Below are 144,179 nucleotides of genomic sequence, written 5' to 3'. Positions count from 1 at the left end.
CTGTGTACCTACTGCGTAAGTCACAGTAACGCAATGACTTCTGTGTATCTACTGGGTAAGTCATAGTTACACAACGACTTCTGTGTACCTTCTGGGGAAATCACAGTAACCCAAGACTTCTGTGTAACTTCTGGGTAAGTCACATTTACACAACGACTTATGTGTACCTACAGGGTAAGTCACAGTAGCACAATGACTTCTGTTAACCTACTGGGTAAGTTACAGTAACACAATGACTGCTGTGTACCTACTGGGTCAGTCACAGTAACACATGACTTCTGTGTTCCTACTGGGTAAGTCATAGTAACACAATGACTTATGCGTACCTACTGGGTAATTCACAGTAACACAATTACTTCTGTGTACCTATTGGGTAAGTCACAGTGACACAAGACTTCTGTGTTCCTGCTGGGTAAGTCACAGGAACACAAGACTTCTGGGTACCTACTGGGTAAGGCACAGTAACACAAGACGTCTGTGTAACTACTGTGTAAGTCATAGTTACACAACGACTTCTGTGTACCTTCTGGGTAAGTCACATTAACACAATGACTTATGAGTACCTACTGGGTAAGTCGCAGTAACACAATGACCTCTGTGTACCTACTGGGAAATTCACAGTAACACAATGACTTCTGTGTACCTACTGGGTTAGTCACAGTTACACAATGACTTCTATGTTAAAGATTCACAACTAAATGTTCGATCTCCTTTTCATGAAACATACTGTTATCAACCTTAATGCCGGATGTTTCTGTCCACAGATGAAGACAAACTCCAAGTATGGTCGTGACCGGGTATATGAAGCAGAACATGGCTGCTGTCAAATTTGTGGCTTTGAAGCACATGCATTCTTTAGACAGATCAGGTAAGCTCCAGATACAGTAATTTACTACAGGGTTTCGATCTATGTCCGCAAACTAGAGGCACGGCTTGAACAAGCACCATTAGTGTTAAATGTTTCGTGTTAAAATAACAATTATCTGATCGGGATACTCCACCTGAGAATCTCTTATTACCTATAAAACAGGCAGGCTTGCTGAGTTGGAAACTTCTTATTTGAATCTGAGGGTGGAATACCCCTTCCCACACAGATACATGATGAATGATTATTTTTCTCCTAAAATGTAAATAGATTTTGCTGATTAATCATAGAAAGAAGCCAAATTGGGGTGGCTGACTTGGATTTCATTGTTGTCTTTTAAACGTGACATGTGCATTGATGATATGGCATTATTCGACGGTTATCAAATGCCCTTAGATAGAAAATCATGTGATACACAACAGATTGAAAATGTCTTTTTAGTATGTGACATTGTTTAAGTGTCTCATGATGTGATGCTAGCTATTTACTTATTGAATATTAATCGTTTAAGTAATTGCTTTTCAGAGATAATCCGGACTTGAAGCAGAGAGCAGAGCTGATCAATGGGAGCAAGTTTTGTGTTCTGACATCAAGGCAGCGAGAACAGATGGTGAAGCATCCAGCTGCTGGCCAGGTACACAGTTCAATGATTCTGTCAAGTATAACAACATTATTAGAAATATTGTATAGGTTTATACAGCACAACCAGTGAAACAGGTGACATTGCGATAACTTTAGAATGATATATACGCCATCACCGTCATCAGACAATAAGCCAATAAACCATAAATATGTACACTTACCCGTACGTGATAAAAAAAAAAATGATATTCAAATGGAATTTTATTTATAACATTGTTAAATAATCATATACACATTTTTATACGCCCGTCGAAGACGGGGACGTATTAAGTTATCACGTGAGCGGGCAGGCGGGCAGGCGGGCGGTCGGGCGGTCGGGTATGCGAACGATGTCTGCTCGATATCTCAAGTAATTATTAACGGATTAACTTCAAACTTCACAACAAGGTTAATTACCATGAAAGCTCAGACAAGTTTGATAACTGCCATTATCCGACGATAATTTGTGGAGTTATGCTCCTTTATGGACTTGCCGAAACAGTGTCCGCTCGATATCTCGAGTAATTATTAACGGATTAACTTCAAACTTCACAACAAGGTTAATTACCATGAAACCTCGGACAAGTTCGATAACCGCCATTATCCGACCGTAATTATTGGAGTTATTCCCCTTGGTTTCATTAATGCGATGCATGCGTTCCATGATGTTGTATTGCACTCATTGATCTACCAGTTATATTGAATGATTTCTCTTTTAATATCAATTACTCACAAATACTTCATATATTTCAATCATACAAACAACTGCTCATTCAATGTGTGACGGGCGTATTATATACCGCTCGCGGTAACCTTGTTAGCATTACAGATATGATACTAAAGCAGAGACTTCACTTTGTGTTTATGTTACATGGATCTGGTAAAAATGAGGCAGTGAAATGTTCTTTTATACAACATCTTTATTTAGTTGTTAATAGTAATGTTTCACCTATTGTGTGACTTTATTTTAACTGATCATGATGAAAATGTCTCGTCATGATGAGACAATGTGAAGACGCAGGCATAATGGCAATGTAAGGTAGGATGCACCCTATTTTCATTAGTCTTTTTCTTGCTGTAGTTTTGGCATGCTGACCACATTAGGCCTGTATGGGAAGGTGGAGGAGAATGTGACATTGACAACCTCCGTACCCTATGTGTACTGTGTCACCAGAAAGTCACTGCAGCACAGGCCAAGAAACGTGCACACATCAGGAAGCTTGGCCCAGGAACAGGGGATATCTCAATGTTCTTCAGACCTGTGAACTTCAAAAGCTCTCTAGGACAACAGGGGACAAAGTTATGATGTGTAGTGCCAAAAAAGAAAGATTGTTATGCGTAAAACAGTAATAGAGTAAATGAATTCTATCAAACTTGTCCTCGTCAAGTTTATTTATAGAATGTAATCAACTTGGATGATGAAATATTGTTATGTACTGTTTACTTTTTGTTTTATTTTGATTGAAATAATAAAAAATGAAAATATTAAAGAAGTTCGTCACCAAGTAATTTCTTATAAAATGTATGTAATGAAATACCTGTTAAAATCCATTGTGAAGGCTTGGAAAGTTATAGCCCCTGAATAGGTTAAGGAACTGTAGATGGACTACCATCAGAAAGGGCATCCTACTCAAAAAACTAAAATGTTAACAAACATATATATAACATTGTGCCTTGACTTATATAATTTATATAATATTTAATTGGTATACATAGTGTTTTGGACATTTTAACAAGAAAAGGCACTGGCATGTTCGGGAAATGCATCAATTAACACCTTAAAACTCATTGTAGAAGTAGTTTATATTCTTGATATGCAAACTATGACATGCTATCTTGCCCATACAACTTCTGTCATCCAAGGATCTGGTCAAATTTACCGATATATTTTTGAAGAAATACTCCATTGTATAAATAAAGCAGTGAAGTGAATATACAGAGGTGAGGTAAGTTGCTTTTTTTCGTGCTTGAAGACACCACTAAGAAATACTGATTAGTAGAAGGGTTGGGAAGGGTGTTGGGTTATGAAAAAGTTTCTGAAAAGGATAATAATGATAATATACAACATTTGATATAGCGCCCTATCTATCTAGAATAAGCCACTCTAAAGCGCTTTACAGTACATAGATATACAATTTATACAATCAATACAATTAGCATATACATTTATCAATACAATGTTTGAGGAATTAACTACTAGTTCTATGCCACCTGGCTAATATCTCCCTGTGTGTGTATGCATACGTGTGTGCTGTAGATGTATTGTGTTCTGTTTGTAGTGGAACTGTGCTTCCTACGGTATCATTGTGCCACCTCATTTGAATGCTACAGCACAGATACCGCAACATCCACCCCAGACCATTTTATACTCCACCTGGGTTGTTAAAGTTGTATGGTCAAGATAAAAACACTTCCTCTGAATATTCAATGCGTACGATGACTTCGGGGAACAAACCTCGGCCACCTGCGTGGAAGGCCTGAGTGTTTACCACCCGACCAATCCATCTTTAGATAAGAAAAAGCATTGAATAACAAATTTGCCCATTAATCAGATTCTTGATCTGCTGTTGTAATAATGGACCATAATTTTAATTTTCTGAAGGCTTATAGGATTATTAAAAACTCCATTTGTTAAATAATTGGCTGTTAATTTAAAAATTATCCATTTCCTAGTAAATACAGAAAATCAACATAGAAGATCATTATATTATGGCAGTAATGCAAATTTTTTTCTTAAAACTTAAATATCATATGAAACGATAATTCATGTTTTCCACAGTTACAATTTAATCATGTGAGATATGTAACAACAAAATTGTTTCAACAAAAATGATTCAACTGGATCTACCCAATTTAAAAAAATATTACTTCGACTATAAATAGTTTCATACCCTGTCACAATTACATCACAAAGAATTCTACAGCATAAGTTACAAGTGGATTTGAGTAAGTCTTAGCAAATCATAGTCTTGATAACTTTCAATTAATACTGTTAATAAAAAATCATAAAGTAAAAAAAGATTTTCAACAAGGGAGATAATTTGATATAGTAATGTCAATATAGAATATTTAATAGAAATTTATAATATTTCACATAAAAAGACAGTAATATTATCTTTCCAGTGGTATAATCATCCTATTATGTACTGTATATTCAAATTTGATGCAATAGTATTGCTTACCTTGTAATCCACTTGTGGAAAAAATACTAGACCAAGGATCTCCCAAGGTGGAAGAATAAAAGCCTGAATCGTCGCGTGGACAGAATAGTTACTTGATGAGCTTGAGTTTTATCCGACATTTTTCCATGTATATTTTCAAATTTTCCTAAAGGCAAGACTTCCACCAACTGAAAGGTTATAAGCTTTTAGAATATACATTTTATTTTCTCTTAAGGTAAAGATGAAAGTTGTCACTGCATGACATAGTCATTGCAACAGAAACAATTGAAATAAAACAGACATCCTGACGTTTTACAAATCCGGTACATGTTCCATTAGTGATAAATAACTTTCACCCACTGTCTAGGTCACAGAGGTCAAATGAGTTGCTTAAATAATAACAACACATTTAAACACAGTGATGCAGGTCCTTTGGTTGTTTTGTTATACAGATACATTTGAAATTGTCAAAAATATTTACTAAAACATTTTATCTGTTCAAAGTACACGGAACATCTGATAATAAATTGATTATCAGATATACAAATGCCATACATTGTTATATACTGGTCAAAGGGGAATAACCCTTTGTGGATTTGCATGCTATTCTCATATGATCACGAAGGCTATACGTCTGGAATAGCTGATTATATCCAATATTGTGACATTATTTGTATTTTTGTGGCAGGGATAGATTATACTATTTTCCTCACTTGTGTCATATCACATGCACCAAAAACACATAACATGATACAACTGGGCATAAACTAAACCAAAGTAAACTGAAATCCTAGTGCAATGTGGCCTTATTATAGTGTACTAGTACCTTGTCCTTGCTACAGTGCACTAGTACAGTACCGCTTGGCTTTGTTACAGTGCACTAGTACAGTACCTCGTGGCTTTGTTCCATTGTACTAGTACAGTACCTCGTGGCTTTGTTCCATTGTATTAGTACAGTACCTCGTAGGTTTGTTACATTGCACTAGTACCTCGTGGTTTTGTTCCATTGTACTAGTACAGTACCTCGTGGCTTTGTTCCATTGTATTAGTACAGTACCTCGTAGGTTTGTTACATTGCAATAGTACCTCGTGGTTTTGTTCCATTGTACTATTACAGTACCTCGTGGCTTTGTTCCATTGTACTAGTACAGAACCTCATGGCTTTGTTCCATTGTACTATTACAGTACCTCGTGGCTTTGTTCCATTGTACTAGTACAGTACCTCGTGGCTTTGTTCCAGTTCACTAGTACAGTACCTCGTGGCTTTGTTTCAGTGCACTAGTACAGTACCTCGTGGCTTTGTTTCGGTGCACAAGTACTTTTTGGCCTTGTATATCAGCAAGTAAAGGAGCAGATGCTCGTCACATGAAACATAAAACAACATACAAAAGAATAAAGGTCTTTTTGACAAACCATGACTCATTGCCGTAGCCTTGAATGGGGGGAGGGGTGCATATGTGAAGCCATGTGGTGATACAATTTAATATTAGAGTACGGAATTAGTCTTAAGTGTCCTATCGATATGCAAAAAGACGGATTCTTGAAAACAGCAAAGATCCAAATGTCCGGAGTGATGTTAGAAGACTGCTCCACAGTGCTGCTTCTCCTTTGCTAAAACCTAGATTTCCGTAAGTTAGTGTTCTCGAACGCCAGTAAGGCGCCACGGAGGTTTTGATGGCACGTACCGGGTATGCTGTTTTTGCACTCGCTAGGGACGCTCCAACAAAAGTACCAGCGATGCCATACAATAGCGTATTAAACAGACTAGTAGGTCGTCACAAACGCAATGACAAGTTTTTCGCAGGCGTCTGTGGTCAGGAACTGTCGGATACAACCAATATTTCTGATATAGAAATAATAGTGTGTATTAAGTGACTGATGGGTTTTTTCCACGATGAACTATCGAAGAATATACCTAAGTTCCCTCTCTGATTGCGCGGCTTTTGTGCACTAGGGTTTGGTTCTTTTTCTGTTTGTTTGGGAGTGAACGCAAAAAGCTCCGTCTCGCATTAAATTGAAACTGTTAGAACTCGTCCAGGCACTTATGTCAAACAAGCATGCTTCCAATCGAATTAAGAAATTCTATCAGTTGTCCTGAGGTATGATGACCATTTAAACTTGGATATCATTAACACAACAATTATAGTTAAGTTCATGTTAGCGACAGACGTCTCCGATGGATTTCGAACGAAGACAACTTTGGGTCACAGGTTCTTTAAAGTCAAGATTTATGTTTTCAGATAAAGCATTACCTACTGCATCTCGTTGCTTCCTGATCGTAAACTAGGAATAGATACATGACAGTGCGACAGCAGAGGTCACAGGCGCCTGATGATAAGACATGATCGATGACATCATAGTAATGCAGCAGATAAAGTAGCACCAGAACTGATGACAGTTGTCTCAGCAATGTCGCACTCGCACAAGAGCTGTTTCCAATGGTAAGCCGATTGCAGCTTGTGGAGGTGTTTCGTCAAGCTATTTCTCTGGTGACTTGGCAACCTCCTTATCAAACTATTTTGACAAGAAAGAAGAGCTCTACACAAGCCTAAGTTCTTCATTTTGATTTTGTTTAAACCAGCTTTGTTTTAATGGTAAGGAACAAAGCCACAAGGATAAGGTAGACGGGTAAAGGGAGGTGTTTCCGTGACAAGTTAAACCTAGAAGTATGTAACGCCAAATTAACATATATTCATTTAATTATTTGTCCTCAATTAATATTGTACCTATCTTTAATTATTTGAAAATACAAATGTATGTACAATTAGTTGAATATATGTTAATTTGGCGTTCCATATAGAAGCGCTCTTTTTCGACCTGAGGCATCTTGAGAGACCTGTTTAGCCCTATAAAGGTAGGGCCAACGCCTATTGATTATTATGATATGTTCTTTTGATACCAAATATTACAATACTTCAAAAATGAATTGTTCATTTTATCGAAGATTTAAGCAAAAAATTCTGTGAAATTTCATTAATAATGAGAAAATTTCCATTTTTGACACGTTAATTTCCATAGTTCTAAAACGAGTCTATTTTTCATACTTGCTTAAAAGTTGGCTACCGATAATATCTTTCAACATCAGGAATTTTCAAAAACATTGACAACCGGTAAATTTTTCATATAACACTTTTGATTAAAAATACGAAAAACAGCTTTCTTTCCACTTTTCCTTCAACTTGTGTTTCTTCATGATCAAAGATCGATCCTTGGGTCTTGATATTTGGCAAGTAGGTTGTTCTTTGGTATGTATTGAAGTTTTGTTAACGTTGATGACATTGACCTTCGTTCAAGGTCACCAAAATCAATTTGCTAAAAACAATGTCTGTATAGGGAGCCAGATAAGGATATCTTTCCTTGCTTTATTTGTTTAGAGTAAACGATATAGAATAATAGATTATTCCTTCATATTTTGTTTAATGAATAGGCAATAGGCAAAATAAAATAATAACTAGAACTGTACGCCGAAGGTTAACCTATATTCCCGCTCCTATATAAACCAGAACTGTAAGCTGAAGGCTTACTAAGGCAAAGCATTGCAAAGCAATCCAGTCTCCTATCAGTAATAACTTAAGTATAAAGGTCACTGACATGCTTCTTTTACTCCCTCCCCATACCAAAACATTCTTGCATACCAAATCTTGTTAGCCCAGATGAACCAGTTTTGCTGAAATCGTCCTAGTAGTAAAGGAAGAGTTGTCAAGACAAAGATTTTTAACAAAGGGCTATAACTCTTTAAAAATGGTCGAAATGAAAAGGTACTACTCTGATGCACGACATCAGGGGGTAATTACCATATCTGTAAACTTTCATTGAAATCAGTCCAGTAGTTTATGAGGCAGACAAAGTTTTTTTTTAACAAAGGACCATAACTCCTTTTTATAGGGTCGGAATGAAAACGTACTACTTGGATGCACAATGTCAGGGGGCAGTTACCATATCTGTAACCTTCCATAGAAATTGGCGCCATAGTTTTGGAGGAGTTGTCTGGACAAGAATTTTTCAACAAAGGGCAATTTCTCCGTAAAAAAGGGTCAGATTGAAAATGAAAAAAACCCACCTGGATGCATAATAGTAGTTATCATATCTGAAAACTTTCGTTGAAATTTACAACTTAGTTTTGGGGGAAATGTCCGGATAATGATTTTTCAACAAAATGCCACAACTTCGTAAAATAAGGGTCGGAATGAAAAAAATAATATCTGGATGCACAATTTCATGTGGTAATCATATCTGGAAACTTTCGTTGAAATTGGTCAATTACTTTAGAAGGAGTTGTCCGGACAATTTTTTTCTACGGACAGATAGACGGACAGACAAGCTGATTCCAGTATAACCCCCTATATTTGTTGCGGGGGGAGGGGGGGGGGGGGCATACTTTAGTGTATAATAGTTTTACTATCAAGATTGTTTTATTGTTTTTATATAATTGCATATCTTTGTCTATAACACAATCTCAACCTTAAGTAGTTCTCCAGAGGAACGATTACTTTGGCAGAATACATATTCATGAGTTATTACTGCTGCACATAACTTTAAAACATGGGTAATTATAATATAACAAAGTGTTTGGGTATAATACGAAAACAGAAAGTGTATCGGTATTTACCATAATAAACATTGATAATCAAATCCATGATTATGTGAAATTGGCCTTTGATCATATTTGGCATGCTAAAAAAGTACTTTACCAGTTTTGATAATACATAAAAATGATACTGTAGACAGAATATATATATGAAAAGTTTTTTAAGAATTTTAAGATATAGACTACCATTGTAACAATATATAGACAAGTTTACAATGTTGGTTATATTAAAACATTTGTGAAAATTTTGCATGTTTTTCTAATTAAAAGTATCACTACGCTAACTTCATGTATACCAATATGACATATTTAGTATCAAAATAACAGTAATTATATACGCTGTACAATATCATACTTCATTTTCAAAACAACATTCGCCTGTGACATTTATCTGTCATTTTGTTAGGATACCCCGTCACTCAACCTGTTATTATGCAAGAAGGTCCACTACGGTTATCAGCAGTAATTATGAATAATCGTTTATGCAGTTATTGATAATTTTAATGTATCTCCATATGGCAAAAGAATAAAAGAAATCAAAGTGGGGGCCAAATGTTGACCCCACCAAACCAAAATGTATATAGTACATCCAAGTAGTACGTTTTCATTCCGACCCTATAGTATACTTAATCATCAATGCCGAGCGGAGCGAGTCTTAAACTGTTTTCCGATGTTTGAAAAGAGGACTGCCCCCTCCTCCTGCTTCCTGATGCATTAAAACATAACTTCTGTTTTGTTATTGTTTTTTTTTTTTTGCATTAATGCGTAGATTTAGCAACTAAGGCCGTAGATTAGTTTAAACATAACTCATCGTTCGGATAACAAACAGGAAGATTGTGCACTGGTTATAACTACTAGTAAAAACACTCCTCAACAGTTATACTATACACATTGTTATGCATAACAAACAATTGGGAAATCGTCAGAATTAAGGAGAAACGGGAAGGAAGTGCAGGAAAATGACAAATACATCCGATACAATTTCTTAATCTGTACAGCATCATAAGTATGTTAGACTATTATGTATGCACACTTCGGTAATCTCCTCTGTTTAATTGTTCATCAATCAAATTGCCATGCATAAAAGTTGTTTTCTTTATAGTTGCTATTACAAATAATGTTAGACTTGGGTAATAAGTGATAATCATGGTGGGGGAGGGTGTGGGTGTGGGTGTGGCAGTTGTCCTGCCCTGCCTCCCCCTCTTATCCCTGTCATGCTGAAATTCTACAGTTTCTTGGGCACTTTAGCCCCCGCCCCCCTCCAACCTGGGACATCACTCCTGGACCAACGTGTTAGATAAACGCACACGACTAAGTTATTAAGGGAGTAAGACAGATATTCAAGTTGTATTTCCGAACTTGTTGAGAAGCAGTTATGAACATTTGGGATAAAAAAATATCTGAGCACAAGTGTTGATATATTTTTTTTTTCAATATTTCTTTGAAGTTTTCATCAATCAATAGGCCTACATTTTAATAGAAACCGTCAGTCATTTTACCAAAAATATGGAACAAATATTTAACTCATTGCAACAAAATCCAGCTGTTCCTCTTCACCTTGATGAATGTTCATACTACAACTGAAAAAAAAGTATCAAAGAATCAGCCATGTGGAAACGCCTTCCTCAAAACCAAGAAAATACTAAAAATCCCTTACCAGACCAGCCTTGAAGTGCAACATCTACCTCCTATATATTACCAAGTATAGGTAATCAAAGCTTAACAAGACCAAATTAATCACAATAATGTTATATAATGTCACAATATTGCAATGGAATCGTTATTGCAAAAACACTGAACTATCAGCATGGCTAAAACACTCTCAAGCTCAAGATATTGGCTTAAACTACATTTTCAAATATGGAAAGCAGTACTAGCTAATCTCAACAGCAACAAGGAATCATGACAAATTCATTTAAATATAGTATCTGTACTCATCAACTTGCATATGATTCGAAGATGGCCAGTATTAGGGCTGATTTGGAGTAGGTTTTAAGTCCAAATTGAACGAGTTTAAACATTTCTGCAATTTGCGCTTTATTAAATCACAAACAAAGACATAACACGTTTTAATGACAATCTTTTCTGTTAATTTGGACCAAGCTGTAAAAATGGCGAAGTCCACAATTATGAGCATCAAAAATGGGGTTTTTTTCGCATTGGTTTAACCGACTTCTAAATATTTTTCCTCAGAAATGTAGCTATATCAAAGGTCGTACAACTTGTATTGAACATTCTATATTCCAGCACTCTGTACTATTGGGGGGTGGGGGAGGGGGGGGGGGGNGGGGGGGGGATATCCTTTAATAGAAAGGGTCGTGTTATGGAGTTGAGCATGCACATATATTTCTTAATAAGACAAAAGACAAAAAAAAACCAACAACATATAAACATATTTTTTTAAATCCCTGACTTTGCCACATCTCATTGCTGGGTTAAAACTGTACGAGACGAGGTTTTATCCATCCTGACTTCATCCCTTCTAACAAGATATTTTTGTCAGAATGGCATTTCTACTGCCTCAAATACCGGTCAAATATGAAAAACAAACACAGATATCATATTTTAATTAATCCAGTCATAAAACAACGCGTTACACCTCCAAAATTGCAACAAAAGCAAACATCCCCTATCTGAGAATGCTATTCAGCTACTAACACGAAGACTCTGATGCAGCAGTCTGAAAAATGTCTATTGCACCTTAGCTGGTCTTGTGAAACTCCTCTTTTTTCGCGCCGTATTTTACTGAAAGGCAGACTTACGTAACGATAAAATAATGGTTATGTTATATAGCTCTGTATGGACGTCTTTCCTTCAACTAAACCAGGTAATATAGTATACAGAATTCCTCTATACATAAGGATTGACCTTCATTTTGACGGCTTATACAGTTGGCAGCGAACATATTCTATATATATTCTATAAAATACCAGTTTCCTCTTTCTCATATTTTTTTTTTGTATACCGATTGAAGTTTCCGGTCCAGTTTCCAAATGACAAACCAGTAATAATTCTAGCTGCTTGAAGTTTAAGCTTTTCAAGTAAATCAATATGGAATTTCGAACAACCACTCCAAAGTTCACAGGCATATTCAATTGATTGTAGGTAGTGTAAGGCGTTGTTTTCTACCTAAATTAGCAAAAATATGTAATTAACTTGATTGAAATTGGGAAGATACTCCTCATTTTTTCTTCATTTTCGGAAGACAGAGCACCTTTTTTGCTAGGAAAAAGCCCTATCGTGAAAATTTTAAAAAGCACTAAAATTTTACCTCAGATTGATAAATATTTTCTACACGGCTACCTCACTTAGAATTAACCCCAAATCCTAACTGCTTATAGATCATAACCACGTGTACGTTATTATATTCACTCGGTGTTCCTTTCTTTGTGACGTCACTATTGCGTGATGATTAACTTGACGATTAACTTCTATCCATCCTGTTGATGATAAAAAAAAACAATAGAATATTTTCAAATCTTGTATCACATTTAGTTGACCTTGATTTTGGTGAATATGTGGTTAGGTCTATATGGACATGAAAAGTTATACTGATCTCGGGTAGTATACCTTACTTAGGTCCATAATTGATAAAAAAAAAACAAAAAAACCCAACAACATCATTAAGGCCGGACAGGCTTCTAAGATATCCTTGTGGAGAGAACCTTTCTTGAACAGTTTTTTAAAATAGATTTTCAAATCAATTAGAATCTGTATTTTTTCACATAGACGGTCTTTAACTATATATAAATTATATATATAAAAAAAAAAGTAAAAAAAGTAAAATCAGACAAAATCAGACATCAGCGTTTTTTAAAACAATATAGAAAGCTGACAACCCGCTGACATTTGAACGTAATTTAAAAGTATGTTGTTTTTTACAGTTTTTATTGATGTATTTATTTAACGTAAAGAAGACATAACTACGATTTCACAGAAAGACACGAGGTGTTTGTTTCTCCTTTTGATAAAAAAGACAAATATCTTATCGACGGTAACTCAAAGCAAAGTTACATTTATGAAGTTGATAAAGCTATAACTGTATAGTGCGACCAGAATTTTCATTATAATCATGTTAAATGGACATTAATTTTGTTAAAAAAATTGACGCCTGTCTGCATACATATATTTTAATAAGTTTCTTATATTGGTTCTATCAGGCTAACGCCCTTTGTAGTAAAGTATCACCAAAAAAATATATAAGCGTTTTGTACGCGTAACTAACAAAAATGCCCTGTAAGAAATGGAGAAACCTGCTTGGTTCCTCCTTCCCTTTCCCATCTGCAGGTAATATCAAGGGGTTTTAATGCTAATTGGATCTTATCGCCAGCATCAGCACAGTGTCTGTATATTGTTTTCTTTTTGGCATGTGCCCAGAAGACTCTTACTTGAACACAAACAGTAAAAATAATGGAAACAGACGAATTTTTAATGTCACTTTACTGGCCGCTGGGTCGAGTCTCTTGTTTTTCTTCCAGACAGAGCGAGACAATAGATCCCAACGTTGTGTATAGTTTCATCAAATCTGTATTTAAATCCCTATGTAAGATTAAGTTTATTGAAATTTGTCAACACCACTAAATATAGATGAAGGCGCGAGCAGCGAAGCGTAACAGTCACGCCTGCAGGGGCCGGGCCGGAGAGCAGGGGTATCAGGGCCACGCGAGGTCGATTACTACACCAGTGTGCATAACACACCAAGGACAACAGCTGTCACGTACACTACAGTAGAACTATTTTCTGGCGCAAGTTCATGGAAGTGATTGACCGTGACGTCACAAAGTTGCCTGGTTACTGAGTTTTTTCCCTTCCAGCGCAAGATTATGTATATACGAGAAAGGAATTTTATAGTTCCGTTACAGTCCAAATGGCGGATGTCTAGCGATACCACACAAAGGTCCCAAATCAGACTGACTTACTTATAATCGCTAATTGCATTAATTTATGGTTTTAATGCAAAATATACTAATTATCGACCGTGACATTGTCTTACATAGACATTGAAATTATATATGCTTATTCAAATAAAGACATAAAAAAGACCGGATGTAGGTAGAAATTATTGATTTTTGTTGGAAGATCTCATTGATTCGGCAAGAAAAATCAATAAAAATAAAATTCGATTAATTTTAGTTTCTCTTTACCATCATGTATTTAACCACTTTAATTATTCTCAGTGGTCAGCGGAACATGAGTGGTGAGCTTTGACACCCCATATGCCTATCATCTATCAAATTCCTCATCGAAGTGTTTTAGAGTGAAAACCAAAAGCCGCCGAAGGACGTGTGACGTCACGTGTGAAAAGAGGAGGAAGACAGATATAAGCCCGAGAAATGGCGACTCCATGATCCTGTCGTCTAGGGGTGACTACACTGGACACTACAACGTCGTCGTGGAGTTCGGACTTTTCCGAATATTGGCACATAACTTCGAAAGTTCACTCTTGAAGTGGTTGTGTCACCTAAAGCGGCAATGGCTGCAAATATGTATCGAGTTGGAGGTACGTACACAAATTTTGAGTGCAGAAAGCATGGACGGACCCACTCGGCTAATCGCGTCGGGATACATTTTAAAAATACTTTTGTTTTAATCAGATTACAAGTGCTACATGTTTCATACTAACTGAATGTTTTTGTTATGTATATATGTATTACAGGTCGAAATTTAGACATACATGTTATAATAATAGGTGAATTTTGGACACAAAGTTATTTACGAAGGTGAGGGCCTCAAGGGGAGGTTGTGATGCGGTCTTAATGATCAAAGTGAATTTTCTACTTCGAATTTCATAAAAGTTCCTTGTACAACGTATACAATTTTTAGGTTATTCTTTTTTATGGACCCATTGTCCATCATCCTCCACAAAATTCGGTGTCCAAAATCTTATTTTTATATGTGAAACACGGTTGTGTGGACTATTTTTTGATTGCGGACTATTATATCGGCCGGTGTTCACACAAAGACCTTTTTTGTTCTGTCTGCAGATTATGTGTTTTTCGAAACCTCTTCGACAACGCCGTATCAAATCAGACGGATTGAAGAACTTAATAAGGTAAGTGATATGTATAATCTTGCAACTTTAGTGAAATTATTGGAATTTCTCGAAATTCACAATGGGGCCCACATAAAGGGGTTAAGTGTGAGGTACGGAAGGGTTTCGATTCCGTGAAGTGTGTTACCGATTACACATGTCGTCATGATGGCTCGATTACATTCCGGCACGATTTTCATTTCAGACCCCAAATGGCAATGTGGAAGCAAAAGTTATGTGTTTTTACCGGAGGAGGGACATCTCAAGCTCCCTCACATTACTTGCGGACAAACATCAAAGTAAGTGGTTGATTGTGTATTTCCCTGTCGGAGACTGATGGCACGAGTGTGTCGGGGACAGTGGCGATGGGTGGTGGGGGTCGGCATTGGAAGACATCGGTTATGGCATACCATCTGGACAGAAATCGCACAGAAATGCATTCAAAACATCGAAATTATACAAGCTTGTAGTAAACAAAACAGAAACACGTGGATTTTACTACTAGAGTGGAAATAGTCCGGCTTTGCTTGCATTTGATTGGTGGAAGACTGTTCATTCATACAGTTAGGGTGTTGCTTTCCACAAAATGTAAACAACAGTTTACCCAAAGGATTTTCAATGAATTTTCACATGAAATACATTTGACAGTCGTGTCATTCTCCTAATTTGTTAAAATTGTACCTGATTTTCAATTTTGAAATGAATCTATAGGAAATTTGTCCATAATATCTGAGTTACAAAGGCAGGTATATAACTAGGGAATGTACATCATCACATGAATGTTGATTTTGTTATTTGCATTTCCCCCCCATATTTCAGGGTTTTGAAGACCAAAATTAACTAAACACAAGATATTTTTTTTACAATATATTAAAATATAATTCTTGTTAATATTTCCAACCTCAAAAATAACTTGTGTCATCGGTGATCATTGTGTGTGATGTCATCTGATAGATAAATTGACGATGAAAATGTGTCCAACTTTTCTCATACATGTACTTCATTTATGTTCGGAGGGTTATTTTTTCGTTTTGTACTTGTATAAATTATTGGCGAAAGGAAAGTAAGATTTAACTTTTCCATTCATAAACAGATTCCTTTTCACGCTTTGTACTTGTCTGGTAATTTATTGTATGAGAAAAAAATCAGCAATTTACAGAGATGTATTTTTCGATCTGATCAAGTTTTGTTTTTTTATCTATCCATTTGTTTTCAAAATATTTTTTTGTAGTTGTAAAACATTTCCCCCGAATTGGAACCCCGATGAAGTAGTTGCATATTGGTAAAATGGGCTGTTATTAAAAATAACTCTTAAGTTGACTACATTTACTTTAAAGAAACGAACTTACATTTGGTGTGTAAAATAATGTGCTGCTTTAGATTCTGTTGGATGAAAATTTTGATGACTGTTTTCTATTCTTGTATACTGGCCTTTTTGACGAGTGCTGTATATATACATTTCACATACTATACCTACAAACTTGTATGCAAAGAATTCTATAGATTGATGCTGACATAATGGGATGTAGCCTCTACTGTGGTTGGGTTGTTCATAACGACATTTCCCCCATGTATATATATAGATCTAAAATGACCAGAATTCCAGACTACAGTCGGTGTCTTGTGCGAATCTTGACCTTCAGTTCTCGTATTGGTGATGGGTTGTAGATTTCAGGTAAACTTTTCTGGATTTTTATTGATACATATTTGACAATTTTTGTTCAACTCAGGTTCTGGAGAGGGTAAATTGAGACCAACTGACACTCTGAGTAAGTCCAAATAATTAAGCTACCTTCTATGCATGTAAACAAAAATTGCTATGATGAAACCCGATTCCCTTGCACTAATTTTTACACGTAGTAAACTAGTTTGGTGTTGTAATAACTTATATTGTTGTCATATTTATGCTTTTTTTCTCTTTATTTTCACTTCTCTTCATGACGGGAACTATGATACAAATAAAAAGGTCATTATATATAGTTCATAGTAACAACCAAAATAAATGGTTTACAGAACAATATCAAGATATATTTGCAGAAGAGTCTTAACTTACTGAAATAAATAGGAACACATTACTTTTCGAGGTCAAATAATATATAAAATCATGTTTTGTGGTTCTAAGAAACAGTTTGTTACTATTGGTAAAAAAGCTCAAATTTATATGGAAAAAGAAAACTATGCATTAATTAATGTATTACTGCTTAATTGGTTAAATTTGATGTTTTAATTATAGCAGGAGTTATATCATCTTCATAATATTACCTGATGCCATGTTTTCTAAAGTGTTCATTCTTATAACTCGCACTCTCAAAAGTAAAAAAAAAAAATTGTGACACAAGATGAGTAAAAAGTGTAATGAAAAAAAAAGCAGAATAAACCACTAGCCAATTTGTTTTATCAAACTTCTCTTTGGTGTATGGTATTCTTTCCAGCAATATTGACAGGATTGTCATAATAAACTGGTGTACAGGTATATTTCAGTACAGAAGTAATTCCTACAGTTTTTGCATCATTTACGAAAAAATAAATGGCTGTTTTATATGAAGTGTGATGCTTGCAACAACTTCAGTTAATCAAACAGTTCAATGACCTTTTTAAGTTGAGCATGGCTGACTTAAGTGTGACACTATAGCGAGTCTGTCAAGCACGAGTAAAGGACGAGTGGGGCATCTTTAATTATTTAGACATCTTTTCCTTAACAACCTACCACTTCATTTGACTATTTTCTCGTCACCATAACAGAAACATAGAGGTTTCTTATCTACTCCCAAGTTGACTTAATATAAGCAGTATATTTATCTTAAAGATCAGTTGTATTGGTCACTGTACATGTATCAGTTCAATTACACTTGTTTTTATTACCTGACAATGACAATGATTCTATGGCAGACGTTGTTCATATTCTAGTGAGAATGCATAATAAAATGTATATAATAACAAAGTTTAAAGTATGAAAAATACTGTAAAATGTATTCAGAATGCAGGAAATTTTTTGTCCAAGACCTCCATTCCAATGAGGGGGGCTTCAGCCCTTTCCTGAACTCAACCCCACCTCGTTGCTTAGCAATAGCCTTAGGGCATGTACAGGGCTAGTAGATTTCATAGCCCAACTAACATTTAGATATCAAGAACAACATATGCAATGTACCGTAGCTTGTCTCTCTGAGAATACAATTAAAAGGGATAATCTTACAATATAATTTTGGTAATTAAATGGAGTCTTTTAGTGTCAATGTCATGTTATCCAAGTTTTTAAAAAAAATGGCTCATCTTGGCAGTAAGTATTGAGAATTCTTATTTCAAACGGGCTATTATAATATTACACTGTATACAAATTGGAAAAATCATAGTTCATACTTATGAATTCACATGTGCCATATATGGTCATTATGTCCTTACAATAAGGAGACAAATTACACACTGAACAGAAGCTTTGTTAGTTGGCCACTGATACCTGACAAAGCCAAATCACAGATTGACCATATCCAACAATAAGGAGACAAATTGCACACTGAACAGAAGCTTTGTTAGTTGGCCACGGATACCTCATAGATTGACCATATCCAAGTTAGTTATTACACATGAGAGGTGTAAACAACCTGACAGTTATCTTATATTAAATCATACTCACTCCGATGTGAAGTAAATAAACCTGAAGCAAACGGGGCTCATCTACAGTTATTGGAGGATGAGTGCTAACTAATTGGTTCAAATTCAAAATAACTTACTTTAACATGAACAAAATTAACATGGCTTCAAAGTGATGACAGTAGCTAAATCCTGAGGTATACAATGTACTGGACAAAGTTTATATGTTCATATATTAAAATGCAAGTAAATCTAATGTTAAGACTCAAAATCACTCAACCTTTTTATGTTTACTTTTTTTATATATCTTAATATACCTTTTAATGTAGAACATGTATGTAATATAAACTACTATTTTGTTGTCTATTTTTAACATAAGTGTTGTTTGACATACTACAACAATATATCTATTATTGATGAAGCAAGTTTGTAAACATATCTAGTACATTATAGTATTTGTTGAAGTTAATCAACAGCAAGAGTACTGTCTGTCTATTGTCAGCTACTTAAAGTGGTTACAGATTATGGCTGTTTGTGTTTAATGCTGGGTTTAAATGTATTGCACTTGATATTTTTTGGTGGAAAAATTGCGATTTTTTTTTCTGTATGCAAAGTGTTCTGTATGAGTGGTTGAGATGAATATAACGTATAGAGCTGTACATGTTGTAGACCTTAGCTATACTTAGGTCTTCTGTACAAGCACTTGGGGCTATTTACCCTTCTTGTTGTGTGCATGCTTGTAAATCTATCACTTTTTTATTGGTACCTATTAATGGCTTGTCAGTCGTCTGAAACTGGAATGTTACACAATCAGTGTTCTATTTGACAATGCTTAACACTAACAATGAAATAATCGCAGAATCACTGGGAATGTTGGTGACATCAAGGTGTCACCACCAAATCTCAAAAAATATTTTATTGATTTGCATGTTGTTTGGGCCATTAATGAATAATATACCCTTTCATACACAGTTATACTGTACCAGTGTGTGTCAGAGATAGAAATATTCCACCCTGAGGGGTTGAAACATTTTTTTGATCGTTTGTTTTTGTATGTATTGGGGTAAAGACATAGCTTCCAGGCTGTTGTTAATGTATATGGAATGTGTTGGTCAATTATGTGTAATGTCTAGGAAGTTTGTAGGTGTATGATTGTATGCAGACTTCGTTGTGTAAACAATGTTCAGGTTAAAGTTCTATATGACTTTCCATGAGAAATGTACTAGGTAAATTTATATGTCCTGATGTAAAAAAAAGCTGAATGCAAATGCATTCACAGCAACCATTGCTAGATTGATGATCAGCCTACAACTAGCATAGCAAGTAGTGAACAGAAACAAAATCATCTCAAAGCTTGTGTTCATTCCATGTTTAATCATTAACACATTTACTGATAGCCATGTGAATTGTTTGTAAAATCACAGGAAATGATTGTGTTAATATGTTGTCTATGTTAACAGCTGCCCTAGATGACAATAAGTTGTCTATGTTGACAGCCACCCTAGATGACAATAAGTTGTCTATGTTGACAGCCACCCTAGATGACACAGAGCTTGAGGCTCGGGTTGATGACATCACAGACAAACAGAAGCACCAGCTGAAGCATCGAGAGCTGTTTCTATCGCGCCAGGTGGAGACTCTACCGGCCACACATATACGTGGCAAGTGTGTGGTGACGCTCCTGAACGAAACCGAGTCCCTTCTCTCCTACCTAAATAAGGAGGTGTGTACACCTGTTTAACAGTTACCTGTGTGTGTCATGATGCGTTAAGGTTATTGAATGCCAATTATTTTGATGATGTGATTATATCATTATAACTTTAAAAGTAAAATCAAGATTGCATAGCAAATAAATTGTTGAATTAGCAAGGTAAAAACGAGTTTCCAAGTAACAGAAATATAGAGTTGTATCCAAATTTAGTGTTCTTCACACCCTTATAATAAGCTGTGTTATTGGTTAAGTGGATTACATTTATATGAGTGTTATAACTATGTATCTACTTATTACAGGACACATTCTTCTACTCGTTGGTGTATGATCCCTCACAAAGGACGCTTCTCGCAGACAAAGGTGAAATCAGAGTGGGTGGCCGGTACCAGGCAGATATCACAGAACTGCTCAAGAATGGTATGTCTGTAAATTATTTAAATGACATAATAATGGTTTTTGAGAATTTTTGTTTGATTTTGAAAATGTGAGTGATGATAATTTCCTAATTGTGTGCTTCCTCTTCAACAGCAATAGAAGAAGATGACCGTAAAATGGAGGAGTTGGAAGAACTTATATGGGATCCAAACAGTGGTTTAAATGACCGACAAATTGATCAATTCTTAATAGTATCAAGGTGAGAATTTAATCACTTTCAGACAGCCATATACTGTATTTAAAAAAACCGGTGTGACCATGTTATAGAGAAGGTAAAGAACCATGTTTATGATGCAGTAAATGGGATCATCTATTGTCGTAATGGGTCTCTTCTAGGTGTGAAAAATCTATTTCTTTCCTGATTGTACACAGTAATTATGTTATGTGCTTATGGCCAATATGTTTTTGTCAACAATTTTGTAAATTTGTTTTTCCCATGTTAAAGATTTAAACTTCCATGTTTGTGTTGACAGATCTGTAGGTACATTTGCCCGTGCTTTGGACTGTACAAGTACAGTGAGACAACCTAGTCTACATATGAGTGCTGCGGCCGCATCAAGGGACATCACTCTGGTAAGCCAGATATCAGTGTTGTGAACATATGTTTACTGTAATGAATTTTGGAATTGTGATTTGTTAATTGATATTTCCATTTTTTTGGTAATTTTCAGTTTTCCTACATTAACACACTTGAACACTTTCGTCTATATCATCTTGCAAGTCACTGAATATATTCAGCATCGCAAATCTTGTATTCCGTCTCTTCGTATTGCAGAGTTATCTTCTCTTGTGAGCAGGTATTGATTGTTACGTCATTGGTTTGTGAGAGTAACGTCATCAATTTTTGAGAAAATCATGTAATTTTCTCGCTCAAACCAATGACATAACAATCAATACCTGCTCAGAAGAGAAGATAACTCTGCAATACGAAAGCACGAAATACATGTAGATAAGTACCATAATGTAAAAAAACTTTCCTTGGAAAATGCTTCAGTCTTGACAATTTGATGATGAGCTTATGCCTCTTTCTTGCTTCGAACATAAAACAAATCGGCAATTAAGTGCTTTACGCATTATGTGTTTAAAAAAATAAAAACATTGTCCAAATTATTTTTTTCCTGAATGTTCATAATTTCCAACCATTTCTATGAATATTTCTGCTGCAGTTCCATGCCATGGACACACTACACAAAGCCCGATATGAGATTGCCAAGGCTGTGACAAGCATGGTGCCATCTGGTGGCCCTGTGTTGTGTCGTGATGAAATGGAGGAATGGTCTGCGTCAGAAGCCAATCTATTTGAGGAAGCTTTGGACAAATATGGAAAAGATTTTAACGATATTAGGCAAGACTTTGTAAGTTGACACCTTTTTTTATTCAATTGCGTAAAAGTGAATCATTGATGATAATTATAAGTCTCCCACAGGTACTACCAGAGGGGACTACAGGTGTGCACACATATGTGTAATGTATTCTGTATTCCATCTTTTATTAGCTCACTGGGTCTGAAGGACCAAGGTGAGCTTATGCCATACCGTGGCGTCCGTCGTCCGTACATCAACAATTTCTTTAAACGACTTCTTCTTCTTAACCACTGATTGGAATTCAACTAAATCGGGATACAAAATTGTACAAATGGTTGGGCTGACCCCCCAGGGGGCTGAGGGGCGGGGCCAAAAATGGTTATGTGGCTATACTGCTTTAAGCGAATTCTTCTCTGGAACTAAGAGATGGATATCAACCATATTTGACTGAAAGCATCCCTAGATAGTGGAGATTCAAAATTTTACAAATGGTGGGGCTGACCCCCCGGGCTAAGGGGTGGGGCCAAAAAAAGTTTTATTACTTAAATGGTTGAGATCCCCACCATATAACCATATATACAATTGCTGAGTATAAAGAGAAGAATGCACATTTGCTTCCAGGATGGCTCTAGGGTCTGGCCCCACCCTATGAGACATAGTCCCACGGTCATTACTTTGAAACAGTTGAGATCCCCACCTCAAAACTATATATACAAATGCTGGGCATAAAGAGACGAATGTAGTCATGATATTAGAATAGACCCTGAGGTCTGACCAAACCCCTAGAACCTAGTTTCTTAGTCACAGCTTGGAAACAGTTGAGATCCCCACCCTATAACCATATATACAATTGCTGAGTATAAAGAAATGAATGCACATATGCTTCCAGGATGGCCTTGGGGTCTGCCCCACCCTTAGGAGATTTAACCCCTGGGTCATACTTTTGAAATGGTTAAGATCCCCAACCCAAAACTATATATACAATTGTTGGGCATAAAGAAACGAATGCAGTCATGCTATTAGAATTGACCCCAGGGTCTGCCCCACCCTTGCAGACTTAACCCCTGGGCCATAACTTTGAAACGGTTGAGATCCCTAACCCAAAACTATAAATACAAATGCTGGGCAAAAAGAGACTGGCCACAACCCTAGGGACCTAGTTTCTGAGTCGCAGCTTGGAAACAATTGAGATTCCCACCCCATAACCATACATTCAATTGCTGGGCATGAACAATCTTATACAGATATGCTACAAGGATTGGCCTTAGGGTCTGGCATGTTCCCTTGCCCTTGTATCTCATTTGGAGAATATTTTGCCATGATTGCTTAGATATCCATGTGAGCGATACAGGCCCTCTGGGCTCTTGTAAAAGTTTGTTCTTGGAAAACATCCTAGACTATCAACTAGAATGACTAAATTTGGTTTGGAAGTTGATATTGTGATAGTGTAGTGTTGTATACCAAAAGTAGGTTATTGTGACCAATATTTGTCGTTTGAATGTAATCACTGAAACTGTTATGGGCAAATCTTTTACATTATATTACCTGGAGTTACTAAATTTAGCTATGGAGGTACATCTTGGCATGTTGGAATATGAAAAATAGGTAATTGTAACCTATATTTTGACCTGTGTCTCAATAATAAGAACAGTTTGTTTTGGAATTAATTAGTTTATTACACAAAAATATTTTGCTATGATAACCAAACTACAATTGGTTCGTTGAATGAAATCATTGCTGGTGGAGATGATGGATTGCCTCACAATACTTGGTATGTGGTGTTATCAATCAAAATAGATGTTTAATAAAAAATGCTGTTTTCATGACATTCTTTTTAATTGTTTCAGTTGCCATGGAAATCTTTGAAAAGTATTGTAGAGTATTACTACATGTGGAAGACGACGGACAGATATGTACAACAGGTATGTGTTTGTTATCAGAGTAGCTTCTCATAATGAACTCTGAACACAATACAAAGTTTCCAATGAAAAGTTAATTTGTTTTATAAATTGTATTGCCCTTATCAATGATTTAATTGATGCCATCATGATAAATGAAGACCTTTCCATAGGATGCATGTATACAATTTCCAATATGCCAAAAAAATCATGCACCTGTTTTCCAATATTTGGGAAAACAACAGAAAGATGACATTTATATGATTTGCTGATTGGCCTACATAGTGTTTTGGCAGTGTAGCAGGGACTTTGCATATGTTTTGTTTTGGCCCAGATACCGGTTTCAGTATTAGAAAGCATCAAAAACAAACATGGCAGACTTGCTGACTTTTGGAGAGATGAACTTTATCTCTGTACCCCACATGCTTAAATCAAATAAAAGAAAATGATTTGCAACAAAGAGGGCCAATTTGGTGGTTAAAATAGATGCACGGTGCCTACTATCACACATAGCACACATGTAAAAGGCAACGGAACATCAACTGCATGCGTTCTGATAGATGTTGTAGTGAAAATTACCTGGAATTTATAGGTTAAAATGTTGAATGGTCACCCTCATGATGATAGAATGGAGCAGAACATTTTTGTATGTTATGACATCCTAAAAATGTCCCTAGCCCCCAGGCAAGTAGCCTCTAAATTTCACTAGCACAAGCTGAAAATCTGGTAGCCCCAGGTATTGGACTAGTGGATTTTTACACCCCTGAACAGCATTTGTGTTGTATTGCTGCTTTAATAGTTGATTACAATAAAATTAAATCACATAAATATTCATTTGACGACTAAAGTTGTGAGTTAAACCATGCTTAACTGCATTGACATTATATTGTTTTATTTATAGTTCTGGTTTTTTTGTCTTTTAGAAAAGAATAAAAGCAGCAGAAGCAGAAAGCAAACTAAAACAGGTGTACATTCCTAATTAGTGAGTATTACTACAGACGTCAATTCCTTATTAGCCAGAATTACAGGAATACTGTCCTTATAGATATTGAAGTTGTATTTTAATTACATAAGAAGAATTCAACTGCCTTGAAGTTCAACAATTGAAGTGTTCTTGGAGCCAATCAGCTTGTTTGATAAAAAATAAGTATAACAAATGAGAAATGATGTTGAGAGAATTCTATTATATAAGTTTAACTACGGATGAATTCTGGATTTTGACACTTCATTGTTGTGAATGTTTACAGCAATAAGCCAAACCCAGCAGCAATCAGTGGGAAATTGAATGGTGAAGATGGTCAAGTATCTGGACGAGCTTGTGAGAGCTGTTATGGTGAGTGTACTGGCATCATTGTATTTTACTGTGGAATCATGTTATTCTAAGGTTTAATTGTCTGAATTTTCCTTAGTTTTATTTTTAAATGATATGTCATGTTGTTATAACTCAATTCTCCAAAGTCTCTTTTTTATTTCTTGGAAAGTTTTGAAGGAAGAATAACAAGAGACTTACCATAAAATGATTCCAAATATGTTAATGTGCATGTAATATTTTGTTACAGCTGGCCACTCCAGTCAATGGTACTCTTGGGGTCCAGCACACATGCAGTGTAGGCTTTGTTCCTCGTGTTGGATATACTGGAAAAAATATGGAGGGCTCAAAATGCCCACACGCTTAGGTAAGCATATGGTCCAAGGGAGATAACTCCTTTCTTATTTGGTTGTATAATGTTTTCCCAAAATTTCTATGCGTGGATTTATATATTCAACCCAGAGTCAGTTTTGATGATGGTGAAGACATACTGCAAGTGCTAAAATGCATATATGTATTTACTAGGATGCTTAATTGCTTTAATATGTATCTTTGGTGAAGTATTTGTACCAGGTTAAATCAAATTATAATATTGGAACTTTGTTTTGGACATTTTCCCAAAAAATTCAAGTCCAAGTGTGGAATTTTGTAATAAAACACAGAATAAACTCTTGAAGCAGGATGGTGTTACATCTTATATAACGGAACAAGATTGCTATCAAGAACTCTATATCCCTTTTGTGATGATATATACATCATTTAGTTTATAAATAAACAGTCTCATAGTATTGCTTAGCTTAAATTAGCTTATATATTTTTGATTAGTCAGGTTAGTGATGTGCATTTGAAATATGTATCAGTGTTTTATAATTGATTAAAATTTGTCCGTTTATGATTTGTTATATACTTCATGAATAGTTCATATATTCCTTGATATATTCCCAGAGTTTATTATACTGGTGGTGTATAATTACTTCCGTACACTGATGTTCATACGTGTGAATGTGTTTGATATTTACAGATGGTGAGCGACCAGCCCCTACTCAGAGACAAGGTAAGCTCCATGTGATGATTGTTGTCAGTCTTTCTTGCATTGATTCTATACTACTATTATTGTGATTTAATTGTTTCAGATATATAAAAATCTTAACAAAACCTCCTGTGAAATTGTGTCCTATATCATAATTTGTTTTTGTTTCACATCCTGTTAAAATATTGATAAAAGTTGAGATTGATGCTTTGAATAAATGTCATTGAAGTTTCAAATTGTTTGCATTCATCCATTGATATCAGATTGAGTTACAAGTGAAAAATTAATACATGTTCAATTATTATGTGTTGTCTTTTCAGAGCGAATTGCACAATTCAACATGATAAGGATGCACCGATGTACAATAGCTGGATGTGGTAAGGTAAGTACATGGTTTCAGTTACGTCATTAGGGATGTTCCAGAGTAGATGGTATGGAAGAAATGGGGGAAATCTAATATTAAAAATGCAGATACGAAATTACCTCATTAAAGGGTCTATTTAGTCAAATGACAACCTGAAAATCGAGTCAATACTGAAAATATGTATCTTCTAACGAAAGTTAATGTAATAATGACACGACCTGTAGCCAATGTCCAGTGTGGTCCCCTTCATCTTTTGGGAGAGCCGGTGATAAAATAAGCTACAATGGAAATTGCACAGTATCCGGGCCTTTCAGTGAGAGGTTAACATGTACAGCACTACGCTGCTGACCGACAATGTCAGTGTCAGTCACGAGTCTGAGTTAACACATAACACATTCTTGAATTTATCTTGAATATATCGCTTGTAAGAATCATAATATATACTTCGTATCAGATATTTCTGTTCTCATTTGGATTTGAATAAAAACAAACAGGTTCATATAGACGCACTGAGACATTTTTGTTAGCTAGAAATTCACCAACAGCTGCCGCTAAAACGTACGGCTGTACAGTTAAGGTTTTCTCAATTACTGATTATGAAAGTCAAGAAAACTTTGCCTCTTGTCAATTTCTCGACATGAATTGTTCATAAGGAGTATCAAACTATAATCATGAAGAATTTTGTGACAAGGTAATAAAAAAACCTAACTTCACTGAATTGCCCTTTAAACAAATCAGTATGTTCCCCCCCCTTACATGAATGTTTGATTTCATTGACAGGAGTTTCGTCTGAAGGCTCACTTGGCACGACATCTAGCTACGGCACATGGCTTGGTGGTGAGTGCAGGCAGTCCCCGACCTGTGATGAAGACAAGGGCAGCATTCTGTCTCATCACCACGTCCCTGACCAGAATCTCGCGGCGGCTTTGTCGAGATATTCTAAGGTCACGCCGAGCAGCAAGGTCGCCATTCACGCCAATTAACATAGCAGCTATCAAACAAGAATGTAAGTGTTATTGTTATTATTCTGTACAGTCGCTCTTCATAGTTCTAATGTAAACTAGATCTTCTATGAAAATAGTGCAGCATAAATTCTAAAATCAATATTTTTCTGATTTCAAAAGAAAATCATCACTTTCGATATACCAATATTATAGCATCTAATCTGAAAAGTCTTTTTATGGTGACAAGTAAAACATTAGAATGTTGTTACTTTGCGGTCATTGGGCAAGTTATGATAATAGATTAATTTTACCTCTGAAATTTGAGTCCAATCATCTTAATATCTATACTGAAGCTGGTGTGGTCATTTTTCCAGGTCAGTTACGACTTGCCGAGGTTGGTAACTACGAGCCAAATATTGAACCAATGAAGCCACAGACTCTGGATCCAGTCGTGGCACGACTTGGTATCAACATCAAAATGGAAAAACCTGCACTATTGCTTAAATCAGATTCGGATCACATCAAACCAGAAAAGTTGTACTTCCCAGTGTCGTTATCTCAACCAAGACCAGTAGGTGAGTACATACTATCCTGACTGCTTACTGTTGATCAAATGACTGACTTACTCATAGATTTATGAAATCTTCACGGAAAAGTGCAGCTGGCTCAGATCTTGTGTTTTAGCAATTGCAAAGGTAGTTTTGGGTGTATGTAATATTCTCTGTACCTTTAGCAGTTGTTTTATACAGCTTTTAATTATAATCTTGTGTTATTTTCAATTTTATGTATAATCATATTAACTGTCTACATTTATAAGTAGCCAGGAGATGTTTATGTTGGGGATTTTAGATGCCAGATGCAATGAATAACATATAGGTATTTTATAGCAAAATTGGCAGAGATGAAGGATGGTCTACTGTAAAGAATGTAAATCTTGAAACTGAAAGATAGATACGTTTTCACCAGTAAAATATCACCAATTATCCATGTAATAAAAAACTTGTATCTTCACTGAAGACACCTACAAAATGTGATATCTTAACTTGAAAAGATACCACTTTTAATAATGGCACTTTCTATTCAATGCATAGATTTTCATTTTCAAGTTCCGATGAAGCGACTGCAGAAAAATTGGTTGTTTTGGTACACCTTTGCAACATACAGTTTTTACATAAATACACAATTGATATCACTTTCATTTGGAAATCTTACAAGATAATAGCAGAATTGTATCAAGTAGTCCATCCAAATTTGTACTCTGCCTTGTTGTCAATCGTGACATCATTAGAACTTAGTGTCAAACATTTCGCTTCTAATTCCTGTGCATTTTCACGTACAAAAAGTAGGTCACTGTGACCTATGCTTGACCTTTCACCCTTTTCAAAAATTTGGCTGGGGCATATCTCCTATGCTATTTTACCTTGAGTGACCTTTTGGTGTGCAAGTATGTCTAGGCTTGTTGAGTGCAGAGTACAAGAAGTAGGACACTGAACTAGATCCTGAGATAGGTGTACAGCTCGGGTTAACAAAGAAACCATCAACGGTGGGGGACTACGGATTGCTTGCAATACCTTGCCTTGTACTTTAATTTTTAATTTACTCTTTGACAGAGGTTAAGGCTGTGGAAGTAGAACCATCCTCTATGCAGATCAGTGGGTCACCGTCGATCATGAAGAAGAGGGGTTATGAACAGAGTAACGGTATTGATGGTATGTATCACTTACATTCTTGTTCCTTTCACCTGTTTCTGTCACAAGTCTTTCACAAGGATTTTTATTCCTCTTTTAAGCTGTTGTTTAGGGACCACGACTACTGAAAAGTATGTAAATGGAAGCCTTTTCCAGGAGATTTTTGGTTCAAAGCGATATTTTGAGGGTCTCCTACAATATGTAAATGGAGACTAGAGGACACCTGTCTTAGTTACAATGGGGAATAAAAATCTTTGAGTATAAGATGTATGTGTGTGTTTTTGAACAAGTAGTTATACATAATTAATGGCATTTCCATTAAAAAATCACAAAATTAATGTTAGCTATTTATATCAGACTGATGGCTCTGACTTCTAGAGTCATTTTTTTAGCGTAGTCTGTTCAGACTTAATAGCTTCGTCCAGATGTTCTAATAGATGTGAATGAAGCTCTCCAATTTCCACTAGATTTGAATTTGTAATTGATTAATCTTCTAGTATTTATCTGGTACTTTAGGTTGTTGATCAGGACAATGGTGTTTCCTAACATTTCTTTTCAAGTTGAATACTGTTTTTATCTGGTGACCAGCAAAGCCTTCTAACATACCCAGCCATATCTATAACAGTTCAGAAGAAATGCCAATATTTGCTATTTCATTGTCCTGTATTGCAGGATAAACACCTGAGACTTGTTGCTTATACTGTCCAAGCACTGTAGAATCACTTTTGTGAAAATCAACCCTAAATTAATGATACTACACAAGTCAACAATTTGTAATAAGAAAAATGACTCAAAACTTGAGGAAACCTGTAACCATTAATTGTTGCTCTTATAAATTTTGAGCACATTTCTTGAAAAATTGAGGAAGGAATTTTGTTGACCTTATTTATTTTACACTTTAAAACACTGAGCTGTTATAGTTATCACTGACTTATCAAATTTATTGCAAAATATTTAACTGTTTTAATGTATATATTTATATTTGCAAAACAAATTGAAAAGTGTTCTCACAATTTCAATTGTGCTCGTTAAGAAATTAACTAGACAGTATCTAAAATTTCACTGCAATGTTATGGAGGCAAGTCTGGATGTCATATTGAAGATATTTTACCTCCTAAGGAAGTAATATATAGACATAATTCAACATTTATAAAATCTAAAAATAATGGGGAAAGAAAAAAATCGGTCATTGGCTTATGATGGGAGTTTAGTCATCCTTCAAAGCAGTAATTATTTTCTAAACAACTGAATCCCAGTTATATCATTAATGATAGGTTCTGGAACATTTCGAAAGCTACCTGTTCTGATGTACAATTTGTCATAACAAACAGGAATAGAAACACCAATATTTAAGAAAAAAAGAAGATACATTGTCTGCTTTTGTTAAACAACATATATCAATATTGATTTATATTTTAGATCTACTGAGTGTTCATATTTCCAGCCTTGCATATACAAGGTATTGCTGGGGTTTATAGCGATATTTATTACAGCCCTATCAAGGGAATGATATATATATATATATCACTGCCTTGTTGAGAGAGTGACCGAGTTGATGAGTTGGTGGTGGGAGTTATTGCATGACTGACGTGTTGTTGTTTCTGTGTTTACTAGGACCACCTTCCAAGCGGCCGTCCATGGGAGTCATCCGTCAGATCGGCTCTGCCATGAGGTCACACATGGTAATTACCTACATTAACAGCTGTTCCACGAGCGTGGGACGCCATGTTCAATGTTATAAACCCTGTTGTAATGTAATCACTGGCAACCCACTAACTATCATGTACATGAATTGCCTGGTTCCTGTACCTCTCTGTTGTTCAACTTTACTTTTATTATTTTTTGCATGACATGTCACAAATAGGTAACATAGGCTACTTAGTAAATTATCTTGGGCTGTTCAAGTTTCAAAGTAATCACATAGTGGGCTTTTCAAATACATTAAAAAATAATCTTCTATTGTAATGTCAAAAAAAAAAAGGAAATGGGAAGCAAATTAGATTGGCCAGACTTTGTCAGTAATTCAAATAATTATATATTTTCAGAGGGGTAGTGTACTGAACCACAATATGAATGGGCGTGGCAAGATGCCAGTGTCAAAAGGAATGAGGATGCACATGATAAACTGGATAGATGCTCCCGATGATGTATACTTTGTGGCTACTGACGCCACCAGGTATTACAAATTAAATTTTTTCTCTTAAACATTTCAATTTCATTCATTTTTTTAATTCAGTCACGGAACTTTGAAAAAAAATCTCACTCTTTCCTCTATTGGATAATTACCTCCTGTGTATTTTTTTTTGAAAATAACAATGTTTTCTGTTTGCATAACTGACATTGCATTTGGTTTGACACTAGTAACTCTAGCCATATTTTATTCATAAACAGTACCATCTCTTCTGAGATTGACATAACAGTTTAAACCAATAGTCATTACTAATAGATTTGGGGTTATTAACATCACACCTAATCTGTTTATTGAGTTTTGGTGGTTTTGGGTTGAGATTTGTTGTGGTTTTAAATGTTGTGATTGTAAGAACAATATGCATATACTTAAAGGGTGTTTTTTTTTCTGTAGGAAAATAAGGAAGCAATGGAGCTCTCAAGATTTCAAAAGAACAGCCAGAAACCCCTGGAAGAACATGCTGATCAAGCCAGCAATGGGCGGAGCTGAGTCTGACATAGTGGTCCTTGACTAGACTAGTCACCTGTTGTGTCACTGTGGAGCCTCCATCAGAGGTGACGGGATACTTGTTGTGTCACTGTAGAACCTCCGTCAGAGGTGACAGGACACCTGTTCTCCTCATAGTGCTCAAGTGGTTGACTGATTCAAGTTACATCTCACTGAAGATGAATGTTAAGATATAAAAATACTAATCTTAATGTAATAGATATTTTTTCACAAGTGAGGGATGTGGAAATGAAGGGTTGTTACAATAGTTTTTGTACATCGGACGCGTCCAAAGGGCGTTCCGTGTCTGAATAATACTCCTGGCACAACGGTGGTATGTTAGCTGGGTGTGCAGAACTAATAAGGGAGGATCTGGTGTCCCTAGGGTCTGGATGGTCAGTGACATTCTCTTCATGGGGAGGTGGGTATACTTTGGAAGTGGATGCCTGGCAAGGAAATTTGTGTATTGGAGAAACAAAAGGTGTATTTTGGGTTGGGGGCACTTCCTGTATAGAGTGGTTGGGTTGGTAGACACAGCTGTCTGTTGAGTGTGTGTGAGTGTGTTTTGTTTTAACAGCTGGTGCTGTCAACAACATTGTCATATGAAAAATATTAAGTTTGATGATTACTGCATACTTTTGTGTTCATCTCTGATAAGATCTCTTTAAAGGTATTGAAACAAATCCTGGATTTCAATGGTCGTGGTGATACTTGTTGTCCCCAGGGCAGTTTCTTTTTGTTTCCTAGCCGAAAAGAGATGCCTCCTTTGCGTTAAAATGCCCCTGGGAGTACTGGGTTTTCTGGAATACCCTGACCATCCCTTTAGCAGACTGTCGTCTAAAGTAATGTTTGTGTACCTGTTCGCATGATTTAATGCGATGAAATACGTTTTGAATTGTGCTAAACTTTGCTCGAGATTTGAGAGTTAGCATCGTCCCTTTGGTCAATACATGTAAGTGTGTTCACCTAACTGTGGCAGCTGAGACAGATCTATGGTCTGCTGAGTATACCAGCCATACACGTTGCCCATTTGTACAGTTTTATTGTTAATATATGAATGGAGAGTGAGAGGCACCATGGTAGTATTTATGTGTAGACCGAGGGATCGCTTATACAACAAAAATCACTTGTCATTATTTTTGTATGTTAATTGTACTGAAACTCAAGTACTTGTATATAGTTATATCACCAATCCATCCTAGTTTTGTTTCAAAAGTCTCACAACTCTAATGATACCGAAATGAAATAGACATGACCCACATAATCTATTCCAGAACACTGGACCATGTTAGAGATAAACTATCAAACTGGAAAGTATTATTTACAATGTTCAATGTATATACGAAAAACTGGAAATTCTTCAAAATTGTACATGTTATAGATTACTGTCTGTTGCTGCCAAATCACAGCCAACGTACAAAGCACAGTCAATGTACAAATCACAGCCAACGTACAAAGCACAGTCAATGTACAAATCACAGCCAACGTACAGAGCAGTCAATGTACAAGTTACTAATCTGTAGTTCCCTTCTTTGTTTCGACGATTCTTTTGGTTTATATGTGCAATTCTAAACTATTATCATTAAAGGGTTCAATTATAAGAGAAACATTTAAACTGCTGGATTTATGTGCTCCTGTGCAAAAACCAATAACAATCCATTTTGAAACCTATTTGTGATCTGGGAAAGAGAACTGATCTGGATGGATCAGCCCTAGCAATGATATGTCAGGAAACTTAGTCTGGGTCTAGTGGAATACATTGATGCATTCATTTTGTATGTTTTCTCGTGCGAATTCATTAAACCATTGTTTTCATATATTTTTTTTTGGTCAAAAGCAGTTCAACCATTTAGTGCATTTGTGTGTAAGGTTTCTAGTTTGCATTTGGACAAAAATACAGTCCTATCTTGGAAATTTAAAATCATTGAGTGAAACTGAAAATTGTAATAATCTTCATTTCTTTTTTTTAGTTTTTCTTATGTTTGTTAATCAATATTAAACCACATCAGGTCTGTCTGCGTCCATTTTTCTTTGTGTACAATCTTAGCCATGTGTTACATTTAACAAGTAAAATCAAATTGTATATAGACGAGATTTAAATTTGTTTCATCAAAGTATTATTGATAAGATTTTTATACGTTTCTGGTAACAGATGAAATATTAGATATTTTGTCCGCAGGTCATATCTTCTTGACATTGTACAACACTTAATTTATTCAATTGTATTCATACCATCTTCTGTTTTTGACTTGCAAAACCATCGAATCATAATTAAAATATTGTACATAAACTACATGCTTTTATTTTCTTATTTTTTTCAACCAAAGACAAACACTAGTGGCCTTTCTTCTTTTGCAATCCTCGCACGTTTGGCAATCTTCTTGTTAAATATTATACGTTTTGGTGCTTCAGAAGTCTTTTTGGGTGTTCAAACAAATTTGAGCCATTGACCATGATTTTGAGACAAGGTCATCTCTTTGCAAACTTTGTAGCACTCCAAGCTAGCAAGCTACAGGTCATAGGTCATGAATACACCTTTCTATTCTCTAGATGTAGCTGGCACTTCTTAGCAAATTAAAACCCTATAGCCTTGAACATGGGTCAAGGTTATTTCTTTTCAAAACATTGTACATATTTAGCCCTTTTGGATGATGAATAAGAGACTTTTGGTTCATTTGAAGAAGGCTTTGAATTTGAAATATTTGAACCTTGTGATCTTTAAGAGATCAATGCAATTTTTAGCTCACCTAGCCCGAAGGGCCATGTGAGCTTATGCCGTACTGCGGTGTCGGGCCGTCAACTTTTTCTTTTGAACTACTTCTTCTAAAGAACTGTAGGACCTAGGGTCCTGATATTTGGCCAGTAGGTACCTGGGATGGAGTGCTGTAAATTTTCCTCATTAAAATGACATTGGCCTACTTTCAAGGTCACAGTGGTCAAATATGTGAAAAATTTCAAACAACAATATTCTAATAACCATTTGAACTAGAGTCATGATACTTGGGTATGATATGTAGACCAGCAGTGCGAATATTTTTCTCAATCACAGTAATGAGGTCAAAGGTCGACTTTAAATGCTAGTGGGGGGTCAAATGTCAACTTTGGTTAAAAGCTTTAACAATCTTCTTCTCAAGTTCAATAAGACCCAGGGTCATGATAATTGGCCAGTAGGTACCTGGGATGGACTGCTATAAAGTTTTCTCATTAAAATGATTTTGACCTACTTTCAAGGTCACTGGGGTCAAATATGTTAAAAACGTCAAACAACACTATCCTAAGAACCATTTGGACTAGGGTAATGATACTTTGGTATGTTATGTAGACCAGCAGTGCAAATATTTTTCGGTAATGAGGTCAAAGGTCAACTTTAAGTGCAAGTCGGGGTCAAAGGTCAACATGGTCATTATATTTGACCAGTAGGTGACTTTCAAGGTCACAGGGGTCAAATATGTATATCCTAAGAACCATTTGGACTAGTCATGAGACTTTGGTATGTTATGTAGACCAGCTGTGTGAATTGTTTTCTTTATTACAGTTATGAGGTCAAAGGTCAATTTTAAATGCAAGTCGGGAGTCAAAGGTCAATATGGGTTAAAAGCTTTAAAATTAAAATTTCAAGTTTCAAACAACAATATCTTCAGAACCGTTTAACCCTTTCACCCCTATATAACTTCAGTAGACTCTACCATGCATTGATCTGGGTGAATCAATTATTGTCTGCAGTCGTGAAAGGGTTAAGAGATGTTAAAATGTCTGTGTTCTAGTTACCAAATTCGGTCTTAAGTTACCTATATGTCAGTTGCATGTAACAAAAGAAACAGGTGAGCGATACAGGCCCTCTGGGCCTCTTGTTTTCCAAAACTGTCCGGCTCCATCCATAATCCTAAGCTCTCTGTTTCTGGAGAAAAGTCGATTAAGTAAACTTCCAGGCAATTGGTGCCTTGTGAGCTGGTTTAGAATTGCCAGTTATATACAAAGTCCACAATAAAAGCCACAGAAATCCTCTAAAACTGGCTTGTATTAATGAACTTGTGAATGTCCACATTAAAAATGTAATTAACCGATAAAATTCACTTTTGACAATAATCAACTCGCCAAGGTCCACTATATATTCAACACACAAAGCTTAACAGAACAGCTGACCTGTAAATGTTGAACCCCTGAATTCCATAGCTACTCTGATTTGTCTCAAGTCCATTCCCACAGTACCATTATGCATGATAAATTAAGGTACCAACCTTCATGAATCACACTTTGATATTTTATTCTGAGCAGCTCCATATACAGTAAATTTTCAATGTTTATGATAACTGGGTCTGAATACTATATTTTGGAATATCCATCGCACGTCAAAACTGAGTGAGAAATTCCCTCCAACATATATTTTGGTTACCTGACATGACCTTGTGGTATGGTGCAGGTTTGATCCTTATGTCATCTTGAAAATTGAAGGACTTGTGGTCCTGATATTTGGCCAGTTGGTACCTCGGATGATTGTCATGAGGTTTCCTCGTATATATGACCTTGACCTACTTTCAAAGCCACAGGGTAAAATATGTTGAAATTTCAAGCTTAATTTTCTGAAGAACCATAATTATGTGGCATGATATGTAGACCAACAGTGAATCTTTCTGAACGGATTAGAGGATTTAAATTAAATTTGGTCTGGAGCATCCTTGTGCCAAGGGCACTCAGTTTTGTATAAATGGTGGGTGAGGTGCCCCTGGGGGCAGAGGGGTGGGGCCGAATAGGGGAAATAGAGGTAAAATCTTTAAAAATCTTCTTCTACCATAGGGATTAAGGGATTTTATCCTAATTTTGTCTCCATCAAGTTGGCTAGTAGTGCCTGTAACTATAAGGGTGTATTCATTAAAATAAGATGGCTACTAGGCTGCGATCTTGGATTTTGACATTTGAAGTTTGTTCTTGCTAGAAATACTGGATGGATCTTTCTGAAATTTCATAAGTACATACAGTACCTACCATAAAGTACTATATCTTTACCTCTTATCAAGTTCTTTAAACATATACAGGAGAGCGATACAGGCCCTTTGGGTCTCTAGTTTTTTCTAATTTAATGTGTTTGAGTCAAAGGTCAAACTTGATTGCTGGCAGGGTCAAATGTGTATACCGGTAATGACTTAAAAACTTTGAGAATCTCCTTCAATTTCAGAAGGTGCAGAGTCGTGATATATTTCCAATTGGTACCTGGGTTGGAATGCCGAGACATTTCCTTACATAAATGACACTGCCTTACTTTCAAGGTCACATGTTGGGTCCCATCCTATAACCATGTATATTGAGATGATACACAATCATACTACCAGAATATTAGCCCTTTGGAAGGTTCCTGTCCAAGGGACTTCATCCCATGGTCACCACATGTAAAAGACTGAACCCTATAACCAGTGTTGTCTGGCTGGATGCAAAGCCAAAAAGGGAAAACCATGGCTAGTGTTGATGTGTGTATTGATAGAGTTTAGTCAGGATAAAAAAAAGATGTCTTTGAGCAATAAAAGTGAAGGACCTTGGAAGCAGGAACTCGAGATTTTAACATGAAACAGTCTAATGGTGATATACAGTATACACATACTGTATACACATACATCAAGTTAAATGCGAAAACGTTTCGCTATTTAGAAGTTATGATCTGGGAAAGCACAATATTTATTTGATCACAGATTTCGTTAATGAATTTAAAGAACCAAGAAATGCTCATGCATGTACATGTATTACGATAATTTGACTTTTGACCCCTTGTTTTGACTCATCTGAAAATGGCACACAACACTGTCTAGATATAACATATTTTCACCAAATTAGTTTTAATTGGAAACTTATGCCAAGGTGCAGTGTCTGTGGTCAACTTTTGATTTCACCTGGCCCAAGTCTGACCTTGCAACTCTTTGAAATGCAAATAACAGGTGAGTGATACAGCCACATTGGACCTCTTGTTAGTCTTGTCAGTTCAGGAGCAAACGTCCTGTTGTACAATGTCATACTAGATTAACGATATGAAATAAAACATCAATATACTACATGTAATGCATATACATTTCCGGATTTATGGTAAACACCATTGATATATCCTAAATGAAAGCTCGTCAAATTCCTTTCTAATTTTAGAGATGTAGTCTGTCATATAAAGCCTTCTCTATATACCAGTAAGCTATCCTTTGACAAGATCATCCTTGTTGAATCAATGTTGCTGTGCTATGAATATGGTTGATACATGATTTCCCCCGATTTGGGTAATAATAATCCAATGAAATGTTAGCAGTTTAAATAATGTGTCTGTCTTCAGCAGGATCAGTTAGAAACGTGTACAACACAATTCACATACCTGTTAGAAATGCATTGTAATAATTCTAATGTGATTGCTGTAAAATTTAGACTAGAATCTTGTTTATAAATTTAACACTGTTTTTATTACATATGAATTCAGTGTAACATTTCAAAACAAATGTCATGTTTCCATCAGGATCCTACCAGTTAAAGAGACCAGAAGACACGAGATTTCCTTGTCACATACAAATGTTGTCTCCCGTGCATGGACGGTGCACCAACCTCCATCCACATTTGAGTATCTCCCTCCATCTGGATACCATTAAATGAGATCCAAAAAATTGTGAAAAAATAATCTTTTCGAAGCAAATGTATATTATTGCCTGTATTGTTTATGACTCAAGGACTATGGTCACAACTTCAGATTATGCAAGATACATGTCATACGTTCATGTTTTCAACATTACATTATCAGATCTGAACTAAATTTCCTCTGGTGAAAAGCCTAATTTCTGTCACCATCAAACAAGAACACATTTGGTTTCATCACAGAAAATGAACTCTGTGTAATGATCACGAGTGTCCAGGCATCTGCCCAAATGAAGTCCTTACGGATGCACTTTTTGGTTTCTTCATCATGGCGTCGTCGTAAGACTTTACAGTGATGCAGACCTTTGGGCCGGTGCACCAGAGAGCTCCGTCCCGATCCTCCACTGCTGCCTCTATAGACACAGAGTGTACTCCACTGATAGGAAACGCCAGTAGGAAACTCACACTGAAGTAATCATTGTGTGGCGACACACTCTGGCTCAAGGTGTTTGTCGTCAGGGAGTCGTTCATCTGCTGGGTCAAAAGGTCACAAAGACAATGAGTGATTGATATGTACAGTACAGTTCAAGTTAGTGTGATTCAGTAAGTGGAAATGTGATTGATAAAATAAAAGTGGATAATCATGGCTTTTTACACTGCAACTTTTATCATTAATGACTAATGATGCTTTAAAGCTATAAGGTATTAAAAAATTGTTTGTGATAATTAAAATACATCATTATAGAAATATTTCAAAAACATAATTAAGCACTGAACTGTTTTTGTATTGCATTTATGATCTATATGAATAACACAGCTTTGCAAGCAAACAACATCATGTGCACTAGCGCATTATGATTTGTTTGCAAAGGTGTGTCATTCAAATAGAACAAAAATGCCATACAAAACAGTTCAATCCTTATATTTACGTTTTCTCCGCCGTTCACTTTGTTCAATTTACAAATTATATTTAAAATTTAATAAAATTCCCGCCTTATCGACAGTCTGCACAAATTTGCGTATTGTCGACTGATGATTGGATGAGAGTTGTGTCTCGTGGTGAATGTCATTTAAAGTCTCATCAATGACACAGCTTTCAAGTAGGTTATCTAGTGACAATGCCATGCAAATGTAAATATTTCAATATACAAACATACACTGATCACTTCTAATAAGATCATGGTGATTTTGTGTCCTACATACTAAATTTATATCAACCAACTGACTCGGTTCCCTTTACATGTTGAAGTCTGATTTCTTTATTTTATCATAATCATGTACCTTGGAGTCTGTGCTAATTTGGTTTCTGTTGACCAGTGTGGTTGTGACGGTCAGTCGAACCTGACCCACACTGCGGTACAGCTCGCGACGCTGACCATGCTGGACGATGCCCTCTACCTTGAGTGTGAGGAATGTGTCGTGGTGGATGAGGATAGGCTCCATCTGGGCATTCTGCTGAGGAGACACTGCCAGCTACAAACAAACCATAAACTTATAAAACTGTTTAGAAAGACAACAGGAGAATAATTCTAATGTATACTTACTGTCAGGTTTTACACCATTTCCATGAAATTGATATTAAGATCACTTAACAAATGCATGCGGCATACGTTGGAAATAGCTGTTCTGGAAAATTAGATTTCTCTGTAAACAGGATTATTTACCTTTAGTGTGGTGCACTGTAGACGCTGGAAGAAGAACCTGGGAAACCTAAAAGTGGCCTGTATGAAACCCTTCACAGCCTGTAGTAACAGGTCGATGTGCTGAAATGTGTCACAAAAATATAAACACACAAATTAGTAACAGGTTGATGTGCTAGAATACGACACAAACATATACACACAGAGTAGTAAAATTTGATGTGCTGGAAAATGAATCACCTGTTAAACACATAACTGTACACCAGTGTTGGGTAAGGACTATTACATATATAAATGTATGAAAGGGAGGCTCTTGTAACTATATAAATATATGAGAGACTATCACATATGTAGAATGCATTATGACAGAGAACCATGACTACATATAGAAGTTACCTTGTGTGTGAGAGCCTGGCTTACCTATGTAGCATTTACTTTGTATGTGAGAGCCTGGATTACCTATGTAGTGTTAACTTTGTGTGAGAGCCTGGCTTACCTATGTAGCATTTACTTTGTATGTGAGAGCCTGGATTACCTATGTAGTGTTTACTTTGTGTGTGAGAGCCTGGATTACCTATGTAGCATTTACTTTGTGTGTGAGAGCCTGGATTACCTATATAGTGTTTACCTTGTGTGTGAGAGCCTGGAGTACCTATGTAGTGTTTACCTTGTGTGTGAGAGCCTGGATTACCTATATAGTGTTTACCTTGTGCGTGAGAGCCTGGATTACCTATATAGTGTTTACCTTGTGTGTGAGAGCCTGGAGTACCTATGTAGTGTTTACCTTGTGTGCGAGAGCCTTGATTACCTATGGGGTGTTTACCTTGTGTGTGAGAGCCCGGATTACCTATGTAGTGTTTACCTTGTGTGCGAGAGCCTTGATTACCTATGTAGTGTTTACCTTGTGTGTGAGAGCCTAGATTACCTATGTAGTGTTTACTTTGTGTGTGAGAGCCTGGAGTACCTATGTAGTGTTTACCTTGTGTGTGAGAGCTGGACCATGATCCGCCTGTAAGAAGCTATCTATGTTTAGCTGTACTTGCTGAACTGCCTTACTAAGCTGGTCCTTGTGGCTAGAAGTTGTTGGCATCCAAATCTGCTGATGACACCTGCAGTCAGAGGATATCTAAGTTATATGTGTGATCATCCTGACACAAAAAATAGCATTGACATTTTGAAATCACATACAAACTATTCTATCTTACTCATGAATCTGTTTAATGCACCCTCTGTAACTTGTCTGTAAAATGTATCTGGGTAAGCTTTTATTATGTAAATAACTATACTATAATATTCTGTGACTAATAATGATTATCTCACTTCTCAATATCATATTTGCCTTTATTTTAACATATATTTAAAAAAACCCCAAAAAACTCTGCTAATACTATAAATAGACGTAAATTTATTTATTATTAAGTAATTTAAACCAAAGCCCAAAAGTTGTATCTGTTTTACTAAGACCATACCCTGGTGAGTCTGGCTTGACAACAGTCAATATTGCTGATTTCATCACCTCACAACACTGCTGGAGTCTGAACAAGGTTAAGGTTATACTGTAGAGATGATAGTAAACTGGCATATTATGAGGCTAGTGAAAATTCATTTTCAACTTATAAATAACATTACTGCAGGATACCACTGAAAAACCTACCAGAGATAAATCAGGCATTTTAGATATCTGAATTGAAAACAAAAATAAACACAAGGGATTTCAGAAATAAATTTTGTTCTGGAATCTTTTATAACTATAATGACCGAAATTTATATACATGTATTACTAAATGGTCAGATCTAGGCCGCTTTCGTTTATCGCGATCCAAACGGTTGAAATGGTTGAACCAGAGTTGTTTGTTTAGGAAATAAGATCTGGCCTATTAATCTGTTGCTGTTTTCAGTCGAGCCTTAACAAAGCCTTGCAAGGCCTGCATAAACTTTTGCAGGTCCGCCAGGATCTATACCCAAAATTTAAGGGTTTGTATAAGGGAGGTAATCTAGTGTCAGTGGCTTGCATGAAAGGGACTTAATTTGAATGTACAGTATAAGAAAGAATGATGTGATTCCAAGTACTGTTAGTGTTTGGTAAGGATACAAAATGATGTTCCTCAGTGTATGCGGGTCAGCATCAAAGGATGATTGGTACAGGGCAGAAAACTTGGTGCTCAGGTTCTCGTAGTCACCCATACTCTTGTTGAGCTACAGTACAATAAATATAAAATTAGATATTCATGTTTAAGATCAGGGCCGTATTTATCCTAAACCCCAAGTTATGTGACCAAAAAAACCCATCTTTCTTGTAACTCACATAGTTTTTACAACAGATTAAAAAAGTAACACTTCAAACAAAAAGATAAGTACCTCAAAAATATTACATAATGTGAGATTTTAAATGGTAATTATGCACTCCAAATCAGAATTGAATTGAAGCAAAATATCAGAATCTGAGTATAAGAATAGTCCCATATCACACTGATTTGAGATTCTATTCAAACTGAGCCGTATCAAACATAGAGAAATCTGAAGTGATCAGGTAGAATACAAGGAATGACATGCTTCCTCATTCATGTTTACTTTCATACAAAATTAATGAAGTCTCTATGCCATATTTTCATTCCCCCACAATATTTCATCCCAACATCAAATGTGATTACTAATGGTTACTTAACTGATACTAAACAATGACTTTTCAAGTAATGGTGCAAAACTGCTGTGTACTATCTTAGATGACACTGACCTGAGACAGGATCTGGCCACAGCGAGAGATCTCACGACCACGTGACATGGCGAGAGCGGTGGAGATTGCAGGTGGAGGACAGGTGCGAAAAGTGTTACAGTTTCGCACCAGCTGGCAGTGGGCCTGGAGCAGTTCTGTCCTCAGACGTACATACCAGCACTGGAACTGGAGTGGGGAGTTGGGTGTTGCTGCTGCCTACAACACAGAATTCAAGGGTGTCTTAATCGAACATGTCTGAATTTATAACTGTTTCTTTGTAAATGAAATATACAAATGTATGTGTTTTCGAAATAAAAATGTTCAATTTAAACTTGTACATGTATATGGCATTCGGTGCAATACAATGCCTCTTTTAAGAAACAGACTAAGTGGTAATAGATGAATGAAGATAATTTTATTTCAAGCATTCTTTAAATTTGAATAATTCTAAATTTTTAAAATTATTCCATTTCTAAAGGCAATTATCAAATGATAAATAGTTATTATACTTTGAGAGCAGCTAGTCCCTTCTGGTAATGCATCATGGTATCATCTATCCTGATGACATCACTTCCTGTTCCAGTGTCACAGAGGTGAGCCTCAGCATCACAGATCTCGTGTAATCCCAGCATCCAGAAGTGGAAGTGCTCTGATGCCACCCTCCGCGACAGCATGCTGAATAGATCCGTAGCCACGTGGTACTGTCCATACCGCATGGCTTGGCGACCCAGTTTATAAGCAAACCAGGGACTAGTGGAGGATTCCATACACCCAATCACAAGCTCTCTTACATTCATTGGGACAGGCTTACCATCGGCAGCTTGGAACAGCAATGTGCCAATGTAAGTCTGAAAATACAAAAAAATAGTTTGCTACACTTTTCAAATTCATGTACAAAGCAGTCCAACTATAAAATCAGATGATTTCAAGCAAGTATCTATGAGATGAGGTCCTTACTTCCTTTTAATTATTATATCATCAGACTGCTATGCAGTGAAATAACACATTCACATCAAGTTTGGATATGTAACATGTTTCAAATCAACCATTGTGATGTCACAGGTAACAAATGATCACATCACAGTACACACATGAAAAAGCAAACATGGAGTTTTCAATTACAACATTTCTTATCATAAACATAAAAACCTATAAAGTCTAAACTGAGATCCCCGACTTCAGACTCAACTGACAAAATGCTTTGAACCAATAACCAATAACCATCAGCATGGACTTCTGTAAAATATGTGATGACGTCAATAGATGTGTATGTACACAAATTTTACTGTAGTAAGCCCCTGTACTAACCTTGAGCTGACCTGACACTTTTGGTTGTTGGCTGAGATTCTGGAATATGTAGAGCAGCTGTGGCACGATGTCCAAAATAACATCACTATTCTGTTCTCCAATGGCTGCTAGGCATTCACACAGCATTAGACAGTTCTTATCTAGGGTCAGAAATACAACTTTAATATACCAAAAATGTCCATGTTGATCTGAGAAAAAAGATGTCCAAATAATCAATCAGTCCTGATTCATGCAGACATGAAAATAGGATTAATTGGTTGAACTTATAATATAAATACTTTTTAAATTGCAAAATTATACCAAAAACCAACAAAGTATAAAGATATTTCAGGTTGATAATTTTGTCAAATGGCTACCATCCCTTGTCAAATTTTGATAAGGTAAAATCTACTGGTATATACTGCTAATTCTGTAGAGTTTATACACCTAACTATAAATTCTGTTAAGGTAAAATCTACTGGTATATACTGCTAATTCTGTAGAGTTTATACACCTAACTTTAAATTCTGTTAAGTGTCACAAAATGATTTACAAGAAATACAAGGTTTTAAAGTAAACGGAAGTCTTTTACCATTGGCCATTTCTAGAAGCTGCACTATTTCTGTAGCAAAGAAAGGGCCTGTCTCAGGGTAGACCTCTGCCAGACGGACAGCACAGTGAAGACAAACCTGTAACGCGGAGAAACACTGTTGTTCAAACTATGGCCCAAACACCTTGACACATGTAACTATACACTTATGTCTGGGGTTCAGAGGTCACAAGTTGGAAACCATGTCTGGCAATTGTATTTTTCCATTGCTGTAATACTAACATACAAACTTACACACATTTGTGCACTTGTTAATATTTAATCCCACACAATGAATGAATATTTTTTTTAATTCCTCTAATGAATACTAACATTTGGACCACCTGTGTTGTGAGTCTTGATGTCGATTCCCTTACAATTACAATTCTACACTCACATCAGTACATACTTCTTTTTAGTTGAAGAACTTCAGCAATAATGACAATATACAATAATGAATTAACAAATTAGAAGAATCTCCATATACTGTACTATATAAATACCTAAAGCCACTCCCTAACAATAGGATGTGGGTGTTTGTGTGTTACCTTGAGAGCGGCCTGGTCCTGTGAATCAGCACTCCAGGCAGACAGGCAGATCTGAGTTGTGAGAGAGAGGCGAGCACCAGACACAATGTTCTCATCTGGATTCCATACAGGACAGTCTGCAGAAAACAGAAATGTAGCTAAATCACCTCAAGTTTGTTGTGTTACAATTTCTATCCTTAATAGTACTGACATTTAAAACCTATTCACTTGCTATCAATTTTTCTTACTTGGTAGAATACTTGACCAATACACTAGATTTGGATTTGGCCCCAATAGTCTAGCACAGGTTCTAATCTAAGGATGACACAAGTCCTGAGGCTGATATATGTGAGTCGTCTGTACTTCGTAGGTCTAGCATAATGCTCACTTTCGCTCTCTGCATCCCTGGAATATGTCATAGCAATATTGAAGGCTCAGTGTGCGCCACCTTGTAGGTACATGAAAACTTCCATACTGTATAAAGGGAAACAATCCATGTTTCAGAGATCCCAAATTTCTGTTAACTGATTGAACTTACTACTCTTTTTGTGACAGATGGCAACGTTTGTGAAGAAGTGTGTGGCTGAGGCTGACAGACTGGCGTTGTCACAGAGGTAACACAGATTGCAGACCTCTAGAATTGTCTTCATCTGGTTCTCCGACACTACAACATAAAACAGATACCTTGTAATTCACCAGTTCTGGATGTTAATATTTTCAATATGGTACGGTACAAATCATTTTTGACAATATGTTATGGGCTGGTAATAAATTGATTCTTTGTTTGACCATCTGAGGTCTAGGTATATCTTTTTTGTAACCATCGACCTTCAGTCCCATAAGTCAATTCAATACATAATGTATATCATTGCACATACTTTTCAAAACATGAATATGGCAAAACTGTAACACATTTACTAGGAAGTCTTAATTAGAATGCACTCATTTTCAAATGTGTGATAGAAAATTTCTATACAGTTAATCAATTGAGATCATGAAATATATATATTTCCAATAGTTGTCTTTAGAAGTTAAATCATGAATTCAGTTAGGTAGCCAATTTTTTTTCGGATGTATGAGAACAAGAAATATACATATCGTCTTGTTGACAGTTCGTTTGGTGATTTCAAATTTTCATTAAGAAATTTGCAGTAACTTGATACTGTGAATTGAGTAGATAGTTAAGAGCAATATTTATGAGTTACCATCTTTCTGCATGTAGAGCTGGAAGGCCACAGAGCCAGACAGGGTGGACAAGACCTCTACACCAGCAGTCTTCAAGGCAAGGGACTCCGCTGACAACACAAACTCACACAGGGCCTGTGGGCAAAGGATATCACGCAATTAGGGCAATTGAGTTGTAACAATCAATCAGGGTCAAATTGATTTATATGAAGAAATTACCACAACTTCATTATAAAAAAAAATCAACATAACACATGAATATATTGATATTCGAGTTCTAGAGTAAAATGTGAAGCTGCTTTTTTTTGGTCATTGACAGTTGTATACTTGTTCAGTAGTATATATAAAAAAAAAAATCTACACCCTTCCTTTTCTCTTATTTTTAGACTATATGAAGTTAGAGCTTTTTGTATTATGTCAAAAACATCAATTAAATGCTAGTTAAGATACTCCTGCTGTTATATATGATTTGTATCACCTAGGTTTGACTGGATAAGAGGAACATTAACCACTACTGCATTACCTACTTATGGGACTCACAATTTACACAAACATGGGTCCCCAGCACTCATAAGTAATAATCCTAGATTCATCATTGATTACTCTATTTTAATGTTTTTGTTAAAAAAAAAAGCTTTGTATTTAAAGGGGCTGGTCGGGGAAAAAAATACAAAATAAACGGGTGTAAATGCGTTCTCTGGCCTTCCAAAAGTTATATCACGGCAATATGATGGTCGAGTTCTGCTTGCAATGTCCAGTTTTGACCACTGAAATCTTGAGGATGCCCCGCGTAAATTTAGCGCAGATCTATTTATATATGTCACGTGGTTGTTTCGAAAGTGAGGCAGTGAAGATAACAACAATAGCACGCCGTCATGTACCATGTCGGACTCAACTAGCGGACAAGACAGCAATACTATACATAAATAATTGTTTTCAAGGGTCATGTATGATGCAAGTGTAGTATTCCTACCTATATGTTGTTGTTATATATAACGGTATTGATACCTCGTGCCTGTCATGACTTTTGCATGCATCTTTTTCTTTCGCCGCGATGTTTACATTTGGCCTTGTTGATGACTCGCGTGCGGTAAAATTACATCACTGATCTGGGTCAATTGAGAGTTTTAGACTGTCAGGTGACGATTTAGGATTTCTTTAATATAATTATAATTTTTACTCTTAGGGAGTGAATTTCGGCAAAATTTGTATCGGTATATTTCATAAGAAGGTATTTTAAACATGTGTATGCCATTTTAGCAAATATGACATTTTTGTCCCCGACCAGCCCCTTTAACCAAACTGGCCAGTCAGTTTATAATAGTTCATTGTACTGGTAGCTACTGAAAGGGCAAGGGAGATAACTCCTATTGGTAAAATTCACAACATAAAAAAATGATTGCCTAAGCAAAAATATGAGTATTGCAAACACAATTTTATTTTTTAATTTCTACACTGCAGAGTTTGAAGAGTAAACACAATTATGAAAATGTCCACTTTTACAGGAAATGAAAATACCCCTAGCTAGTGTCTATCCCTACCTCCACAGATGTATGTGTCCACAAGTGAGGAGTCTTCCTTGCCAGGCTGTTCATGTCTCTTAGGATGACAAACTTGACCACAGTCCTGGGATCTCTCCTCAGACAGGACATCAGCAACTGCACATGTGACTGGATATCCACCAATGACTGAGCAGCTAGTTGTGTCATTGTGTGCAGGGTCAAGGTCATGAATTTCTGAGCAGGAAATTTGGCAAGTAGATCCTGACACACCCCTCTGGCCTGAATCAAGTAACCAGTGCCCATATTAAAATGTCGTTTGAACATTCAATATGTACTTTTCCAGTACATGAACTTTTTTGTTTATGAAATATATACAGAAATATAAGTGTTAGCCAAATATTAATGGATTAGTATAAGTGTGTTGTACCTTTGCTGCAGTGTCCACGTCATGGTGCATGTGTTGGAGGATGGGGATCAGTCTCAGCTTCAGGTCCACTGGTGTGGCTATCTGTTCTATCATAGTCGCTATCTTACTACAGATGTTGGCGGCAAACGTGCTAAAGATAAACCATGACAAAAGCTAGGAAGTGAAGAATGAATAATCAGATACACAGATTTATTTGGACAATATGTATAAAATATGTACAAGATTTACAATCTATAATTGTTATTTTACAGTTCTTATTTCAATTCTTTCTTAAAACAATATTTTTGTGGTTGATTTTTTTAGTGGTCAAATGGTTTAACTGTCATTTTATTCAGTATATAAAGTATTCCCTTATCTTATATAAAAAAAGTATGATTTACTTCTTATTTGTAAATGAGTTAAAAACATTCTTTTCAGAAGTTACATATCAGTGTACACTGAAATAGTCTATTGTTTCTTCTACATGCTTACTGTGACTGAGCTGCAAACCGCTTTGCTGCAAACACAGCTGCGTCTACCTCAAGACGATCGTTGGAGTCGAGGCCAGTGACAATGGTGTGGTGCACTGTCTTACGCTCCGGTATCACACTAGCCATGCTCCCCAAAGTTCTATTCAACAGAAACACATTCGAGCTGTTCAAACGATGATATGTTGAAGATTATACATTATGTATTTTATGTATCTTACTTACCAAATTAGTATACATGGAAATATCTATGGTATATTTTTTTTAAATCTAGGGATTAACCATAACATGTATCTTTAAATACAAAAAATACCTAAAATATCAAAATATTTTATTCAACAACAGATGTGGGAGAACAGCATAGCTTCCCTTTTTGAAAATTTGAACTTCAAATAGGCAAGCGATGCTGTTCTCCAAAATCTGTTGTTGGATACGAACTGTTGCTGTCCAGAACAGGTCGAATATTTTGTTCCAAAGTTGATTTCTTCTGTTTTGACTCACCTGCATCAATGTTGGAACCCCATGGAACATAAATGCCAAATATCAATCATAATTCAACACTTACATCACAAGGTGATGCCTATGCCACTATAAACCTATGGGTCAGGGTCCTGGCCTTTGAGTCCTCACTGTATATATGCAAGCCTCGAGTCAGGGCCCTGACCATCGAGTCATTACTGTATATATATACAAGTCTGTGAGTCAGAGCCCTGGCCACTTGGTTATCACTGTAGATACAAACCTGTGAGTCAGAGCCCTGGCCACTAAGTCACAGGTTTGTATGTATACAAACCTGAGAGTCAGGGCCCTAGCCACTGGGTCATTTCTGTATGTATACAAACCTGACAGTCAGGGCCCTAGCCACTGGGTCATTGCTGTGTATAACAGAAAATATCCTCCGTACAAACTCGTCCACATTGAGGATTTTGTCTAGATGTTTCTCACTCTGTAGTGTCACTCTGAGAATACACCATCTCAGAAAGTTGTTTCTGTAAGAGAAAAACATTTAACTGTTAATACTGTCAAAGAATGGAATAAGTTTTAGAATCACTCTTCCTAAAAAAATCTATCTACAGGTCAAAGGTGAAAGTGTGAAATTTATTTCAAACTTTCTGACACTAAGTTACTTTTAGGATAAACATTTTTTTGAGCAGAAATATGCTATTTCAGCATATGTTTATTTATATACATGAATCAGTTCCTAATATCAGTACCATGAACTGTACATTAAAATGTTGTTGTAAAAATTCAAGTGCGATTAAAATGCTACATACCAAAAATATTTTGTTCATTGAAGTATTCGCTCATGTTCACTGAATAAATCCAAATAACCCAACATTAATTTTGGCCTTTAAAGTAGAAATACTATCACAGGTTTCTGTGTATTTCACTATCATAATTAAGGTTATCCTTCTTGTAGTACAGTTTTAACATATATGCAGCAGCACCCACTTCACCCTCAGTTGAGTTACTTCACTTATACTATATATATATAAAGTATAACTGGATTATAGGGATATCTCAATATAATTAATGACATAATCCTAATGGTCTGACCAACAATTATTAGCAAAATGGATTGTTATTTGGTCAACCTGATTGCTATCTTACCCAGCCCTAAAGACATCAGATAGCCTGAGAAAGGCTGAGTTGATGAGAATTGGAAATGGATATTTCTCAAACAGTCTTGGAAAACGGATAACAGATTCACACTGGACTCCAGGCTTGGCAGAACGGAGGCCTATAAAACCGAAAAACTCGAGATGAAATATACATAAAAGAGAAACACATCCATATTATAAACATGTGATAATTATCAAACAATTTTTTCATTTAACAATCATAAAAAAACCTGATCAGTGCAGCTGACTTAGCTATTGTTATGCCACCGATCTTAAGATTTTTTTATATCAGAATCTAAAATATTATCAAAGATATTATTTAATTATTGTAACATACAGACATCATCATGTGGCATTACCGGAAACACCAATAATAAAACTGGGAAATCAATTCATAATGAAGAGATCTTTTAAAACCTGGTAAGACAAGTATTTAGACTTGACAGAAATGCTTGGACAAATGTCAGTTCTACTCTGTATCAATCTTGTTTTTTGCACCTATGCATAATAAGTTATAAGAGTAGAAAAAACCCATTTTATACACACTGTATGTGAAGATATGAACTGATACAACAGTGAAGAGATGAAATGTCTATATTGAGACATTCAATTAAATGTTCACCTTTATCAAGGTCAGTTAATGCTAAGTTTGCGTCTTGTTCTTGTTCAACCGATGCGTTTTCTTGCATGATGCCGGTAGCCGATGTTTGCAAAGGGAACGACACGGAGGCTGCCATTTTGTCATAACGCAGTAAATACAATTTTTAACCAATCAAAGTTCAGAGATACGCACTGCAGTCACATGAGAGGAAAATGGCGGAAGAGACGAAAAACACGATAGCTTTGCTAAATGGCTTAGCAAGAAGAACATATTACAAAGAAGATGAGATTTCAGACGAATTCTTAAAGAGTCAGATATACCCAGAAATGGATGATGAAGAATTCAACAGACTTGTATCCAGGTTCTCAGGACTAATGAAGGCAAGAGCTTGTGAACATATAAACAAACACGCCCATCTGACAGTTGAACACTTCCGACACCGAATATCATTCTTTGTGCCAACTGCCAACATCCTTTTACATGAACACAGATGACATCATAACAAAAAGCAACATCAGTAACATTGTTACTACAATAGTGTAACAAAGTGACATCAGAATAAGAAATATAGGTGACATCATTACATCAACATCAGTGACATTATTACAGCAACATCAGTGAGATTATTACAGCAACACCAGTAACATAATTACAGCAACACCAGTAAAATGATTACAGCAACATCAGTGACATTACTACAGCAACATCAGTGACATTATTAGAGCAACACCAGTAACATAATGACAGCAACACCAGTAACATTATGACAGCAACATATGTGACATTATTAGAGTAACATAAGTAACATAATCACATCAACACCAGTAACATTATTACAGCAACATTAGTGACATAATTACAGCAACATCAGTAACATAATTACAGCAACACCAGTAACATAATTACAGCAAGATATGTGACATTAGAGCAACACCAGTAACATAATTACAGCAACACCAGTAACATAATTACAGCAAGATATGTGACATTATTACAGCAACACCAGTAACATAATTACAGCAACACCAGTAACATAATTACAGCAACACCAGTAACATAATTACAGCAACACCAGTAACATAATTACAGCAAGATATGTGACATTATTAGAACAACACCAGTAACATAATTACAGCAACACCAGAAACCTAATAGCAGCAACATCAGTGACATTATTACAGCAACATCAGTGACATTATTAAAGCAACATCAGTAACATAATAACAGCAACACCAGTAACATAATTACAGCAACACCAGTAACATAATTACAGCGAAACCAGTAACATTATTACAGCAACATCAGTGACATTATTACAGCAACATCAGTGACATTATTAAAGCAACATCAGTAACATAATAACAGCAACACCAGTAACATAATTACAGCAACACCAGTAACATAATTACAGCGAAACCAGTAACATTATTACAGCAACATCAGTGACATTATTACAGCAACATCAGTGACATTATTAAAGCAACATCAGTAACATAATAACAGCAACACCAGTAACATAATTACAGCAACACCAGTAACATAATTACAGCGAAACCAGTAACATTATTACAGCAACATCAGTGACATCATTACAGCAACATCAGTGACATTATTAAAGCAACATCAGTAACATAATAACAGCAACACCAGTAACATAATTACAGCAACACCAGTAACATAATTACAGCAACACCATTAACATTATTACAGCAACATATGTGACATTATTAGAGTAACATAAGTAACATAATCACATCAACATCAGTAACATAATAACAGTAACACCAGTAACATAATTACAGCAACATATGTGAAATTAGAGCAACACCAGTAACATAATTACAGCAACATCAGTAGCATAAATACAGCAACATTAGTGACATTATTACAACATCATCAATGACATAATTACAGCAACATCAGTAACATAATTACAGCAACACCAGTAACATTATAAAAGCAACACCAGTAACAAAATTACAGCAACATATGTGACATTATTAGAGTAATATAAGTATCATAATCACATCAACACCAGTAACATTATTACAGCAACACCATTAACATTATTACAGCAACATATGTGACATTATTAGAGTAATATAAGTATAATAATCACATCAACACCAGTAACATTATTACAGCAACACCAGAAACCTAATAGCAGCAACATCAGTGACATTATTACAGCAACATATGTGACATTATTAAAGCAACATCAGTAACATAATAACAGCAACACCAGTAACATAATTACAGCGAAACCAGTAACATTATTACAGCAACATCAGTGATATTATAGCAGCAGCATCAGTGACATTATTACAGCAACATCAGAGAGTAATATAAGTATCATAATCACATCAACACCAGTAACATTATCCAGAAACCTAATAGCAGCAACATCAGAGACATTATTACAGCAACATCAGCGACATTATTAAAGCAACATAAGTAACATAATCACAGCAACACCAGTAACATTATAACAGCAACACCAGTAACAAAATTACAGAAACATATGTGACATTATTAGAGTAATATAAGTATCATAATCACATCAACACCAGTAACATTATTACAGCAACATATGTGACATAATTACAGCAACATCAGTAACATAATTACAGCAACACCAGTAACATTATTACAGCAACATATGTGACATAATTACAGCAACATCAGTAACATAATTACAGCAACACCAGTAAAATTATTACAGCAACATCAGTGATATTATAGCAGCAGCATCAGTGACATTATTACAGCAACATCAGTGACATTATTAAAGCAACATCAGTGACATTATTACAGCAACATCAGAGAGTAATATAAGTATCATAATCACATCAAATATGTGACATTATTAGAGTAACATAAGTAACATAATAACATCAACATCAGTAACATAATAACAGTAACACCAGCAACATAATTACAGCAACATATGTGAAATTAAAGCAACACCAGTAACATAATTACAGGAACATCAGTAGCATAAATACAGCAACATTAGTGACATTATTACAACATCATCAATGACATAATTACAGCAACATCAGTAACATAATTACAGCAACACCAGTAACATTATTACAGCAACACCATTAACATTATTACAGCAACATATGTGACATAATTACAGCAACATCAGTAACATAATTACAGCAACACCAGAAACATTATAAAAGCAACACCAGTAACAAAATTACCGCAACATATGTGACATTATTAGAGTAACATAAGTAACATAATCACATCAACATCAGTAACATAATAACAGCAACACCAGTAGCATAATTACAGGAACATATGTGAAATTAGAGCAACACCAGTAGCATAATTACAGGAACATATGTGAAATTAGAGCAACACCAGTAACATAATTACAGTAACATCAGTAGCATAAATACAGCAACATCAGTGACATTATTACAGCAACATCAGTGACAATATTAAAGCAACATCAGTAACATAATAACAGCAACACCAGTAACATAATTACAGCAACATATGTGAAATTAGAGCAACACCAGTAACATAATTACAGGAACATCAGTAGCATAAATACAGCAACATTAGTGACATTATTACAACATCATCAATGACATAATTACAGCAACATCAGTAACATAATCACAGCAACACCAGTAACATTATAACAGCAACACCAGTAACAAAATTACAGCAACATATGTGACATTATTAGAGTAATATAAGTAACATAATCACATCAACACCAGTAACATTATTACAGCAACATATGTGACATAATTACAGCAACATCAGTAACATAATTACAGCAACACCAGAAACAAAATTACAGCAACATATGTGACATAATTACAGCAAGATATGTGACATTAGAGCAACACCAGTAACATTATAACAGCAACACCGGTAACATTATGACAGCAACATATGTGACATTATTAGAGTAACATAAGTAACATAATCACATCAACACCAGTAACATTATTACAGCAACATTAGTGACATAATTACAGCAACACCAGTAACATAATTACAGCAACATCAGTGATATTATAGCAGCAGCATCAGTGACATTATTACAGCAACACCAGTAACATTATTACAGCAACATCAGTGACATAATTACAGCAACATATGTGACATTAGAGCAACACCAGTAACATAATTACAGCAACATCAGTAGCATAAATACAGCAACATCAGTGACATTATTACAGCACCATCAATGACATATAAATACAGCAACATCAGTAACATAATTACAGCAACACCAGTAACATTATTGCAGCAACATCGAGTGATATTATAGCAGCAACATCAGTGACATTATTACAGCAACATCAGCGACATCATTACAGCAACACCAGTGATATTATTACAGCAACATCAGTAGCATAATTTCAGCAACATCAATAACATAATTACAGCAACACCAGTAACATTATTACAGCAACAGCAGTGATATTAAAGCAGCAGCATCAGTGACATTATTACAGCAACATCAGTGACATCATTACAGCAACACCAGTGATATTATTACAGCAACATCAGTAGCATAATTTCAGCAACATCAATAACATAATTACAGCAACACCAGTAACATTATTACAGTAACATCAGTGATATTATAGCAGCAACATCAGTGACATTGTTACAGCAACATCAGTGACATTATTAAAGCAACATCAGTAACATAATTACAGCAACACCAGTAACATTATTGCAGCAACATCGAGTGATATTATAGCAGCAACATCAGTGACATTATTACAGCAACATCAGCGACATCATTACAGCAACACCAGTGATATTATTACAGCAACACCAGTAGCATAATTTCAGCAACATCAATAACATAATTACAGCAACACCAGTAACATTATTACAGCAACATCAGTGACATAATTACAGCAACATATGTGACATTAGAGCAACACCAGTAACATAATTACAGCAACATCAGTAACATAATTACAGCAACATCAGTAACATAATTACAGCAACATCAGTAACATAATTACAGCAACATCAGTAACATAATTACAGCAACACCAGTAACATAATTACATCAACATCAGTGATATTATAGCAGCAGCATCAGTGACATTATTACAGCAACATCAGTGCCATTATTAAAGCAACATCAGTAACATAATAACAGCAACACCAGTAACATAATTACAGCAAAACCAGTAACATTATTACAGCAACATCAGTGACATTATTACAGCAACATCAGTGACATCATTACAGCAACACCAGTGATATTATTACAGCAACATCAGTAGCATAATTTCAGCAACATCAATAACATAATTACAGCAACACCAGTAACATTATTGCAGCAACATCGAGTGATATTATAGCAGCAACATCAGTGACATTATTACAGCAACATCAGTGACATTATTAAAGCAACATCAGTAACATAATAACAGCAACACCAGTAACATAATTACAGCAACACCAGAAACATAATTACAGCAACACCAGTAACATAATTACATCAACATCAGTGATATTATAGCAGCAGCATCAGTGACATTATTACAGCAACATCAGTGACATTATTAAAGCAACATCAGTGACATTATTACAGCAAAATCAGTAACATAATAACAGCAACACCAGTAACATTATTACAGCAAAATCAGTGACATTATAACAGCAACACTAGTGACATTATAACAGCAAACCAATAATATCAGAGCAACATCAATACAATCACTTAAGTATAATAAGTGACACCAATAGAGTATTAAAGTGACATATTCAAAATGACATCATCACATCAACATCAGTGACATTATTACAGCAATATTAATGTCATTACAGCGACATCAAAGACAGCATTGATGGAAATTAGTGACATCATTAGAGTAGGAAAAAATGGCACCATAAGAGTGAAAACATCAATAAATTAATTGGAGTATAATTAGTGACATCATAATATCAATTTTATAATTTTATTTTAGATACCATATACTCGCCAAACAATATAGAGAAAAATACACTATACAGTTGTAGAACTTAGGAAATCGGCGGGTTCGACACAGCCTAGGAGTCAACTCCGATTACAATTAATTTAGAGCAACAACAATGACATTAGAGCAATATCAATAAAATATTAGAGTAAAATCAGTGACTTTATTAGAATAACATGAATACAATCATTAGAGAAACTTCAATGAAATCATAGTGGTAAGACAGACAAAGGGTTAGTGCACAGTGTGCTAAAGAATTCATTACTGGTAGGAGACAATGGATTACCTCACAATAGTTTGTTTGTTTCATTTCAAACTTGTTCTTGAATCTTTGATGCAGAATTTTAACATAAGCATCACATACAGATGTATTTACATGGATATATACAGGCCCTTTTTATGGCCGAATATGGGTCAGTATCCCTCTCCAATTTTGGCATTATTTTCGCCTATTTCAGCTTTATTTTCCCCTATTTCAGTTATTCTGCTATTTTTGTTTATATTTTCGAACAGTTCCACATCGAAGCGATTTATTTCATTTTTTCCTGTGTTCATGTTACTTGTCACAGCTGATATTTTACAAAACTGTTTACAGCTAGCCCTGTTTACAGTATACAATAACACTGTTTACAGCTAGCCCTGTTTACGATATACAATATCATAACAGTCACACAAACACTTTATTCTAATGCATATTCGGTGGTCAATTTGAAGCGTCTATAATGAACAGCAAGAAACAATTATTAAGGATGTCATCCATGCCCCCCTCTCTTACTCTCCCCCTGGCTCCGGCCTGTGGCCACCCTTCCCACCGGCGGGTCATGCACCTAGAGTGCATATTTTCCCCTTTTTCAGAAAAGGGTACTTACTTTCTATTCCTGAATTAATCCCTTATTTAAAATGTGGTTTCAGAATATGGTTTCAGCTGACATGGATTTCAACCAATTAGAAGCTTTTGTTGTGTCTCAAACAAAACGTCGAGAGGGAGCTCTAACGGAAGGACAAGCGAATGCATTCCGAAGGTTCTGGAAATCACACAAGAACAAAATACACGACAGTTTAGTGGTTGATACTAATTGGAACAATAGTTTAAAACAAGTTTCTTGGAGAATTGATGTAAAATCACAGTCAAAAAATGTGGATCAAATAAACGAACCAACAGCCATCATGGAACTGCAGTTACAGGGAAACAGCATCTCTAAGGTATTCTCATATAAATATATTGATTATAACACACCTGTTTAATCATACCATTTATCACATACTTGTCTGTGATATTGGCTATTCGTCATATCTACCTGGCCAGCGCTATATTTGTTAAACTTCTGGATCAACACTTTTCAGAAAAATCACACCTCAAACTGGTTGCACACATGTTCATTGCTTATCTGTCTGTATGTACTTTCCTTTTCAGTGTGGTTTTAATTACGGTAGAATTTGATTATAGTTAAGCTCATATAAAATAAATTTTCTGTGTGTAGCATTTGTAATTGCTAATAATTTTGATGTTATAGAGCAGTATATGATAAAAAGTTACCTTACAGCCAATTCCATATCCCACTCTGTATCAACCCTCGCCCCATATCATTATCAGTCCTCAAGCCTCGCCCTTTTGTATCAGCCCTCGCCCCATATCATTATCAGTCCTCAAGCCCCTTTGCCTGATATATATGGAAGTCTAGGACTGACTGTGTCATTAATGTGGTAACAGGACAATAATATTTCATTCATGAACATTCATATTCATTAGTGAACCTTTCTTTACAATAATCATTATTTTCTTAGGCATATCCAAAAATTACTAAACGTTTTTGGATAATAGATTGTTCTCTGATGAAACAAGTTTTACATTGTTCCTTATTTGGTTGAAAAAAGTATATTGCAGTTTGGATCTTTGTTAACATAAATTTATGGGCTGTACTTTGTTAGAATGTCAGACATCTTGATTATGTTATTCGCATGTGAACTGATCCTGGCCATCTTTTTTAATTTCAGAATACTGAGGTTGTTCAGTTTGAGATGGATGAAAATAAACTAATTACAGTTTTACAAAGTATGAAAGACATTGAGAGTGAAATCAACAAATACAGTCATCAGTAAACAATGTGGATTATGTAATAAGTTTTATCTAATAAATCATCTACCAAAGAAATGCTGTTATAGAGTTTCACATCAACCAGCTCCCACAGAAAACCTGAATGGGTTAGTGGTGTCTATCGGAAGTAATTGTCTAATAGTCTTTTTATGACATCTTTGAAGTATGAGCAAATTGTACATTTATTTTTTTACTAATGTGCAAAAAACAAAGACAAAAAATTATCACAACAGTATGGCAAGTTGACAGTTACCGTAATAATTTATGCCGTTATGCAGTGTGTTTAGCTCCAATAATAATGCGTACCACATACAACATTTCATCACAGCATCATCAGCTTTTCTAATATGAATAAAGGAAATTTTAATTAGATGAACATTTCATAGAAACAGCAACCCATTTATTTTATGGCAACTTGACTTGTTATGATAAAAATATGGTATACATTTTGTAATTTTGCTTTGAACTCCTTGAATGAAACATAAATACAGTGAAATTCACCTCGGTCTACTGGATAACCGAACTACTCAAGGTAAATACAGTGAAATTCACCTCCGTCTACTGGATAACCGACCTACTCAAGGGATGCAGATGTAAACCCAACAAATAAACAAACAACATTTTCTTTACAAAGACATTTGATGTTATACTTGTTATACTGACTCCAATTTTAACTCACCTAGCTAATCACACTGTTAACAAAACTCCCATTATATTTGCATCCATTATATCCAAACAGTTTCCTTGCATAAAAACATTGAAGGTCTGCTTCTTTTTATTGAGATTTATAATGAAGCTATTGAAGAAATAAGATAACTTTGCTACATACAAAATCTAATGAACTCGGCTGTTAAAGTCCAGAAATTATTTTCAAAATACTGCACTGAGAAAGGGTTTCTTTATGTATTTATTTTGCATATAGTTCAAGTTATATACATAGTTTTCAACTTGTGGAATATTTTAAAATTATATTATAATGTAATATATATAAAATTATATAATCAATTATGTACCCTATCCCATTTGGAGCCCCAAAATGATTTACCCTACCCCATTTGGAGCCCCACACACAGCTTTCAATGAATTGCACCACCACACCAGTTACAAAATAAAACACCGCTGCTCACAGTTGATTCAGGTATGTGATTAATGATTTTTATATGTAGCAGAAATCCTGTGGTCAAATGTCACTTTCTCGGACAAAATCATTCTTTTTCAACAAACAGGTTCAGCAATGGCCACTGATTACATTGGTCTCAATACAAGATTACCAAACTTCCTCCTTTCTACAAGAACATTCCTATAGTAGAAATACATAACTTGTTTAATTACGTGCATTTGTGTAAAAGAAAGGATTTGGCAAGGTTTTGTTACCAGTACTGAAAAGCTCTTCGATAATTTCAGCCTCATATGAATAGAAGAGCAAGTAGGTCAGAAGAGGGGCCCATTTTGTTCCCATAGGAATTCCTTCAGTCTGCTGGAAAATCTTGCCACCAGACTCAAAGATATTGTCAATCAGAACCACAAATTCTCGACGGTTTTATCCTCAGTATATTTCATTCTGGCCTTTGAGGTACGGAAGTTTAAAGAACGGAAATATAAAATGTTTCGATAAAGAAACACTTTTGAGGAGAGATGCTCTAATTGGTCGTCATATCTTTTGAGTTAATTACACCTGTGGATATTCAGTTCCAGAAAAGGACCATTTTCATCCTGATTTAATGAAGCTAAGAATGGCTGTTAGAAATTTGGTTAAGAAAGATTCTTGTGAAGTATCGAATACAAACGTGGCTGGTCCGTAATTTTGTCATTAACTGAGCGTGATTTACTAGAACTTGTGTTTCGTCTTTCTAAAACAGTGGAAATGAATAGATAGGATTTTGTTTGGTTATCAAACAAGCCTAGTTCATTTTGTAGGCAAAGATTAAGTTATAAGTTGCTTTGTCTGCAGACACAACCGTTTAGTACTTATACTTTTTAGTACTAAAGGGAGGGAGATGCTTATTTATACTTTTTAGTTCTAATGGGAGATGTTTTAGTACTAATGGGGGATGCTTATTTATACTTTGTCATAATAAAGGGAGATATACTTATTTATACATTTTAGTACGAATCGGAGATATTTGTATATCCATTTTAGTTCTTATGTGAGATACTTATTTAAACATTTTAGTACTAGCGGGAGATGCTTATTTATACATTTTAATACTAATGGGAGATATTATTATATCCATGTTAGTACTAATGGGAGATACTTATTGATATATTTCAGTTCTAATGGAAGATGCTTATTTATACTTAGTAGTACTAACGGGAGATAATTATTGATATATTTCAGTTCTAATGAGAGATGTTTATTTATACTTTTGAGTTTTAATTGGAGATAGTTATTTATACATTTAAGTATATTTATACTTAGAAGTACTAGAGGGAGATACCTATTTATACATTTTAGTACTAATGGGGAATGCTTATTTATACTTAGTAGTACTAAAGGGATATACCTATTTATACATTTTAGTACTAATGGGAGATGCTTATTTATACTAATTAGTACTAAAGGGAGATACCTATTTATACATTTTAGTACTAATGGGGAATGGTTATTTATACTTAGTAGTACTAAAGGGAGATGCCTATTTATACATTTTAGTACTAATGGGGAATGGTTATTTATACTTAGTAGTACTAAAGGGAGATACTAACTTATACATTTTAGTACTAATGGGGAATGCTTGTTTATACTTAGTAATACTAAAGGGATATACTTATTTATTCATTTTAGTACTAATGGTGAATGCTTATTTATTCTTAGTAGTACTAAAGGGAGATACTTATTTATACATTTGAGTACTAATGGGGAATGCTTATTCATACTTATTAGTACTAAAGGGAGATATTAATTTATACATTTTAGTACTAATGATGAATGCTTATATATACTTAGTAGTACTAAAGGGAGATACTAATTTATACATTTTAGTACTAATGGGGAATGCTTATTCATACTTATTAGTTCTAAAGGGAGATATTAATTTATACATTTTAGTACTAATGAGGAATGCTTATATATACTTAGTAGTACTAAAGGGAGATACTAACTTATACATTTTAGTACTAATGGGGAATGCTTGTTTATACTTAGTAATACTAAAGGGATATACTTATTTATACATTGTAGTACTAATGGGGAATGCTTATTTATACTTAGTAGTACTAAAGGTAGATACTTATTTATACATTTTAGTACTAATGGGAAATGCTTATTTATACTTAGTAGTACTAAAGGTAGATACTTATTTATACATTTTAGTACTAATGGGAAATGCTTATTTATACTTAGTAGTACTAAAGGTAGATACTTATTTATACATTTTAGTACTAATGGGGAATGCTTGTTTATACTTAGGAGTACTAAAGGGATATACCTATTTATACATTTTAGTACTAATGGGGAATGGTTATTTATACTTAGTAGTACTAAAGGGAGATACCTATTTATACATTTTAGTACTAATGGGAGATGCTTATTTATACTAATTAGTACTAAAGGGAGATCCCTATTTATACATTTTAGTACTAATGGGGAATGGTTATTTATACTTAGTAGTACTAAAGGGAGATACCTATTTATACATTTTAGTACTAATGGGGAATGCTTATTTATACTTAGTAGTACTAAAGGGAGATACTTATTTATACATTTTAGTACTAATGGGGAATGCTTATTCATACTTATTAGTACTAAAGGGAGATATTAATTTATACATTTTAGTACTAATGAGGAATGCTTATATATACTTAGTAGTACTAAAGGGAGATACTAATTAGGTTATCTTTGCTGTAAATTTTCTAAGAATGCAATTTTGTGAATACATCTCTTATAAAATCAAGATCGTAAGCACATTTCTTATACAGATGACATGTCAAATGAGCATGATAGCAAAGGGAACAACCCGGAAATTGAGAGTTATCTCCCTTCGCAATTTGTTTGGAAAGTTGACGAGGAATATGGAGAGTGAAAAATCATAGAATCGATACATTTTGGAGGTTAACTAGATTTACTAAAACAATATCGATAAAACAATGGCAAAATACGAACAAAGGAATCATTTACATGGATACCATTGTAAAAAGTTTCAGTAGAATAAGTTCAAGTATCCCGGAAGGGTTAGCGTCTCCTGCTCATCGACGAAACTCGCCATGTCAATGTAGGTCAAATTCAAGTAAAGTCAAGTCCTTACATCGAGAACTCCGGTTATAACAACAAAAAACTACAAGGGGTACTAATGAGCGTAACTTAAACATCAACCTTTATAATACTAAATGCTACATTAAATCGGTGACATGTTCCACGAACTCTTCATACTCGTACGCGGTACTAGTGTACTAAATAACGCAGTGAGAAAAACAAATAACAGATCTAAATTGGCGATCACTGATACTGTTGGATAAAGACCAGAAGATATACTTAAGCTGAAATAATTATCATAAAATATCCATACTGTCAAAGCCAAAGTCATTGTAAAAAAAAAGTCTTTTGTTGTGTTGGCCAGATCGTATTTTCCGATCTTCATGTTACAGAACCATAATCTTATTTTCCGTACTATATTACATTCAATAAAACTAACCATGGATGCCGTCTTGTGGACATTCACAAAGCTATCGTCTTATATTCTAAGTTTACAAGTTTATTTGGTTTCCTCAGACACATTACGATGTATACCATGGCGTATCAAAAATGAATGGTGAGTACACAAATATGCATAGGTCATCAAAGCTTACAATAGTTTAATATTTTTCCAACGAAAATCAAATTCCATTTAACACTCTGTTGTAACATCATGGCAGAAGGCCACTGTTTTCAATTTGAAAAGGATTTCTCCTATAATATAAAGGTAAACATTTCCTCCTCAGCTCTACAGGTCTTACACCTGTACACTTAAATACTAGTAAATACGATAAGTCTTGCATAGAGCACGTTTTCTGTCTTGATTTTGAATATGATGCCACCTACCTGTAACAATCTTTAATGGAAAATTTCATATCTGAGCATCTTATTTGAAAAAAAATATCAATCCGTTATTTTCACAAAGGCGTGTCAAATAGGGGAAGTTCATGTTGATTTAAAAGCTATATATTTCACCACGATATGCACTTTAAATGTCTGCCTTCAATCTTTGTAAAAAATTGTAAATTCAAATTGTTTGGCAGTATTTTTAATATCCTATTACATCTTCCATAAGATTCATCAGTTTGGAAAGATGTAATATCAAAGTTTTATTTTCTACACAAACAATGTACGTATTAAACGTGTTTACATTGTATTTATCAATGAAATTATCAACTCATTCAGCAGTTGACAATCACAAAGCTATAATCTTTGAAATTCTTCACGTGATCACTTTCAGTAAAAGTAACATGGTTCTGACATTCTATGGTTTACAAAGACGAGTTAACAACCTACCGAAATTACGTATAAATAGATCTCGTGTCAAACTCTGGAATGATTGTCTAATATAACAATGAAGCGACTAGACGCTTACAACGGTGTCACCTGCAATGAACCAATGAACCACTTGGCTAGCAAAGATTGGATGAAATGTCATATCAATGCTATGAAATAAAATACACGTTGCTCAATAAACGTGAAAAAGAGAATTAAATAACTTCCAGGTAACATGGATACATATTCCTAACCATAGTAAGGAAATATATATTACTAAATTCGAATACAATTTTCTTATATGTCGGTAATAGTAAAAATGTTAATTTACGAAAATGCAATGAGGTTCAATACTATCTAGGCGACAGTGTAGTTAGGGGGGAGATTTATTACCGTCAGGAAAGGTTGGATTTGTGTTGTGGTATTTCATATCAACAAATTCTAATGTATAAATATGTATACAAATGGATAAGACAACAGCTAAAACCTGTTTAATTCTACTCTAGTACCAGTATAACACTATTTAAGTGGGCAACATATTTCGTTTATGTAATTGTTAATAATTCTGTCAATTAAAAAGTTATAGTAAACCCTTTTTAATTGTGTTTATTTAAAAGTGTACTATGAACCTTTTACAAATGGACAAGATAACAGGTAAAACCTTCATAATTCTACTACAGAACCAGTATAACAATATACATGCATAGTGATTTAAGGCGGCAAAATATAACTTAATATACAAATATATATAAAAATACAACCAATAGAAGATGTAATTGTTATTGTTAATAATAATGTTAATTAAAAAGGTACAATCAACTTTTTACAAATGGATAAGATAAGAGGTAAAACTTATATAATTCTTCCCCAATACCAGTATTACTATATGCATACACAATATACCAAGGCGGCAAAATATATCTTTTATATAAATATCTATAAAACAATTGAAGATGTAATTGTTATTGTTAATAATTGCACTGTATGTATGTTAATTAAAAAGATACAATTTACATTTATGAATTCAAAATGTATTTGTTACTTCATAGGAAATATTGACCCACCAGAGTGACTAATACACTAACATATTACACACTCCGTCACCTGATCTTACATACCCCAGTTACACATTGCACACATGGTCACTCATTGTATATATCAGTTATTTCAACCACCGCCAACAGCAACAGAACAAGGCACTTAATACATGGGGAATAATTACACTTTACAATAAAGATAAGGAGTATTATGATAGTATGACATAATAACAGTCGAAATTAATTCTTTTAGTCATCATTGATCATTTTATCAACATTTGATAAAAATATATAGAAAAAATTGGTTTCAGTATGTCGTTCAGAACCATTGGTTAGAATAATAACACTATTGTAGTCAGTTTGGTCATAGATGAGTAACTAGTGAGGTGGAAGAACTGTTCAGAGTTTTCATATTGATGTCCACAAGATCATGCAGATTCTGGGATTAGATGATCTATACATTTGTCATTGTTTAAATGCCTCGTTCTCGTTTTTACAGTATTTATTTTACTCGTATTATTCCTTCATTGGCAGAGATCAATACTTAATTTGTTAGGGCTACAATTTCTAAATATTAGGGAAATATTTACAGTTTGGGCTTTTGGTTTATTTAATTTAGCGATAAACATCAGTAGGGCAGCTGTGTTGAGTAATATTTTATAATTTTTCATGACATCTGGTAAAACACTATTATTAAATGCTTTGGTTTATTTGTTTTAGCGTGAAACTATGGGGGCTGCTTGATTATTGACTATTGAGCAAGGTTTGATAATGTTCTGAGATGTAAATTTCTGTTAAAAAAATATGATAATGACGTCTAGATGTCTATTATATACTAGTTTCGATGTACAATTTCTGACGAGATGATCAATTAGGCCGGTGATTATTTTTTCTTCGCTTCTATTTGTATATAAGCGTTATGACTCAAATAGTCCTATTATCCCAAATAAAAGCTGCATATTCCTGTACAGGCTTACCATAAAGCAATGACGTGTTTCCAGTGGTTTCTTTCAACTTTATATATAAACGCTCTTAGTATTTGTAATCTTTTACATGATAAAGAATAAATGTCTTGGATGCGATCTCTCCATGTTACTTTATTATTAAATGAATTTCCTAAAGGTTACTGAGTTGCTATTTCAATAATATGATTTGGGTGTAACATAAGGGGCGATGAATTCTACTTTACAGGTTACAGTTAGTCATATTGTATTAATTAGTATTAGAAATACTTTTAAACTGTTTGGCGCGTGTTTTAATTGAATCAAGATCTTCATTCGTTTCCATTAATGAAGAAAGGACAACTTCATCAACAATGGCATTAACGGTGTATCATCAGCGGTAATCAGGAAACAGTTTGATGTTAGTTCTTGGTTTTATTAGCTCACCTGGCCCGTGAGCTTATGCCGTGGTGCGGCGTCCGTCGTCCGTCTGTCCGTCGTCCGGCGTTAATATTTTACTTTAAACAACTTCTTCTGAATAACGAAGAGGCCCATGCTGATGATATTTGGCAAGTAGCATGCTTGGATGAAGGACTACCAAGTTTGTTCAAATGAATGACCTTGACCGACTTTCAAGGTCACAGGGGTCAAATGTCTTAAAATCTTCAAACGACTTCTTCTCAATAACCAAAAGGTACATGGTACTGATATTGGGCCTGTATCATGCTGGGATGAAGGGCTACCAAGTTTGTTTAATTTAATGACCTTGACCGACTTTCAAGGTCACAGGGGTCAAATGCCTTAAAATCTACTATCGACTTCTTCTCAATAACCAAAAGGCCCAGGGTACTTAAATTGGACCTGTAGCGTGCTGGGATGAAGAACTACCAAGTGTGTTCAAATGAACGACCTTGACCCACTTTCAACCTAATGTCCTTGTTCGACATTCAAGGTCACAGGTGTCATATGTTTAAATCTTTTAATAGGTTCTTATGAATCAAACACTGATATTCTGCGTGTAGCTGTATTTTAGTCCACTTTTAAGATTACAAGTGTGAGAGATTAATACCAGGTGAGCGATGCAGGCCCATTGGGCCTCTTGTTTTGTTTCACGTCCTATTAACAGCTAAGGTCATTTAAGGACGTGCCTCCATGTGTGTAGTGTATGCGTGCTTGCATGTGTGTATGCATGAGACAGGGTATGTTGCTGTGCTGTGTACCGGGAAATTTTCGCCCAGTCAAACTTCCGCCCTTCGCCGGTAAGATGCATACTTTCCCAGTTATAATTTCGCCCTTCACATTTAATTTCTATGTAAATTATGTTGTTTACTAAGGTTTGCTGTAATGATAAATTCGCCCTTATTACGGAGAGCAAAAAAGGCGAAAATTAAACTGCGACTAACATTTCCCGGTATACAGTAGATATATCATGAGTAATATGATTAATAAACAATAAAAAAAGAAACGACCCGAGTACAGAAAGTTGTTGTGGTATAGATCACTCACCAGAAACACACAGGAAAAAACCCATTGTCAGCCGAAAAAAACCTTTATCGTTCTTGTATAATGATATGATTAATATCGCCCGGGCGGTTAGGAAGGTTTCAATAAAAAAATTCAGATCATCTATAACGAGCGGTCAATAATATAATTATGCAACTTATGCTAGAATATTTCCGCCGAGCGTTGCAAGTTGCAACTTGGGTTTTTGCGGAGGTGGTAAAATAAAAAAACAAAACACTTTAGGGTCAAGATACAAAAAAGACGAGCGTAGCGATGCCAACAAATATTGTTTTAATAATTTTTTTTATTAAAAATATCAGATAACGGAAACCACAATATTTGCTAGGATGCCGTATGGGGTGTGCCCCCCCCCCCCGCCCCCTAAATCCGCGCCTGGAGGATACTAAGCTTTACGAGCTTGAAGCTGTTATAGTTTAACAAGGTTTAAATACAGTTCTATTTACTTCACGTGTGTGTTAATTACTTTACTTGTTTGACATGAACAGAGAAGTATGATGAGTGTGAATCTTTGTCATTTTAAAACATACAACAAACGTGTTACGGTGTGGACCAATGATTCTAGGAATGGTCGATATATTTTGTTGTACGTGGCCGACAATGAAAATTAATACGTTTCCTTATAGAGGATAACCACGAAAGTTTGTACCCACGAAATAATTTGAAAGCTCCAAACCACGATAGAAGGTACACACGAAAAGTTCATGTTCAACAGTATACTGTATTTTATTTGCTGTTGAAAAGAGGAAAGTGGGCGTCCTTGCTTCATAATGATGCACCAGATATAAGATAAATTTATTATATGTAGACTGTTTTAACACTCATAATCTAGATATATTCTGAATATTATTGTTTCTGTTGCCTTGCACTGATATGTACTGACTTCAACTTACCTTGTAACTACCAAAGGGAAATAAAGTATTATTAACTACTCAACGTTAACTCACTGTTGTCAACGTCATACCATTAGTCTACGACTACTATTGACGGATCTACTGGTGTAACTATGCGGGGCTCTTTGTGGGATAAGCTAACGCTTGTGTCTCTAAACTTAAAGAACTGCAAGAATGTCTTTTCTCAGTTCAATATTCCACCCATTTCTTTAGATAAACTTTATTTGTAACTAAATTGATGATCCATGTATAAAGACGAGAAATGTAGAGAATGTTTGTAACTTATTAGTAATAAAATGGTGTCGGTCAAAGCATCCTCACCAAAAGCACTGATTCAAGTCGCAGTATCACGACCTTTCCGGAATATCCGTCTTTGCCTATTGCAGAGTTATCTTCTCTTGAGAAAAGGTATTGATTGTTACGTCATTGGTTTGTGAGAGTAACGTCATCAATTTTTGAGAAAATGACGTAATTTTCTCACACAAACCAATGACGTAACAATCAATACCTGTTCTCAAGAGAAGATAACTCTGCAATACGCAAAGACGGAATAGAAATGTCGTCAGTTATTTTCACTGGGTATATAGTTGTTGAATTGACGGCGTAAATAGCGTAAAATAAGATATACAAAAAAAGGAAACTTCACAGTAAAAGAGCGTGGTCTTCTTCTGCCTAAGCTTTGGCAGTTAACACTACAAGCAGTTGGCTGTGTCATGTAAAATTGTGCCACGACTTAACATGTTCCACGTAACACAATACATACCTATTATTGAATGATTATGTCATATAAGATGCGAAACATACACGTATAACCGAAGCAAATAGGCAATTATTGTAAATACAGTCGAAACAAAAGTCGAACAAATTGTGTTTTTATGAGTGGCACGTACAAATAACGGGGTACAGCACCCTTCAACAGGAAACTGAAAACTTGTGGTGAGTCGACTTTCTCGGTAACATCAATGTTCTCTGTGATTAGACGACACCCGAGCCGCAGTGTAATGGTATGTTAGAGGACAAGAGACGTAGCATCAGATGGTTAATTCCCGTTATGCGTGGTCTTGGGCAGAAACCTACCACCGTAATAGGGCTGGGGCGAGGGTTTCGTGACCAGGCGGGGTCCAGCTAATCACCTGTTATGACGAACACAGGTACAGCAGACACCTGTTGTAATGTAAGTCGTCCTTACTGTTACCATATATGGTTCGTAGAATTGGTAGTGCGCACAATAATAGCCTAGTTGGGGGGAAAACAGATGATATAAGACTCAAAACATGACCGATATTTTCTACATACATGTGTTTTTCATTGGTTAATGCATTAAGTCACTGGCATGATACAGAATACTAATATTTTTCACTCGTGCTTCTCGTGAAAAAATTCAAAAGATGTTTTACTACACAGAGTATATTTGATGGTTATCTCGTTGAATATCGAGAAGCATGTCAGAATATATTGACAATTTTCTGCCACGTTCGTGAAATATACATGTATATATATAAATACACATTTGTAAATACAATGGGAAATACTTTCTATATTTCTATATACATGTTCGTGTATTAAGAATGAATTTTTTACAATATTTTGCAGTAATAGACCACATTCCAAGAGAAAACTTAAACAAAATACGACAACAACCATTGATCAACAATCAATCAGAAAACAATAATCTTTTAAGAAGACTTCTTCAAGCAAAAGATCTTAGATATGTTTATAAAGCGATTGTTGCTAACTACAAACATTATCCAGTTGAAAGGTAGGAAAAATGGAATAGAAAGTTAAATACAAATTTAAATGATGATATAGGTTGGGAGAAAATGTATTTAACAAGCTTTCTGGTGACAATTGACACAAAACTTCAAAATCTACAATTTAAGATTCTTCATAGAATATTAACAACAAACAGTTTTCTTCACCAAATTAATGTTAAGGATGAGTATCTATGTACTTTTTGTAGAGATGCACCAGAATCAATTAAACACTTATTTTTTAACTGTGTGAAAATAAATAATATATGGAATGATTTACTAGCTTGGGTGAATGACTTGAATAACAATATTATCATTATTGATCATATGAATATCAAGGATGTGTTATTTTTTTGTGAAAAAGGTCCACCTATCATAAACTATCTCATACTGATTATTAAATATTATATCTATACATGTCGATTCAAAAATATTGAACCGTCTTTCAATGGTGGAAAAAGACGCAATATTCAACAACAACAGATTGAAAAAAAGATGTCTTCTTTGAATAACACAATGAACAAGTTTAACTAAAAGTGGTCTCCCCTTAATATCTTAGAAAAAAGCTTTTAATATCAATTGCATATCCGGGTAAACTTACAACCCGTAAAGAATTAATTACAGCATGAAGGAAGATCTTTGGTATTTAACTAAATAACAGGCGTACATGTATGTATTATATCTGTCTTGTGTATGTGTTATGTTGATAAGTATGTTTATTGGTTTATTTGTATGTGTAGACCCAAATGGCATGGTAAATATATAATTATTTATTGTAATAGAAAGGATGGATGTATCCATATATTAATATCTTAATATATGCTGTCAGGCATGCGAGGATGTGTGTGTATGGGTACGAGTGTATGTGTGTACAATTATGTGTGGTATATATGTATGACTCAAGTAATATATTTGTCATTTCGAGTGTGTGTATGATGTATTTATGAATACATAATTTGTAGTTAAATTTCACATAATTGTACACTGTTTATGTTTTTGTGTTTATGTATATAGGTCTAAATTGCTAGGTACATTAGTATTTGTACTCTTTTTTATTTCCCCAGACATTCCTTCTTAAACTAATCCAAATTACACATGAAAAACAACATCATTCAAAGTACATGAATTCGGTTTTATCTTGTTTAAATTTTAGGACAATATGGCATTAATATATCAATTTAATCAAAATAAATATTATCGTTATTGTAATGAATGAAATATACGTATGAAAGAATGAATGATTTTAAATTTGAGTATGAAAGAATGAATGAAAAAGAAAGAGAGAATGAAGAGAAAGAGGCCTTTTGCATGAGGCTATATTATGTAAGAGGGATGATTCCGGGGCACCCCAACCCTGGCATCCCTCCCAAAGATGCTGGGGGAATCAAACAATTTGAACCAAAAAAAAATAAAATAATTTATAAGTCAATATTTATGCCTACCTTACTTCTTAATAATACGCACGAGAAAAGTTATTTACTATGATATATACATAACTGTGGATTAGGGCTCTTAATGTATAACTTCTATATCTATGGTGATAAAGAGGTTCCGGAACGACTGATGGTTGGTTATCATGTTAACCTAACCTTTTTAGTTAATTTTCCAATTATATAATGTCTCTTACAATTTGAAAATTAACTAATGAGAGTTAGATAAACATGATAATCAACCATCACGAGTTTGGGGACCTTTTTATCCCGCAGAGTTCAGATATCATATCTAGAAAACCATATCTTTCCCTTGGGAGTACAGCCATGAACTATGACAACACAATGGCAGACGACCTCGCAAATCATTGCTTCTTCCCGTCACAATGAGCAGATCGACCAATACAATATCGTCAAGAGTGTTACCCACTAATGGATAAATAAAAAAGGTTTGCCGACTCCTAGCAGGTGTATCTAATGAGTAAGGAGTGAGGAAGCCCTTTAAAGTGGTTGCGGGAAAATTTTGTAACGTCATCATGAACATACTGCTCATCGCTATTCACTAACTATTGATTATCCGGCGAAAATCAGTGTTCATCACAGCATCAGTGATGTGAAACAACAAACTTAAAATGACGTCACGTTATCGAATGAACAATCAACGTGTCAGATCGTATCTTATGGAAACCTGTTTTATGCGCGAGCGGATTTAAACACCTCTAATGAAAAAATAAAAATACAAATTTTGTACAATTAGTGTTATCAGTATCGGGTACGCTTCACGGTAGTAAATCTAAATGCATCGCACCTGTATTATCGAGACTTACCCCCGAGGTGGTATGGTGCGGCTAGGAGGTCACGTGATCACCTGATGCGTTAAATCCCTAGGATTGGTGGATATACTCGAATCAAATACCTGGCGTGAAATCAAATGACCAATCGCATGCCGTGAAAACAAATGGCCGTCTCCCAAACAAAGGAGGCTGTTAACATTTACAAAACTGTCTTCTCAATCATTTTGCTCTCTGGTAATACTGTAAATAATTACATGTACATATATATATATATATAAAAGGTTTTAATAGAACACTGCAATTTAGGCGATGGATTTTATTATAAAGTAGTAGTGACAGATTTTATACGAATAGTCTCCCTTAGAACATCTCTCCATTGACTAACACTGCCTATATTCATTTATTTTTCAGCATGGAACTGATTTGTCTATATCTACTTTTCTGTTTTTACAAAATGCACGTTGTTCCTCATTATCCGATCTGACAGATTAATTTTATTAAAAATATCTGAGCACAGGTGAATAACTTTTTGAAATTAGTTATTTATGTAATAATATTAAGAAACTTATTCTTAGTACCATTAAATTAAGATAACAATGATATTGGGACAGTGTATATTCCAGAAGTGGAATTAATTGAATGTGGATTTTGAAGAATTAAAAAGTTTTTCATCAATCTTGAAAATCTTCAAACTGTTTCTCCTATCATAACGTTTACCTATCGACTCTTAACACTACCACACCTCATACCAAACTGTACGAATGATTTCGTTCTCCTTTTACGAGAATTCGCTTTTTCAAGACAGGCGAGCGTCCATATTAATATATTATTTTAAGTGATTTTGGAGCAAAAGCACAACAAAGGCCAGGAAGAAATATACCAAGGAATCATGGAACCTGTTTGTGGTACCTGTTTGTGGAACCTGTTTGTGGTACCTGTTTGTGGAACCTGTTTGTGGTACCTGTTTGTGGTCCTGTTTGTGGTACCTGTTTATGGTCCTGTTTGTGGTACCTGCTTGTGGTACCTGTTTGTGGTCCTGTTTGTGGTACCTGTTTGTGGAACCTGTTTGTGGTCCTGTTTGTGGTACCTGTTTGTGGAACCTGTTTGACAATATTTTTGTTGAGTACTGTAACATCAACTTCCATTCAAATTTATCGACGAAGTCTGTCTTTAAAAAAACACAAGTAATTTATTGTTATTAAGATCTAAGTTTTAGATTTACCAATCGTTAACTTTCCCTTACTTGATATGAACATCCATGTTTCCCTAACCTATTGTGTTTACTTGTCGCAGTTGATTCGGTATTCAAGAACTTGCTCCCTATATCATGAATTCGATTTTCCGATTGAAAACTTTCCGTTTCTTGATAGCAACCTCCCTACAACACCTACCTACGGTGTTTACATGTCGCTGTTGATTCGGTATTCAAGAGCTTGCTCCGAATACCATGACTTCCTTGATTGATGCCAACTGCTGAAAGAAAAGCTCTAACAGCAAGGTAGAGATCTCCATAGCAGTAGGTTGATGAAGACTATTTGGCAAGTTTCATGGTCGCCATCAAGATTTCATAGGGAAGTATGCTATTATAATGGTCGATGCTTTTGGTAATGCTTATAAGTGTGCCTTGTTGTTTTGTTACGACTACTAGTACCCCAGTTTTCGGTACGAGTATTATTTTGATTTGATCTAGATTTACTTGACGGGTGTCACCTATCAACGCTTACCCCTCCGAACACCTGATCTTATTATTCTTTTACCTTTTCAAGGGTTTCAATGTAAATCTTTCTTTTGTTTTTATTTTGAACTAGTTTGATAGATTTTGAATCCGAATTATGGTTTTGTTGACATTTATATATTCTATCTGTCTCACTCTCTCTTTGTCTAAAATATGTAATGTTTTTGCATATACGTAAAGGTATTTCCTGTTTCTAGGTCTATATCCCTATCCCTCTTGCAGATCTCATTGAAAAATAATTTGTAGCTGCGATTCCTTAACCGTGATTCTTTTACAAACTCAATTCCAGGACTAGAAATAAGTGTTATACAGATTATAACTAAATATGACATCATTTGATTTAGAGTGATGGCATGGGGATGAGTGTGTTCAATGTAAAATGACATAATAAATCAATTGCGGACCCCAGTTAATGTCATTTCATAATATACAGACCAGTAAATCTTGGATAGAACTCACCTGAAATCCATAATTGTATGATATTGAACAATGCAACTAATCCGTCCGGGTTAAAAAAACTATTGAAGGATCAATTGATTAATTATTCTATTCGTCATCTTCAATACTAATATTATAACATTTTAAAGACAAACATTGAGAAAAAGGAAGATTTTGATATTGATTGTCTCAATCATGATTCAATGTGCTGATATACGCAGGAAATTTGCGAATATACTACATTCCTGTATATTCCGGGAATTTTTCGCCGCAGTTTAGTTTGCGCCTTTTTGGCCCTCCGTAATGATGGTGAATTTATTAATACAGCGAACACTAGTACGCATAGCAATATACATAGTAAGTAAATGTGAAGGGCGACATTATAACTGGGAAAACATACATTTTACCGGGAAAAGGCGATGCTGTGACTGAAACATACAGGAAGGTTGAAGTAAATGTAATTGTAATGACGGTTACTGAAAGTAATGTAACTGTTTGTATTTTTGTTTAGAAACAAGTAATAAAGCGGAGAAAACTATGAGAACTACTTATATCGGAAGTGGTGGTATGAGTATGACAGGCAGATGAGTACACCGGAATGGGATTTAAATGAGAAACGGATGTAACGGAATCTTTTTAAAAGGAAGAAAGTCAGTGAAGGGGGATTTTTTCTTCATCTTATGACGAACCATATGTCCGTAAAAAGTGTGAGATTAATTGGGGTCAAAGTTCAGAGTAACCACTTCATTCATCTCCAGTGGTGAGGAAACCGCACGTGCTTCGCACGCCAAATCCAACTGATTTAATCTAGTGACTTTTAAGTGCTATCTGATTTTCTGTCGTTCAAACCTTTCATTTGGATGTCCAATCTCTGCCATGTGTTGGACATGTAGGGGCATGTCGTTTTTCGAATCATGATAAAGTGATTGCATGAAGGTAATACTTGACCTCAAGATGTAATCAATATTAATTATATGATAAAAAATTAATAACACAAATGTTGATAGTCCTGTAGGTGATTTCTCCCACGACTGAGTGGTGATGCGTGTTGTTAGTCCTGTTGGTGATTTCTCCCACGACTGAGTGATGATGCGTGTTGATAGTCCTGTAGGTGATTTCTCCCACAACTGAGTGATGATGCGTGTTGATAGTCCTGTAGGTGATTTCTCCCACAACTGAGTGATGATGCGTGTTGATAGTCCTGTAGGTGATTTCTCCCACAACTGAGTGATGATGCGTGTTGATAGTCCTGTAGGTGATTTCTCCCACAACTGAGTGATGATGCGTGTTGATAGTCCTGTAGGTGATTTCTCCCACAACTGAGTGATGATGCGTGTTGATAGTCCTGTTGGTGATTTCTCCCACAACTTAGTGATGACGCGTGTTGATAGTCCTGTAGGTGATTTCTCCCACGACTGAGTGATGATGCCTGTTGATAATCCTGTAGGTGATTTCTTTCACAACTTAGTGATGATGCGTGCTGATATTCCTGTTGGTGATTTCTCCCACAACTGGGTGATGATGCGTGTTGATAGTGTTGTAGGACATTTCTCTCATATCTGAGTGATGCTGCGTGTTGATAGTGTTGTAGGATATTTTCCCCACAACTGACTGATGATGCGTGCTGATAGTCGTGTATGTCATTTCCCCCACGACTGACTGATGATGCGTGGTGATAGTCCTATTGGTGTTTTTTTTCTTAAACCTGCCCGATGTCATTATTACAATAACACATGTTGTTAAATGTAGTTGATGTCATTATTTGTTGGAAAGGTTTAAATCACATTCGTTCTTTTCTTTATCGAGGAATAGATTATCTTGTCATGTTTCATATGTTATTGGAAACATATATTAAATTCATCAGAAAATATAGATAAAGTTATACCAAATAAATCATTTCAAGCACTTGCAAGGCATCACAAAAAACGTCATAACAAAAGGACACAACAAGAATCAATTATCGATACGAAAACACAACAACAGGAACCAAGAGATATCCAAAACAAAAGGAAATCTATCGCAAAACATCAGAGATAAAAGTTAACAACTTTTCCCGACGTTCCGACGGAAGGGGAAGTATTTCCTGCATCATAATGACTGTCATGAATCAGCACACAAAGGTCAATATATTCATTTCTCAATGGAACAGACAGCGAAATTCAATTGTTTTCAATTAAGCCCTATTTACTGCTATACAGCTACGGTGTAGAAGATATCTCCTGTGGAAACATTGGCTGCGTACTGTAATTGTCAAAAAGATGCTCTTTTTGAGTTGTATGCAGAACATTATTTCTATAAAACAATTTTATTTTTATTTTTTATTTTTTAGTATGACAATACGAGCTGTATAACAATAAACACGATTGTGACTATAGTCCATTGTAATTTGAAATCAAGAAAAGTCTAATTAAGACTTAAATATTTAATATTAGGGCCACATACTATATTACTTGTTTTCTGGTGTCCATGTTGACTAAAATATAAGATAGAGTATTACCTCCCAGTGTCCTTCCTCCTTTAGTGCCCGGAATTAGTACTTACAAAGCAACATGTTCACTTTAAGTGAAAACTATATGAAAAGCACGTAAAACGACTTGATTTATTTTCTGTTTTAATAGGTTGATGTGAAAAACCCCTGCTAACTGTACAAACCTAATGCCGAAGCAGAGGATCTGTCATCAATGTAAAGCTAGGTAATTTTAATACTTATACCAGCCCATCGCTTCTGCTGATTGACTGGTCCGTCAGGTTAACAATTGTTTCACATTACCCCACAGTTTATTTAACTTAACTTAGCTTATACACGTGCATCGTGTCTATTTCGTAATAGTTATGTACCATGCTCTGAGCTTGTGAAGATAAACACATAGTGCACCTTTTATTTAATCTAACCGTATACAAAGTAGCATTTGCTTGAACAGCCATCAACCAGTCTCCATACATAACTAATGTAGATTACCCCCCCCCCCCCCCCCCCCCCAAAAAAAAATATATCAAAGGATCGACCGTACAACGTTAGTCTCTTTAAAATGACCGTAGTCACGGGACACAATAAATATATATTTTTACATAACTATGCGTCAGGATAAATGTCAGTTAGATTACAGAACCAACTATCTCACCAGTTGTAAAGGAATGTATTCAGTTACAGTGCGACAATGTTGTGGTAATCGTAGAAGTTTTCATGAAAATTGATTTATATAACATTCTGTGTTAACCCGTACAATACAATGGAAATGTGATCATCATACGGAGACTCCTGTCTCACGCTGGCGATATCAGTAGTTAATACCCAGGGGGCGCCTCCACTATAAACAATATTATATTTCTTTTACCACAAAAAAATATCGATAAAAAGGAATAAAGATAACTGACAAATCGACTTTATATTATTTATTTGTTCTTACGTTACACAATGTTGTTGTTTAAAGTTTAAAGAATTTGTAAAAATAGCATCTAAATCTGCCAGCATTATATTACTATTTGATAACACAAAGTTATCTATAACTTCTTGACACTGTAATAATGAAACTTTTTTGCTTTCTGACGCGGAATGCGCAATCTGAAAATAGAATAACAATCCTTTTTGAAGACAATACAGGGTCGGTGTCTTAATTTGATATCATACCATTGTAATCGTTGTACAGGTGATTTAAAGGCCAGATTCTTCAGAAATATTTTAGCAAACTCGTTTTCGGTATTCTTTATCGAAATACGTATTGAAACACCACAACGACATCCTTGATTGTTATAAATTAATTCTCAATCAAAAGTATACACTACCTAGGTTTAAAAAGAGTGAACCCTTAAAGGATAAATCCTGATATTCATTTTTTGTTGTTGTCTATTTCCCTTCTCTACAGTTATTCACGTAGTAAGGAGTCAGCAAATTCTACTTTATATTACATATATATGTTATTATCACTTTAAACGAAAACATTGAAACGGTCAATAACATTTGATATTAGCATAGTAAAAGGATATGACTACATAGAATAGATATATAAGCTATATATGATGACTATACTGGATAATTTATATGCATTGTAAATATTTATGAATCTATAACTGTAAAAACCCTTTGTTGTTTAACCAAACTAATATGGATAAAATTGCAGAAATAGGAAGTGAGTTGCTACAGAGGCAGACGCAATCGGTCAGTAGTTGTAACGACGAAATAAATGTCAAGTTTATACTACCCAGCAGTGTTGGGTCGTGTTTTGTTTATTATGCTATATATAGCTGTATACTTGTTATATTAAAATCACTATTGTTTTTATAGTGCCAATAAGGCAAACATTAATGCCATTATAAAACTTCAATGTATTATAATCAATAGCAATATGAAGTATGGAAACACCAATGAAAAATATATAGTAAGTGGATGCAGAAATTCAAACAAAGCAAGCATTTATACTGCACCATATATCACCGTTACGTCCATCTAGTACTCATCACTGGCTCTAATTGTCGAAAGAATGAAAATCCATGTCAAAAGTGTTCCAACAACTTTTGCTACAACATCCCATTATTCTTTAATTAGTATTCCATGAGTTAATCTTGCAAGATTAAATTCGAACTTCTAGCTTTCGGGGATAGTTCAACAAAAGTCAACCACTTTGTGACGTAAAATGTGACGTAAAATAATCAACAGAAATGCAAAACATGAAGAACCAATTAAAAAAGTTATTAATTGCAGAAAGGCGAACATATCAGCTTACCGCACAATATGGCAATTAGGTCAATTTAGGACTCATCAGTGTTACTTAAGGTCAAAAGATCAAAGGGAAAGGTATAGCAAGCAAACTCAACACTTATACGCGCAATATTGATCTCGCATTTCTTAAAATCATATAAGAGATCTTGTAGAATACATATAGAAAGGAAATGATATATTATATATGATTAAATGTTCCGAAACACATTTCGAACACAGTGAAAAGGAAAAGGTGTCCATGCGATACTTTATTACATCACAAATTAACAGTTTTTATCTACAAACTCATATAATCAGTTGTCAAAAATGTTTTCATGAAGATCAAGATATGGATAGATATACGTTATGTATTTTGAAATTATATATATTGAATCCGACGCATATGTGGTTGTTTTCTCTGTGTTGAAGAAGATAAATTAGATAAACTTTTTTGTGTCATGAGTTTTAATAAAAGCTCCAATCCGATAGATCACTCAATAGACTTAAGGATCTACGTACTACTGCCTACAATTCTAACAACGCATTAGAAATTCTTTATTTCGGCATGTCAGTAGCTTTAATACATCATTCCTAAAAGGAAAACCATACAGTGCGAGACTTTTAGGAACAAAATAAGATGAAGTTAACATAATATAACCAACAACAATGATATAAGTGTCAACATTTAGCAGTGCTAGACCGGGATTCGACATCTGAACTTCAGATTGTTATTCTATCGCTCTAACCGACTGGGCTACTTGGTCAACGGAAGAGCCCTGGCCCAACTGTGCTACAGCACTCCAAAACTATGAAAAACCACAGTGCAGTTGGACAGGGGTCCTTAGGAAAGTATACATTCTGCCTTTGAATTAGAAAACATGACATCCAATTAATAATGCCGTACTAGTACGTGAATAGCATCCAAAAGCCAATAGTTGAAATGCACTAATAAGTGTAGAATTGAAAATGAGAACTTTTGCTCGAAAATTCGTATATTCATTGAAAGACAAATATATATACATATTAAAAAACAACGGTTGAATAACGAAACGTCAACGACACCATCATTAGAGCTAAAAATCGATAAAACTATTGCAAACTATGAACAAAGAAAATGAACAATGCATCATTAAGCTGCGCCTTTTGAATCCCTGTGTTGCAAGTTTTTCAGTTATCATTCAACATCCATCACGGATAACACGATATTTGGAACAAATGCTTGAATACCAAATCAACTGTGACATGTAAACTCAGAAGGTTGGTGAGCAGAGATGTTAATATCAAGAAAGGGAATGTTCAGGATAGGAAAGTCGAAATCGTCAGGCTTAGTACATCAACAATAAGATAACTCTCTGTGCTTTTGTGTACATTTTCTTTAAAACGAACAAATTGATGTATTGGACACATGACTATTGAAAAAGGACCCTATAATTTCGAAATAAATCACACTGTTTTCCCATTAAGAAGGGAATGTAGTATTGTGGAGATTACAAACAGGCGATAAAACATAGTTTGTTGTTAACCATCACTCAAGGTGTCGTTTTAATTAACTTTGAGAACGGATATATTTCATTTATAAATGTATAACCATATGTAAGAAAGAATGTATGAATACAAGTTTGTAAATCTTGGTATTATACTAATGGCTTGTTAAAATAAAAATAATACTTTAGTGTAATTTGACATTCGACAGCTAGACGAAAATAACGAATTTTAATAATGGAATGTATTTACATTCAAAAATCCATTTTCTTCGATTACTTTTTCCATATTATGTTCCAGCAAATGTTGCCGTAAAATGAACGTACGATACAGACATGTGATTACACCTTTACTACTTGGTAATAGGTACAGCATGCCAGACATGAATTACACTACACCTTACTGCTGCTTCGTTAAGATTAAGACGAATTGAAGTAACTGATGCCACCAACCATTCATTACATGCGTTTTGAATTTTATATTTTTTTCTTCCACTATAAAAGTAACTAGCTTAACCATTGCAAAAATATGTATATTCATCATTAACATCGGTGAAATCTACGTTGGTCAATGGTATGCGCAGAATATCGTGTATATATAAATATGATATAATGTATAACCTTGTTCTTTTTAGTATTGTGTGCACACAATACAAAACCATATTCAAAATTCTAGCTTCCCTTGTCCATATTCTGATGTTAAATGTATAATTATACACACCTTAGGAGGAAATCTGCTTATTAACGTGAACACTTTCCACCTCGTAAGTTTACAAAATATCGTCATAATTATCTCTAAACAAAGTGTATATTTTGAACATTTGACCATCGTTTAACAACCTTTCATTGAAAGCATCAGTCTAAGGAAATATGCGAAATATTTGTTTTTATTTCAATATTGTTCAAGAGGATGTTGATACTGAAAAGTGGTTTGGTGAGTCGGCCTGCGCGTAGACGTTTTACATGCATAATAAGGTTTATCTCACCATTGATTGTGGCAAATAAGAAGTGATTGTGGCATTGCAAAATGTTAAAAAACCCACATAATTTGCCCAAAACTTTAATGCTAGGATTAATAGTAAATCATCTGCTGTCTCTTTTTTCGATTTTCGGTCTAGCAAACAGAATTAAAGTTTCAGGTGTGAAGTTTAACAAAACATTTGCATTTTTAATGCAATAAGGATATCATATAGATGTATCTATTGATATCTATCGACACACATAATCTGTGATTTCATCTTAATGGTGCTGTCATGGCAGATTGCCACATGCAGAAGGCGTCATGCACCTTGCCTACCTGGTCCTTACTTGGTGACCCACCACACGGACGTCAACATCGAGTCTAGCTGTACTTAAACATACCTTCTCAATACCATAAAACTTCATCATAATAAACCCTTCCACTTTAACTGCCGGTAGATAAAATTGGTTGGCAAACCCCAAAATGCACATGGCAACGTAATTGAAGTCACAATATAAGACGACGTCGATTATATAAATGATCTGACGTCGATATGCACATTTGCTGTCTGTCAACCAACATTTCAGTCCTGCAGTAAAGTGAAAGGGTCTCATGTGAGAGTACCGATAAAGAAACGAAACCCAAAATAGAACACAGGTATGATATTTTGAAATATATAGCTGAAAAGTATCTATTCTTAAACAGAATTGATATGGTTTGAAGGAATTGGGGCAATTATTGTCTGTCTACCTCTTATGTATAACTCATTAACTCACTTGATATATTAAGAAATGAAATGAAATACTTCCCCAAAAATGGTACAGTTCGACAACAGGAATATCCTAATACATCTTTAAACATGGTAAAAAGTGGTCAAATGAATATTCTAATGAATAAATGACTAAATTTTATCAGGAACTGTCAAAATTTACATGAAACAAAGAATAATGTATATATTACGCTGTCAGGTATGGTCATAAACCGATTGTGATAACGAACGTGGGAAACGCCTTATATATGCAGCCAGAACTCATTTTATGACTTAAGCTTTATTTTATTTTAAATTTCAAATATATTCGTTCGATATCATTCACAAGAAGAACATATATTTTTATAATGGAATTAATGGATATCAATTGCAAACTTAAACCACTTGCGTCTGGAATGTTAAAAGTCTAATTCATATATTGTACATATCTATGATGTGCCCAGGTTTATATATGCCAGACTGTACATAGCGTATCTGGTAACACTCATCAACGTCTGGTTTCAGAGTAAGACAGTACCCAGGCATTCTGAGGGAGGACAATGGTGAGAACAAAAAACTCATTCTACACACTAAAAAACACCAGCGTCATTTTGGAACTACAACCAGGAAGGAGGAGAGGGTGTGCTTGTTTCTGTGGCTATCATTCAAACTATGGTTAGATATACAACAAACATCAATTGCACACTAGCAAAGTGATGGCGCATTGTATTGCGGGACTCCCTCTATCAGTTACTATAACATGAACTCACAAACAGACAAACTAATCGTATGTGAGCGAGGACTAGGTGTGAACTGTGTGACAATTTTCTTGAAATGCGACAATTCTAATCTCAAATATGAATCTCCAGTCCACGCCATATCACATATCAGACAATGGAATTCAGCATGCTGTATCAGCTTACGGTTAACGTATATATCGATTGTCACAAATCATTTGTCAAGTGGAGATTACATTTCTAACACACCGATAATAGTAAAATATAGTGTTTAATCGGATACCTCCGCGGACTTTATAATTCAACGACGTGCACTCGCACTCATGCTAATGATAACGTAAACATGTTTTGCTTTAGTCATTTTGACGTTGAATATACTAATTCAATTTTACTTTTAAGATATTAAAAATATTAACAACAAATTATTGAGGTTTATCAAAGTCAACTTTGCATTGCAGTAAACATTAAAAAATTGATATTTTCACTGCAGTTAGAATACGGAAAATAATGTTTTCGCTTGTAAAGATACAAAAAGTGGTATTTTCACTCTAGTAAAGATACAAAAAGTGTTATTTTCACTCTAGTAAATATACAAAAAGTGGTATTTTTACTTTAGTAAAGATACCAAAAGTGGTATTTTCACTCTAGTAAAGATACAAAAAGTCTTATTTTCACTCTAGTAAAGATACAAAAAGGGATATTTCACTCCAGTAAAGATACAAAAAGTGGTATTTTCACTCTAGTGAAGATACAAAAAGTTGTATTTTCACTCTAGTAAAGATACAAAAAGTGGTATTTTCACTGTAGTAAAGATACAATAAGTGGTATTTTTACTCTAGTAAAGATACAAAAAGTGGTATTTTCACTCTAGTAAAGATACAAAAAGTGGTATTTTCACTTTAGTAAAGATACAAAAAGTGGTATTTTCACTCTAGTAAAGATACAATAAGTGGGTCCTTCGTTGACTAGGTTATAAATAGTGATATTTCAACAACAATAATATTAAATAATGCAATCGATAAAGGTAATGAAAGTGATAGTTTTAAAACAGGCAAACGAATTAGGGACTGATGCTGTAATATGATTTATATAATCGATATATCTTTTATACAGCATTTTGATTCCGTTGTCTCCATTTAAAACAAACAGCTGTAACGTTACTGCTTTGGTACAGTAATGTCTTCTTGAAAGCAAAGACGTTTTCTTGTTTATTTTACAAGACAAGAGCCCAGGGCAAAATGTTTACTAGTATACAATAACATTGGCTATTTTCTACTGTGTCAAGATATTCAGAAAGTATTGCGCATGATTAATGACGCAATGGAACAACGTCTGTGAATGTTGACATCACCATTATCATACATTTGATGGTAGCACGTGATCAACTATATACTATGATTATCCGATAAATATCAGATGGATTGCGTTCAGAATGTTATTGTTTACAAATTGTCAAATATATAGAAATACATTTAATACCCCCGGAAAATATAACTTATGAAATTCAACAAACAACCAGTCAATACTCTTTATATATACATTGAATAAGATGGGGAAAGTATTTGTTTTAATATGCCGATACAAATGTATTGTGTTTTTCAGTACTTATCTGATTTATTTTATTATATACTCGCATGATATGGCATCACATCTTCCAATACCAGGTATTTTGCTTTCTAATTTACAAAACCCCACAATAAATAAACTTTGCTTATCGCTAGTGAATGTCCCGTTAAATACTAAAGATGAGCGTTAGGCACACATCTGACTGCAGCTATAAAATTCCAACCTTTTAGGATCCACAGGTGATACTAGGATCAAACAGATGAAAATCTAAATTGGACTTACCACTGGACAAAAAGATAAATATGGCCATCAAGGCTACGAAATTCATCAGCAGACTCTACCATCTTGTTTTGTATTACATCATATAAAGGAGATCTTAGACGAAAATATAATGGAAAACGATATTTGCACATAATCAAGATTTCATTCATGATATATTATATATATAGTATTTATATATATTTCCAGTTCATTCTCAAAGTCTTCAGTTAAACAATATTTGTTTTCTTTTTCTAAAATATTATATCATAATCTAAAAGTCTGTGACTTGAAACATTAAGACAACTATATCTACTAATTCTAAACTAACACTTCAAAAATAAACTCTAAACTCTCAAATGATTCGGTCAACCACACATTCATCACTTTGGTACATAATTCCGAGGCGTGGCGGTGTTTCATTTCTTGTTATGACGTAATAATTGATAATATTTTAAGATTTCATACGCAAATTTTATGTTCATGTTATGAAATACTTCAAGTACTAGTACCTTTGTTTTTGAAATACGATATATTAGGATATTACAGCAAATATAATATTCAATAACACTACCAAATATAATGGACAGAGATATATTTTTATAAATCTACAAATATTCTGAGATTTATATAAATTTCACTGTAACAGATTGATTCCACACAAAATACTATATGGGAATTTTATTAAAAAATCAACAACAAAAAAGGAAAAACCGGACGCGAGGAAAATTCTAATTTTGATCAGTTTCGTTTTTCTAAACTGAAACGAAATATTTTACTAATTAGTCAGCTCGCCCCGCCCCAACATTTTGTGATCGTTTTGATAAGCTTTAACGGATTCCTGAATTATTTACACTGCTTGAAAGTGGTCCTACTATAAATATCTATATTAACCGTGATTATACAGAAGATCCTTTATATACTGTAACTACAGTTTAATTATTATTTAGTGTGTTTTGTTGTGTGTGCTATTACGCTACAGCCAAGTTTGATTTGGAGAAGAGACATACTTTCTATGAATGTAGTACTAACTTAAAACAGAGGAACGACTCTAACACTTAACATCACGTACACTGTTGTTCTATGTAGTTTCTATATTTGAACGTCACCTATGTTTTTTAGCTGATTCACTCGCACAAGTACATTAAAAATAATGTGCTGACCATACGTTCCTGCCGCTAAGATAAAGCATGCTTTTTGGCGTACTTTCGGGACAGTGATGCTTCTCTGCTGTTTTAATCGCCGTGTTAAAAAAATGCTTCTTGGGGTAATTCAATGTTTCTCAACAAATAAAATTGCATGGTATACACATTTTTTTACAAACCACCGTTTGCCTTTGACTAACGATCGATCTACTATTGTGGGGATAAAGGTACACAAAGTAACAGTTAGCAACATAAGAAATGTAATATATCAGTATTGCCGCTGAATATAAATAAAATAATTTTGAAGTAACAGTTGACAACATAAAAAATGTAAACAATAAATTAACCTTTTTACCATACGAACGTCCTGGAAGGTTACTCGCCTGTCAATGTATCGAAAGATCATTTTTAGGAAGTTGTGTATTTGTGTTAGTTATATATTTGTTTTATATTTTATCCTAATTTTGTCTTTGTCATTTTTAGGAAGTTGTGTATTTGTTTTAGTTATATATTTGTATTGTATTTTATCCTAATTTTGTCTTTGTCATTTTTAGGAAGTTGTGTATTTGTGTTAGTTATATATTTGTTTTGTATTTTATCCTAATTTTGTCTTTGTCCTTGGAACTGTGTAACAAGTTATACCAACTGGAAGAGACCAATGTTGGTTTGCTAATGATAAATGTGCTTTAAAAGTTTTCTCTGCTGACTAAAATATAGTTAAAACATAGTCAATATCTATTGCCGCTTTTAATTAAGATTTGTTAGATGGAAATTATATTGTATGTACAAGGTTGATATACCGAAAACAATACTAAAAAATACACCATAACTGTGCTGTGTGAAGGACATTACATGGCCCGTTCATTAGATGCCCAGATTTCCTTACAGTATAAAACCTTTCATCTTGGCTGTAATATGATATTTAATATCTCGTGAAAGAATCCCACGCATTTAATGCAGATTATTGGTTCGGAGTCGGATCATCTTGTTAGGGGGCACCAAACGTAATTCTGCGCTGGGGGGAGGGGAGGACAAGGAGGGGGAGGGTTTAGAAGGCTAGTGGTTAATTTGTTTGCAATTTAGGAAAGATTAGTTAGCTGGATCCTGAGCCACACGCACATCGATCCTACATCATTACCGTTGGCTTTTACCAATTAATTAGGGAGCAATACGGTAATTTTTCTTGACAAACATATTTTTCTTGAAAGTAATAATTGTTAGTATCAGGTAGAATATTTTGGATATGTTCAATTGTATCAAGTGACAATGTTGTAAAATGAATCGCTGCAAAATGAGTTTTTGATTACTGCTTTGTAATCTTGGCAGATAATTCATCTCTGCCGACTTGTCCCTGTACATGGATAGACGCACACGAACGAGATCTACTCATTTTACTGTGTTTTGAGATTTCCCCCCAACAATTAAAACGTATAACATTTTGAGGAAAAAGGAGTTTTTTTTACAAATAATGCATGCTAAGCATTTTTGTTACTGAATATCCAGTTAAATAAAAATCCTTTTACTTTAAATACTTAATTTTGTATAAAAACCGTAATTAATTTCGTAGCAACATGCTGTTGAATTATAGAATTTATAAAATATACATGATGTATTCTAGTGAACAATTTGAGAGAACTTATACAGACTCAGTCTTTGTAAGTGTTAGTTTCTAATGCACTATGATGGACTACATAGCAAATGCGTTAGTATATTTGAAATTTAATTGACAATTTTGTTTTGTTTTAAGATTGACACATGCGTGTACAGTGCTCCAGTGACGACGCCTCAAGCAGAGTAACAGTCTTAACAAGGACGTGTCAGTGCGAGATTTATAAATATGGGGTACTATAGCGCGTACTATGCATCATGAAGGCATCTGACTTTTTGTATGACGAACCAAAGATAAACCGTTGTAGTAACTGATATTATACATCGATATTACACAACACAGGAGTTCAATCAGAGAAGTGCAGAGGGATATGAAATGTACGAGTACATGGTACGAGCTATCATTTAGCGGAACAAGAACGACGAGTGAGAATATAATGTAGCTTTACTTACTGATCTCCAAACAGACAAAGAAGGATGATAAAGATGTCTGAGCAATTAAATATATACGTATAGCTGTTCCCTAACGAGTGATGGTTGGTTACCGTGTTTATCTATCTCGAGTTAATTTTTAAATTTGATAAAGACACGACATTTTTCAAGTGTCTTTTCAAATTTAAAATTAACTAACAAGCCTTAGATGAACATGAAAATTAACCATCACGACTTTAGGAACCCTTTTCTCCCATAACGTTCACATATAATATCCAAAAAACAATTTGCCTCTCTCTGGAATACATTGTTCCTGTTTCCGAACGGGGAAACCATTGCCGTGAACTATGACGTCATAATGGCAGATGTAGTCTCAAGGCATTGTTACTTGACGTCATAATTCTATAATATTTACCAACTTCTTACAGGTTCATCCAATGGCCGGAAGTAAGGAAACTTGTTGTTGTAGGAGAAATATAGTAATGTATATTCAATACGTATCTTATTTGTTTTTATAAAATTGAATATTCATTCAAGTCCTACATTCGTTCATTAAGAAAATAAGCATGACACAAACATGTTTAGTTGAATCAATCACTTTACCACATGTTGCCCCTCTCTAGTATAAACAAACGTATATTTTCTGCTTTATTTTCCAATTAATATATAGTCATTCACTGTCAATAGATAGTCAGGTCATAAAATAAAATGATTAGATATCGCTCGATTTGGATAAAAATACGACAATGATATGCATTGTACTGTATTTTAATACAAAACTTGTATTTTTATTATACCGTATTTAAATAATTACATGCTGTAAATAATATCAGATATTTATTGTCAAATGTTCGTGATGGCCATAGCAACTTTATCAACAATTTAATAATTTTCTGTATGGACTTCATTAAATAACATTTCAGATATAACATTTATTTTAATATTTAAGCTATAATGTTAAATATAAAATTACAGATATATTGTTTGATATAATACTATATCTATGATTATCAAATATAATATAATTATTTGCAAATAAAGCAAAGATATTTGTATTTCATTGATTTTTCTATTAAAGTAGAATTAAATTATATATTTTATGTTACAGTATGAATAACAGTTTATTATGTATTTGACAGCTGTTCAGTAACATTAAATGAAGAATGAAGAAACAAAGGATGCCACTATAAAAAACAACAAACAATAGGATATTCTTATACATATTCTAGCAGACATTAACATAATGCAGCTGATGCAGGTGACACAATTGTCGAAAACACTGTCAGATATCTTCTGATTATCGCAAATGACTAATAAACCTTAAAACTGGACGATTCCCTAGCTGGCTACGGAGTAATCAACTTACAGACCTTGATGTTGGAGTTCTTAGAGGATTATTAACGTACGTGAAATTACCCTTTCTCGATAATTGTATATAAGATGCAAATTTCTACGTCGATAAAATCAGAGCGTTCACTCTCCCGAGAGACCATAGACTGTGTATACAAAACTAAAACGAGATCATTTATCCAACATCATATATACAATACACGGTTTCGTACTGTATTACAGGCACGTTCCTTAGGGTGTACGGTGAGAGGAAGACTAGACTACTGTTCGATGTGTATCTAAACATAGTAATGCGTTTCATACTCATTACAGCAAAGTGGATAGTTTATTTAAAAAATCGACCATATCTTATGGTTATGGTATCAAGTGTAAAGGCTTGACAGATACAGTTCATAAACTACAATAGTGATCACATCAGGTATATGAGAAATGACAATTACCCGTAGCGGGGCCACGCCCTTTCAGTGTGTGGAACAGCCTCTCGTGACGATGCGGCCAATCACGGCTCGTCACCCGACATTGTCCTCAATCAAAAGCATTTGACATTGTAAATATTATTGCAGTTATCTCAACACGGCATATAGGACTGTGCTGTGCCAGACGACTCGACATCAACAGAGAACGGTGATGATGGACACGGCACCCAGCCTCGACCCCTCGGGCCTCAGTCCCGACCCCGTCAATTGTGCCACCGCCATCCTGAGTGTGTCCACACATAATGATTCTACGGGAGGAGGAAGCAACGTTACCATGACGAGGGATGTTTCCTCTACCCACAGTTCCGACCCATTGAACGGGTCGGGGGAAAACACACAAACTTCTAACCCCGCCTCACCCTCCTCAGCAACCACCTCGGAACTTTTATCCGGCAAAAATCTGACTTTCTCGCCCGAACAGGTGGCATGTGTTTGTGAAGCTCTTCAGCAGAAGGGGGATATCGACAGACTGGCCAGGTTCCTCTGGTCGTTACCCCCCAGCGAACTTTTGAGAGGCAGTGAGGCCGTCCTCAAAGCCAGGGCAACTGTTGCCTTTCATAGAGGAAGTTACAGGGAACTTTATGCAATTTTAGAAAGTCATGAATTCCATGATACCAATCATTCTTTTTTACAGCAACTTTGGTACAAAGCTCATTATATGGAAGCTCAAAAAATCCGCGGCCGACCTTTGGGTGCTGTAGACAAATACAGACTGAGAAGGAAGTATCCTTTACCCAAAACTATTTGGGATGGAGAGGAAACTGTATATTGTTTTAAGGAGAAATCTCGTCAGGCTTTAAAAGAGTGTTATAAACAAAATAGGTACCCAACACCAGATGAGAAGAGAAATTTAGCAAAAAAGACTGGCTTAACGTTGACACAAGTCAGCAACTGGTTCAAAAATCGCCGACAGAGAGATCGCACCCCGCAGCAACAAGCAGTAACGGGGTATGTATATCACAGAATATTAATGTACAGTCGGGGTGTTATTTTTGGTCCGAACACAGTGCAGTCTACCCGCGGTTGTTATAACATCATAAAAGTTGCATACGCAATACTGACTACGAGGGAGCCGGTTCGGGTAATGTACACCTTTTATGTGCTGAAATATTTAAAAATGTTCTATCTAGATAAGCCCCATGTCATTATTTTATGAGCAATTTATTCACTTCCCCGGCACAAATGATATTAACATTAATATCAAGTTACACGGACCAGTATCAAATGTTGGTATTATATTTTAAAGTGAATGCATTAATTTTCAATCGGCGACACACCGATAGCCCTGGTGTTGTAATTAACAGGGCTAAATAAACCTATCCGACGTAACAAGTGCGAAAACGGAAGGGCTAACCTATACTTTCCTCACGTTTCACAACAGTTCAAATTTCATTGTAAAGTTTAAGAAAATGCGTAAAATAATCAAAATAATACGGAAACTATACTGGTTCTGAAGTGTTGTACTGTGTAATCATGAAACAAGTGAATATAAAGAGAAGCATTGATAATGCGACAATACCTTAACATCTCCTTGGATGATTACATTAAATAATATTTTACAAAGCACAGGGATATCATTTAGCATTAATCATCATTTTTTTCTTTAGAGAATGTAAAATGGCTTCCCGGTTTGAATTAATTAAAGGATGTGAAATAATGTAAAGGCGAATTAAATGACCCGGAAGTTTGCTAAGTTAAAACGATTTAAGTTGAAAGTTTATAACCTGCATTTTTAGACGGTAATGTCGTGTTTGAATACATTAAGATGATACATTTTAAACAGGAAATAAAGCAAAACAGGATACGCATACACTTGTCATTTTCTTCTCACTGAAAACATGGAAAATGTGATGACCATACCACCTAGGATCGCGGCTAGTGACACGGGGCTAACAGGATGACAGCTAGCACTTTTTGTATGTCTGAATTATTTCAAATATGAAAACACTATTCACGTGCTGACATTTGATTAGCTAGGGAGTCTTCCATATTTTGAATTTCGAAAATTCAATTAAAAGTAAACATAAGGGAGTTAAATGGAGTGGTGCGTACCACTACATTGCCCGTCTATAGCCGTCTGTAGCTTATTGTTGTTCTGGATAAATTGGGGCTTATAAGAAAGACCTTCGTATTAAAGAATAAAACCCAAGTGCTCGTCACTTGTGTCGCCGGAATGACTCTCATTGACAGAAAGTGGACGTAGACGTGGGGACAATTGTGGAAAGATATTTTGGTGATTAAGAATGAAAATCTAATTGAGAGCGAAGTGTGGAATGTTTTCACGCTTCAAACTAATGTCATTACGAGTTAAGCTGCGCCCAAACCATCCTGGTTAGAGTAGGGGTGAAGTACACATGACATCTTAACACAACAAACTAATCAAACGTAATGGTTTGTAATAAATGATAGATAACTAAACTCAGTTTGATAACTTGCACATACCAATCTTAAATAACTCACAGCGTGCATACCACTTGTAGTCAGCTTCATACTTAATAACATGTAAAAATCACATTTGAGTTGATAAAAGAAACATTTATTATAATTAATTGTGTATTTTACAATTATTCCTTACTATTGTTGCCGTGATAGGCATAACTTGAGAGTTTTTACCCTATAATGTAATATCCTGCAAACTACTAAAGCGTGTACAAGTGTGTTGTTTGTGTGTGTACAAGTGTGTTGTTTGTGGGTGTACAAGTGTGTTGTTTGTGTGTGTACAAGTGTGTTTTGTGTATGCATACCTTTTGTGCGACAATGTGAAATTAATTGTCATGTATCATATGCTATCGTTTAGTTAATTTATTTTCTTTTTACTTTTTTTTTTTTAACTAAACGATAGCCTATGATACATTACAATCAATTTCACATTGTCGCACAAAAGGTATGCATACACAATGCACACTTGTACACACTTTAGTAGTTTGCATGATATATACATTATAAATCATTTAACTAGCATTTGTTTTCCTCTCAATTAATCCTTGTATTAACATAAATTATTTCTACTCCTTATACATCAGCCCTGATTAACACCAATGCACTTTAAACAAAATGTTACTGTTCGTTTTCTTTCCTATCACAACACATAAGTCAAACTCTACATGGGCTTTGTATGAAAATTCTAGACTCAAGTAAGCTTATTTATTGATATGGTTGTAAAATATATTATATTGTTTAATATTAACTGCGCAAGAAAACACGTCAGCAAACTCGTATGACAAATTGCTGTAAGTTGCTATCAATTGTGTTTTTAAACACGCCTACATATACAAAATAAATGCGTTATGATTTTTATTTTCTTATTTAATTTTTTTTTTTTTTTTATACATTTCAGCAAGCTAAGTTGTGTAATTATATCGGTAATATATTACTGAAAGAATTAAAATAAATACCTACAGTAAAATCCCTGCCGATTTAACATGATGTATAGTCGTTGAATATATATTTAACTAAGAAACAAGGGAAAATTAAGCTACTTAGAGTAAATCATGTTTGTTGTGATAAAAAACTTTATGATTTTCCCATATATATATCGTACATAAAACATTAATTTACCCAGCCTTGATTCGTTCTCCCACCTTAAACTACGAGATATTATCTCTCGTCATTACGTCGTTAACCGGGCGCTGTTTTTATGCAAATCGTAAATCTGAATATTCATCCAAGACCTTTGGTTCGGCAGACAACTACAAACTGAGCAGCGTCGGGCTACTCGACGTTTCATTATCTTTACAACAAGTGAACTATTTTGCATTTCAGATTTTGTCAAATTATTTAAAGCAACAAACAGAACGTCTTTATATGAAATAGGATGACAATTGAAGCGCCAGCGAACCATCAAATTAACAAGTTACTGTTTATTTCAGAAGAGAAAATATTTTGCAACCTTATCTCTATCTTTATGAACCGTTTGGAGGTGTAATCACGGTAGATAGGATGGCCCTTTCAATGTTTAATTGTCACTGTCTCGTCACTTACTCGGTCTTTTTGCTTCTCCCAGCTACCCCACCCGTGTAATCACCTCCCTTTGTGCCCAGTTTCATTTGCATACCTCCTGGCAAAACGTTAATGTGAAAAATCAAAATAAGGATGCGATCTAAGTCAAACTCAGGTGTGTAGCTCGGAGCTACGACCACCTCTTCCGACCTCATATTGGGGATAACGCCGCTTGAGAGCAACCGGGGACACGCGGAAATTATACCCGACATTTTCCATACTAATTAATTTGAAATATAATTTTGCGGGACAACAAGGCTATGATTATTCCCGCAGAGAACCATGCCCTGTGTCTACAGCGGAGTAGCTTCATCGTACGATGTCTTTAGCAGGAAACAGGTCATTCACTCAAAGCTGTTCATCTCCGATCTTAATGAAACCCACCACACAAGTTCGGCCAGCAATTACTTTTTTTTTCAAATTATAGTTTGTTCACACATATTAGTGTGTTTTTTCTAATTCTTTGTTCATTTATTCACCGAAAAAGTTTTTTTTCTCAGATATTTACAACCATCAAGGCCAGTGACTTGCAGAACATTGATCTGTCAATCTCATTCAAAATAAATAACAAATTCACTTCACTGAAGTTATTTGATCTGTAACACGTGTTTCAACGTTTCACTTGTTCGTATTTTTACTCTAAATAACTTATACGTTACGTTTGAGTATTTAAATAATGCCGGGGAAAAAATAAAAAAGTGGGAATAACAACAGTTATTTTTATTACAAAACTTATATCAAATTATTATTTTTCATGAGCAAAAGTTATCACATGTATAGTATTTAATGCAAATTACAACAACGTATCGGAAAAAAGTGATTAAAATTAGCAGGCATTTATCATTGATAAATTGTTTATTCAATTTATTGGATAACACTGCCTATTTAACCTCTACAAGTATCATGCTCATTTACGCATTTGTTCAGTAATGACATAATATGTTTCATTTCGTTTCAAATCAATTTTATTGTACCAAAAATACGATTGGATTAGGCCCAGGCATCGCTTATTAAAGTTCTATCCATAATACAATAATACGTGTGTTGAGAAAATGTAATGAGGTCTATCAGTATTTTTGTGAATCTAAAACGGTCATTGTATGCAATGATCTTGTCGCATTATTAAGTATAAATAGTAACAAATTTTTTCGAAAACAAATGTAAAATCTGTTATAATGTCCTCGTTTAGGAGTGGTGCATTGCATTGATTTTGTATATAACCCTATTTCTGATTAATCCCGATAAAGCGATGGTATATACCGGTCGGGAGCGGGCTATCCGCTTATTACACCGTAACAGCAAGCGGTGGGGATCAATACCTACCCTACTCGCGGAAATGAACTTGGTTAGAATACTCGTTCTGTGATAACTATTAACACACATTAATCAGTGATCAGCGGGTAGAAGTTTGACCACACCCCTTCAATTGTGTTACCGCCCCAGTATGACAGGAGCACAGGCGGCTCATTGTTATACTAGAATTAACCATTTTATAATTACTAGAAATGCTATTATACTGACGTGGAACATCTGGAAAGGGGTTTAGAAATGTACAACATTCAATTCATTACGAGATCGATCGGCCTACTAAAACGTTTACACTTAGTTCATGTAACAGTTGTCCAATTTATAAACACTAATGAAGTTTTCTGACAAAGTTAACATAACAAATCATAATATGTCTCACTGATGCACTTGCAGTTGATGTCTGTGTGACCCATACTTGATATTGATGACTGGTGTGCATATATATTATTAAAAACGATGACGAAGAAGATACATATTTCCGGACGGCAGAGTGTTTTTCGTGTCATTTAAACATGATTCACTGTGAGTATTTCGGTACATCCGTCACGGATATACAAGCTGCTTTTGAAAACAAACACTGTAAACATTTTGCTTCCTTTTTATTGCCATCTTTATCTGCTAGATGAGGAAAGACATAATTGTATACCGAAAGTTAAGAATAAATTTTAGAAAATAACTTTTTGAAGTGATAAATTTAATCATATCTCGCTAAAAATATTTTGGATAGTTATTAGTAAAAAGCGATGACTTTTTCAACGTCATTGGATCATGCTTGTTGGAAAAAGAAACAATAACGTTTGAAGACAAAAATCAGACTTGAAAAACTAGAAGAGCAGTTACGTGACAGATCTTCATTAAAAATGTACTAGTACAAGTATCAAACACTTAAGAAAAATAATTGAAATACTTTAAAGTACACAATGTAACAAAAACAAATATTGTAGTAATCCATTAAAACCCCCCACCAAAAACGAGGACTTAAAATGGAATGCGCGTATCTAATTCATTGGTCGTTTTAACCATTTATCTTTCATGTTTTTGCACTGTCTACGATTAAGACAATACAATACTTTATCGGTATATACAGATAATGCTGTTGGTTTCGTTAACATAATATATGAGAATGATTTCCCTGTTGTTTTTGCTACCGTCGCGTTGATGTGTATGTATATCCTACGGTGTCGTGCGCGTCGGGGTTTATTTCTGTGTTTGGGAACATCACCATGCATGGCTAGCTAGAGAGTATCAGGTGACATCAACTGACGAGTTTCTGACAGCTCACTGTCTTCATGTTTATTCTCAGATTTCCATTTCTTGATGGCAAACGTTTTCCGATTATCAAGATAAGTGAGTTTTGCATAATACGGACTCGAATGATTGTGGTTTCGATTCGTTTTTTTTACAGAGATGATTTTGCAACATATGGTATCACAGGACCGTCGAACATATTCTGCTTTTTACCAGCAAAGTGTATGTAACAGAGTTTTTGATATTAATGTTTATTTGAGGTTCTGGTACTAGTAAATATCCTGCTTAAGAATGTGTTGTTTTTCGTGATAATAACTACTTGTTTTAATTTGGTTATGTTCCTCGACAGTGAAAGATTTATATATATATATATATATATATTCTGATTTATAATATATATATATATAAATATGCATATTTAAGATATGATGGTTTATACAGGCTTGTCTATTTTTTTCATTGATTAATGATTCAAATATAAAGCATGACTAAATTGTCAACGGAAGACGTAATCTTAAAACATAATTTGATTAACGTTTATTTGTACACATTAAAATAAAAGATTTACAGAATTCAGACCGATTTAATATCTAGAGAGATGATATTCAACATGTTTTGAAATATACATAAACAACTACTCTAATCAATTTATATAATACTTATCTATAAACGGAGGAATTGATATTATATCTGAAGTTATACCTCATTTTGGTGACTCCTGAATTATATAATTAAATTAAAATCCAACAAAGACATGATCACACGATGAACAAAAAGATTCTGTATTTCTGTATAATTGAAAACAAACTGAACTCACGATACCTCAATCTTAAATAGTTTTCCACAAAAAAAGTAACATAAGAATACAATTATATAATTTTATTATGTATATTTCTATCGTATTTGTGCTTGTTTGGTTTTGGTAAAACTCAATAAACTAAATATATATACACAACTTTGTCAATGATTACAATCGCGGTAACATTATGAAAACTGCCCACTAACAATCGTTTTAAATATTATGAACAAAATATATATGAACATTTGATCCCTATCTGTAAGGTTAATTGCCTAGACTTGGTGGGAGATATAGTGACGAGAGCCACATGTGGTGGAGGAGGCGCTTACTCTCCCAGAGCACCTGTCGTTCCCGTGCTCGGATTTCCTTTGTTTTCTGTTGATTGATTTGCCCTGGTGTTGACGTCAAAACATAATTTAACATTTTTGAATTATCTTGAATTATAGATAAAATATATTCCAACTTGAAAATTAAAATGACGTCTTCATTGTAATTTTAGTAGTTAAAGACACTAAATAGGGTTGCAATATATAGGTTTGTAAATGATAATATGGTCCTTTAAATATATAGCACATAGTTTGATCGTATGCAAGATTTGTGAACTGTAATTTGCATGCAAGATTCGTGAAGTTGAAAGTTAAATATGTAGCAGCTTTGAAATTTATATAATTTTGTACTTTGCTTGACCGCCTGGTTATCATCTGTGTTGTAGTTTGACGTCTTAATCTAGTGTCAGTTACTCGGGGAAAATTGAAGTGTTATCTGTTTTGGAAACCATAACTTTCCAGAGTATTATTTGCTCGCATAATATGATAGTTAGGAATGATGCCTCTGCTCATATATTTGGAGTGTTGTGTATCGTTCTAAGAAACACATTTATATCTTGAGAGAATTGTTTTCCATGGAATGTTTTGAGGGTGATGTCTGAAATGGCACATTTTGGAAAGTATTGTCTGTAATTGAACTGGTTAGATTGTCTATAGGTGCAGTGTGTGTGTTACGTTCATCTGTCCAGATGGATTTTTTAGTCCATGAGGTTTGACATAATCTTGATGGCAACACTTATCTCTTTGGAGTAGTAGAACGGTTCATTATATAAACACTTTACATGTTATTAATTTAGAATTAACCTTCTCCTCTACTTTTTGTAATTCATATAATTAAATGGTATTACGGTATTACGCTCCTCCACTTTAGTTTCAACAGCAGTTTAGACCAAATTGGATAGCCATCTTTTTGCATTACGGATGAGTCCTAGAAGGATGCAACAGAAGAACGGTGCTGTGTAATTCAGTTTTGGCATATTGCTTCTATTACCAAGTCTCATTGATGCAATCAATGTGTGTGTCTTTCGTTCATCTTTCATATACTTTTTTGAGAATAATGTCCGATATAGAATGGGTTAGAGAATAGTGTATGATTTGGAATAGTAAATAGCTGTATTGTCATTATCTATGAAATGGTTACGATTATGAGGTTCAAATCTACATTGGAAATATGACTAAATTCACACGCCTCATGTGCTTGGCCTTCTGGGGATGATATTCAATTATCGCTGAAATATTTTAAGGATAGTCTTTTACGGTGAGATGTTATAAAATGGTGAACAATTTAGAAGGTAGGTGCTGATCAAGATCTTGAATGTAATTAATTATCAACGAACAAGTGTATGGCCCTCGTAAAAATGCCAAGAGAATGTTGTTATGTAAATTTCATCGGTATTTTTAAGGTTTTTGCTATACAATAGTTGACACTGCCAGGCCAGTCATGATGGGGTATGTGCGGAGGCTTCGGATGTGAGATTGTGCATACAGCACAGTTACAATAATGAAAGTCACCGTGACGAAATCTGAAATAAACATGTTTTAATAAATTCAATCAAGCTAAGCACAGGTATCTGAATAAGATGTACTCTTGGATATATATTTCACATCTACTCCGGTCGTTTTCACTATGAAACTAGTCTGTTCGCATCAAAGGAAATACACATTCCTTCTTAGATAAATCACAGACAAACGTAAGTTTAAACCATTATAAAATGTTTAAATATTTTCATTATACTCAGTATTAAATTCTATCACACCTGGAATTTTCCTTGACATTGTATGAACCTAAGGTGTTATATTTCATTAAATCTTTAACATTTTAGAGGGATAACTCATTGAAAGAAATAATAAAAAATGTCAATATATACAATTAATAGATACTCTACGGGGATTAATTGATAATACGGGTACATATCGATATCCATTCAGACCCGCTCCCTCAAACGTTATAGTACATGTCGTTCACGGGGAAAATACGGACCATTATAATACTATATTGAGGTGACAAGTGACAAGCATTGTTAATGGTGTAAAAGATTTATAGCTAATGTCATAAACAGTGTCGTCTTTATCTCTCCCGAATCCTTCTAACCATAACTCAAAAATATGGAATTTCAGAAAATATGAAAATAGTGAACCTTGTTTTAGGCTATTTCAAATAAAACATCAATAGATATAACCCCAAACAGATTCATTAAAAAATAATTTAATATGCAACAAAAGGCAGGATGATACAAACTGTTATACTTATCCCAATATGCTTTTAATTCTTGACTAACACTTGATTAAATTAATAGTTGATGTAATTCATTCATCAAAGTAATTTTTTGAGTCATTAGTCAACAAGCTGCAGATATTGCTCTCCTTATGTTACATGTGACACGTCAAGAAAAAAACCCTTATATGTTCTACGAAAAGAATTGCAATTATATAGACAAAGTAGACATATGATCTTTATTTTATAAGATTTTTATACGACTTTTGTTCCCCATGCTAGATATACTGGGGGTTAGAAAATATTTATATACAGCATATTCCGCATTCTTCATGGGTGATAGCGAGGAGGGGGATATTGCTTGGTCTCGTGATGTGGTCGTCTGAAGGTGATACAACCCAGAGACAGATCAAACAGACGTAAAGTTGGCCCATGATAGGGGAGAGGCCCTAGGCACCTATTCCCCAAAACTCGGTACATGTGGACTGTGATAACAACCAGTTTCCAGTCAGTTTACTCGTTCGGTCCATCTTATCGTATGAATGGCGCATTAATTTTGTTACACCATTACAGCAACGTGTCCAGTTGTGTACCATCCTTGTAGTAATTATTTAGATTACGTGCGAAATATACTTTCCACATAACACAAGGGTTATCAAAAGTTATATTTGAAGTCATTGTATCATTTATATTTATATTCTTTTATTCCCGGTGTCTTAGTTTTGTTGACTACGAATTCCTAATTTTTGATGTTGACGCAGATGTTCAAATCCAATTTAGCTCTTTACATTTTTTTGTGGGTTCTTGTATATATATTATAATATCATTTCATATTTCGGCAACGATTTCTATATGTTTCTTCTTCCACTCAGCATCGCCTTGATATTTTATAAACTGAAAAATGTATGTCCGTGAGGCTTAAGCTGACATTTCTCGTATTTAGTGGTTATTTCTTCTTGCAATTAAGTTTCTTTCAAAAACGTGACTCGGACATTAAAACACATGCGGATTTTTTTTTTAGGTGTTATAATGTCCGAGTCCCATTTTTGCTAGTTTTTTTCCCTTATCATTTCAAAGTCATATAATTATATTGTGGTATGTGTTATTATTGTGTTATTATTGCTTCTAAGTCACATTTTCACTTGAGTATCATGTTATGATTTTCAAGTCACATGCTTACTGAGGTATGTTTTAAGAATATTTCTCTGAGCTACATATTCACTGGTGTGTGTTTTATGATTTCTAAGTCACATTTTCGCTTTAATATTTTATTTTACAAAGTTATTTAAACGACATGATTTGGTAAGTAAAGCTTACAATTCTTTTTTATGAAGTGATTAAATGAAGACAATACCTACCTGAGTAGGACTAACACGTCGGTCATGTGATCTTCTAGTTGCCGCTGCTTCTAATTCTGAAATCAAATATCAGGAAAATTCGAAATGGAATGTGTCAGAAATTGAACACTGGTAGAAAAAGCAATAATCTGAAAGAGACTACAACAGGAAATCAACACTAGACGAGTTCACGATAAAAACTACAGTTGAATTGCACAAATATTTGTTTAAAATAACGAACCGTTGGACGACGATGGAGGGGATGGCCACCATCGACGTCATTTTATGTCATCTAACTGATCCTCCAATAACTCCCACAGTCATCACCATCACTTCGCTAATGATATTGACTTTGCATCCCCTTATAGTATTCCCATCTATGTCATAATATGACTTGTTGGCTTCAATCCATCCCATAATAATACAGGTGAGCGGTCGCGATGCCGCCTCTCGGTGCCGACCCGCAAAAGTAAACACTTCCAACAATGGCCGGGTGTGACCGCTGGTGTTGGCATTGGTCGCGCCATTAGAGGGATGTGTCGATCTTCAAACGGCTTGTATTGTAATAAGGAAAAGTTAAAATTATGTTAGATTATCGATTCAAGCAAAATTATTTTGGAGTCAAAACAATAATATTTGAAACAAATCTGTATCTGTACAATGAGGAGTTAAAGTCACCTTTCAAGTATTACATTACTGAACATGAAGGTGAAGGCGTGAACCAGATGTCATTTTAGTATGGTTATCTTTAAGTGAGGTATACGTTTTTGATAAAGCCAGAAAATATTGTTTTTGTTTAGTTATGATTAAATCACCGGCTACTTTTGGCAAAGACATATTTATGAGTAAGATAAGCCACGAAAATCGTTTCGAACCCTTACATTTGGACATTGTACTGTAACGAGAATCTCGCGTCCCAGAATAGTAAGCTAGGACCTAATTTTTGTGTTGGTTCAATGTTTTGTTTTTGATTCAGCTATGTATAGATAGGCAGTGTGTACAAGGTAGAGACTATGCATACTCACCTCATACTGTTTCATGATTTTACGATGATATATGACATTCTAACGTTATATACGCTTACCAATTGTTTTTGGTGTACCCACGGTCAAATTTTGGACATAGGGTCGGTCTACACTATATTATTATTATTATTATTATTGTTGTTATTCATTATTGCCACAGTGCTTTCCTTAGTTTTAAATATAGACTTATAATGACGTCAATTTTATTGTAAAGGCTACTATAGCATATACACTGCTTCTTATCCTTACATAGGATTAGGGGCACACTTCTACATGCATGCAACATTTCCTGAGTGTGAAAGATGACATCATGATAGATACCAAATGTGGTGCCGGAAGAGTTTACTCTTCAGGAGCATAACATTTCGCCTCCGTTTTTGTATGTAACTGTTTAATTCCTGTTGATGCCATTTGGTATCGAATTTACGTTCCGGTCCTTGAAGTGCTTGATGTGGGAACGTATTCGAATGTAATTCGGGGGAATTATTATTATGTCTATAAAAGAATTAATTTTATTTTGATTATCTGATTTTTGGAGGGTGTTATTTTACCTGTAAACGTAATTGTTTTGGAAAATACTGCCAGCATACGAAACAAGCCTTCTCGTTTTTTTCTATGTGACGTTAAGATGGTTTATACACAAACATGTCTCTTCTTTTGACGATAAGTATTTGTGATATACAAAACATGTTTGCAGCTCCTATGCTTTGCTTAAGCACATGTACAATTAAGTGGCGTCTATTCTTAGTTGATGTTTAAGTATAAATTAGTGGCATCTATTCTTAGTTTATGTACAAGTAAGTGGTGTCTATTCTTAGTTTATGTTTATGTACAAATTAGTGGCGTCTATTCTTAGTTTATGTTTATGAACAGATATGTGGCTTCTATTCTTAGTTTATGTTTATGTAGTGGCGTCTAAGTTTATTTTTATGTACAAATTAGTGGCGTCTATTCTTAGTTTATATTTATGTTCAAATAAGTGGCTTCTATCTTAGTTTATTATTATGAACAAATGAGTGGCTTCTATTCTTAGTTTATATTAATGTACAAATTATTGGCGTCTATTCCTAGTTTATGTTTATGTAAGAATAAGTGGCGTCTATTCTTAGTTTATGTTTATTTACAAATAATTGGCATCTATTCTTAGTTTATGTACGAATTAGTGGGGTCTATTCTTAAATTATGTTTATGTAAAAATTAGTGGCGTCTATTCTTAGTTTATATTTATGTACAAATTAGTGGCGTCAATTCTTAGTTTATGTTTATGTACAAATTAGTGGCGTCTATTCTCAATTTTTTTTATGTACAAATTAGTGGCGTCAATTCTTAGTTTATGTGTATGTATAAATTAGTGGCGTCTATTCTCAATTTTTGTTTATGTACAAATTAGTGGCGTCTATTCTCAATTTTTGCTTATGTACAAATTAGTGGCGTCAATTCTTAGTATATGTTTATGTACAAATTAGTGGCGTCTATTCTTAGGTTATGTTTATGTACAAATTAGTGGCGTCTATTCTTAGGTTATGTTTATGTACAATAAGTGCGTCTATTCTTAGTTTATGTACAAATAAGTGGCATATATTCTTCGTATATGTTTATGTACAAATTAGTGGCGTCTATTTTTAGTTTATGTATATGTAGACTTGTCCTTCTATATATTGTGTGTGTTTTATTTACAAACATGCAGCTTCTGTTCTTGTACAAATATGTAGTTTCTGTTCTTTGTGCAGTTTTATTCTCTCTTTACGCTGAGATACAAATATACACATAGACTGCTTATATATTTTGTCTTTAATAACGCCTGTAAGATTGTTACTGTTTAAGTTACCGTGGTAACGGTACGAATTACCCTAGTACTCCGACAAGTATGTGTCTCCATTGACATGAGTAGGTATTGTGTGTTGTTCAGATCACAGAACTCATACCAAGCGTACAATGTAAACCCTTATCATGACTATAAATAAACATTTATGAAACAACATTTTTTTACTTTAAATTTAACCATAATGTCGTTTTATCCCTTATAAAAGGAAGATTGTCATTTCGTATAAAACTTTTTCATGACATTCAATTGACGTATTTTTAAAAGATACATAAAAATCTTCAGAAATTCATTCAAACACAAAAAGCGTAAAATAGCCTACTGCTAACTTGACGAAGCAGAACATGTACAGCAAAGCGACGGGTAGGGTTGACCGGGCGCTATTTGGGAAGTGGTACACCTGTTAAATAATACTGGAACTGAATAGTCATATAAAACGTCTACAGACCTGTAAAATGGGCATAAAGCGCGCGGAGATAGTATATTAAACGACATAATTAGAACTGTGCAGAAACGGTGTACTTTTCGTATACACATGTCGTCTGCAATACTTGTAAAGATATTTCCCCGACTACATTCATCACTAGGAACACTGTTGTATCGAGTGATAAATGGACCACAAGGTTACCTTTGCTGACCCTCAATGCATAAATAGGTTCAATATTACCAACATTGTACCAAACTGTATTACTGAACTGAAAAAAACCCTAACAGCTACGTACAATGGAGAACAGGTGCTCATTGAAAGATGTAGCAAACAAAGCTATTTCCAAATAAATGTCGTGTGATCTAACTTAAAGGTTTTAATATGTGAAATATATAAAATACATATGCTGAAACATAATAGCATTATATTGAATCTGTCCAATGAATCCTTTTCGATATATATACGATCTGACCGTCGTATAAACTAACTGGTATAGTGGAACTATCACCTACTAATTAACACAATGATATAGCGTTAATTACGTTTAATCTTAATTATATCTTAAGGGGGGTTAGATATACAAAAGTATGTTAAGATATAGGGAATTAACGGGCAGTCATCGTTTTATTTGGGACATATGTGTTCAGTTGTGTATGTATACAAGACCCTTGGTACATGTAACTTGTGGTAATCCTTAAACTTTTAAAATGACACCTTTTAATTTGAAATCTTACCATGCGATGAAAGTTGATACTTTGTACCAAGCTTGCTTTTCCGGACGTAGAAGTTTTTTTTCATATATTGACGACATCTCTTTCTACACAAAAAATCCAGACAGTCATTGAGGTTGTGTATAGTTTGTGTATGTGGTGTTTATTTATGATAGACAGTGTTTATGTAGACAATGTCCCCATAAACTTAGTCCTTGGGTGGCTGACGGGACGTGGTGCTCGGACGGAATCCTCATCTGAACAGGCCCTAGACCCGTGGTGTAATGGAGGCCGAATTTATCGGTAAGGCGACACTGGTCTGGCTAGTATCACACCTTTATGTTTGTGTGTGTTTAACTACAGTAGATTTGGTTACAATTTACTGTCGTACGCTCATTACTGACATCATTACATCGGCTGGTGATGTCCTCTCACAGCAACAGCCGCAAGTACCGACACTCAAACAATGCCTAAATGTTTGTTATTTGTAAATTGACCATATGAAAAACAGACTTACTAAAAAAACGTGATACCCGCCTCTCAATAAACGATACGTTATTATTTTAATTGATTGAAACAATCGGCAGGATATAAAAAGTAAATCGGTATTAATGTTACGATAGCTATGTGAAGAATGTGTATTTGGCGAGACTGTGCGTCTAGTCTGTTCGATATGCGGTTACAATGCTGATTAACAGACCTGCCATATCGTATTGAGTTGTCTTATCGCTTACCATTAGTTACACTTTCAGACATTAATCCATTTAGTAAAGATTTCGCCATTTAAATGGGTTTTGTAAAATCTTGAATTTTCTCTGACAATTTACTGTTAAGCCGTTAGCGATGAAACGCGAACACAATGCATTAATACACACATATGGGGTGTCTATACTCCATTCACGGCCGTAAAAGTATTATAAAATATAATTGAACGCTTATAAATGAAAGTATTTTAATATCTCCGCCCTAATTTACATAGAGATTTGGCCCCATTCATCACGTTTGTGTTTTGTATGAATGGCGTGGAGAGATCCCACCGAGCCTGGCGGTAAAGTGACGGCCATGTTTTGTGTCACCGACCAGGTACTGCCACAGTCTCATTTAAACTCAATAATCCCAGCGTTCTGTGACGGGGAAATGTCGAAGTCATTAATTATGAGCATGGTGGAGTTTCGGAGTAGTGTCGTCCTTGATTGCTGCCCGGGTCTCCCTGCCGTGGAGTTGCCGGTATTGCCGTCATTGCTGTGCCTTTTTTCTACAAACACCTTGTCTACGGTGGACAATGTGTGGCACCATGGGCCCACGACAATAGACATTACCAGGGGCTAGAGGACAATTGGTGGCAACAGGGGCAGTGTCACCTCCTCCTCCTTATTTTCCCCTCCCCCACAAATATCATATACACCGCCAGCCTGATGGGGTGTCCTGTTGATCCGGTATTGCTGTCCAGCAGGGCTGAGGCTCAACAATAGCCGCACGCCATTCAGGGTAGACCTACATTAAACGGTAGGAGCAGCAATCCGTCTATCTCGTCTATTTATCTATGCAGGCATTGTGCCTCCTAAAACTTAAATGGTTTGTCGGGTTAGGGGAAATCATGATTGTTTTTTGAAGCCATATAATGCCGTGCTCAAGGCGATGTGTACGATAATCCTGGTACGTGCTGTAACTTTAAAGCTCGTGTTACATAATTATCATATTTCCCTCATAATTTGTCATTTCCCAATTGATTTTAAGTGTAATACATTAACATAGACAAACTGGCGGGTTGGGCATGGTCCTTGTCGCAGCTCAGACAAAGTCCTGTTTAGCTCTCACCACAGCCAAGTGTTTAACATTGGGTCTTCAGAGCTTCGAGTAACACTGTTAATACTGACTGAACTAACATGGTATCGGAACGTACCTTCGCCAAGGTCCGAGTACATTACACAATATGTGACTATATGATGGAACTTTCACAACTTAAATAAGACATTTTTAAATGACATTTATATATCATGAAATAAGCGATACCATTTTGAAAATAAAAAAATTACATACAGATGTTATATTTTAATTGATAAACACAGCTAGGTAAACCTTATCACTATATTGTTTTCGAGCAGTCTGATTTGAAGTATACTATATTTGTGCAGGTTTTATACTACTTTTATACTTTATCCGCCTAGTGTTTCTTTTCTGTTTTCTGCATTCAAATAATATTCATCGTACTGTATTCATGTATTTAAAATTCTTTTAATGTATTCGCGCTGTATAATTCTCTCTGTACTGTATTTACATAACTTTATTTTTTCAATACAAAATTGGGTAGTATCATTTTCTCTGTACTGTTTGGTGCATTTAAAATATCTTTAAACAGTTTTCTTGCAATTTAATTTTCTCTGTATTGTATTTCTGCAGTATGATTTTCTCTATAGTGTATTTCTGCAGTTAAATTTTCTCTGTATTGTATTTCTGCAGTTTAATTTTCTCTGTATTGTATTTCTGCAGTATGATTTTCTCTATACTGTATTTCTGCAGTTTAATTTTCTCTGTACTGTATTTCTGCACTTTAATTTTCTCTGTACTGTATTTTCTGGAGAATGCCTTTTATTATACTATATTTCTGCAGTATGCTTTTCTCTATAGTGTATTTCTGCAGTTTAATTTTCTCTTTACTGTATTTCTGCAGTTTAATTTTCTCTGTACTGTATTTTTTGCGGTATGATTTTCTCTTTACTGTATTTCTGCAGTTTAGTTTTCTCTGCACTGTATTTTCTGCAGTATGCATTTCTCTTTACTGTATTTCTCCAGTTTAATTGTCTGTGCACTGTATTTTCTGCAGTATGCTTTTATCTAAACTGTACTTCTGCAGTATAGTTTTCTCTATACTGTATTGCTGCAGTATAACTTTCTCTATACTACTTTTTTGCAATATAATTTTCTTTATGCTACATTCTAACACTTAACTTTTCTCTATACTACATTTGCTTTACATACTATTCTTTATACTGCATTCGTACATTTAAAGTTTATACTGTATTTCTGCAGTTTAGTTTTCTCTATATTGTATAATTTCTCTATACTGTATTCGCTCTATAACATTTTTCATTACTGTATTTGTGCATTTCTCTATACCCTAATGTATCATTTTCTGTTGTTGAATATGCTGTATTTCTGCAGCATTATTGGCTCCATGACACTGACTTGAGATAATATAACATAAAATCTTATATAATCTTTTCTGTGATGAACTGTAATGAGAAACAATACAGAGGGAATATTTACATTCTGTGGAAATATATATAGCTGCTTTTTTTCTGCTTAGTATTTTGATGTGAAAATCTTTTATAAAAGATGTCTCATATTAATTTAAAATCGGGGTGTCAGATAACAATTATAATTGTCGATAGGAGTGAGGTTATTGTGCCTTTATAAGTGAGTGTGTGAGCTGTATTAATGATTAGGAGCAGTAGACTACCTGGAATATCTGATACGTTTTGCGATAAAAACGGTACCGTACAGTGTTGTGTAAATCAGATGAGGTGTCACATCTTTAAACCGACACAGTTGTATCACAATACAGGCTTATGTTTCATATTTCAAATACAGTTTGAATATTTAATGAAATTGGGATAAAAAGCGTTATTCTCTTCTCGAAGCGCCAACAATAAAATCAGAGAACTACTAAAGGTCTGGCATAGGTCAAAGAACCCCGTTGATGACAATGCTATCAGATAACGCAGACACTTTGTAATGTACCACTAAGCACCGCCGTTTTATGGTAAATATGCAACCGAATGGTTACATCTTTTTGACATGCAAATCCCAAACAAACGTACTATGCTAATTTACGCATAACTCATTAGATATATTTAATATTTAAGTTTTAAAACCCCAATGGACAAATTAAACACCATATGAGTTTCGAATAATCATATTGTCATGCACACACTCATTGTGACAGCTCCAAACACCCACAACGAATATACAGGTCGCATTCAATCTTTATCGTTTATATAAAGCCTGCATGTCATATGTATACCACGGGTGGTAGTTTCATGTGGCCATCCTATACGGTAAACTGTTATTGGTTAAAGCCCCCGCCATGCTGACGTTGGAGTACGAAGAAGCCGTATGACGGTTAGTGAGAGCTCCTCTGCATTTGACCCTCAACAGGCCAATGAGTCGCATCACTAGCCGACAGCGATGGCGTGGGGGAAGTGGCGGGGCTTAGATCAACCCTGATAAAACAACTATCAATTTGAAACTAAGTCTAATAAAACCACAAAATGATGATGGTTGACACTCGGTGACAATAGAATTAATTACCTTAAGAGGCTCTTCCCTCACACTGACAAGTCCTAAACAAAAGGAGTCTCTAGCAAATGAACATAACCAATGAAAGGCAGTTTGATTCCCCTGATCTATATCAGATATACCCGCGATTTGTCGGGTGGGTAGCGTTCGGGACGCTATTCAGCTTGCGGTTATGACAGTGACATTGTTAGAAGCTGATTAATGTGGAAGGCGAGTGAAGGGTGATCGCACAAGATCCACAGCCGGAATATAAATATGAAAATTATCACGAGAAATGTTGTACAATGTCAGAAATAAATAAACGTCATGCTTGTCAGCATATGTGAAGAGCTTTCAAATTAAAAGAAACACTATCTTTATAGGCCATACAGAAACTTATTTCATGGTCTTGGATTATTTGTAGACTCCACGGACGTAAAGAAGATATTCATTCTCTCACTCACGGACATCTACACACATCCCACCTACCGATACACAAATGTTGCTATTATAACTGCTTCCCCATCCTTCTTTCCCGACCATATAGTCAAGTATACTGCTTAATATAATGGAGAAAAAAAACAGAGTGAGAGAAATATATCAGTACAACTCCTGATTATAAAGGTAAGATATGTTAAATGTGCGCAGCTCTGGGGAATTTCTGAGTATAGTTCTTCACTGATCTAAAAAACAATGAGGATCCTGAATTTAGGTTTGGGAAAATCCTGAATATTGTCCTGGAGTGATCCAGGGTAAAGTTCTCTGGAGATCCATGAATATATTTCTAGGATGTTCCTTGATATAGCTCTAGGTATATCCCTGATTAAAGTCCTGGGGAGATGATACTGATGATCTAAAATGAGTTCGTCATATGTTTTTTTGTGAAAAAGCTTCAGCAAAGTTCACAAAAGTATGAGGTATGAGGATGATTTTTTTTATATTTTATACTTACTCAAAGTTTGTTTGTTACACATTTTGTAAATAAGGAGAATTGACATTCAAAATAAAATTTTCCCATTGGTTTTACAGTAAACTTGTGAGTTGTATTGATACCTATGTCAAAAGGTTTTATTACAAATGATTCAGTGCATAACTGCCTACGCCTTAATGTATGTGATTGTACTAGCATGCATTTTTTTATAAATTTAAAACGATCACACCTTTAACAGTAAAGTTACGTATTGTGTTTAGTGAAGATGCCTCTCTAAGCGTTCTAAGAAAGGTGAGAGATATGTGTCCTTCGTTGATTTCACCTTAGGTACATTGTTTCATTATTATCATTCACTTTAGACCAACATATATACAAGCTGTCTTTATCTCCATTACAACTGTAGAATTCAAAGGAAATTCTGTATGTCTATAGACCTATATTGTTACCTATGTTACGTCAACGTGTTGGCTATGTGCGGCGACACACTGAAATTCTATAAAACAACATAACCGTAGTCAACGATATTGTTTCGCCGTGAAAAAATGCACGAATGCATCTCACAGTCATTGTCAGATCTGTTTTGTCATCGTTCCCGTTTTATATCTAATGACATCGTACCGAGTTCAAATGTTGATTTGTTTGGAGATACTAACAAAACTGATGGATTATAGGTGATGTAAATGGTACATCTGTGTTTTTATTTGTCCCCAAACCTGACAAGGTGTTGTACAAACGACGCGTCTTGTTAATGGCTATGTGTAAACAGTCTCGGCACTCGGTGACATGTGTACCGGTGCTGTTAGAGTAGAAATCACTACAGTCCGTTGACATTGGGATGATTAAAATTGTCACAATCGTTAGGCAGAATCTTCCATTAAACGTACTTAATTAGAGCATGGCTTACTCTAGACGTCCCCGATTACCAAGTCTCAGGTAACACATGTTGATGTAGTAGGCAGTTTGTTTGAACAAAATTCCCCAATTTACCAGCGGAATGTAATGCAACTTTTGTTGCAAAATATCCCCACGATTTCTATGTAACCTGAGAACTATGATAAAATGAAAATTTTGGCAAGGATGATTTCTCGGGAGAGTTTCCAATTTTCTCTTGATTTTGCTCAGCCTCGTTGACTGGAGGCGATAGGCACTTGTGTGTGTCGTCCTCATGTGTCTATCAGTGGTGTTGAATTTCCTTTATTCCAATCTGCTGACATTTTGTAATGATGAAAAGCTCGATGCGATGTAATTTGACTGATCCACGTAAATACTTCGGTCCAGGTGTGAGGGCCGGCCGAGTGACGTCCCAGATACCTTGGTGGACTGGCACACGGTCGTTGTTCGAGTCTGCGTACCGACCGTTTCATCTCTGCACGTGTTGGTCGTACTGCTAATTAACGAAGGTAGTGGTTACATGTCCTGAGAGCGCCTACTGAGCGCCCACTGAGCGCCCATTGAAGGCGATCGGTACGTGCGGCGCTAGGACTGATTGATTTCACAACTCATACAGAGCTCAATGTAATCGCTTCGAGACACCAACAACCAACATAAAAATGTTTGATAGCTGTTTATTAATTCTTATGATTCATCAGTCGATTTACGATACGTTTGCATTTGGACATATTGATATGAAAACATAATGTCAAACCACCTGTTTTTTTTATCAATTATAATAATTCATTACAGCTGATAACATCATTTCTATCTAATGGTAATAATGCATAACAAATATAGGAAATACCGACTAAACAGTTTGCATGTAAATAGCAAAATTAGTTTAGCATAATGTGTTTTCATTACCATTTTAAAATTCATCTTTCCCAGCCGACTGACGATAAACTATCGTGTTAATTTAGCGTTGTATCTGCCTGACCCTAGTACCACCGAGTCTAAATACGTTATCTCTTAGGATGTCATCAAAATCAAGCCAAACACTTTTATGCTTATGCATGCGTATAAACCTTAAACTTTTATAACACTAGGACAGGTATTGAAATGAAAATAATATGAAATATTACAGGCAGTGTAAAACGTATGGAGTACACATGAGAAAAACTGTCTATAGAGATTGCGACAAACTATCGGTCGTGATGTGAATGAATAAACACCGATTATATGTAATTTACTATGACCGAGGGAACATGTGTTTTTCATCACACGCAGTTCCCTGCCTATTGTTGTTATAGAAATCCTCCTCAAGTAGGTTTTTTTTCTCGTGTCGAGTATTTCTAATCTTTGTAGAAGACATATTTTAATGTTGTGTTAATGGGTAAAGTTGATTGATATCAATATACGATAACTTCAGTATTTCAGAAACTGACATCAGGTATTCAGCGGAATATGCTAATTTAGATCTCACACAGAGTTATCATTATGTAGCTTTTAATCAGTGGAACATACCCCTTAGATATGTTTACATCCTTAAACTGATTTGAATATAGCATTTTGTTCTCTCACTTCCTTTACTTCATTATTCATATTCTGTAACAAATTAATAATTTATCTTTTTCGACAATAACAGCTACTTATCGACGACAAAGAAGAGATTCCTGACAGGTGTATATCCTGGCCAGACGGTTTGTCTTTTGTGTAACATTAGATCAATAATATCTTCGTTTTGATCTTAAAAATCCCTTATGTACTACGTACTTGTTAAAAGGAAGTATGATACCAAACTTATCGGCCATAGCAATAACGGTAAATAAAGCCATATGGTATACACATTAATATAACAATGGATTCTAAATGAACTCAAAAATTATTTGACAATTTTCCTTGCATGTATTTCCGGGGTAACCTAGAGTATCTTGTATGTAAATAGTAATAGTAACATCACAATTATAGTAAATACCCGTCATAAAGTGAAGATGTTACAGGACATATGTCAGACGAGTAAACAGGCGGTGTATGTCCCATCTGTTTGAAAAAACTATCTACATTAAATACGGGGTACAAATACTGGATTATCTGTCTTGGCTGTAACATTAAACGTATATATGTCCGGATCATCTGTCGGACAATATCCGGTATTATGTCTGCCTCCCACGACGCCATAGAGTGTACATGCCATTTTAACCCCTGCCACGTGGCTATTTATACATCTTCACACTTTTATTTCTCTTATTGTATCAACGGTTAATTTTTATTTCATGTACATCTCTTTACTGTGATATCGAGATACATGGTGGATATATTACCGAGCTTCCATTAAAACAGAAATGCAAAGAACTTGAGCAGGATTAAAAAGAATTTATTAAACTTAAGAACGTAATAAAAACAGAACAAACGTATTGCTTACACTTTTACACGTACACCTCCTGGTGTATTTTATTTTGTTATTATAAAGTACACTCATATCAGTGAAATGTGTCTAGTTTAGTAAGTATAGGAGTTGTGTGACAACACCATCAAGTAGTACCTGAGGTCTGCCTTGCTGAATTAATTACTAAAATTTTGTCAATTTATTTACCTAAATGATATTTTAAAATAATTACAAATATTTTGGTATCGTTATTGTTCTGTAATCAATTCTGAGTTGCGTAAAGGTAACAACGTTTAAAATTTAAGCATCCATATGTTACGTCACCGCGGATAATTGTCCGAAATGGAGCCATGCGATAAAAAGGGCGCCAAGCTTTAATCACCAAGTTTTATAGCTCAAGCATTTAACCAATCAAAGTGACTGAATGAGTTTATCAGTTGACTGATTAATGTTTATCTTTAAACGTATACACCTGTCATCAAAAGGATGACATTGGAATCGATCAACAATGACAACTGTGGTATTCAACAGATTTTTTCCCCAAAAAACTTGAGAAACATACTGTCTACAGAGTTTGCTATTGCAAATTCGGCTGTTCTACGTATCATTACTCTCTAGATAAATATGTCGTATTGATTATAATTATTATTCAACAACCAATTATCCATGGTTTCCTAAAAAAACAGGCTTCGATTCATGTTGATATATTTGTTACGTTCGCCATCAGGATCTGAACTCTAACTACGAGATCTTAGTGTCTACCATCAGGAGTTGTTTACATCGTTTTGAATCGTCGGAAGCCTACTTTTGGCATATTAGAATTGTACGCTCACTTGCTTTTCCTACACCTCTGGGATATGTAATGACAAACTTAAAGACACGGGGTTAGCCATTTGATTAGTTTCAGATAAAAAAAGGACCTGACTGATCGGTATGCTGATACACTATTCATTTGAGTACTACAGAGGAGCAACACCCAACTTCAAAGTTCATCCACTGTACAGTTACGTTACGTGCTATCCTTTTTTGTACATCAAAGGGCGAAACTAGTTTTTCTTTTATATCATCAATAAGGTGACAACTTTAGAGCCTGAATTTCTTCATGACTTATTCCAAAGTGTAGAGAACGTTAGAGAGCGAATCCCTGGATATGGCAGACACCGTATTGAATGCAGAACACGCTTACCCTTCTGGAATACCTGGGTTTATGCTGTTTTAATGGGGGCTCATGACGTTATTGTTTCTCATCTCCGGAATTCGTAGTATTGTTCTATTTGGACCAACTTAAAATTCCGATATTATTCTTGTGTATTGATTGATAAGATGGCTTTGATTGTTGATGCTGTGGTATATGTATCATTGTGTGTTGATGCTGTGATATATTTTGTCCTTGTTTGTTGATGCTGTGATATATTTTGTCTTTGTACATTGAAACTAGTGTATAAGTTGCCTTTGAGTGTTGACGTGGTGGTGTATTTATCCTTGTGTGTTGATGCTGAGGTTTAGATTGTTCTTGTTTGTGAATGCTACAGTACGTAGTTTTACCAAATTACTTAATTTACTTTTACTTTATAAATTTAAAAATATACCTTGAAGGACGAAACAACTGAATGGTGCAGTCAATTACCAATTTTTAAAAGTGCAATCCTGTGTGGTTATGTACGACATGATACAAGTTGGTGGACCTTGCTGATGGATTTCTAGGTTTGCTGTAACCTTGGTAGCCATAATATCTTTTGCGTAGTGGTACGGTTCATGACATACACACCCTACTCATTACTACGAAATTTACCAGTCCCCTCTATTTTGAGATTCATAAATCAAAGGATTTTACGCATCTCCTCTTCAGTTTATACCTATTTGGATTTCCAACGTTTTGGCTCCAAAATCACAGACGATTCCTACAAGGACGAGACAGATGTATGGCACAGTGTAATTACTTTTCCACATACTGTTTCTGTGACCAGATTTTAAATGTGCAATCACCTAAGGTGCGTGTGTTACGTTTATCTTTAAAACGTTAGTTTGCATTTACCTCATTGTTAGAAAAAGAAATATAAAAATACCATTAAAATTCTTCATAAATTGAAGTATATATATGTGTTTTTGTGTGGGGATCTCCCATCAGTGGTCGAGCCTGTCTTCCTAGTTTCTCCGGCCCTTCAACACTTCCGCGAGTATATTGAATAATCATCAAATTACACGCCGACTGTCTATGAGTCTATCCGATTAACAGATGGGTTGAGGAAGAGGAAGTCGTACAAACACCTTAATTTCACTCGATGACCACTATCCCAAAACAATAAGTCAAGTGCTTTGTATCATATAAACACTTCAATATACATTATATGACATCTTCAAGTGAAATGTGAAACAAGTACAAACATTTTACGTTCATCGAATATTGTTAATATTTTGTATATACTATTCATTTTGGTATATAAGCATCGATAAACAACTGAATTCTTGACCATAGATAGAAGTTGTTTTTTGTTCAGAGCATCCCCACTCAAAACAACCAGAAGTAGATACATGTATGGGTGTTGTAGTTGTAGAGAGACAAAGCGGTCCAATATACATGTCGCAAAATCCTTTTCTGAAACATCGTTTCACTCGGCTCTTATTGATTTTTTAGCATATAAAACCGGCATAAAACGATAGGATGTTTCATATTTAAAGTTATGCTCGATTGTTACAACTGATAAGGGCTTATTTTTCATATTGAATAAGTCATTACTTTAACTTACACTAATGTCGTTTCCATTGCTGAGCTTTGTTTCCATTGCTGAGTTTTGTTTACATTGCTGAGCTTTGTTTACATTGCTGAGTTTTGTTTTCATTGCTGAGTTTTGTTTACATTGCTGTTTTTTTTTAGTTTTGTTTACATTGCTGAGCTTTGTTTACATTGCTGAGTTTTGTTTACATTGCTGAGTTTTGTTTACATTGCGGAGCTTTGTTTACATTGCTGAGTTTTGTTTTCATTGCTGAGTTTTGTTTACTTTGCTGAGCTTTATTTACATTGCAGAGTTTTGTTTAAACACTGATGCTACTTTGTTGATCACATGCTTCTCTCTTTTCTGTAGCCCGCTCGTGTTCGAGGAGATGAGAAGGTAAGGGATTGTTTATCGCTTACATCAGCCTTCCTCTGTGGGCTCGTTTATCGCTTACATCAGCCTTCCTCTGTGCACTACTTTCGTTATCAATGTTGTAACAGTATCGGAAAAATAGTGTTCTAAATGATTGATGTAAAGTGTCGAATTCAATATCAGTTTTGAAGTGAAAAAGAAAAAAGTATCTCTCATACTTTAGGCAAAAAAGTTTGACATTTTACCATTAAATGGGTTGAGAGAAGTGTATGTTAGATGACATTGTTCCTATGAGTGTTGTAATATTGTATTGTCTCCATGTGTTCTCATTTCTACAGCGTTTTAAAATTGAACAATTGAACACCGTTTTCTAAAAAAAGGAAAAAGCGAGAAAATCAGTTATATTCCTTTTTCAATATGTTCCCTTCCGCTGATTTATATTCAATAAATTGGCAATTATGGTACAATAAAAATCAAGAAAACGAATAATACAATACTAATAAACTCTCAGCAATCAGTGAAGCAAATGGATACCTTAATTCTGAATGTGAAATTTATTCTCACCATAGTGTAATTTTAATTATACATTGAATATTCATAAAAGATTGAACCATAAGATCTTTAAAAAAAATGTGCAACATAAGTCTCCTTAATAGCCCAACCATTTATTGAATCAAATGTTTAATTCAATTTAGGAATATCTAAAACATATCTTTGCATATGCGATCTAATCAACTGACATAGATTTCTTAGTATTTTTACATATGATAATGCAAAAAAAATAAATCTTTATATCTTTTCAATCTTATGATTTTGTAAGCATTTTTGTTATTACGATCCATTGTTATAATCGACAAGCTTATGTATAAAAACAACATTCAAATATGAAATCTTTTTGTTTATCATTCAATAGAATCTTTTTTAAAAATAAGAGATACATGTCATTAATATATATGTAAATGTCATATAGTGCATTTACGCGTAAAACAATATATAAATATGTCAAACACTAAATGTAGATATCATACAATCCATCCATTAATAAGCAAAGAAGCAATAGGACAATGTATTTATTAACGAAATACACATCTAACGAGCATGTGTCTGTTCGGATCCAGTGCCCATATTGGACCTTTCTGTCGTTATTACTTATGAAACATGTATAGCTATATATCTTTCACTTTTTCCAAGAGAAGAGGTTAATTAGGAAATCCCCTGATTTTTTCGTTTTTCTTTTCTATATATTTACCATCACAAATACTTCAGATCAAATAATGAAAACAAAAAGCCACACTAAGTACGTAAAGTTAATACATTATTATAAAAAAAAACTTATTACCATGCATTTATCTCTTCGCGTTTAATTTGAATAACGAATATAATTCGAATATATTAATGGCTTGAATATTCGTTGATGTTAACTGCAAGGGTGTTAAAGAATAAATAAATAAAATATACAAGTACATGGAGTATATATACATTCCCACATTAAACATAAAGGTAAATTAATTAGATTGATTAGTATTACTGTGGGTGGAGATATCGAGAGCTAAGTATAATGTTGTTTTTTTATGTGAAATCACTTGCTTCATTCAGTATCCATATTATGTAGATATACTTGTTGGTTAATGATAATGCATTTCTGAGAACCCAGCAAGATGATTTTCCCATTGTGTCCCAAAGTGTCATGCAATTCTACGATATAAGAGCAACAACTATTTATCGGTGCATAGTTAGTGTATTATATCAATATCAACAATGATGATTTGTTTATTTGAGTCTTCATGTAAAATAACTTTTATATTAAAGTAAAACATGCAAAACCAGAAGTCAAGGTCGACGGAAAACATGACACCAAACAAGAGAGGAAAAACAAAAAACTAAACGATAAATTTCAAAGGAATAGTAGCTGTTTGCTCATCATATAGTTATGTGCTCTATCAAATCGACTAATTTTGAAATATTAAAACCCTCAATAATTTAAATAAGCTATAAAAACTAACCCAGAGATTTAACTGATTCTGTGCAAGTAAGTTTTATATATGCATATGCAGAAATTGATTATTTTTATAAGAACTGTCGTATATATTTACGGATTGAATTCTGTTTTGTAGAGGTTTATGGGGTATAAACCTCAATTGGTCTTGAGACAAATTTTATGAACTACGAAGCAGTTCATTTTGAATTTGTCTCAAGACCCATTGAGGCTTATACCCCATAAACCTCAACAAAATGGGATTCTATCCTTATATTAACATTCAGAGCGATATTGATATTTGTTCGGATAATTTCTAAAATATCGGTCTTGTGCAAGTCTAACACCACGAAAGGTATCAAAACTTATGACGTCATCACTCACTGTGAGACGTCGTTCTGTTAAGATGAATAAGCAAATAAAGATGTAAATTATTTTTTGAATTCAATTAAATTCTTCTGACAAAAAAACAACAAATTGAAAACAATCTATTAATGGAACTACTTCCCGCGCTCCGCGGAATAACAGAGTAATTAGGTTGATAATATGCTGATGTATTCATACGCCAACTGAAAAGTTCATTGAAAAATAACCTTTAAAATGTTAAGTAGGTATATTAAGTCCAAGTTCAGTAGAAATGTAAATATAAATGAATAAACTCAGAATGTTTAATTTTTTTTTTCCAATATTACATAAATATACATATTTCCCAACGTTTCTGAAATGATTAATTCAATATAGGAAAGTGGTTCCTCGCTCATTCGAACTGTGATGTGCATAATATGAATCATTATATGATTACTATTGTGCAGGCTGGATATATGTTATCGTTAATGTACTATAGAACAATAGTATTACATTGCAGCTGCATTTATTGTTCATGAAATATCAAATTATCCTTTGTTAATTTTACACAGAGTGTGAAATCTATTTAGGTTCTTTGCTTTAAATAGGTGTTCCTTTTTCCGTATTTCTAGTACTTATTTTACGTAACAAGATCAGTTGACTATACTGGTGGACTATCAGTCTCCGAGGTTGACCGTAACGATGATGGTGGAATTCATTCTACTATGGTTAACAAAAAATACTTGTTTCAGAATACATTAACTGTGGTAATTAAAGTTGTAAATGTATAACGTTAAAACGGGCATTATAAGCACATTTCCCCTACTGCTGTATTTCTTTAACTGTTTCGGAACACTGCAGACTTGGATTAACATTTTTTTAAATTTCAGTAACACTGATGAGACCTAAATGTACGACATAGCCATATGGTGGAGTTTAACATTGTTATGCTATCTGCATCGACCTTTATAACAAAAATCCTGTTCCTAGTAATAATTTTACGTAACCTTGTAGGTTGACTTTATTAGTCGGCCGTAACCTTGTAGGTCGACTTTATTAGTTGGCCGTAACCTTGTAGGTTGACTTTATTAGTTGGCCGTAACCTTATTACGACTTTATTAGTTGGCCGTAACCTTGTAGGTCGACTTTATTAGTTGGCCGTAACCTTGTAGGTTGACTTTATTAGTTGGCATTAACCTTGTAGGTTGGCTTTATTAGTTGGCCGTAACCTTGTAGGTTGGCTTTATTAGTTGGCCGTAACCTTGTAGGTTGACTTTATTAGTTGGCCGTAACTTTGTAGGTTGACTTTATTAGTTGGTCGTAGCCTTATAGGTGGAATTTATTCTGGCATCGTGTTCATAAAATACTAATGGAATAACATATTTTCTGTTGCAACTTTTGGTTACAACAGAAAATAATTTAAGTAAGTACCTACTCAACGGACATGTGGCATTGCAACCCAATCGTGAATTAATACACGTTGTTTAAAACATTCATACTCACTCGCATTTCTGCTTCGTCTAGGCGGCACCAAAAACACGGCATACCAAAAATAATTTAACGGAACCCATATTTCTGATTCGTCTAGGTAGCACAAAATACACGTACGGCGTACCTAAATCCTTCAACGGAAACCATATTTCTGCTGAGCTAGGTAGCACCACAAACATGGCGTCCCGTAATCTTTCACGCGGAACAAATATTTTTACTTCAGTTAGGCAGGTACCACAAGCACGCTTTACCTTAATCATTCACCCGAAGCCTATATTTCTACTTCGGCAGCACCGTTACGTTGCTGTACCTTACGCAATCATCTTGGACCCATTTTGTCACATGTTATTGTATTAAATACGTACACTTTTAATTTCATAAATGCAAATAGATAATACACGAGAAAGACAAATATTGACTTTCTGCATGTACAACCAAAATTTTAACTACACTGTAGATGCTTCATTTCTAGTAATTATTAAGACTTTAAGATAATCTTTGGGTAAACAACATTGATATACTATTACTTCATGTGTCTTTCCCAACTTCTTTTGTCTCTATCCTGATTAAATCACACAGACCTGTTTCTCTATCATGTTATTTTAATGTTCAATGTAATGCATCGTTATATGTATGCACTGCATATCCACATAGTTTGTGGAATTTTGTTTTGCTTTCACTATTTTCCCCTGTTTATGGATATTATGTTTGCAATTTCATGGCTTGTATTATCATTTAAATCCTTAATAAACCCAAGTAGAAATGAATTTTAAATCATCACCTTGCATGGTTTAATTCAATACATAATTCGAAACTTTTAAGAATCCAAGTCAAAGATCTTCATCAACTGCGTCCCTCGAAACCTTGTGCTGTAAGTTTGTCCGTCAGAACCTGGTATCTATCAAAGAAATCATGATATTAGGGACAAGCTCTTAAATAATAAATCAAAAGCCTCAAATATTTAAACATCGTAAGTTTGGAAAGCAGAGGTGTTACTATCAAGAGAGTGAAAATTCAAAGTAGGTAAAATTAGAATTGCTTATCTTAAGCTTAGTTGTAAGACGTCCCTGTTGGACATGTTATAAGTAAATATCGCGATAAGCAGCAGATGTAAATGAGTCTGTCATGTCCTTATTTGAAAAAAACACATCGTCATTCTTTTTAAAGTGCATGTGAAGGACCTGGGAGGGTTTTTGTTACCAGTTCTGTACGAGAACAAGAAAACTTCCCATAAGAATGCTAACAGTCTGCCGGGAAATTTTGCTACCGAACTAAAAAAGAACCAGGGAAATATTGAAACCGGAGAAATGTCAAAACCGGGGGAATTTTAAAACTTGGGAAATATCGAAACCGGGGAAATATCAAAACAACAGAAAAAACAATGGACCCCAATAAAAACTCCACCATAAAAACTCCAAACAAAACTAAGTGCTTCGGTAAGCTTTTCTCGCACAGCATGTGACACCAATCCTGATGTTTCTTGTAAACGGAAGCGACATAGTAGACACGTGTCATGGTAGATCCTTCACTCATTCACCCATAAAGACATATTTGAACTCTTTCAATTCAAAGGTTGGGATAATTTATTGTGAAATTTCAGGGGTGAATGAGTTTAATATAACAGTTAGAAATCCTGTTGATGACGAGTTAATACTGTCTTCAGACTACAGGGGGGTCTGTCAGTAGTGTATTGATCAACAGGACACGTCTATCGAGACAATCCTGATACAGGCTCTGTAGTCGCCTATCAACTATGACATATTAAATTAAATTACTGTCGGTAAATGTCAAGATAAAAAGTTAAAGTAAAGAAGTAAGTAGGATCTTTAATTTTAGATCAATGATTGTATGAAGAATAATGAGATTTGGTTCTTCAAAGACGAAACTTCGTCAATATATCTGAAATTGTATTTTTCTTTCATTATTTAATTATCTTTATATTAATCAGCTAAATAAGAATACAAAAACAGATCCGTTAGAGGTGGACCATTGTTTGACTACAGTTTTTAGACAATCTAATAAGTGTTTCTTTTTATACACTATTTGGTTTAAGTTTGAGTTCATAACTCTAAAATTGATTGGGCTAATAATTGTAAGATTGCATGGGCTAACTTGTGTAGATATGAGTGTGTAAATATGTTTACAAATTATATGTATGTGTTTGTTAAACGTGTATTTTTAAGTGTTAATATGTGTAGGTTTTGGTGTAATTATGTATAGGTTTGGGTGTTATTATATGTAGGTTTGAGTGTTATTAGGTGTAAGTTAGGGTGTAATTATGTGTAGGTTTGAGTGTTATTATGTGTAGGTTTGGATGTTATAATGTGTGAGTTTGGGTGTAATTATGTGTAGGTTTGGGTGCTATTATGTGTCGGTTTGGGTGTTATTTTGTGTAGGTTTGGATGTTATAATGTGTGAGTTTGGGTGTAATTATGTGTAGGTTTGGGTGTTATTATGTGTAGGTTTGGATGTTATTATGTGTCGGTTTGGATGATATTTTTTGTTGGTTTGATTGTTATTATGTGTAGGTTTGGGTGTTATTATGTATAGGTTTGGGTGTTATTATGTGTAAGTTTGGGTGTTATTATGTGTCGGTTTGGGTGTTATTATGTGTCGGTTTGGGTGTTATTATGTGTAGGTTTGGGTGTTATTATGTGTCGGTTTGGGTGTTATTATGTGTAGGTTTGGGTGTTATTATGTGTCGGTTTGGGTGTTATTATGTGTAGGTTTGGGTGTTATTATGTGTCGGTTTGGGTGTTATTATGTGTAGGTTTGGGTGTTATTATGTGTCGGTTTGGGTGTTATTATGTGTAGGTTTGGGTGTTATTATGTGTCGGTTTGGGTGTTATTATGTGTAGGTTTGGGTGTTATTATGTGTCGGTTTGGGTGTTATTATGTGTAGGTTTGGGTGTTATTATGTGTCGGTTTGGGTGTTATTATGTGTAGGTTTGGGTGTTATTATGTGTCGGTTTGGGTGTTATTATGTGTAGGTTTGGGTGTTATTATGTGTCGGTTTGGGTGTTATTATGTGTAGGTTTGGGTGTTATTATGTGTCGGTTTGGGTGTTATTATGTGTAGGTTTGGGTGTTATTATGTGTCGGTTTGGGTGTTATTATGTGTAGGTTTGGGTGTTATTATGTGTCGGTTTGGGTGTTATTATGTGTAGGTTTGGGTGTTATTATGTGTCGGTTTGGGTGTTATTATGTGTAGGTTTGGGTGTTATTATGTGTAGGTTTGGGTGTTATTATGTGTCGGTTTGGGTGTTATTATGTGTAGGTTTGGGTGTTATTATGTGTCGGTTTGGGTGTTATTATGTGTAGGTTTGGGTGTTATTATGTGTCGGTTTGGGTGTTATTATGTGTAGGTTTGGGTGTTATAATGTGTCGGTTTGGGTGTAATTATGTGTGAGTTTGGGTGTAATTATGTATAGGTTTGGGTGTTATTATATGTAGGTTTGAGTGTTATTAGGTGTGAGTTAGGGTGTAATTATGTGTAGGATTGAGTGTTATTATGTGTAGGATTGGAAGTTATAATGTGTGAGTTTGGGTGTAATTCTTTGTAGGTTTGGGTGCTATTATGTGTCGGTTTGGGTGTTATAATGTGTCGGTTTGGGTGTTATTATGTGTCGGTTTGGATGATATTATTTGTCGGTTTGATTGCTATTATGTGTAGGTTTGGGTGTTATTATGTATAGGTTTGGGTGTTATTATGTATAGGTTTGGGTGTTATCATGTGTAAGTTTGGGTGTTATTATGTGTCTGTTTGGGTGTTATTATGTGTCGGTTTGGGGGTTATTTTGTGTAGGTTTGGGTGTTATTATGTGTCGTTTTGGGTGTTATTATGTGTAGGTTTGGATGTTTTAATGTGTAGGTTTGGATGTTATTATGTGTCGGTTTGGATGATATTATTTGTCGGTTTGATTGCTATTATGTGTAGTTTTGGGTGTTATTATGTATAGGTTTGGGGGTTAGTATGTATAGGTTTGGGTGTTAGTATGTATAGGGTTGGATGTTAGTATGTGTAAGTTTGGGTGTTATTATGTGTCGTTTTGGGTGTTATTATGTGTAGGTTTGGATGTTTTTATGTGTAGGTTTGGGTGTTATTATGTGTCGGGTTGGGTGTTATTATGCGTAGGTTTGGGTGTTATAATGTGTCGGTTTGGATGTAATTATGTGTCGGTTTGAGTGTTATCATGTGTAGGTTTGGGTGTTATTATGTGTCGTTTTGGGTGTTATTATGTGTAGGTTTGGGTGTGATTATGTGTCGGTTTGAGTGTTATTATGTGTAGGTTTGGGTGTTTTTATGTGTAGGTTTGGGTGTTATTATGTATAGGGTTGGGTGTTATTATGTGTAAGTTTGGGGGTTATTATGTGTCGGTTTGGGTGTTATTATATGTAGGTTTGCATGTTATTATGTGTAGGTTTGGATGTTATAATGTGTCGGTTTGGATGTAATTATGTGTCGGTTTGAGTGTTATCATGTGTAGGTTTGGGTGTTATTATGTGTCGTTTTGGGTGTTATTATGTGTAGGTTTGGGTGTGATTATGTGTCGGTTTTGGTGTTATTATGTGTAGGTTTGGGTGTCATTATGTGTAGGTTTGGGTGTTAGTATGTATAGGTTTGGGTGTTATTATGTGTAGGTCTGGGTGTTATTATGTGTCGGTTTGGGTGTTTTTATGTGTAGGTTTGGGTGTTATTATGTATAAGTTTGGGTGTTATTATGTGTAAGTTTGGGTGTTAGTATGTATAGGTTTGGATGTTAGTATGTGTAAGGTTGGGTGTTATTATGTGTCGGTTTGGGGGTTATTATGTGTCGGTTTGGGTGTTATTATATGTAGGTTTGGATGTTATTATGTATAGGTTTGGGTGTTAGTATGTATAGGTTTGGATGTTAGTATGTGTAAGTTTGGGTGTTATTATGTGTCGGTTTGGGTGTTATTATGTGTAGGTTTGGGTGTTATTATGTGTAGGTTTGGGTGTTAGTATGTATAGGTTTGGGTGTTAGTATGTATAGGTTTGGGTGTTATTATGTATAGGTTTGGGTGTTATCGTGTGAAGGTTTGGGTGTTACTACGCGTAGATGTTGGTGTTATTATATGTGAGTTTGGATGTTATAATGTATACGTTTTGGTGTTATTATGTGTAGGTTTGAGTGGTATTATGTGTAGGTTTAGGTGTTATTATGCGTAGGTTTTGGTGTTATTATGAGTAGGTTTGAGCGGTATTATGTGTAGGTTTAGTTGTTAGTATACGTAGATTTTTGTGTTATTATGTATATGTTTGGGTGTTATCATGTGTTAAGTTTGAATTTGTTAAATAGTGTAAGTTGATATGAGGATTATACTCTTTTTTTAAGAATCATACTCTCTTTAAAACTACATGTTAATGACTTTAAAATGTTATAATAAGTAGCAGATATTCCTTAAAAAATCAATTAAAGCTAGAATAATCTGCTAACTATTTCCATTCTAATTTCCTGTTAAATGCGTTAAACAAACATGGTTAAGGATCGTAAAGAAATAATAATAATAGATGGTTTGTTAGGTGCGTTGTTTAGGAGCATAATTCTAGCTTCCTTTGACCATAGTCTAATGTTCAACGTGTTCACTTTATGTGAACGTTATATGTTAATGAGTCCGCTTATGAGTACCCTCTACACAGAATCACATATATACACACGATATATATTTAAAATGTTGACCACCGTTAAAGTATCGCATTTTATTTCGCATTTTGATCAAAGATAATGCGCAACAACAACTTTTATTGTTGTTTTAAATGAACTATCTACTTAAAAGTAAGTCGTTCAATTAACGCTTATTGAAGGTTGTGAATTTTGAAGAGCGATTTGATAAAATGAAAGTGAGTGGTTACAGTTCCCTTTCAAAAAGCAAGTACGATCGCACGAAAATCACGTACGGTATATACAAATATAGACATAAAAAAACGATGACTTTACTGAATTACCCTACCGAGCTATTTATATGTCACGGCAGCCAGACCCGCTTAAATGTATTGTTTCATATTCAACTTCAACACACAGTCTACAGGATGTTGTTGCGAGGTTTAAATAAGAAAATGCCATTGAAGTGTTTTGAGAGGGTTCGCAAGCCTACACAACGTAGACCCATTCAATCGATTCTCGTTTCCTCATTCTCTCGCCGCGACAATTGCCCTTGTCCGGTGGACCTCGTTTAGAGAACACACGCCTACTCGCTGGCCCCTTCGACCCCTGTAGTCCCCTTGTAGCCCCTCACAGCCCATCAGGGACCGCGAATCTGAGCGCAGACAAACAGGAAGATATTCACCATTTTGCAGGATGCCTAGTGTGTTTTAATTAGTGTAATCATTGTTTAAGTTGGCGGCCTTGCCACTAGAGTGGCAGGCCTCCTCACACGTTGTCCCGCTCATCAGCTACGTCACACGCGAGCCTGGCCTCACACACACCTCTTCGCCACGACCCCATTAAGCACAATTTGTCATTGTTTAATCCTCGTTTGAAGTGATTGTTTCCATATTTTCGTTACAATTTGACTTCGCCCCAATTGCCAACTGACGTAATTATGTGTACAGTGCTTAAGAATTTCCCTTATAGCAATTTGTGTAATACCGTGAGAAAATTCCCGAGCGTGGCCTATGTTGTCTCTCTTCCTTCAAATAACAACCTCATAGCGCGACCCACGTGTACTCTCTCACTACAAATAGCAATCTCCGAACGCGAGCCCACGTGCACTCCTCTCTACAACTAACCTCTGAATGCGACTTACATGTACTATATCCCCACAAGTATGAAGCTTCCAACACAACCAGCATGTGTTTTCCCCCTCATATAAAAGCCTCCAAACGCAGCCCTCATACAGGTTCACCACTCCGAATGGACCACGTATAACTCCTCTCTACAAATAAAAAAACATACGAACGCGACCAATACAAATAACCATCTCCTAGTGCAACTCACGTGTTCCCTCCCCCTACAATAGCTACCGTCGAACGCAGCCCTCGTGCAACCCCCATACAAATAACAACCTTCGGGCACGACCCATCTACAGATAACTTCCTCATAACACGACCCGCGTATAACTCAACTCAATCAATAACCAAATGTCATTGGTGTTGATATTATACCAGTAGTAACACTGTGCGTGTGTGTTGGTGGCCCTCGTGGTATACCTTCGCCATTTAAGTCAAACAATATAGTATTTAATAGGACAACATAATTATAACATATGCAGTAATAATGGACATGAGATCTAGGATCTACCTCTGTCATTTGACAAATCACCGCCACTATCCTTGTTATAGGTCCTTCTGGCCACATCTTTGGAATCTGCGTTATTTTGGCTCGGCTGTTAACGACACTCTTGATTGTTTTAGTTAAAATATATATTTGTTTTCATCACTCAGCAATATCTGGTAACGTAAAATTAAAATTTGTACATTAGTGAAAGAAAATAAGCGTTGAGCGAGCTGATGAAATTAAATGTAATAAGAATGATATATTTCAGATCCATTTCAACAGTATGGTCGGAGATATATATAAACAGCTAAATTGCAATAATATTAGTTACACGGGTTTTTGGCAGGGTATACGGGATGGTATGACCCTAAAGGGTTTCGTATTTCCTGAGGCCGTTAAGAAAAATAACAGGCACAGTACCTCATTTAGTTTCGTTTTATCAAATTCCTCCAACTGTTCTTCCTGATTCTTTTCTTTTAAATACGTCCTCAGCATGTTTGCCGCTCGGCTGTTCGACTTTTGTGTGTTATGTGGCACATAGTTAGCCCTTTTGGCGAGTATTTCCTCATCAGTATGCGAAGCGAAACGTTTTGCCATTTTGTAAACAGCGAAGCAGACGACGAATGCGAGTTGTCTCCCGATGCCCGGTCGCAAGATACAAAGACACGTGACCCGTATACCCCTTGTAAAATCACGTGATTCCACCGTATTACTGCTGAGAATCACGTGACATGACCGTATACCCCCTGAGATTTACGAATGCGGTTTGGTACACTGTAATTTTTAACCAATCAGATTCCTAGATTTTTCTCAAAGGGGTAATAAATGATCGTATTATAGGCGGTTATCGTTCCATATAATAATATACGGAAAGAACAACCGTGACTATATTACGATATTATCATGCATAGTATTATAAATTTATAACATTGCCCTACATAAAAATACATTTATAACAATGTACTGGTATCCACCATTGTTCTAGAGGGTGGTATTGCGATAATACTGTACTACATACGACCTCGCCCAATAGGGCAGTATTAATACAGTGATGTACTAGTGTAAACATTGAAGAGATATTTTACTTGTGTATTCCACAGAGACCTGATGGACGACGGTATGAAGCATAACATGCACCACCACCATCACCATGGCCACCACCAAGCACCGCAGCACCACCACCATCACCACCACCACCAGCAGATGTGTGGCAATCCACCAATGATGATGCCACACGACTACCGGGGAGACATCGACATGTCCGCTAAACTCATCGAGGACATGCGCACGAATCTCACATCGATGCCATTAGTGAAAAATGAGCCTATTCCGCCTCACTACCTCTGTGCACCCCCGCCACTTGACCACCACCACCGTTTGCACCATCCGGTACCACCTGTATGACCACCAATTTCCGGAACCACATGTATGTTGTAAACACGTAAGAAAATGAAATGTCCTTTATAACAAACATGTGTATCCGGAGACCTAATGGAGCATCTCAACATGGCGGCCTGGGTAGTGGCGATATACTGTCTCTACAGACTTTGTCAGGCGTTGGCATGCGCACGCGGACGAGCAGACACATTTGTTTGGACGTTCAGACAGAACTTGTTTATTGACGTAAAGGTACCGTTGTTACCACAAAGGCGTCAATTTGTTTCGTTATTTCTGGAATTGATATGAAGACAGACAGAGGCACATTTTGTCCAAAGGATTGTTGCTGCCTACCCCAGCTTTAAGTGTTGTTTTATTTCACTGTGTTGCTGAACCCAAGCCTACATTGTATTTTGTGCTATTTTCCACGAAGGTGCTACATTTGTCATTCCATACACGTTAGCTCCACGCAACAAGATTCCACAGACTCGGTTGCTTAAAAGTTCCATGCAAGTCGTCCCTTGACAATCACGTGACCCGACATTGACTTATAAGGGAAGCTACAGACATGGAGTGAACTGTTTCACTGTTATCAGTGCAATCTATATTCAACTATCAGACAAGTTTTATATGTTCCATAAGTATTCAATTTTATCACAGATTGGACTCGCGTGGGGAACGTCTCAATCGTGGAGACATCACGTGACCGGTGTTTGTGACCAAAAACAAAAATGGCGGCGCAGGTCACATAATTTATTGTCAAATCTGAAGAGAAATCAAAAGTGTTTTGTATACGTTATACGGTGTGATCTATGTGTTTATACTCAGTAACTCTTTTTAATGGTTCTTTTTTTTGTAATATTGTCAGATCAAAATGTAAATAAAATGTGTATTAAATCAACTTTATCCTAATCTTAATGGTAACATATTTGTTATTTTTTTACTACGGCGTCATAGTTGATATAGCGACATTGAAAAAATATATTTATACAAATATTAAATAATTTACGCGGAGTTCCACTCTGTTCGATATGAACCTCGGAAATAAACAATCGCCAAAACTGTCTAGTTTCAGTATTTATGACGAAATGAACAAGGGCGATAACACTGTGACTTATCTTATACTTTATCAGTATTAAAGGAGCTGGTCGGGGAAAAAATGTCATATTTGCTAAAATGGCATACACATGTTTGAAATACCTTCTTATGAAATATACCGATTCAAATTTTGCTGAAATTCACTCCATAAGAGTAAAAGATATAATTATATTAAAGAAATCCTAAATCGTCACCTGACAGTCTAACACTCTCAACTGACCCAGATCAGTGATGTAATTTTACCGAACGCGCGTTATCAACAAGGCCAAATGTAAACATCGAGGCGAAAGAAAAAGATGCATGCAAAAGTCATGACAGGCACGATGTATCAATACCGTTATATATAACAACAACATATAGGTGGGAATACTGCACTTGCATCATACATGACCTTTGAAAACAATTATTTACGTATAGTATTGCTGTCTTGTCCGCTAGTTGAGTCCGACATGGCACATGACGGCGTGCTATTGTTGTTATCTTCACTGCTTCTATTTTGAAACAACCACGTGAGATAGATAAATAGATCTGCGCTAAATTTACGCGGGGCTTTTCGAGATTTCAGTGGTCAAAACTGGACATTGCAAGCAGAACTCGAACATCATATTGGGGGACCGTGGTATAACTTTTGGAAGGCCAGAGAACGTATTTAGACCCATTTATTTTATATTTTTTCCCCCCCGACCAGCCCTTTTAAATACTATCTAAGGTCAGAATAAAAATAACGCTCATATAGGATAAATGTTGAGTACTTCAGGATAAGTCACAACCGATTTTTCATGTGATATATAATTAACTCTCATTGAAAAATACCAAATAGATATATCAAAAATTGTAAACCGAGTTTACGAACTTTTTTTAAAAATATGCTCGAAGTTTTGGTGCAACGCTTACTTACCTGGGATAATATCTTTCTTGGCATCATAACAGCAAACCACGGCAGTGAATCCATAGCTCTTCGTCATTACAAAAGTCTTATAGCAAACCAACACAGTTGGTTAATATAACTGCGTTATGACGTCATCAAATACATTACTGTTTGAGAAACGGGTCTAACTTCACCCATGTTTACTTTAAATCAGTTAAATCAGGCCTAAAATGTCATCCAATTAAAATACTAAAAACCAACATATCAACAGCACGGCATGCATATACCCACTTTCTACGGTGTTACTTTTGGAATACAAAACTAATCGGCTAAATTCTCACATGTTCAGTCACGTACACGAAACTATCTCGAGATTGGTAGCATATACCTAAAAGTCTTGAGGAATGCCCAACACTTAAAACGCATCTCTGTCTTAATCAGCTGCCGATCTTATTGAATTATACACATTTTGTACACTATGATGGGGTCTAATACTTCATCGGAAATATGTGTTTATCGTGTATTTTCTTTATAATTGAAGTCCAAAGACCCAATATACATTGATCTAATTTATAGTTTCGTCATTATTACAACTAGGTAATCACATTCAGATTTTGACGAATAGTATCAATTTTTCTTTCTTTCTTTTTTCCCAAAATAATTACGACATATCTATAGTTTATTAAATATTTTATCTTCTTTTGGATTATATTGTCTTATACAATCTCTTTCAGTGAAAAGTTAAATGTTTTAAAATCTCTAATGAACCATTAAGATGGCATGTTGTGGAATCTTTCTACCTAACAAATAAGATGAAATGTATTATAAAATGTGTTCTCTACTCAATTATTACGTTGAAATAATATAAACTTTGTTTTCTACTTCATTTTTAAGTTGAAACGATTCTACAGTAGATGTATTTGATAATACAGTTAAAATGCTATTAAATGTGTTCTACTACATAATTAAATAGGTTACAGAATCTGAATTATTTTAAATAGTCAAATAGTCAGTTCTCTACTGACTAAAACAATGAAGGTGGAATAATATAAAACTTGTTCTTTGTTAAAGTGTTAAATTGAAGTGCTATAGAATGTGTTCTATCAATGAGTAAATGCAGTGTTTAACATTCTGTTATAATAAATAATGAAGTGAGTTTTTACTGAATCTGACTTATGTTTAAGTGTTTTAGAATATGGTCTCTACTGAATCATAAAGCTGAATGCTATAAAATCTGTTCTATTACATAATTAAGTTGAAGTGGTATATAATCTGTTCTACTTTATAATAAGGTTAATATTAAAGGTTCTGAATTCTATGGAAGTGTTACAAAGTCTGTTTTACTACTGAATTGAGTTCAAGAGTTATTGAATACCTTCTGCTAAATGATTAAGCGAGTTGTTAATCAACATGTTTTACTAAATGACTAAGTGGGGGTGTTATGGGATCTGTTCTACAAAATGACAAAGTATGGGTGACACGGGATCTGTTTTTCTAAATGACTAAATGGAGGTGTTTTGAATCAGTTCTACAAAATGACGAAATGGGAATGTTGTTATTTGTTTTACAAAATGATTAAGTATGGTGTTATTGAATATGTTTTACTTAATGTCTAAGCGAGTTGTTATTCAATACGTTTTACTAAATGACAAAGTGGGGGTGTTATTGAATATATTTTACTTAATGTCTAAGCGAGTTGTTATTCAATACGTTTTACTAAATGACAAAGTGGGGGTGTTATTGAATATATTTTACTTAATGAATAAGTTGGTTATTATTGAATATGTTTTACTAAATCATTAAATGTAAATGTTATGGAATCTGTTCTACTTATTGACTAAGGGGGTTATTGTTGAATATGTTCTACTAAATATTATGGAATCTGTCTCACAAAATGACTAAGATGGGTGTTATTGAATCTGTACTACGAACTGACTAAGTGGAAGTGTTATTAAATCTAACATGCTTAATATTTAATATAAAATCGCATCGGGTTAAAGTGTCATGGAGAATATCTTCCCCGTGTACCTTTACCTGACGCGGCCGTCACTATGGAGAAAAATAGTCCTATGTCAGCTGTATACACTGATTGAAATCAAAAATTATAAAACCAGGAAACAGATATGTCCATAAAAAGGCGATTCACTTCAATCACAAACAATTAAAAATAATCTGTATCCGGAAAAAATGAAGTTGACTTTAAATATACCATGAAAAATTGATTGTAAAAAAATCAAGCAAACAAGTATTTGCACTTTCTGACAATGACTTGTCATAATTATGTACATGTGCCATACCCATAGCTGTCATAAAGTGTGGGAACCCAGGTTCCAAGTACACAGCATCCCCTGTACACCTCATACAGAGTTAATGAGGCGTACAACTTGCACTGATCACTGATGGAAGATAAACACAGGTCTAATTTAATAATTTATTCTTGAGGTAATATCTACAATAAAAATTCACTCTACCACTATAAAAACTCGTCACAAACAATATCAAATCACCATAATAAAGCCATTCACAGATCGGAATAGTGAAATAACCGTTGAATTCCCATGCAGGTTAGTTAATATAGAACCGTAAACTAGATAGCGAAGGTGTGGTTAGTTATGTCTCCAGGAACTGGCCTTGTTAAAGGACGGAAAAATGGTTCCCGAGTAGAAATCCAATTCGTTAATACGTATATAATATATATAGCTAACCTTTTGTAAAAACAACTGTAAATACCAATGTAATTTGAAAGCATATTTTTTACTGAAACATATCGAATATCCTGTTTATAAGATGACCAGCAAGCGTATAACAACACAAATAGCGGTAGACAAATGATGTACGTCATAAATATTCATTTAAAAGTTGAATACACAAAAAGCGATACTTGTCAGTTTGCATACCATTTTATGGTTCATTTGCAGCATTGACACAATATATGCAAACGAAAAGTGCTGATTCATTTCATAATTAAACCATTTAATTCGGTCGGAATTTGTTCGTTATCAACGATGTTTACCTGAAATTAATTCAACAACAGTAAAACGAGTTTAATCTATTTATATAAATCACGTTCGATTGCCCGGATGGAAGCGCACAGCAAAGTCTTGATGCATGAGCAAATGGGGTACCTGGAGAAAACCTACATGAATGGGCAGGTGACCCTGTACCTTTTCACGTCCGATAGAGGAATCGAACCCCGGCCGTCATGGTAAAGACGAGTGCGTTTTTCTGTGCTGGTACAGTTTTCGTAACAAATGTGGAGTAACATCATATAAAACAGAACAGACTAGTCCTTTATAAATAGACACCAACAATGTTGTTCGATATTTTCCATCTGTCGCTTCTTCAAAACATTACGATATCAAGTTACGGCGCTTATACAAAACATCAGGTGTAAAACAGACACATTTAACTTCAGGCATTCTTTAAAGTAAAGTGTCATATTAAACTTCACTGTGTAACTAACCGACGTTATTTATTGCACATACTACAGAGAATACATTAACACCATATCAGTGACATGTTGGATTTCCTGTCGTCAGCTATGATCAAACCTCTGCGCAATCATACACAATATCGATGTACCTAATGGCAAGGACAAATCCCAGAATAGGCGTACATGTGTCAATAACCAGATATTACCGGAGTGTCAACAAACTTATGTAATACGGTGAAGAACTGGTTAGACGATATAAAGTTAAGGACAACTATATGACCAGGACAACAGAATGTATTACAGGAAACCCGATGTGGACGAGAATGTAAGACTAGTTCATTGATAATGAGGAGGTGGAAAAAGAATTCCTCTCGGTGGTAAGGAGAGGAGGGGTATCATAAAATGATAAGTTACCACAGTATGTTACCGCCAAAATATAAAATAGAACTTACCATGCCTTTTTGGGGGGCCTAAGCAATATGAATGCCAATTGAAAACTGTCCAATGTTTGAATATTCCAAATATCACGCTAACCGACAGTCGCCATCTTGCAGCTTAGCTCAATAACCAGAAACTGCAATGTAAATCAACCACTTCCAAAGAACATTTCTCTCTACTTAATAGTCAGGCTTGCTATTCTCGACACGGCTATTTTAGAGGCCATGTTTGAACATCACAACAGTTGTGATTCAATAAATGCGCAATGCAAATATAATTCCTTGATCCGTGAACTAGAAATATAAAACAATTTGAAAACCGATTTTTAGTCAAATATTCTTTTAACGTTGGCCAGGAATTTGTTTACGTTACGGTTTATTACGCACGTACAGCGGGCGATACATATAGTAAACACTAGAATAATGTCCTGTTGTTATTGTATTCATACACGTTGTGATTATTTCATGAAAGATACTAGTGGAAAGGTATCTTATATGACTCGGTATAACAGAAAGATATTTCTCTCATTTTCCTGTGTGTAAGATAGAGCTTTCTCACATACTTCACATGGTGATCCCGTTGTTGCTAGGGAAAAGATTATTAGAATCTTACATAGGTCTGTTCCGTGGACAGGGATATCTCAGGTAAGATATTGCAAAATTGCCTTTTTTGATCAGCGAACATGTCTTAACTTATCATTATGTCAAAAAGTAATTAAAAGTCATAGTTCACACAAGTGCAAATTATATGAATATATTACTGACTTAAAAATTGTTTGAATAATTTGCAATGAGATTGTTAATTAAAATTCACTTTTTTTATGCTAAACTTCAGGAAGAACAGGACTTTCAACAAGGGAGATTTTATAATAACGTCACTAGGGTATTTACAAATTCGTATAAAGTTATTTCTTATTTGAAAAAAGCGTATATTATGCTTCCATTGATTTACTATATAATTACGAGAGATATTGATTAATAGAATAATAATAAATGCTAACTTTTCACCAATGAGAAAATTGGATATTTTGTATACTCTTGCCTGTAGAGTTTCTATAGACTCCAAGTACCTGACTTCCAACAAGTATTTTAGAAGGATTATATAATAGGTTTACAGAAAACTAGTTTTTACAAAAATTGGGAATTGAGTTTAAATATATAAAACTTCGGTAAACCCTAGGGTTGAGACAAGCTACACGTGTTCTTTGCACGTTCTCAACAATTGTATGACGTCATAGCAACATAACCATGACGTCACGGCAACAATGACGTCACGGCAAGCCTCGTGTTTGACAACTTAAGAATCTTACCCCTCGGGTTGAGATTACCCTGTCTCACCCCCAAAGGGGTGAAAGATTCTATTAATCTTACACGGGGTAGAGAAATACATTGGCGTTACCATAGGTCATAATGATCTTTCTTGTTAAAATCATATTTTCTGTCAATTAACAATGAAATGAGTTAGGTATTTTCCTTCCCACAGGAAATGCGAAAACTGGAGTTTCCTGATATTATATCATAATTTTAACTCGTTAAAACAATGGCCTCAGTTTCCATCATGATAGATACCGTGACAAATTTAACGATATGTCAGATAATGTAATGCTCTGTAGGTGGGCTATTAACCCCCAAGATTGACCTTGACCTACTTGCTGGAATTTACTTTGGCACGGTGAACATGACATACTAGTTTAAGTATCAGTGATCTGCTGTAGCCTAAAGCTGCTGTAACGTTATAAAGCGTATTGTAGGCACCTTTACCTTTTGGCTGTATTTATATATGTTTCGGAACGCTTTCTTTTGACTTTAAGTACCTTGACGAGTCCAAAATGGTCGAAGTAGCCTAACGGTGCCGTACAGTGATTATGTTATTTAGCCTAGGCATCTACAATTTTCAAATAGGTGCTTAATTTTTTCGTGCTTCTTTTGTTAATTGTTAAATGAGTCAAAAATATTTTTTTCAGAATCATACTCCAGCAATGGAATTGTTTATCAAATTTAATAGGATATACTGGCAATGCAAGATAGTATTAATTGGATATTTTCAGTAATCAGAAAAAGCCCCACCTTAAGAGCATCTTCATAAATAAATGTCACCATCAGGATCATTTAAAATATGTTTTTTAATCATGATAACCATGATTAACCATACTATTAAGCATTCACTACACCCGATTACTGCCAGTGTAAGTTCCTGTATCTAGTAGCTTCCAACGAGTAAATACGTGCCTACATGCAAAGGTATACATATAGAGCCACCTATCCGATGGTGCAGCCTCTAGAATGACACACTGCTGGATAAATGGTTGTACAGGTACACTTGAATACCTTATAAAACGTATAGTTTAGTTAACCACCTTAGTTAATGGCATTTATCATATTAAACCCGAATTATTGTGATTATGAATACTTCATTTGTAATATATATACCCTCAATTATAGTGACATCATCCATAGTTTATATAACCTCAATTATAGTGACCTTATCCATAGTTTATATATCAAATATATCCTCAATTATAGTGACATTATCTATAGTTAATTTTCAAATAATATATCCTCAATTATAGTGACATTACCCATAGTTAATTTTCAAATATATCCTCAATTATCGTGACATTATCCATAGTTAATTTTTATATATATCCTTAGTTATGGATACATCATCCATTGTTAATTTATCAAATATATCCTCAATTATAGGGACACTATCCATAGTTTATTTATCATATATATCCTCAATTATAGTGACACTTTCCATAGTTAATCTATCAAATATATCCTCAATGATAGTGACACTATCCATAGTTAATCTATCAAATATATCCTCAATTATAGTGACACTATCCATAGTTTATTTATCAAATATATCCTCAATTATAGTGACATTACCCATAGTTAATTTTCAAATATATCCTCAATTATAGTGACACTATCCATAGTTAATTTATCAAATATATCCTCAATTATAGTGACACTATCCATAGAGTATATATCAAATATATCCTCAACCGTTAATATTTTGATCATCAGTTATTGGCCAAATGAGTTAGTTTTCATATATATCCTCAATTATAGCGACATTATCAGTAATTTATTTATCATATATATCCTCAACCATTACTTTTATGAGACTTTCTATTTAATGCTCAGTTATTTGCAGTATGAGTCAATTATCATATATATCTGTAAATATCGACATTATCAGTAGTTCATTTATCATATATATAAGCCGTTAGCTTGTGTGGTGTGAATTTTATTTATACGCGTTGGAACGACCTACCTTTTTTTACTATGAAGCAAAAATATTGTCGACTTTAAGAGCTTATAACCAAAATATTCTTCTAACAAGATTATGTTAATCACCGGTCATCATAATCAACTTTCAGAGCGTAAATAATGACAGCCATGTGAATGACGTTAAAACAAGAATGTGTATTGAAGATCCTCTTAAACACAAAACTGATAAAGAACAATTAGCTGAAATTATCGTCGACAAAATCTTTTTCGCAATTGTCGTGTTTTTCACTAAATATGTTCAAAAATAGATAACGATCATCTGCTAATTTTTATATACTTGCAATAAAAAAAACATCAAATTAAAATGAAAAGCATTGTTTTAAAAAAAAATATAAGTATTTACTATTGTTATTCATTATCATATGTATTACTATTATTCATTATCATGTGTATTACTATGATTCATTATCATGTGAATTATTATTATTCATTATCATGTGTAATACTATTATTCATTATCATATGTATTGCTATTATTCATTATCATGTGTATTACTTTGATTCATTATCATGTGTATCACTATGATTCATTATCATGTGTATTACTATGATTCATCATAAGTATTACCATTATTCATTATCATGTGTATTACTATGGTTCATTATCATATGTATTACTATTATTCATTATCATGTGTAATACTATTATTCATAACCATGTGTATTACTATTATTCATTATCATGTGTATCACTATGATTCATTATCATGTGTATTACTATGATTCATTATCATGTGTATTACTATGATTTATTATCATGTGTATTACTATTATTTATTATCATATGTATTACTATGATTCATTATCATATGTATTACTATGATTCATTATTATGTGTATCACTATTATACATTATCATGTGAATTACTATTATTAATTATCATGTGTATTACTATGATTCATTATCATGTGTATTACTATTATTCATTATCATGTGTATTACTATTATTCATTATCATATGTATTACTATGATTGATTATCGTGTGTATTACTATGATTGATTATCATGTGTATCACTATTATTCATTATCATGTGTATTAATATTATTCATTATCATGTGTATCACTATGATTCATTATCATGTGTATTACTATTATCCATTATCATGTATTACTATAATTGATTATCATGTGTATCACTTTTATTCCTTATCATGTGTATTAATATTATTCATTATCATGTGTATTACTATTATTCATTTTCATGTGTATTACTATGATTCATTATTATGTGTATTACTATGATTCATTATCATGTGTATTACTATTATTCATAATCATGGGTATAACTATGATTCATTATCCTGTGTATTAATATTATTCATTATCATGTGTATTACTATTATTCATTATCATGTGTATAACTATGATTCATTATCCTGTGTATTAATATTATTCATTATCATGTGTATTACTATGATTCATTATCATGTGTATTACTATTATTCATAATCATGTGTGTTACTATGATTCATTATCATGTGTATAACTATGATTCATTATCCTGTTAATACAATTATTCATTATCATGTGTAATACTATTATTCATTATCATGTGTATTACTATTACTCATAATCATGTGTGTTACTATGATTCATTATCATGTGTATTACCATTATTCATTATCACGTGTATTACTATGATTCATTATCATGTGAATTACTATTATTCATTATCATGTGTATTACTATGATTCATTATCATGTGTATTACTATGATTCATTATCATGTGAATTACTATTATTCATTATCATGTGTATTACTATTATTGATTATCATGTGTATTACTATTATTCCTTATCATATGTATTACTGTGATTCATTATCATATGTATTACTATGATTCATTATTATGTGTATTACTATTATTCATTATCATATTTATTACTATTATTCATTATCATGTGTATTACTATTATTCATTATCATATGTATTACTATGATTCATTATCATGTGTATTACTATGATTCATTATCATGTGTATTACTATGATTGATTATCATGTGTATTACTTTTATTCATTATCATGTGTATTAATATTATTCATTATCATGTGTATTAATATTATTCATTATCATGTGTATTACTATGATTCATTTTCATGTGTAATACTATTATTCATTATCATATGTATTACTATTATTCATAATCATGTGTATTACTATGATTCATTATCATGTGTATTACTATTATTCATTATCATGTGTATTACTATGATTCATTATCATGTGTATTACTATGATTGATTATCATGTGTATTACTATGATTGATTATCATGTGTATCACTATGATTGATTATCATGTGTATTATTATGATTGATTATCATGTGTATCACTATGATTCATTATCATGTGTATTACTATGATTCATTATCATTTGTATTACTATGATTGATTATCATGTGTATCACTATGATTCATTATCATGTGTAATACTATGATTCATTATCATGTGTAATACTATTATTCTTTATCATATGTATTACTATCATTCATTATCATGTGTATTACTATTATTCATTATCATTTGTATTACTATTATTCATTATCATGTGTATTACTATTATTCATTATCATGTGTATTACTATGATTCATCATATGTATTACTATTATTCATTATCATATGTATTACTATGATTCATTATCATGTGTATTACTATTATTCATTATCATGTGTATTACTATGATTCATTATCATATGTATTACTATTATTCATTATCATGTGTATTACTATGATTCATTATCATGTGTATTACTATTATTCATTATCATGTGTATTACTATTATTCATTATCATATATTAACCATCGTATAGCATTGCCTCTATATAACCCTACTAAATTCAGTTGACATTCATTATTATGACGTTATAATTGTTGCGTTTGATACCACTGACCCTTCCCGGGCGATTGCTGTTCTATTCATTAAAAAAGCATACACGATATATACTTGATTAGAACTAAATGCTGAATAATAATAACTGTAATTGAATTTTCTATGAGATGAACATATCTAAAAACTGGTAAATATAAAATTGAATTACTTTCAGTTGGAATTCATAGGCAATATGAAAAATTGCCTATGAATGCTAATTGAGAGCAGTTTAATGGTTAAATATATAACTATTATTCATTATCATATTTTTTACTGTTATTCATTAGTATATGTATTATTATTTTTCATTATCATTTTGTTTTCTTTCTTTAATATATATTATATTTATATACCGAATAAAAACTAGACCATTATAATTATGTAATTAGAACAGTTCTACATTTAATTTTCTGTTGTTAATATTTCTGTAACTTTCCATTAGCAAATAATGAGAATAAGATCATAGATAAAGTCCTTTAATTATTTCCTAAACCACACTGCATGTAGGTGTATTAATGTAAGCTAAATAGCTATAGATTTTCTGAGATCGTTGGTGATTTAATGACATGTGGTGCAGAAAACTTAAATTTGTCAAGGAGACTTCTTTTTCATTTGGGCGGGGATGTCAAGAAGTCTATTTTAATGACTGCCCAGTCTTGTTGTTGTTTTTATGTATTGACTGTGAGTTCGGTTTATGTCCTTGTGAATAAAACATAACAAGAGAATGCAAACTCAAAATCGACACTTCTAGGACAAAAATGAACAAGGAGAAAAAGACCAGATGTTCCGGAAGGGTAAGCGTCTGAAAACAATTGTCAACTTCCAACAAGTGATCCTTAAGACGTTTATAAAAGGTTATAAAAAAGTTTTTTTCTGCATATATGCGCAGTTTACATATGCATCGGTAGTTAAGTATAGATTTACTCTTTTCGAAGTGTTTTGCGGAAAATTGCTTATCTGCAACGGAAATAATTAGAATGCTACCGTAACGTCTCTAAAATGATATATAATCTAAACCAGCATCTTGAATAGCTTTTGTTATGTGGAATATTGATTTACAAAATAATCGCATTAATGCTTCATCTACAACAGGTCAATGAAATCTGTTAATATTTACATTGAAAACATTTTTTATTTATATTTTTTGTTTTTTAAATTTTCGAAGGCCTGATTTCTAACAAATATGCCAGAGGTTTTCAGAAATTACATGTATAGTCCATTAAATCTCTTTGAAGATTTAAAGTTAAAATAATTGCGTTCAATGCTTAAACCTGGTAAGTCACATGATAGGTTACATCAGACATACACGTATGTTATAAATCAGTTTTGATCAGTACACATTTTCGCTGTTATGCTCCTTTCCATTTTTTCCCATTGCTGATTTTGTCGACACCGCCATTGTTGTTGTCAAGATGTTATTTTGAAGGAAGGTAAGTTTTCAGGATTTTGACAATAGTATTTGCAGGACAAAATAATATAGGGCCTCGTTATTCTACATTGAATACTGGGGCATAATAAACAGACTCTCGGCGAAGCGAGTAAACCCAACATTTTAAAACAAAACTGACTAATGAAATGATCATAGGCTAGGATATAACAAAAATGAGATCGTAGATAAATGTCAAGAATGATCAAACTTTACACGTTATTGATGGTTTAGATTCATGTTGATCTGACACTATTATTAAAGTTTATATTTAAGTGGATCAAGTACTATTGTGGCGGTTCGTATATTGATCTGATACTGGTGTTTCAATGTAGGTTTTGTTTTTGGTTTTGGTTTTGTTTAAGTCACGTTAACATTTATCTACAGTCTCGTGATTTTGAGTTTACTCGCTATATTTATCTTCCGTTTTCTATATTTAGGCAAAAGCACAAATACTCATGTGTCAGCACAACTCTCGATGAAAGTCCGTACTGGAGGGGTCACGAGGTCAGGGCGCTAATCCTCAAACCGCCAAGTTCCATAGTTCATTATATTAACCAACCAAAAGAAGACGTTAATAAACTGGATGATATACAACAGCTCTGCAAGTCCTTGGACGGTCTGGCATTTGATAAATAGTGACCAGTATATTAGCAATGG

The 144,179-nt window shown here is 34.6% G+C and overlaps 5 protein-coding genes across 12 annotated transcripts in view; 4 read left to right on the top strand and 1 right to left on the bottom strand.

The window, feature by feature from the left end:
- Positions 1 to 2,920, top strand: part of LOC110445262 (DNA annealing helicase and endonuclease ZRANB3-like) — a 19,749-nt gene extending 16,829 nt beyond the window's left edge. For both annotated transcript variants that reach the window (XM_021489773.1, XM_021489772.1), the window contains 3 exons: positions 765 to 868; positions 1,391 to 1,499; positions 2,568 to 2,920. In XM_021489773.1, coding sequence (XP_021345448.1) covers positions 765 to 868; positions 1,391 to 1,499; positions 2,568 to 2,792 — 438 coding nt within the window. In that variant the 3' untranslated portion in view covers positions 2,793 to 2,920. The remainder of the gene's footprint in view (positions 1 to 764; positions 869 to 1,390; positions 1,500 to 2,567) is intronic.
- Positions 2,921 to 14,507: 11,587 nt separating this feature from the next.
- LOC110445260 (metastasis-associated protein MTA3-like) lies at positions 14,508 to 34,504 on the top strand. 5 transcript variants are annotated; one of them, XM_021489768.1, is made up of 21 exons: positions 14,508 to 14,735; positions 15,220 to 15,287; positions 15,472 to 15,565; positions 16,997 to 17,035; positions 20,351 to 20,577; positions 20,865 to 20,982; positions 21,094 to 21,199; positions 21,474 to 21,573; positions 22,167 to 22,355; positions 24,152 to 24,226; positions 25,126 to 25,184; positions 25,450 to 25,535; positions 25,762 to 25,878; positions 26,533 to 26,565; positions 26,862 to 26,923; positions 27,686 to 27,911; positions 28,224 to 28,424; positions 29,460 to 29,558; positions 31,152 to 31,219; positions 31,583 to 31,713; positions 32,119 to 34,504. In XM_021489768.1, the coding sequence occupies exons 1-21, from the start codon at positions 14,708 to 14,710 to the stop codon at positions 32,237 to 32,239; spliced, it is 2,247 nt and encodes a 748-aa protein (XP_021345443.1). In that variant the 5' UTR covers positions 14,508 to 14,707; the 3' UTR covers positions 32,240 to 34,504. The 5 variants fall into 5 exon arrangements, with proteins under 5 accessions (XP_021345443.1, XP_021345442.1, XP_021345446.1 ...); XM_021489767.1 differs by having other exon boundaries at positions 20,315 to 20,577; XM_021489769.1 differs by having other exon boundaries at positions 14,509 to 14,735; positions 20,387 to 20,577.
- Positions 34,505 to 38,582: 4,078 nt separating this feature from the next.
- Positions 38,583 to 51,534, bottom strand: LOC110445258 (integrator complex subunit 7-like). 2 transcript variants are annotated; one of them, XM_021489763.1, is made up of 19 exons: positions 51,387 to 51,534; positions 50,754 to 50,883; positions 49,985 to 50,131; positions 49,147 to 49,284; positions 48,676 to 48,805; positions 48,288 to 48,527; positions 46,767 to 46,881; positions 46,100 to 46,225; positions 45,583 to 45,698; positions 45,038 to 45,134; positions 44,467 to 44,606; positions 43,668 to 44,006; positions 43,180 to 43,374; positions 42,538 to 42,641; positions 41,915 to 41,980; positions 41,425 to 41,554; positions 40,470 to 40,568; positions 40,087 to 40,278; positions 38,583 to 39,339 (listed from the first exon to the last, which is right to left on the bottom strand). In XM_021489763.1, the coding sequence occupies exons 1-19, from the start codon at positions 51,499 to 51,501 to the stop codon at positions 39,070 to 39,072; spliced, it is 2,889 nt and encodes a 962-aa protein (XP_021345438.1). In that variant the 5' UTR covers positions 51,502 to 51,534; the 3' UTR covers positions 38,583 to 39,069. The 2 variants fall into 2 exon arrangements, with proteins under 2 accessions (XP_021345438.1, XP_021345439.1); XM_021489764.1 differs by having other exon boundaries at positions 38,595 to 39,336; positions 51,387 to 51,533.
- A 17-nt stretch (positions 51,535 to 51,551) lies between these two features.
- LOC110445259 (COMM domain-containing protein 1-like) lies at positions 51,552 to 59,495 on the top strand. Its single transcript, XM_021489765.1, has 3 exons — positions 51,552 to 51,745; positions 58,256 to 58,546; positions 59,339 to 59,495. Exons 1-3 carry the CDS (start codon positions 51,578 to 51,580, stop codon positions 59,441 to 59,443), a joined length of 564 nt encoding a protein of 187 aa, XP_021345440.1. The 5' UTR covers positions 51,552 to 51,577; the 3' UTR covers positions 59,444 to 59,495.
- A 31,445-nt stretch (positions 59,496 to 90,940) lies between these two features.
- LOC110445257 (homeobox protein SIX3-like) lies at positions 90,941 to 130,995 on the top strand. Of its 2 annotated transcripts, XM_021489760.1 has the most exons (3): positions 90,941 to 91,830; positions 117,650 to 117,676; positions 129,801 to 130,995. In XM_021489760.1, the coding sequence occupies exons 1-3, from the start codon at positions 91,034 to 91,036 to the stop codon at positions 130,102 to 130,104; spliced, it is 1,128 nt and encodes a 375-aa protein (XP_021345435.1). In that variant the 5' UTR covers positions 90,941 to 91,033; the 3' UTR covers positions 130,105 to 130,995. The 2 variants fall into 2 exon arrangements, with proteins under 2 accessions (XP_021345435.1, XP_021345436.1); XM_021489761.1 differs by lacking the exon at positions 117,650 to 117,676.
- The last annotated feature ends 13,184 nt before the right edge of the window (positions 130,996 to 144,179 follow it).

Source organism: Mizuhopecten yessoensis, unplaced genomic scaffold (assembly GCF_002113885.1).
Source record: "Mizuhopecten yessoensis strain PY_sf001 unplaced genomic scaffold, ASM211388v2 scaffold2137, whole genome shotgun sequence".
Lineage (NCBI taxonomy): Eukaryota > Metazoa > Mollusca > Bivalvia > Pectinida > Pectinidae > Mizuhopecten > Mizuhopecten yessoensis.
The sequence above is the reverse complement of the archived record's forward strand: the minus strand, read 5'-3'. Positions and strand labels throughout refer to the sequence as shown.

Bases quoted from the DNA above. Each gene is read 5' to 3' on its own strand.
- LOC110445258 (XM_021489763.1), bottom strand. From the start codon at position 51,501: ATGGCAGCCTCCGTGTCGTTCCCTTTGCAAACATCGGCTACCGGCATC. The intron at 44,607-45,037 runs GTAAAAGACTTC...TTCTGACCCTAG, and splicing joins GCTTCTAGAAATGGCCAATG to ATAAGAACTGTCTAATGCTG. The intron at 43,375-43,667 runs GTATAATAACTA...TCTGTGTTGTAG, and splicing joins AGGGACTAGCTGCTCTCAAA to GCAGCAGCAACACCCAACTC.
- LOC110445257 (XM_021489760.1), top strand. From the start codon at position 91,034: ATGATGGACACGGCACCCAGCCTCGACCCCTCGGGCCTCAGTCCCGAC. The intron at 91,831-117,649 runs GTATGTATATCA...TCTTTTCTGTAG, and splicing joins CAGCAACAAGCAGTAACGGG to CCCGCTCGTGTTCGAGGAGA. The intron at 117,677-129,800 runs GTAAGGGATTGT...TGTATTCCACAG, and splicing joins GTGTTCGAGGAGATGAGAAG to AGACCTGATGGACGACGGTA.
- LOC110445260 (XM_021489767.1), top strand. From the start codon at position 14,708: ATGGCTGCAAATATGTATCGAGTTGGAG. The intron at 15,288-15,471 runs GTAAGTGATATG...TTTTCATTTCAG, and splicing joins GGATTGAAGAACTTAATAAG to ACCCCAAATGGCAATGTGGA. The intron at 25,185-25,449 runs GTGAGTATTACT...GAATGTTTACAG, and splicing joins CAGGTGTACATTCCTAATTA to CAATAAGCCAAACCCAGCAG.
- LOC110445259 (XM_021489765.1), top strand. From the start codon at position 51,578: ATGGCGGAAGAGACGAAAAACACGATAGCTTTGCTAAATGGCTTAGCA. The intron at 51,746-58,255 runs GCAAGAGCTTGT...ATGTGGTTTCAG, and splicing joins GGTTCTCAGGACTAATGAAG to AATATGGTTTCAGCTGACAT. The intron at 58,547-59,338 runs GTATTCTCATAT...TTTTAATTTCAG, and splicing joins AGGGAAACAGCATCTCTAAG to AATACTGAGGTTGTTCAGTT.